Below are 128021 nucleotides of genomic sequence, written 5' to 3'. Positions count from 1 at the left end.
ACACCTAAGACTACCTCTTTGTCTCCTTCTCAGACCCCACTGATCTTTCTTTTCTCTGGTGTCTTATTGCCTTTGTCACTGGTATTTCTCACAGCCACAAGCATGTGTAGCCATGTATAACATAAAGCATGCAGTGCAGACCTTCTCTGACACGTATAAGCTGGTCCTGGGCCTGTCCCTGTGAAGATCTGCTAGAAATTTGATACTAGGTTTCCTGTGAGACCAAAAGTCTCATCGCCAATCCTTCAAAACATACCCACTTAGGAAAGTTAGGAAGATGGATTCCAGAAAGCATCACAACAGTAAAAGCCATCTGCCCTCTAAATGTCTCCTTAAGGAATGTGCAAAATATAGTATATTTAATTGTTAGGTAGCTGAACCTATTTATAAATCAAGAATAGAAGAGTGCATAGGCAAGCGCAGTTTTACTGACAACTAAGAGCATTCGGGATGCAGAATGCTATTCGGGAAGCTAAGAGTTTTAAGCCAGGCATTCTAAATACAGGTAGAAACACACAGAGTATCCCAGAAGGACAGATTCACTAGGCCAGGATGTCTCAAGTGGAGTTGCAAGGTCAATGCTTTTAAAATGCGCACAACTGAAATAAATTAATTAATTTAATTAAATGCACACAATGAATAAGAGCAGTCCTAATGATTTTTAGTTATTTTTCTTAAGTAAGCAATTCTAATTGATCTCCTCAGGTAGTGTGTGTAAAGTGTAGTGCATAAGTACACGTTCCGCCTAATCGTTTCCAACAGCTTGAGGCCAGACAAGAGAAAGGAATAAAATGGGCAGTGACCTTTGCTACTTAAAACATCTCTACACACCTCCAAGGATTTATATCCACCAGGTGCCAGAAAGTCTTCTTCAAGGGCGCACAACATAAAGTACGAAGTTAGAAAGTAGTGAAGAAAAAGAAGAAGAAGAAAAAAAGGAAGGAACAAGGGCAATGGCAAAAAAAATAAATTCTGAAATGAGAAGAGGGATGCGATCACGAGGTTCTTTCCATATGCTGGCTGCAGACGGACTGAGGGTCAATTATGTGCCGTGCTAGGCGCACAAAAACAGCAAGGACAGCAACCACCGTAACAACCACAATAACAGCACGCACTTAGATGAAGCTCAGCATGGGTTGCTAAGCACCATGCCTATTACCCCACTTAATCTTCACAATAAACCTGTGAGGAATGTACATTATTGTCCCATTTTTCAGTTAAGAAAACTGAGGCCAACTGGATGTTAGATTTTCCACCTCCTAAACTGCAGAAAGTTTCTTGCAATGCAAGTATTTTATTATTTGAATACAGCCCTGCCCCCTACTTACATCCTTGCAGTGCATCACTTGCTCCCTCAGGAGCCCCCGCTTGGTGTATCTACAGCCTCTTCAGGTCAGCCTCCAACTCCATCCCCCACTTTAAGTCCTTGGGCCACCATTTTCTTCTTCCATTACATCGTATCATCAAATTGTGTCTCTCTCTGTCCATCTGCATATGTGTATACACACACACGTTTTGTGTATGTGAGATATATATATGTATTATATATTTGTGTAATAGAACATTTCCAGAGCCTTCTCAAAGAATTGCTAACAGTGGTTGGTGTTAGGACATAGAATTGGGGGAAGGCAGAAGTCTTTTATAACTGTCTTTTTCTCTATGAATATGTATTACTCCTATTATTTAAAAAAAAGGAAAAGAAAGGAGACAAATGACAGAGACATCATCTCTTTTTCCTTATATCAGAGTGTTTTCTTGCACTGAATACTGGGTGCAAGTGGTCTACAGCTTTCCCAAATTTACTCCTCTCTTAGTCCCACTTGCATCTGCTTGTCAGGACAAAAGAATCTCTCATCCGTGGGACTGCAGGCATGATGGAGGGTAGGGTGGGAATGGAGGTGGGGGTGGGTGAAGTCCCAGCAAGGCCCAGGGATGTTTGTGGCAAAGCCAAGGAAGAGCAGCTCCCTGCTCTGCCCAGGGGCACCCACACCCCGCGCCCCACCCCTCCAGTCTACCCCTCATCCCCTCCCTACGCCCACCTCCACAATGGAAGGGATGAACTTAAAGCCACAAATAACCCCCCTTTTCCTCCTTTCTTCCTGACATCAGAACATCATCGTCTGTGCACTTTTCTCTTCCATTCCCCAACCTCAGTTCAACCAATATTTACCAATAACGTCTATGTTATAGGCACCCGGGATATAAAGATAAATAAGCCCAGTTCTTTCCTTCAAGTTACTCGATCTAGAGTAAAAACACTTAAGTAAGTATTTTAGTACAATCAAGTAAGTGCTAAGATGAGATTACAAAGTTTTCACCCACCCAATAGTGCTGGCTTGGTGTGGCGACACTAATTACAATAGCTGGGTGGACTTCTCATTACTTAAACCTCATTATTATTATCCCACCAGGTCTGAAGCAGCAGTGAGGATTCCAGGACTAGGGGAGCAAAGCCTGCCTAGGGCGTTTAGGGAACAGAGGTCAAAAGAGACATGGGGGCTCCCCTGGTGGCGCAGTGGTTAAGAATCCGCCTGCCAATTCAGGGGACACAGTTTCGACCCCTGGTCCGGGAAGATCGCACATGCTGTGGAGCAGCTAAGCCCGCGGACCACGACTACTGAGGCTGCACTCTAGAGCCCATGAGCCACAACTACTGAGGCTGCATGCTACAACTACTGAAGCCCGCGTGCCTAGAGCCCGTGCTCCACAACAAGAGAAGACACTGCAAAGAGAAGCCCGTGCACCTCAAGGAAGAGTAGCCCCCGCTCGCCGCAACTAGAGAAAGCCCGCGCGCAGCAACGAAGACCCAACGCAGCCAAAAATAAATAAAGAAAATAAATTTTTAAAAAGAGAAGAAGAGGCACGGAAGTCTCCATACACCCCAAGGTCTGAGCCAGATGGGCACCCAAAGAGCCTGCCAGCATCAGTCAGGCAGAGATGTGTGATGGTTACAGGGGCAGAACGAGGCAGATGGTCAGATGGCAAAGAGTCAGCAGCCAGGGGAGCTGGGAAGGGCAGACAGGAAAAGAGGCCCAGGGTACCAACAGTAGCACAGGCAGGTTGCTGGCGCTGAGGCCACCGCTAGCGGAGCATCTGCTGCTTTCTTTCCCCCTGAACCCAGGGGAAGCCAAAAAATCAGAGAGAGCCAGGGCTAGAAGCTAGATTGTTTGTCACTGAAAATAGCCGACTAAGTCACTATAGGAAGTAGACATGTCAGGGAGTGGGGACGTTAAATACAGATAAATAACCTAGTTGCCTCCCCACCCCAGTCCCTTTAATAAGGTGGTCCTAATGTAAAGAAACCCACCAGGCTACTGACGCAGGAAGTGAGTGCCCCCGAGCCAACCCTCAGAGCTTGCTCAAGGTTCCTCAAGCGCCTTCCTGCCACCCATTTAGTTGTTGCTGACCTTGCCATCCAGATATATGCTGCTTCAGAACGTGGCAAATGGGCGCCCAGTCTCAGAAAAAGGGACGGGGACCCACCTCGAACAGCAGGTGGCTTCATACCGAGGCTTCTCAGCATGCTTGAGACAGGCCTTCTGTTCCCATGCGTGAGATGCTACCAGAGGACACTTAGGCCACAGAGCAGCCTACCCATTTCCAGCACAGCAGAGGAGGCCTAGCACGGTGCCTGCCACCAAGCCAGGACCTCAGATACACTTACTGACTGAAATAGAGTTCCAGAACCATTGAAATCTCGTACTAGATCAAGGGAGATCCTGCGTTTGATAAAGCTTAAAGGCTTTCTATAACATCTTGGATCATTCATTTGTTTACTCAACAAGTATTTATTAAGGATCTACCAGGTGTGGGACACTTTGGTAGGTGCTGGAAATGTAATACTGAGCAAAAGCTCTGATCTCAAGCTCTCACAGAGGGTCCATGCCCTCAGGGAGTTGGCCAGGGGAGATATTAATCAAATAATCACAAACAAAATGTAAAACTGCCACTGTTACCAGAACCTCAGGAGAAAGACTGATGGTGCAAGTGCTTGAGCACGTAACTACCTGGGAGATGTGTCCTGGCTGGGGAGCTCCAGGGAGGGATGTGCAAGCTGAGATCTGAAAGATTAGGAGGCCTTAACCAGGCAAAGTGGGAGGGGAAGCATTCCACGCGGAGGGAGCAGCATTTGCAAAGCCCTGGGATGGCTCTGAGCACAGCCTGTCCCTTGCTTGCACTGAAGGAGGCAGGCACGACTGGGGTGTCTGAGAGCGAGGTGTAGACACAGGCTGCGGCAGAGCTGGACAGGTGGCTGTGCAGGTGCTGATCGTGTTAAAGCATTTTGACTTTGTCCTGAGAACAGGGAGGAGTTGCTGCAGAGTTTCAGGTTGAAAAGAATGGCATGAAAAGGCTTGAGAGCTTTGAAAATCTCCCAGGATTTCCAATCTTGGGACAGTGTGGAGAATAACAGAAAGGTCCAGTACAGATGTGGACAGACCAGTTCAGGGGCGATGGTAGAGCTCTAGGTGCAATGGGGAGGTTTGTGGAGGTGGATAGATTAGAGGGCTAGAGAGGACATGAAATCATCGACGGAACCGAGTGATGGATTGAGTTTGGGGCTGGGGGTTGGTAGGCGGGGAGAAAGAGACATCAGGGATCCAGCGCAGCTTCTGGCTCAGAAGGTGGTGCTCTCTGCTGAGAGGAGCAGGTCTGGGAGGAAGACTGTGTGTTTTGCTGTGGACGTGCTGAGAAAAAGAGGGTGTATGGTAAGCAGTGGGATATCCAGGTCTAGAGCAGAGAAAACAGGACTGTGCTGAGAATCCACATTTATGAGTCATCGGCCTCCAAGTAGTGATTCGAATCTGTCATTGGATGACAAAGTCACCTAGCGAGTATTACCTGAGAAGCTGAGAAGGCTTAGGATGGGCTTTGATGGATGATAGTGTTTGATGGATAGTTGGAAGAGGTAGGCCTGACTCTCACAGTAAGGAAGCCCTTCCGCAGACTCCATAGACTACGCTTTCCAAGCCTCCATGTCTCCTCCAACAGGAGTGAAGAAAGGACCCCTCTTTCCCTCTAATCCTCTTACACTCACTGCCTTGCCTCCATGTGCCCTGCCCCGAGACCACCAGAACTAATTACATTAAGCCCCTTAACCCCGATTTGTCAGTCAGCCTTCCCCTCTCTACTTGGTCCTTCTCATCAGTATACTGATAGGCTATTGTTTGCCCCACCTTAAAAAAAAATTTTTCCCCTCCCTGCCACTCCATTTCTCTGCTCATTTTTGCACAAAACTTGAGTTTTCTATACTTGCTATCTCTGGTTTCTCTTCTCTCATTTTCTCTTAACTTGCTGCAATTATCTTTTTTTATATAAATTTATTCATTTTTGGCTGTGTTGGGTCTTCGTTGCTGTGCATGGGCTTTCTCTAGTTGGGGCGACTGGGGACTACTCTTCATTGCGGTGTGCAGGCTTCTCATAGCAGTGGCTTCTCTTGTTGCGGAGCACAGGCTCTAGGCGCACGGGCTTTAGTAGTTGTGGCACACAGGCTCAGTAGTTGTGGCTCACAGGCTCTAGAGCGCAGGCTCAGCAGTTGTGGCGCACGGGCTTAGTCGCTCCGCGGCACGTGGGATCTTCCTGGACCAGGGCTCAAACCCGTGTCCCCTGCATTGGCTGGTGGATTCTTAACCACTGTGCCACCAGGGAAGTCCTGCAATTATCTTTTACCCCTACCACTTCACCGAAATTACTCTTCTCAAGGTCAGCAATGACCTCCATGTTGCTAAACACAATAAACGCTCGGTTCCCACTTTTCTTGACATATCAGCTATATTTGATTCAGTTGTTTGCTCTCTCCTTTGTGAAACAGTCGTTGGTTACCTCACTTTCTGCATATCACATACTCCTACTTTTCCGTCAACCTCACTGGTCCATGTTTCTCAGTCTCCTTGTTTGTCTACAACTTCTCTGCTAAGCCTCTAAATGTTGGGGTGCCCCAGGGTTGAGTCCTGGTACCTCTTCTCTTCTTTTACTCTTTCTTTGCTGATTATACCCATTCTTAAGCCCCTAAATGCCATCTATATGCTAATAATCCCCGAATTTATATCTCTGTGTTGGACCTTTCCCATGACCTAACAACACATATATCCAAACTCTTACTCGCAATTCCCACTTGATTATTTTTTTTATATTTATTTATTTATTTGGTTGCAACGGGTCTTATTTGCGGCTTACTGGCTCCTTAGTTGCGGCTCACTGGCTCCTTAGTTGTGGCACACGGGCTTCTTATTTGTGGCATGCAAACTCTTAGTTGTGGCATGCATGTGGGATCTAGTTCCCTGACCAGGGATCGAACCCGGGCCCCCTGCATTGGGAGCATGGAGTCTTAAACAACTGCTCCACCAGGGAAGTCCCTCCCACTTGATTACTGAATAGACATTTCAAATGAAATATGTCCAAAACTTAATTCCTACTCTTTCCCCCTAAAACTGTCCTACCCATAATCTTCTTCATGTCACTACTAGAAATTCTATTCTTTGGCTCAGGCCAAAAACTTTGGAGTCATTATCAACACCGCTCTTTCTTGGGCGCTCCAAATCCATCACATCCTGTTGATTCTGTCTTTAAAACATTTCCAGAAACTGCCCACTTCTCACCATTTCCACCACTGCCTTTTTGGTCAAAGACTCCATCATTTCTTCTGACTTACTGCAATAGCTCACATCCCTACAATCTACTCTCAATATAGCAGCCAGTGTTATCCTTTCATCTTACTTCAGAGCATGTTATTCTGATCAAAACTCTTCTTCCCTATTTCACTCAGAATGAAAACCACAGTTGTTTTTTTTAATATGATGTCTTTTTTCATTTTCATTATTTTGGAAATAATAGGTAGGCATAAGTGCTTTGATGTATATTTTCTATAATATACCTATGTCATATATATTAGCATATATATAAACATATATATGTGTGTATATATATGAAGTAAATATTTTAAGTATGATTCAAATTTTCAATGTCTGTTTTAAATTGACTGCAATTTTTTTCTTTGCCTTTTGACCCCCTTCACCCTTTTCTCCCACTCCTTACCCCCCACCTCTGGCAACCACCAATCTGTTCTCTGCATCTGTGAGCTTGTTTTTTGTTTTGGGTTTTTCTTTTTAGATTCCACATATGAGAGAGTTCATATGGTGTTTGTCTTTCTCTGTCTGACAAATTTCACTTAGCATAATACCCTCAGGATCCACCTATGTTTCCACAAACGGCAAGCTTTCCTTTTTTTTGGCTGAATAATATTCCATTATATATATATATATATATATATATATATATATACCACAATTCTTTATCCAGTTATCTATTGATGGACACTTAGGTTGTTTTCATATCTTGGCAATTGTAAATAATGCTGCAATGAATATGGGGGTGCAGATATCTTTTCGAGCTAGTGTTTTCATTTTCTTAGGATAAATACCCCAAAGTGGAATTGCTGGGTCATATGGTCGTTCCATTTTTAATTTTTTGAGGAATCTCCATACTGTTTTCCATGGTGACTACACCAGTTTACATTCTCACCAACAGTGCTCAGGGGTTTCCTTTTATCCACATGCTTGCCAACACTTGTTATTTCTTATCTTTTTGATAATAGCCATTCTAACAGGTATAAGGTGATATTTCATTCTGGTTTGGATTTGCATTTCCCTGGTAATTAATAACGTTGATCATCTTTTCATGTACCTATTGGCCACCTGTATGTCTTCTTTGGAAAAATCTCTATTCAGATCTTCTGCCCATTTTTCAATCGAGTTTTTTGTTTTCTTTGCTATCGAGTTGTAGGAGTTCTTTATATATTCTGGGTATTAGACCTTATCAGATATATGATTTTCAGATTTTCTCTCCCATTCCAGAGGTTGCCTTTTCATTTTGCTGTCTGTTTCCTTTGCTGTGCAGAAGCTTTTCAGTTTGATGTAGTCCCACTTATTTATTTTTGCCTTTGTTGCTTTTGCTTTTGGTGTCAGATTCAAAAAATCATCTCCAAGACCAATGTCAAGGAACTTAAGACCTGTGTTTTCTTCAAGGAGTTTTACGGTTTTAGCTCTTACATTCAAGTCTTTAATCCATTTTGAGTTAACTTTTGTGTATGGTGTAAGACAGTGGTTGTGTTTCATACTTTTGCATGTCACTGCTCGGGTTTCTCACCACTATTTATTGAAGACTGTCCTTTCCCCACTGTATATTCTTAGCTCCTTTGTCAGGGAGCAAAGTTACAGCAGAGTACAAGGCTCTCCCCAGACTGGCCCCACCTGTTCTCTGAGCTCATCTCCTATGACTCATTCTGCTTCAGCCACACTGCTCTCTCTGCTCTCCTTCCAATGTGCAAAGCACACTCCCACCTCTGAGCTTTGCCCTTGCTGTTCCCTCCCCCAGACATCTGCCTTGATCACTCTAGAATCTCCTTGATCACTCTATTATCTCCTTTTTGTCTTTCTTCAAATGTCACCTTCTCGGTGAGGCCATCCCTGACCACTGTATTTAGAACTACATATACCAACACCCTTTACTGGTTATCCTCCTTTCCTTCACTTTTCTTCATATCATTTATCACCTTAAATATATTATTCAGTCCTGGGTTTCAGCACCAAAACCCACTACATCACTTATCTAATTCGTTTATTGCTGTCTCCTTTCCACTACTTCTCACTAGACCCTAAGCCCCATAAAGGCATGAGTTTCAGCCTCCGCCACCTAGAATAGTACTGATATATAGTAGGAGCTCAATAAATACCTGTAATATGGAATGAATGGATGGATGGAATGAACTAACGAGCAGTCAGAAAGGCAGGTATAAAACCAGGAAAGAGTGGGGACAAGGGAGTGGTCAACAGTGTGGAATGCTCCTGGTGGGCAAAGATTAGAAATGAACAAAATCTACTGACATAGAGGATATAGGAGACCCCTGTGCGAGCTGTTTCAGGGGAGTGAAGATGCCAGATTGGAGTGGGATGACGACTGAATGGAGGTGAGGAATTGAAGATGAATGTCAGCAGCTCTTTCAAGAACGTTGGCTGTGAAGGAAACTTGAGAGATACAGGGAGAGAAAGACCAGGTGGCAAATTCCAGCTCTTACCTCAGAATGCAGAAATTACTCCTATTCCTTCCCTAAACCCGGTTTTCTGGTCACTGTGGCTAGAAGAAGCGACTGCCTGATGTTACCTATTTGATTCTTCCTTGCTCTGTCAGTGGCTCTGGGATTTATGAGTGCTGAGAACTCACTTGATCTCCAAAGATCCCATCTGGTCCAGCTCTCTGGGATTGATGAACTCCGGTGTTGATTGCCTACCTGGCCTCTGACTTATGGTTGCCCAAACTCTAGGCCTGCTTCCTTGCTCCTGGCATCCTGCCTGGTCTGCTGCTGCTTGTGACCAGGACATGATGACGGTACCCTGAGCCCCTGCATATGCTTTGGGGCAGGAAGCAGTAAAGCACTGACACCGTTCCAGGTCCTCTGGATTAAACCCTCCCCTTCTCTAAGAGAGACGTAGGAGCCCATCAAACCCAGAACCCAGGCTTTTCTCATCAGAATGTTTGGATAATACCCCCAAATCTGAAGTGATTCTGTTCCAGACTTTCCCACAGTCCTGTTTCTCCAAGAAAAGACAAGGCAAATGCATTCCCTTGATAATTGAAAGAATAGACTATTAGAGTCACCAGGGAAACATTTGTTCCAGCATTCTTCTCTGCTGAATGGGAGCCTTAGGACTCTTCCTGCGAAATGTGTACTCAGTCATGCTGACCCGCCCATGGAAGCTTTAGCTCATGCATGGAGGTGTGTATCTGGGGACAGAACCAAGGTGGGCAGGGGTAAGTGCGGAGCCACCACTGCCCACATTACTAAGCTTCCTTATCGTACTCCACACTGGAATGAGCTCACCTTAAATCCCTAATATTTTGCAAAGGTTTCAAACCTCATCTAAAAAGTCAAACGCACAATAACCTGTGCTGGTGTAAAAGGTTTTATCTTCCTTGGTGTTCAACAGAACAGAGGTTGATCAAATGAGACCTTTAGGCTCATTTGAAACCAGAGAATTTCTGCTATGGAACGTGTCATTCTGCATAACTAGCTGCCCTGAGAAGTCCTTCCTTCCTCAGTAAACTTGTTCTGCTCAGGAAACCCCCTGCCCCAGCATAAGAGCCAGGAACCTCATTTACTAATTACATTGGGAATCCAGAGGATGGTGGGTGTGCGAAAGAGAGCTCCACAGACCACCAGCACAGATTCTGTGGCCACTTCCTACTCTGTGGAAATACAACTTACACACTACCGACATTCCCACCGTGGACCCATCCATGACTTAAGTCTGAGTCTTCCTTGATGTGTCAGCAACCCACCCCCCAAGCCCCATTCTTCGTCTTCCTGTTCACTGGGTATTGAGGAAATTAATCCCTTTTAAAAGAATACAGACTTCCATCACCTTTCTCAGACTCTTCTGATTTCCACCCAGACCCCACGCTATTCCAGGCAAGTCAGGGCCAAACAATCTACCCCAGCCCTTTTACCGAGCTCCTCTGGTATCAGCACACCCACTTCTGGTGCCTTAAGCAGATAGGGCCTCCCATGAGCCACTAAGGGCTTCCCGCAAGCTGACTAAACTTGGAAGCAGCCTGAATCACCTACTTGTTGTGTCGAGATACAGACTCAGATACGATACACAGATGTTTCTGTGACAGTACAGGTCTTTGGTGTCATGTTTTAGAGCTGCCTCTCCAGTTTTGGGGGGCAGGCCTGCCTTTGGTGTGTCTCTTTCAGTCCTGCAGATAAATAGGGACATATCTTTGTTCTTGGGGACCCAGTCTTCAAAATGGGATGATGAGTATCTTGCTTGGTCCTTTAAGTTGGTACTATTAAGCTCTTGCAGAATTAGAGACTTCCACCACCACTGTCACCACCAAATATGTATTTAGAGGCCAGGGGTTCTTAAACTTTTTTGTGCCCTGGATCCCTTGGCAATCTGGAAAATCCATGGTTTCCCTCTCAGAATGATAGTAAATGCATAAAACAAAATACAGATTACAAAGCATACCAATTATATAAAAACATTATAAAATTGTGGTATAGTAGTATATCTGCTTCTTTATAAAAGCATTAAATAAGTAAACGTAGAGGCAGGTTCAATACTACTATAATTTCAAAGTAGTGACGAACATAAAGAACGTTGTAGAAAATCTGCAACTGTTGTATAATAGAAACACCTGCAATTTTCATGGCTGATAAAGACACAGTGCAATACCTCTAATACGACTATGGTTTGCTGCCTACATACCTAATTTAAGTGGATGGGGAATTTCAGTTACAAGTTAGTGAACATAATTTTTTTCCCCATCCAAGGTTATGGATTCTGGATTCCGTCCATGAATCCTGGGACAAGAGTCCCCATTTTAGGCAGTACTGGCTCTCAGCTTGGTTTGTCCTTCTGTCCAAGACCTGTCCACGGGAGATTAGAAGCACGAAGCAGCAACCACAGAGAGGATGGGAGCATAATTTCACCTTGGTGTTGTGTCCCAAAGAGAGCCAATAAGGAAGTGCCAGTGTCATGCTGGGGCATTCTGCCAAAGTCCTATATTTTTAGACTTTGGAAATGGACTGATTAATATTGTAATTTCATTGAGAGTCAATCTGTAACTGATGAGTGGAATTGGACGTTTGTAAAATATAAGCTTTCTTCAAGGAATCCCATAAATTATTTGGGATGGAAAGCCTGACAAAAGGCAGGAGAAGAATCTATGTGTGTGTATGTTTGTGTGTGTGTGATTTTTAAACAAAAATTGATACACTGTAATTCTTATAGCCTGCTTTTTTATAATATCACAATGTATCATGAATAATTTTCAACAAATACAGTTATAAGATAGTATTAATGGCTGCATGCTATTCTATTATAGGCATATAGCATAATTTATTTAATTAAGCCCCAGGTTTGAACGTGTGGGCTGTGTACAATCTTTATAATTATTATGAAATTGTACGCTGGTGGATGCTGTAGATTTCATCTTCGTCCACATTCTATTTTTATTTTCTTAGACTATTTCTATAAATGGAATTGCTGTATCACAATTTAATAACAATAGTAATGCCTGTTTTGAAGATTTTTTGATCTGTACTGTCAAACTGTCCTCCAGAAAGGTTGTTCCTGTTCATAGCAGAACTAGAATCTTTGACCTTGGCTCAGAACACAGCAAAGAGACTGGAAGAATGTCTCTAAATGGTGAGAAGTAAGAAGATTCAGTACAAGAAGCAGGAAGGAAGCATGCCAGTGTTGTGCCTATGATAGTCTCCTTTTCTCTGATGCTGGAAATACCTTTAAGACAGAATATGGGATGGGACTGAGTCTTCTAGACCTGGGATCCCTTGTGTTGACTTGACTTAAACCATTTGGATAAATCCAGCCTTATACAGCTGTGCTAAGGGGACCCAAGGAAGGGTTTGTATCCATGTTTGGACCAGATTAATACTGAGAATAGTGGAATCAGAAAGCACCCCAAGGGCTTCCCTGGTGGCGCAGTAGTTGAGAGTCCGCCTGCCGATGCAGGGGACACGGGTTTGTGCCCCGGTCCGGGAAGATCCCACGTGCCGCGGAGCGGCAGGGCCCGTGAGCCATGGCCGCTGAGCCTGCGCGTCCGGAGCCTGTGCTCCGCAACGGGAGAGGCCACAACGGTGAGAGGCCCGCGTACCGCAGAAAAAAAAAAAAAAAAAAAGAAAGAAAGAAAGAAAGAAAGCACCCCAAGGGAAGAGCAGTTTCAGGTGAGAAGGCATGAGCAGAGCTGGCCACCTGGTCCATTACTGCTGACCTGGAGTCAGTGCCTTCTCTGCTCACACAATAGGGCTTTGGGAGCATTACTGTAGTAATGAAGGCTGTTTCTTCCTTTATCTTTTTTTTTTTTTAACCATCTTTCCATTTTCTTTCTTTTGCAGCTACACACTATATTCCAGGAGGGCAGAAACCACTTAGTACCTCTTTTGTATAACCAACAAAAGCTGACCTGGGGGTGGAAAATACTTTCTAATTCCCTCCACTGTCAAAATAAGAGAGCAGATCCTGCCACAAAGTGTACTGGACAATTAAAATCTAAGCCCACCCACCACTGACCTTTCTCTCTTCTCTCTCATGGTTCTATAGATGTAGACTTGGTTTGTTTCTTCATGCACAGAGACCAAAGATTATTTCCCTTTCCATCATCCTATCTCCTAGATCTGCGATTAAATTATTAGTATCTTCCCCTACATCTCTCATCTGGGATTCCACAGGAGGCAGTGGTTACCACCCTAAAGTTTAGCTTCCTATTCATGATCTAAAGATCAAAAACTTGCATCCGTTAAGACTTGGTCTCTCTCCCTGTTCCAGGTCCTCACCAGGGCCCCCTGGCCCACTGCCCTACTACTCCCTGTCCAACCTCAGGAGGGACATAAGATCAGGTGGGCAGCAAACAGATCCTAGATTAGCATTTGCTTCTGACATTGGTGCTCACCAGGTCGGCTCCCTCGAACTTTGGGGTACTGCTTAGATAAAAGGGTCTCCTTTTCTCATGCGACTTTTCTGGATTCCACTTCTTGCCTGCTGTAACTGTAGTGCCCACCTAACCCTTGCCACTTAGATGTCTCTCCGTCTCTTACCCAAGAGGCCCTTGGTACCTACCCGATCCGACCCCACTAGCCCGAGGGCAATCCACCCCGCTCTTGCCCGCCTCTGACATCCTTGCGCTCATTTGTCAGAGAAGGCCAAGGCTCAGAAAAGTTACACTGGATATAAAACTGTCTCCTAGCCAGCCTCGGGTCCTGACATTTTTATTTCCCTCGAGATGGGATCGAATTATCTTCTATCCCCCTCCCCGATCAGAACTGGAATAAGATTATCTGCACCATCCCCACACCCATGCCCGATTTTCCCGCGAGCGCCGAGCACCGGCAAGTCTAAAACACGATCCACTTGCAAAGACTTCGCGACCTGTTTGGGTGGATAAAACAGCGCACAGGAAACGCAGAGCAAACGGAGCTGCATCCAATCACGCTCCCGTTTGTGTCCCAGATGTAGCCCCAGGAAGAAAACAAGTGTTTGCGGAATTTAGCGGCCAAGGCCCTTCATCCAGGCTTTATTCTCACTCCCGCCCCACTTTGTCTCTAGACATCCCCAGCCCCGAGCCTCAAAATCAATCCCCCAGATCCGAAGGGTGGGCCCGGGGTTCTTTACCCGGCTCCTGAGACCCAAGGCGGGCATCCTCCGGGTCTCCAGCAGCCCCCGGGCGCGAGCCCAGCGGGAACCCGGCGAGCAGCCCCCGAGTGGCTCTGGGGAAGGGCGAGAGAGGCAAGCGGCGTCAAGGCCCCCAGACAGCCCAGCTCCCCGAGGGAGCGCCGCGGCGGGGTCAGGGGCAGGGCGGGGAGGCGCCGGCGCAACCAATCCCCGGGCCGCCCCCTCCACGCCGCCGCGAGCCGAGCCGGGGCGGGGGAGCCAGGCGGCGGCGGCGGCGGCGGCGGCGACGACGGAGGATGCCGTGGGGAGGGATGGAGAGGGGAGGGGGGAGCGGAGCCGAGCGGAGACAGCCGCGGCGCTGCAGAGCGGCTGGGGCGGCGGCGCGGCTCCCGGTGCTCCCCCCGGCGCCCGCCCCGCGTCGGTGAGGGCCCGGCCTGGAGGCCCGGAGCCATGGGCTGCATCGGCTCCCGGACCGTGGGTGGGTACCACGGCGGCGCGGGCACGGGCGCGGGCGCGGGCGGAGGCAGGACTCGGCGGGGTCCGGTCCTCCTGCCCCTCCCCCACCAATCCCCGCGCCCCTCTGGGTCCCTCTCTCCGCACCGCCCGGCCCCGCCGCGCTCCCTCACTTTCCCTCTGTGCCCTCGCGGTCCCTGCCTTCCTCTCTCCTCCCCGCTCTCCCCTCGCGCCTCCGGGCCTCGCATCCCTCTGGACTCAGTTCTCTCCGTCTCCCTCCGGCTTCCTTCCATTGCCCTTGCCCAGGCGCGGTCCCTCTCCATCATCTCCCCGCCAACCTTCTCTCTCCTCCGTCGCCCTCCCCGACTCTCCCGTTCCCAGACCCTCCATCTCCAGGCCATCGGCCTCGACTCTGCCTTCCCCAGCGCCTCCTCGCCCCCTCTCCATTTCTGGAGCAGCCCCCGTTCTAAGGACCCCCAGTCTCGGTCTCAGCCCCGAGTCCCTTTCGCACGCCCCCGCCCCCGCTCCGCCTCCATCTGGCTTGGGTGTTTTGCCCCCATCTCTTTCCCTCTCCGTTGCCTTTTTCGGTCGTTTCTGCCTCCCCCGATTTGCTTTGTTCACGTGCATTTTCCCTCCGGGGCGGGGGCGGGGTGAGCCTGGTGCCTCGGGGAGGGGAATGGGTTCCACGGCCGGAGGCAATGGGGCCGGGTTGGGTTGGGGTGGAAGAGCCGGGGACGCAGGGGGGAGGCCGGGGGTTCGAGGGCCGGAGAGGGGTCGGGAGCCCGCTCCCAGGAGGGTGGGGCTGGCCGAGCGAGGGAACCCGGGGACCTGGCTGCACCTGTCGGCGGGGTCTGGCGGGGCGGGGCCAGCTCTTTATTTACCTTTGACCGGGGGAAGGAAGAGAGGCGCCTCGGAATTCTTCTCCCCTCAGCATTCGCCTTGCTACCCAGTGCCTTCTCCTGCACCCCGTACACCCACTCCGCTCTCACAGCTCAGCAGATTGATCCAACCCTCTCCCAAAACCCCCAATTTTTCCCATTCCGACTCCCAATTTCTCCCGCCTACATGCCCCAGTGACCTCAGGCTGAGAGAATAATTCGTATTATTATTACAAACAAACTCACTCTCCGGAAGCCTGATTTCTCTGAGACCCGATTTATTTCCATGGATACCCCCACTTCCTCCTCTGCTTTCACCTCTTCTCTGGGTTCTTTCCCTCCCCCTCCCTGCCCCCCACGGCTCTGACTCAGCTCTCCCTCTTCTACAAAGGCCACCTCCCCTCACCCCTCTCTCCCACTCTGCCCTCGCCGTCTCCCTTCCCCTCAGAGGTTGTCCTCTGCCTGCCCATTCCTGCTCTGTCCGCCCAGATGTCCATCTTTCCTCTTCCCTCCCAGCCACTGGTCTGACCCATCTCACCATTCCCCTGTAGCCCCAAGGGAGAGTGTGCCCACTTTGGAGGGGCCTCACCTCTCTCAGACCTGTCAAGCACAACCCCTTCCTCTTGCAGCAGCTATGCTGTTGCATGCCGAACGCCTCCTGGTGCCCAAGACCCCATTCAATTCACCCCTCCTCAAGAGTGGATTCCTAATCCTAAATTCAGAATCAAACAACTTTATGTGTAGAAAAGATCTATAAGGTCAGGTGGTTCACTTGGGCCCACCACCCAAGTGATTCTTCCCCAAGGCTTCCAGTTGGCATCCCCACCCCTCATGGCAGCAGTCCCCCTTTACGAGGAGCCGTGGCCTCGGCTGCAGAATTACCATCTTCCTAGGTCCTCCAGTTTGCCAGTCAGCCCTCAGACCCTGTCCACCCTCTCCCATTGTCTTTTGTCTTCTCTCTGACTCGAATTCCTATTCTTTTAGTTCCTATTTTAAAAAGATCCCTGCTCTCCTCCTGCTGTCCCCCTTCTCTCCTCTTGAATCCATCACTTGTCTCCCAAGGGTCAGGTAAAATGATTCCATCTCACTCTTTGCTTTCTCTGCTTTCATTGCTTCTACGTCTACACACCCAGCTCTTGCCTCTATCCCCACCAAATCTCCTTCCTGTCAGACAAATCCACCAACTCCTCTGGAGGGTCCACTAGGGAAGATGCAATCCTTGCACCTCACAAATAATAAGGCCAAAACTTAGGGAAGCTTGCCCCTTGAAAAGTTCTGCCCTTATTTGTAGGAACATAATAGAGGAAAAGCACAGCTCCCATGCACTCCCATACAGAAACCCTCAGAGATTCCTCAGGATAGAATGGAGACCTGTTTTCCTTCTAAAACCCAGCCGCTGACCCTTCCATTTAAACAACAACAAATGAGGCCATAGAACACTTTTTCCGAGTGTGCTATTCTTGACTGAGCTCAGCTTTATTATCTCTCCTAACAAAAATTTGGGGCGAGTGGGGATGTAAAAGAAAATAGGCAATCAGAAGAGGGAGTGGGAGTGGGAGGGCAGGGAGGGGTCTGGAGGGCCTGGCCCCCATCTGTGGCCTCAGCGTTCTGAAGGAAAAGGACGAGGACGGGCCTTCGGGTTGGGCCTAGGGAGGTGAAAGGGAAGCAGCTAACCATCTGTCCATCTCAGGAAATGAAGTGATAGCCGTGGACTGGAAGGGCCTGAAGGATGTGGACCAAATCAACATGGACAGCACCAGCTCGCTGCACGGAAGCAGCCTCCACCGGCCATCCACTGAGGTGAGGCCCTCCGTGCTCAGCCCCCCTCCCAGAGGACCTCGAAAACACCCCCAGAACCACCATGCATAAGCCTAGTCCTTCGGCCACCTTCCTAAATTCCAGGACAACCTCCCAGACACACCTTCAGACTGACGCTCTCACAGAACATTTCTCCTCCTTTCCTCAAACACAAGGCAAATGCTCCACGCGGAGATCCCAATTCCCTGTGTTAATCTCAGGAAAGCCCTCTCTACTTCCCACTCTTCTGGAAGCCCCTCTGAAGAAGTGCCCCGGGTACCCACTCCCTCTCCTCTTTCCTCACAGCAAACCCGGACTGACTTCTCCTGGGATGGCATCAATGTGAGTGCAGCTCCCCCCAGGCCTCTGCAACCCACCCTACCTCCTCTTCCTTGGCCTCTCCCACCTGCTGCCCCATAGCACACAGCGCCCCCTTCCTCCAGCGGGCACTGGGAGCCCTCACATTCTTTAGCCACCCCGAACTCTCAAGGGTGGTTGGGGGATAGGCCTCCTAGGGGCCCCCCAGGTATAATGGTAGCCTGATCACCCGCCCTAGCTCATATCCTTACTCCTGGAAACCATGGACTGTCCTCCACATATAAAGCGCCTCATATCCTCTGATTCCTCTGCCCCTCCTCCCACATTCCCTATCCCAGCTCTCCATGGAGGACACCACTTCCATTCTTCCGAAGCTTAAGCGAAACTCTAACGCCTATGGCATTGGGGCCCTGGCCAAGTCATCGTTCTCAGGTGAGACTCCGACCTGGGGATGCGAGCAGCCAGGAGACTCCCTAGGGGCTCATGCTGTCAGTCTTCCTGCCCCTTCAGGCCTGAAGAAGACCCTCATCCCCAGACCCCGGACCTGTTTGCCCTTTCTGTCACGCCTCTCCCATCCTCCAGGCTGCCCCTCATAGACAGAGTCTTAGGGCATACCTGCCCCCTTCATGGGATGGAGTCCCACGGGACTAGGGTGGGGGTGATGGCGGGGGCAGGGGAGGGACAGATCTGGTGCGGGTATTGTGTGATGTTCTGGAGCACCTGGGGAATGTCTGGCCCCTCAGGGATCTCGCGAAGCATGAAGGACCATGTGACAAAGCCCACAGCCATGGGGCAGGGCCGGGTGGCTCACATGATTGAGTGGCAGGGCTGGGGGAAGGCACCAGCCATTCAGCCGCAACACAGCCACGAGGCCGTGCGCAGGGATACAGATGCCTACTCCGACCTCAGCGATGGCGAGAAGGAGGCACGTTTCCTAGCAGGTACTTGTTCCCCAGCCCCTCAAGAGACACATTTTCAGGATGGCCAGAGACCGACCCTTCAGCCTGATCCCCTATGGCAGGATTGGCTCTGTTCATGTGATACCATCAGACTTAATTTCCCAACTAGCTCTAATTTCGAGGACTCTGACTTGTTTATTCTAAGTACCCTCAAACTTATTTTTATTATCGTCTCAGAAGTTGAGGGGAGTTAACATGGGATTGTGGGTCCACCTGATGCCTTCTCTCCTACATGGTGGGACTGTCCAAACCCTGGGTTCCCTCAGTACAGGAGGAAAAAAAAAAAAGGCAGGTATCTTAGGCTTCAAAAGTCTGTGCTTCTACTCATGTTTTATGATGAAAATGAAAGAAAAGCCTTGGGGTTCTCTTCTAACCTTTGCCCATCAGCACACTGCAGTCATGCGTGCAATTACAGGTCACATTACTCGTGACAACCACCAGATCAAGGGACCTGGGTGAGGAGAGGGTGTGTACAGAAGAGCTTTTACAATTCAGTATAGGTACGAGGCAGGCATATGGTGTACCTACAACCCTGCCCGATCCCTAGTGGCAGAACTCAATAAGATACCTAGGAAAAATGATAAATCTGGAATAGACAAGAGGGTTCTTTGGTTGGTGGTGTGGGTGGTGGAAGAAATATCAGTGGGGAGGGGAGCCAAACATGTAGTGGGTAGTGAAGGGCAGCTAGCAATGTAAGCTTCAACTTACTCATGGCTTTGACCAACATGGGAACCCCAAGTCTACCCATCTTCATTCTTCTATCCTTCCTCCCTTGTCCTTCCCAGACCTTGAACTTGATACCACTGTGGACCTACAATCCCTCCCATTTAGACTCCTCTGGCCTTGACTACCTAGCCCTAGCTACCATTCCTAAAAAAATTCCCAAGCTAAACTTCTGGAAATCCCCAATTTCAATCCCTTAGGATATCTCACCAGAAGACCCCCCCCAACTCTTTCCCCTAGGAATCCTAAATCTGACCTTCTGGGAAGTCCCCCACGATTTTGCCTTGTTTCGGGGCATATACCAAGGCTGTGCTGTCCAATACAGTAGCCACTGGCCACATGTGGCTAGAACTTGAAATGTGGCTAGTCCGAATGGAGATGTGCTGTAAGTGTAAAATATCGACTGGATTTCAAAGATTTCGTATGAATAAAAGAATGTAAAATACCTCAATAGTTTTATATGGATTCTACATTGAAATGATAATGTTTTATATAGGTTAGGTTAAATAAGATGTATTATTAAAATTAATTTCACCTATGTCTTTTCCTTTTTTTTTAATACGGCTACTAGAAAATTTAAAATTGCATAAGTAGCTTGCGTTATATCTCTACTGAACAGCACTGCACTGACGTCCCCCGCCCCATGCATGTGTCTAAGGCTTCCCCGAGCTATCTCGTGCTAACTACGTTTCTTCTCCCAGGCGTCATGGAACAGTTTGCTATCTCCGAGGCCACTCTCATGGCCTGGTCCTCCATGGATGGTGAGGACATGAGTGTCAACTCCGCCCAGGAGCCATTGGGCTGCAATTACAGTGACAACTACCAGGAATTGATGGAGAGTCAGGGTGAGGGATGGTTCCAGAATCCGACCCCAGAGGCCTAAGAGGCCTCCTCAACTATCCAGGCTACCTCCATGCACCTCTGTTCTAAGACTTTCTGTTCATATAGGCTTTCCTACTCCCCCCCCTCACCCACCGCCCCACATCTCACCCTCAATTCTCTGTGCTGTTGTTACTGCCTTTGATATTCTGTGACCCCACCAACCGCCATGATTCTCTTTACAGATGCCCTTGCTCAAGCCCCAATGGATGGATGGCCTCACTCCTATGTGTCCCAGGGCATGTACTGTCTGGGGTCATCGGATGCCTGGGAAGCAAGCGACCAGTCCCTCATTGCCTCTCCGGCCACAGGATCCTATCTGGGCCCTGCATTTGATGACTCACAGCCTAGCTTGCACGAAATGGGACCTTCCCAACCTGCTTCGGGATACCCTGCTCAGGAGCCTCCAGCTTTGCTGGGGGGAGATACTGACTGGGCTCCAGGGGTGGGCGGGGTGGACCTGGCCAGGGGCCCTGCCGAGGAGGAGAAGAGGCCATTGGCGCCCGAGGAGGAAGAGGATGCGGGATGCCGGGACCTGGAGTCGCTTTCCCCACGAGAAGACCCCGAGATGCCCACCGCTCTCAGCCGGAAGGTGTCTGACGTCACATCCTCAGGCGTGCAGTCCTTTGATGAGGAGGAGGGAGAGGCCAACAACTAGCTTCCTCCCACTGAATGCCCCACCTTCCACTCCCACCTGAGGGGCGTGGCTGCAACCACCCCCTCCCTTCCCCCAGCAGTACGGCCGAAACCTGGGCAGAAGACTCTCACGAGCCCAGGAGTCCCGGCCAGCAAAACGGAGGGCCGGGGTGGGATTTTATCCAGGCTTACACTGTAGAGACCACAGGTCCAGGAACTGAGGCCCAGGCAAGCAGATGGCCATGAACTTCGCTTGGCTGCGGGCTTCTGGGTCTGTGGTGGTGGAGCTCCAGTGTGTACCCTGAGCACAGGAGCGCAGAGCGGCCCGTGGCCGGCCCCTGGATCTCAGTTCTTTGCTCCCTGATCTCGTCTTCCAGGAGCCTTGACTGTAGCTGCCTGAAGGCCTCCTTTCTCCACGTCACTCTTGCTTTGCCCAACTCTGTTTTCTCTGGCTGTGGCCCAAGCTCATCCCTCCTATGAGGAGCAGACCTCAGGGGCTGTGGGACATGGTTCGATGGGCACAGGGGAAGCAACGTACAGACCCCGTCTCCTCAGAAGGAGGGGGCTCTGCCCTCAGAGGTAACTTGGCTTCTGAGATCAGGAGTCACGGAGGAGGTGGACGTGGCCGCCAGGATGCACAGGGGCACAGGGCCTGTCCAGAGACCAGGCGGTCACTGGTGAGACCGAGGACAAACATGGCCACTTGTTCTGGGGTCTTGACCATCCTGCGGCTGGAAGGAGGACCCTAAGGATATGGGAAAGGACCCCGCCAGGGCTGGCGGCTCCAGCTCTTGCTTCCCTTTTCTGCCTTCTTCTGTCTCCTGCTCTGGGAGCCCCGGGGCCCCGAGGCGGTGGGGGGGGGGGCGTGACACAGGGTGCAGGTGTCTTGGCTAGACGGGGAGGCTGTGTCTCCCTCCATCTACCCCCAATTCTCTGGAGCTGTTTACACTTTTCTCTCTGCCTTTTCTACATTTTTATAACTTCTTGGGGATTCAGGGGTGAGTAGGGTGGAGGGAGGGGTCCGGTGCTGTCAGGCCCCCAGCTGGGGCAGGGTGTCTGCCAAGGAGGAGCGTGGGCTCTGGGCTCCCTTGGCCCCTCTTTACCTCCTCCCAGGACTCCCAGGAGGGCCTCACAGGTGTCCCCCCCTACCCCCCGCCCTCCCCAGGCCTCCTGAGGAGAAGGAGAGGAGGATCTGGGTATTCTTCCTTGCAGGATGTTTTACAATGAGGCATAAGCCCCTGAAACTGCTTGCCCTCCGCACCCACTCTCCATTCTGGTGGGGACTTCTGTGCAGCACCTGGAGCCCCAGCACTCCTGTAAGACGTCCTGAGGGCAGAGGACAGGGTCGAAGGGTAGAGCGAAGAGACGGCAGCACACTGCCCCTCCCCTGCTGCAGCAGTGTCCCAGAATGAGGAGGTTGAGAGTTGGGGTGCTTCTGTCCATCTGTGACCCTGCCTCCATCAAGCCCACAGTGTCATATACTTGTGCCCCTGAAACGCAACCGAGGCCAGGTCCACATCTTCTGGGGAGGGGGAGGATGGCTACCTGAAGTTGGTTCTTGGAGGAAACAGGAGTAGGCATGGTAGCTGGCATGTCACCTTCAGCACAGGTAGTTGAAGTCACCTCATCTAAAACTGTTAAAGGGTTGTGTGTGTTCGTGTGGTCTCACTCAGGCCCTCGCTGCTGGCCTCGCCCTGCACTCCTGCTGCAGGTCCTTGGGGTTTTGCATGTCACAGTTCCCTCCTCTCACGGGGTCCCCGTTTCCTTATCTTGTGCAAACTGCCCTAAGGCATCATCCTTTTCTCTTAATCCCACCCCCTTTGTGTCCCATATTCCGCCCCCGGACCACAGCGGACATCCAGTCCAGGGAGCGGGTTCATGCATCACGGTTCCTTTTTCGCTCAGGGCTCTGTGGAGTTAGGAAAGGTCATCTAAAGCAGTGTTCTTTCCTCCCACCTTCACTGAGGAAGCCAAACGGTCCCTGCTGGTCCCTGCCAAAAGACGACTAAAACTCTGAAGGGTTCTAGCAGAGTTCGGACGTGAGCGTGAGCGTGGCCCAGCATCCCTGGATGCTGGCATCGCTGCTGACCAGAGGTCGGGCGGGGGTTGGGGTGGGGGGAGGCGTCTCCACTCTGAAGAGGGAGAAAACCTGAGGAGCTGGCCTGAGACCCTCTCAGGACTCTTCTGGAGGGAGGAACTGCCTCTCTGGTGCTGGGGGGGCCAGGCTGCATGGGGTTTGCTTATAGCCTATTTTAGGGGGAGGGGAGGGGCATGTGCAGGAAGAGGCTGTTGGGGGATGGGGGAGGGTTGCTTTTCCCTTGGGGTTAAAGGCTGTGCCGCACGTTTTACAGCAGTCCCAGAACGGGGCTGTTTTCATATCATGGTGAATGAAACTTCTCTTGCTAAATGATTTTCTTCTGGTGGGGGGGTGCCCTTTCATTTTGAGTTCACTTTATTAAAGGAAAATCCAAATCTTCCCTCCCTCCCCTCCCCCCACCCCAGCCCCCCCACCCACACCTTCCTTCTTATCCTTGTGTCAAGGAGGGAATCTTGGTGAATGCGTTTATTACCTCTTCTCACCCCCACCTGTACATCCCATACTCCGTCTTCCAGGTCTAGGGAATATCCATTTTTATGGCCAGTCTTAGCATGTTTTCTTAATGTGACATTTCCACCCCAAGCCCAAGAGAGATTCTATGACATATATTACAGAGAGAATTATATATAAATATATATATAAATATTATAGATTATATACACATGGGCTTGGGCTCGAAGGCCCACTGCCAGCCCCCCTCCCCAGGCTACAGCCTCTCTCTCTTGGCCTGGGGAGGCGGAAGGGCTGTATTATTGGAGAGGGCTCCAGGCTGTGTTCAATGGCACTAAACAATGTGGTGGCACCTTTGGCTATGAGTGTCTTATTTGGGGCATGATGGAGGCCGGGCACAGGGTGGGGAAGGAGGAGAATGCTGGGGAGGGGCACAACTGCAGAACTAAACGAGGCATAAAAGAAGGGATAGACAAAAGCCCTGGGGGTGGGAGCAAGGGTCTCTGGCCACTCAGAGCACCGGGGACCACTTATAGAAAAGGCAGGGTGATGGCAGTCTCCCTGTCGCTGGTTTGGGGACGATAAGGATCTGACTTCCCAGGTGTGGGAAGCATCAAAAAGGTCTGCCATCTTGACGCTGAACCCCTAGAAGAGAAACACAAAGAACCAGTCCCTAAGAAGGTATAGTCTCTGGGTGAACCAGTGGCCCAGCTGCCCTGAGCTCCCACTCTTGGAAGGAGAAGCCCTAGCTAGAGCACCTCAAGGGCAGAGCTGACCCTTGGGCAGGACAGATCAAGGACTGCAGCGGAGAGGGAGTGACCTGGAAACTGGAAGCTGTGATGTGAGATGGGAGGAATTTCTGCCAGAGGGAGTTAAGTAAATCCATTGGCCACAGGACTGTTAGGTACTGCCCCTTTCACACAGAGCCTTCCTGCGACCTTTCCTCTTCCAGGCTGTTCCCCCATAGGCTCTTTATCCATGCCTCACTGCTTAAATGGAGGACAAAGGAGGGGGAAGTGGGATTGGCCTTTCCCCGCCCTAGTAATGGCTCTGCCCGGGGACAGATAGTGGGAGCCAGGATGGAGTCTGGAGGCAAATTTCAGGGAATGGCTGTGGGCAGGTGGAGAACGGGGTGGGGGGCTCTGAGAGAAGGGGCTGTGGACAGTTTGCAGGTACATCAGTCCATGAGGCCATGAGGTGATCCCATCTCCTCCTCCCACATGGCACTGGCAGGACCACAGTCATCCTGGGCCTGCCTTAACCCCGCCCGCCACCGGGGAAACTGACGGGGGATGGGCAAGGCCAGGAAGACACTGGGACAAGAACACTGGGGAGTGTGGGGGAGTGAGGGGGGCCAGGCAGAGGCAGGCATTCCCCACCCGCACACAGGCAAACTCAAGAAGCCTGTGGACTACCAGGGGCCCTTCGCAGGGGTTACAACCACCGCCTGTCTGGGGACGGGGGGGGGCATGCCCAAATGATTGACCGAGGCTACTCCTGCCCAGATTCTGGCTCCTTCTCCAACACGATCAGGATGACATTTTAAAATTCCTAGCAGAGGCCGGATATTGGTGCGATCTCTCCGGCTTCAGGAAATACCCTCTTCCACACAGGTCCACCCTCTAGCCTGGGTCTCTGGATGGTCTTTATGCCGCGGTCTGGGAGGCACTCAGAGGACCATTTCATCTTCATCCTCATCATCAGTGGATCGCAGACTGGGGCCCTGCAGGATGTCAGCCAGCTCCCCCTCCGGCCCCGGAGCCCCCGCCAGCTCCAGTTCCTCCAGCTCACTCTCTGCCTTGGCCGGAGCCCAGGAGAGAGGGGGCTCTGGGGAGGCGGATGGCACAGGGGTCTCTGGGGAGGCAGGGGCCACATCCCCTGCCCCAGTGGCCCCACTTCCATCCTGAGGCAGGCTCCAGGCCTCTGCAGCAGGGAGTGGGCCCCCAGGAGTCTTTCGAGTCGAAGTTGCACTCCGGAAGCTGGCAAGGGGAGGGCGGAGCTGCACCCCAGACTTGGTGTGCCCCTCAATGGCCTTCTGCAGCTGGGGGGCAGAGGGAAGGGGAGAGAGGGTACAACATGGGGAGGAAAAGAAGAAAGGGGCAGTGAGAGAAACAGACACGAGAGAGGAGCAGACAATAAAAGGAAAAAGCATGGGAAAGCAAGATGCACGGTGAGGATGGATCAAAAGGAGAAGACAGAAAAAGGAAAAAAGGGGGCATGATGGACGAAAAGCCCCACCTACAGAGCAGTGAATCTCAAGACGCCTGACACAGGACCTCCTTCGGCCCCTTCCTAGCAACCCTCAGGCCTTCTTCAGCCACTTCCCATCTCCTCCCCCTTCCATGCACCACCACAGCACACCCCTATGAAGCCATGACTCGGGCCCTGAGCCCCCATCCCAAGCCCATGCTGTCCTTAGAAGGGCACAGGGCTGCACTTCCGCCCCCCTCCAGTCTCTGCATGAGAAACAGGAGGGGAATCTGGAGGAACTTCCCGGATGTTAAGGCCACCCCTGCCCACTCCCCCACCCTGTACCCTGTGCCCCACTCTTCCTCACTGCTCAGATGGGACAATCGCTCTTACCTCCTCCAAGGCCAGCACCCCCGTGAGCTTCCCCATGCTGGTCACGTACGCAAGGTGGAGGCCAAGCAGGGAGAAGAGCGTGTGAGTCTGCGAGGAAAGGGTGGCAGGTCAGCACGCAGAGGCCCCGCACCGCCCGGCCCTCCCAGCAGCCCTGCTCGGTGGGCGGTGGGCATCGGGCAAGGACTTGCCTTGTGCAGCGACGTCTGCTCCACCAGCTGGAAGGGGGACTGGTCAATACAGCAAGAGTCAAAACAGACAGGCTGGCTCAGCTGCTCTCGTTCCCAGGCCTCAATCTGCCGGAGAGGAGGGCCGTCACCCAGTATCAGAGCCCCCTCAAACCTCAGATCTTGACCCCAAACAGCCCTCCTCGCCCTGGCCCGGAAGCCTGAAATACACAGTGAACCGTCACAGCTCCTCCAGACCACTAGCCCTCTTCCCTTTCCCCCAGGGAGCCGCACCGCTCTCTTCCCTCCTCCAGCCCCAAATCAACCTTCACCCTCAGGTGCTCAGAACACGCTCCTTCGTCCTGGTGCCCCAAACACTTATTTCCAACCCATCTCTCCAGCCTTATTTTCCACTACTCCTGTAACACCCACAGCTCCAGTGAAGCCAGATGTGCTTCCGCTTCTGCGACTGCTGTTCTGGGTTTCCCCAAGAACCCCACCCTGCGCCCATACCCTACGCCTGACACTCCGGGTCAGACGCGCTCTGCCAGGCTCTGCTTTTCAGAAACGGCATGGATCGTGTTCCATCTTAGGCTGGCGTTTGTCTTAATTCTGCCCCCTGGGCGGAACTCCTCCGGAGTGCTGTGTGGTCTCAGTTGCTGTGTGTCATGGAGAAACCAGCACACTGACCTTTTACACAGCAGATCATGGCAAAGACTTGTTTGATTGGAAGAGCTGTCCTGGGTCACATGGCACTTTGTTGACTCAAACAAGCCATTTCTGTGTGTTTGGTTTGGTTTACATTGTTTTGTCTATGACCGAAGCATTAAGGCAAAAGTTGAACTTTCCTCTGGATTTTAGATGTGCACGTCAAAAATCCCCAAGATTCTAAATAATCCAGTATCGCTCTGGTTCTCATAAGTGATTTTTAAATTTTCTGTAATCTCTTTTCAGGCAGTCCCTTCTGAATGAGGTACTACTTTGTTTTCCTGTTTGCCCACATCTATACGTTTCAAGCTTCAGAGGACGTCACCGAAGGCCATCCCCTAGTTCTCGTGTCCCGTGTTTGGTCCACAGTGCTGTGCTTTCCATCTGTCCCGTCCTGCTCTTTCCGGACTGCAATCACACCTCCTCTAGACTCTCACCTTCCCTGACTATAGGTTCACACAAAATTCTCACAGGATGGATGACCACTTAGCAGGTATGTTGCAGAAAGGATTTACTTATAGGACGGGGGGCAGCCACTTGCCAACCCTGGTTTGGCTGGTCCTGTCCTCCGGGAGCATTCTATGATCATTTCTGGCCTCCCTGGTTACTTTTTTGCCTGCCCTTAGGGAACAACACTAACAGAACCATTTCCAGTACACATGCACCAAGCACTTCCTCGGTGCCAAGCATTATTCTAACTGCTTCACTCATTGAATCCTCTGCGACAATCCTATCATTATCCCCGTTCTACAGATGAGAAAACAGAGGCATGGAGTGCTTAAGTGTCTGCCCAAGATTACACAGAGGTGGGCTTCTGACCTTGACTGCTGATCGTGTTCCTGGGACCCCCAGCTTTTTTCTGCTCTTTCTTTGTCTGATGTGTTCCATGACTTGAAAAATCTCAGCATCAAATACAAACCAGGGCTCTAACTGTGTGTATCCCTAACAGAGCAGCAGAATTAAACAAGACATAGGACTTCCCTGGTGGCTCGGTAGTTAAGAATCTGCCTGCCAATGCAGGGGACACGGGTTCGATCCCTAGTCTGGGAAGATCCCACATGCCACGGAGCAACTAAGCCCGTGTGCCACAGCTACTGAGCATGCATGCCGCAACTACTGAAGCCCGGGCACCTAGAGCCTGTGCTCTGCAACAAGAGAAACCACCGCGATGAGAAGCCCACGCACCACAACGAAGAGTAGACCCCGCTCCTAGCAACCTAGAACTGAATTCTTTGACTATTCCCAGAGGTATCATCTTGATATTGTCAAGGGTCATCTTGATCTAGCCTGAAAACTGTGTTAAAATATCCTGAAGTTTGACTCCTATTGAATCTTATCCTTTCAAAAAGTCTTGGTGGTTCCCATGGGAGTTGAGAGCTGCTTAAAATCTTCCTTGAGAAAGATATCACCTAAAAATGTATGATCTATTTTCTTTTGATCCCTAGTTGCATTTTATTTCCAGCGGTCATTAAATAAGCTCATTGATCAGCTAGTTGGCTTTCTTCAGTGTATTAAAAAAGAAAAAAATTAAAGAAGAAAAAAATCGAACTATTCCTTCTGCCCACAAGCAGGAATCAGATAGGCCATAACTACAATTAAGGAGTGCCTTACTAGGGTGCTCAAACCAATAATACTTTTTTTTTTGCGGTACGCGGGCCTCTCACTGTTGCGGCCTCTCCCGTTGCGGAGCACAGGCTCCGGACGCGCAGGCTCAGCGGCCATGGCTCACGGGCCCAGCCGCTCCGCGGCACGTGGGATCCTCCCGGACCGGGGCACGAACCCGTGTCCCCTGCATCGGCAGGCGGACTCTCAACCACTGCGCCACCAGGGAAGCTCAGCTACATACTTTTAAAGCTCTACCTTTCAGCCTTCGAAGCAAGCTGCGTTCTTCTACTAAGTGGAATGGTTGCTAACGGACGCTGTCAGTGTCTCTCCACACGCCAGGGTAGCTCTGATGGCACAGCTCAGCCACCTGCTCCCACTCGCTGTGCCACGGTCTGTTCACTCGGCACAACCAAACCCACTCAGTGCTTGATTTTCCCTCTCATGGATTCTATAGGGGATAGTGATTTGTCCCAATGAGGCGCCACTGCCAAAATCCGCCCTCAGTTTGTGGTTCTTCCCAGTCTCGCTTCCTGGAATCTTCTCATTGTCCACTGTCTCAGGACCCTGATCAATCCAGCAGAGTAACCTCACCAGACACTGAATTCCCCATCTTAGTTTCAATGTTGTTCTTCCACATTGGTTTGCGTAAGTGCTGGCTACCCGGTGCCATTTTCCTGCAGGTAAATCTCATCCATCCCGCATAGCCTCTGCCTGGTCTAGAACTTCCCTAATGTCTAAAAGCTCTAAGGGTCATCCTAGCACCATGGGCGCCTCTACACACAGAGGCTCAAAACTTCCCTCTCCTGAAATGACGCCGGTCCCCATGAGGACACCACCACGTTCCCCTACCTCCGAGCAACGTGCTCAGTACTGTCTCCATGGTCACACCTCATTTCCAACCTCTCAGAATGCTTTCCTGCCTAGACTCACATGTTACTCTTACAACAACACAATGGAGAAGGTTGAAAAAAGTGAGCAATATGTTCATGTGACAAAACAACCCACCCCAGGTTCCTGTTTCCTTTACTTACCTCTTCAGGTGACATGTTATCCACTAAATCCTCTGAATCCTAGAGAAGAAAGACATAGGTCCAAGTTCCTTCCCTTTTCTTCCAAGTGGAACCATAGCCATCTCTCCCTGGCCAAGCCACAGATGCCTCTTTCCAACCCACCATCCCTTCCATATGATGAAGCTTCTTCTTGGTGGGACCTCTTCTCTCCTGATTTAAGGATCATGGGTTTCTTGCTCCTCAAAGACAAGCTCCCTGTCCCATGTCCCCCGCCCCCAACACATCTCCTCTCACCTGGGTCATTTTCTTTGTGGGGCGAGCTCCGCCCAGCAAGCAGCGCAGCAGGGACTGAAAGATGGAGGGTCGTTGACCTGAGAGGAGTGGTGAGTGAATGGAAATGGAAAGAAAGCCATATCCATCCTGGGAGGAAATGGTCAGGGGCTTCAAGTGGTCCTGACACTTCGCCACAAAAGGTCCATACTTCTAGGTGCTTCACCTCCACAGGAACTCTCCCCTTCCATCCTCCTAATCCAGCCCTTGCCCCCATGCCTTGGGATGGTAACATGGAGACTCGAAGAATAGAAACCCCCTCCCACCATCCTCAGGCCTCACGCCTCCTCATAGTAGGAGCCCTTAGGTTGAGGAGTGCCCAGACACAACCACAAGGCATGAGGCAAGGGTGAGGTGCATGATGGGAGAATCTTTACCTGCAGTCTCAAGGGTGAGGTGCATGATGGGAGAATCTTTACCTTCAAGCTCCGGTGCTTCCAACTGCTGTTTGTGGCCGGGCAGGGGCCCGTTGGGCTCTTCAGGGGGCAGTGGAGCAGTAGGAAAGGGGTGAGGAGGAGGAAGAGGAGGCAGCTGTAAAGAATAGAAAAAGTTCTCAGTCCCAGAGAAGAGGCTACCTTTTCCTGTCTTTACCAGGTGGTGTCCTGGGAAACCCATCTAACTCTATTCAGTTCAGAAGTCCTTAGAGCACTTTGAATTCTCACGGTACCATCAGTTGCAACCTTACCTCCTTCAGTCCCTGGACCCAGGGGCACTTGTCTCTTTGACTTTGTCAATGATCAGCATCTTCTCTCTCTCTTCCTATTTTCCCTTTGCCCCATCTACCCTGTTCACCTGGCCCTTCCCAGCCCACTCACCTCGGGCTTCCCATAGAGGTCCTCATCTTCATCCTCATCCACAAAGGCAAAAGACTCAGGTCGACCCTGGACGCCACGGCGCCCCTCCCCAGCCTGCCGCACCTTCCCGTCGAAGGGCAGCTCTGACAACTTCCTTGCCATGTCCTGGGCTAACTGCAGCCTCCGCTCAGGACACAGGTGATGCTGCAGAAGGGACTGCAGTTCTGAACGCTCCACGGAGCCCAGCAGGATCATCGAATCTGGGGGAGATCCAAGCTCAGCCTGAGGGCCCGCTCAATTACGCTCCCACCCGGGCCTGCTCGGCAGGGTGGAGTCAGGGACAGAAGCCCAGCACCCAATCTTTTTTCAGCTCTTACCCTCTCTTCCTAAAAACTCATTGAGGATTGATCTCACTCAATCCCTATTATTTCACCCATTTAGCACTTAGAGCCCCAATTGATAGTACACTAATTGGTGATAATTTGTACTTATTTTGATGCAGCCCTTACATAGATTGTTTGTAAATAGGTGAACTTGGTATTAAAATAGGCTAATCAATACTGTCTCCAAAAGAAGACACATTAAAAGCCATTCATACTGAGATGAACGAGTATACTTTGAAAGAAGTCTACAAGGATATCTGATGTTTAATCACTTAAAGACTCTGGGTCCTCGTAGGTATAAACAGAATGCCTACTTTTCCTGGGAAGGTCTTTTATATATTTATCAGAATTCTGCTACTATAATTAACATTTTCATTAAGTTTTGAGGCCATAAGATTGCAGCAGTGTTACTGAGACAAATCTTACCATGAGGTCTTAGTCATTATTATGAAAACCCTGCAGCCCATCGGCTGTACCCCTATTCCAGTGAGAAACCACTGTTTTAGAGGCCACTGAAAGGTGTTTGGGATTTGGGAAAATATTAAAACTAAGCTAATTTAAGTAGTTTGGATACTCTGATGATCTGAAATTAGAGCTAACAAGTTAAATGGCTCCAAGTATCTCTAAATGATTCTATTACACTAATACAATCATTAGACACGTATTTATTTAATATCCAGTAAATACCTATAAGGAGGCAGTTTGAGTGAGACAGGTGTTATAGTCTCTGCCCTCAAGGGATACACAATCTACTGAGGAAGATAAGACATAGATATAGAAACCACAATAAGAAATAATACAAAGCAAGATTAAGTGCCAAAGGTGGGCAGAAAGGATGGTGAAGGAGGTGAACTCACCGCTCATTAAACACGTTCACTCCTTCATATGGAACAGTTTCATCTGCTCCTCAAATTGGGCATTAAAAATCAGCTATCACTTAGCTAGGTAGCAATGAGAACCACATAAGGGGCCGTAAGATTTATAGCCAGGCCTCATTATTCTCAGATTCCCTATTTGTGAATTCACCTACGGGCTTAAATATCTTTGTAACCCAAAATCAATATTTGCAGTACTTTTCCCATCATTCACAGACATGTGCAGAGCAGCAAAAAATTTGAGTTACCCCACGCACACATTCCAAGCTGAGTCTGAACAAAGTGATGCTCTGCCCTTTTTTTTTCCAGCTTTCATATTGTAAACAAATGTTCTTTCGTGGTCCATTGAATGCCATGTTTTTTGCACTTTTTGTGTTTTGTGTTGGTCATTTTGCTGTTTTTTTAAGGGTTTTTGTTTTCTAAATTTATTTATTTTATTTATTTTTGGCTGCATTGGGTCTTCGTTGCGGTGCGCAGGCTTCTCATTGTGGTAGCTTCGCTTGTTGCGGAGCATGGGCTCTAGAGTGCAGGCTCAGTAGTTGTGGCACATGGGCTCAGTAGTTGTGGCACATGGGCTCATTAGTTGTGGCTCACGGGCTGTAGAGCACAGGCTCAGTAGTTGTGGCACACGGGCTTAGTTGCTCAGCGGCATGTTGGATCTCCCCGGACCAGGGCTCGAACCCGTGTCTCCTGCATTGGCAGGCGGATTCTTAATGACTGCGCCACCAGGGAAGCCCAATTTGGCTGTTTAAAATTGCCCCTAAGCAGGAAGGCTGTGCTGTGCCTTATGGAGAAGAGAAGTGTGTTAGATAAAAGCTTTGTTCAACCATGAGCTAACCTTCTGTTGGTCATGGTGAGTTCAATGCTGATGAATTAACAACAGATATTGAATAAGGTGTCTTTAAGGAGAAACACACCTAAGACAAGTGTCTGCTTTGATTACTTGAAGAAAGTGTTGTGACCAGAGGCTTGCAGGAACCTCACCCTCAATTTCCTCTAGGAGCAATGGTTCAGTATAGTGTCCCTAATTCAGTGTTCTTGGAAACTTTATAGAACATAACTAAAAGGACTAATGAAAATCAATTGTATTTCTTTCACTGGCTTTTTAAACTGTCTTCTTGTGCTTGTGTTATGGCTGTGTTTTTCCTTCCTTGAAGATGACCATGTTCCCTAAGGCTGAGCGTCCTGCAGCAGCCTGAGTAGCCCCTCAGACAAGCCGACTCCACAGTGCCGCCTCCACTTCTGTGGAGCCCTTGTTCAGGTCACTAGCTCAGGAATCTGCTTCCTTCCCTCCCACTGACCTTTTGAATCGACCAGTGGTAAAGTCTTGACTGTGGTGGTCTGGAGCAAGTTTCGCAACTCCCCATAAGTGCAAGAAGCTGAAACAAACTTCACGTCCCGTACCATGATGTCCTCAACAAAGACTGTAAATTTGCTGCAGAGGGAGAAAGCACAGGCAGGGTTAGCCTTACCACGTGCCTGTTCCTTCCACTCCTCCCGTGAGGTCTGCCATGCATTTGATCACTCATAATATTTATGAAGTGCGTGGGAATATAAAAATAAGTAAAAAGCAGTGCTTCCAGACGTTGACCTTAACGTCATGCTCAATCTCAGAACCTCTCACACCAACCCCATCAAATCTGAACTAATTCCAGCTGGTGCCTCTGACCTGAGCTGGTTCCAACCAAGGTCAGGCAAGTAGGGTAGCTTCTTGACCTGGATGATGCTGTCATAAAGGGAGGGCTGCAGGCTCTGAGCCACCATGTTGGCCAAGATAACAGCCACCATCATGGGTAGGATGTGAGCGATCTGACCCGTTAGTTCGAAGCAAATCACGGCTGTGGAGACTGTGTGGGATACTGCACCAGTCAGCGCTGCTGCTCCTAGAATGAGACACACGAGTGTACCGGTGGGTTAGGGCTGCCTTTCTTGTCATGGGGGCTACATGGGGATGTGACGAGAGTGACACAGGGTGGGGACACATGATCCTGGGCAGTGCCAACACTCCTGAGATAACCATTTGTCAGGAGTAAAGGGTTAGAATGCTGAACTGTTAGAAACTCGTCATTTTGATCTCATTCTATGACCTTCGGCAATTTACAAAAATTTTGTGTGTGGCCAAAGTTTCATTTATAAAATAAAGATGGTGATGTGGCATCTATTCCTTGCTTTTAAAAGTTTGGATCACTCTGAGCATTTAAAAACCCATTTACAGCGTTTTACCTTGGGCCTCAGGTTTTGTTCTGTTTTGTTTATAAGTTTATTTATTTATTTTTGGCTGCGTTGGGCCTTTGTTGCTGCGCGGGCTTTCTCTAGTTGTGGCGAGAGAGGGCTACTCTTCGTTGTGGTTCGTGGGCTTCTCACTGCGGTGACTTCTCTTGTTGCGGAGCATGGGCTCTAGGTGCACAGGCTTCAGCAGCTGTGGCACGCGGGCTTAGTTGCTCTGCGGCACGTGGGATCTTCCCGGACCAGGGGTCGAACCCGTGTCCCCTGTGTTGGCAGGCAGGTTCTTAACCACTGCACCACCAGGGAAGCCCAGACCTCAGGTTTTGATGCCAACAATTTATGAGTGGATAGAGTCAAAATTCAGGAATCATGCTGTAGACTTGGATCAATGAGATACTGACTCTACTATTTCTCAACTGTATGAATAGAACTTAATTCTACTGGGATCCCATGCTCTCATCTCTAAGGTGAAAGGGGTCATTAGATAAGTTCTAAGGCCCTTGCAGATCTAAGTCATTATGATTCCATAAGCTTTTTGACGATAGAATCTGTCTTACTTGTTTTTGGTTATGTTTTCTCACCAACCGAAATAGTCCCTAGTGCATTAACTATATTTGTTATTTAAATATGGGAAGAGGGCTTCCCTGGTGGCGCAGTGGTTGAGAGTCTGCCTGCCGATGCAGGGGAAGCGGGTTCGTGCCTCGGTCTGGGAAGATCCCACATGCAGTGGAGCGGCTGGGCCCATGAGCCATGGCCACTGAGCCTGCGCGTCCGGAGCCTGTGCTCCGCAACGGGAGAGGCCACAACAGTGAGAGGCCCGCGTACCGCAAAAAAAATAAAATAAAATAAAAAAATAAATATGGGAAGATATTCTATGAGAAAAGATGCTGGGGAAGCCATACATCAAAATGGAACAAGAAAATGTCACAAAAGGGAAATATTGGGAGGAATGATTCTCCTGGATGGTATACCCAATATCCTTCAGAACATAAACTAACACAGGAGCTATACTGGCAAAGGTCCACCAGGGAGATTGGGGGGATACCTGAGAGGCATGAAGATGGGGACTAAGAGCAGATGACTCTTATTGATGAAGGAGGTTTTTGTAAAGAACTGTGATGGGGGAGTAAGGTCCCTGTATGCACCATAAAGCTAGTTAGCTCTAAATCAAAGGGAGGCATGGCCGTAGATGTTACGGGATTTCAGTGAGGAGGGGAGGGAGGGAGGAAGCATAATAATTCTGGGGCGTATACTGGTCATTTTGTTAGACATGGCTTTTGGTTGGAAGGGACTATAGATTTAACAGAAAAAGATTATCTCAGACTCTCAAAATGTTAGGGCTGTAAGACACCTCAGAAGTCATTTTAGAATAAAGAAACTAAGGTGCAGAAAGGCCACTAACTTGCCCCATGGTTGTCCAGTGACAAAAGACAGGGATGAGTCCAGAGCCCATGTTTCTTAGCTCTTAGTCATGTGCTCTTAAGTCCCGTTAACAAGAGCACATCTGCAGGTTAGGAGTATTCAAGCCAGTCACCTGCACTGTTGTTTCCACAATTCTTTGGAAAAAAAAAAAAAAGCCCTTACCAAGCATTCAGAGGTGGTCCTAGGTGCTCTCATCCTTGTTATCTCATTTAATCCCCATAATCCCTTTTCTACATGAAGAAACTAAGGCTCTTGGGCTTCCCCGGTGGCGCAGTGGATGAGAGTCCGCCTGCCGATGCAGGGGACACGGGTTCGTACCCCGGTCCGGGAAGATCCCACATGCCATGGAGCTGCTGGGCCCGTGAGCCATGGCCGCTGAGCCTGTGCGTCCGGAGCCTGTGCTCCGCAACGGGAGAGGCCACAACAGTGAGAGGCCCGCATACCGAAAAAAAAAAAACTAAGGCTCAGAGATGTTTAATAAGAGCTAATGAGAGTCAGAGCCAAGGGTTGATTATGTGAATAAAAGTTGAATTAAACAGCATTAAATTAAAACCATATTGTGTAGCCTGGAATACAGATATCATGGGAGAGTTCGAGTGTGGGTATTTGGGGTGACAGGAGGGTGGAATGTGTCTCACCAATTACTGCATAGCCCCCAGGTAGGATCTTGTAGATGATGTCATCAAATAAGATGCCATCTGGGAAAAGAATGGCCATGATCTCTCCTACCAGCCTTCCAAATGCAGCTCCTAGGGAGAGACAAAAGGAAGGAAGGTGTTGAGAGATTCAGGGTCTTTATCCTCTTTTTTCAGAGCCATACCTCCTTGGGCATTAAGACTAAATACAAACCCCCAGCCTTCCAGGCCTTTCCTTATTTTCTCAGTACACCAGTAAGATCCCAGCAGCCATCAGATCTTACTGCAGCCATCAGTAAGATCCCAGGCTTCCCATCAGAACTTACCGAGCACAAACACAGGCATGAAGCCTCCGCAGGGTATGGGCATAGTGGTGGCCACGATGGACATCCAGAACTGGGGTAAAAAGAGGCGTCAGGACACCCTCTCAACTCTGCCCAATACACACACACACACACACACACACACACACTCTCTCTTTCTCTCTCTCTCTCTCTCTCTCTCTCTCTCTCAACCTCCTTCCCACTATCCTCCTCCTTCTTGCTTCAAGAGTTACAGACATCCTGGGATAGCTAATCCTTCTGGAAGCCATCCTGTCTGTCACCCTTCCTCCAGAACCAAAAACACATGGTGCACTCAGGCTAAAAGCTCACCAAAGCCGACAGTATAAGAAGGTTCCTCCAGGCGATCAACCCAAATTGTTCCTACCTGGAGTGACACTATTTGCCTTCAGGCAATAAAAACAAGGAGTGAGGCCCCAGAGGACTCCTCTGTCACTGCCCCCAAAAGGGCCCTAGCCTACTGTATCCTCTTAGCCCACAAAGGTCACCTCAGCTAAGCGGCCTGAGCTCTTGAACGTGGAGGATACCTTTTCCTGGCCAGACTGTTTCTGAAAAAAAAGCCCCAGCTCTAAGTGGCAGACACCGTAAAGTCACAATGACTTACTGCATGATTGCTTTAACTTCAACATGATCATTTACAAAGCCATCTACATGGCAAGCCTCACAAGGGAACCTGGAGTGAAGAGAGTCCTGCCTGAGCCATTTCCTTTAACATCAAATCACCTTCAACAAAGGATCAGAGAATCAGATCTGTCCTGACCAACCCGCAAGAGCCCACTGAGAGAGCCAGCTAAATCAGCCAGCGTGATAGAAAGGACCTCCAAGGCCAAGGTAGTATTCCAACAGGAACTGGGATGATTTGAGCAAAAGCAATATATACATTCTGCAGCAAAGAACGCAAAGGAACTGAGAAACCGAATGGAAAAAGGAGGAGTGGTTGAACTTTCGAAATATCTGTAAGAGAAAAAAACATATGAGACATAATATAACAATTAAGCAACAGGTTTACATATCATTTCCAAAATAAGTAAGCCGATCTTAGAAAAAGATCTCAAACTAATTTGGTGAAAGATGACAACAGCTAAAGGTCAAAAGAAAATTGCCAGGCTCAAAGTATTTACAATTTAAACACTGCACGAACTTTATTGTAAACTAATGAGAAATAAGTTTCCTAATTTTCTGAACTTTAGAGAGAGAGTCTTCGGAGCCAGGGCTGTCCTCAGGAGACAATCTCTGAGAAGAGGCAAAATACATATGTCGCCATTTCAGAATAGGACTGTTTAAAACAGTTGACAGCAGCAAAGTTAAACATACAATTGAAGAGGATACAGATTGCAAATTCTTCGAGTGTGTAACAAGAGTGTATCTTGTCGTGTTTGCCTTCTCTCAGCACTGGCACAGTGCTCAGTAAATGCAGGCAGGATGTAGGTAGGTAAGTTAAGTAAGTACGTAGGAAGGAAGGAAGGATGGAAGGAAAGAAGAGAGTTTGGTCAAACAGTATTCATGCAAAGCAGAAACACGTAGAGCTAATATTTGCTTAAAACATCCAACAGTAATGCTTTCAGGGGAACTTGTTTAAACTGCGGATGACCAGACACCATTGGAGGCTACCCCATCAGACTGTCTGGAGACAGAGTTCTAGGCGCTTGCTGGCGCTTAAGTGATCCTGACATACAACATTTTGAGACCCCTTGAACTATTCTGTACTGTCTCTTTGGAATAAGTACATGAAAGCCATAGGGATTTTGTAGGCTCAGGTTAATCTGAAAGCTCCAGTAATAAAGATAATAGGTGGCTGATTGGTCTGATTTCAGAGGATGAACTTCAGAGTATCCTCCAAGGTAAGTGTAAGAAACGCAACAGGATCAGGGGCCACTGAAGTTATCAACTCCTATAGCAAAGAGAATGACACGAGACTAGCATTCTTTTTGAGCTGTTAGCACATGAAAGGGAAGATCCAGAAGCAGGGTAAGTGATCTGGAACACCAATAATTCCCAAGATTTTAGACACCCAGTTCTAGAGAACTGGGAAACTAGAGACCCCTTATCACAGAGTCTACTTTATTTAAACCCTTCACAGGAAGGAACCATAGGAAGATTAGGCAAGAATGCTACAGAGCCTCAGGCAGTACTGAGAACTCAGGGATCTAGGTAATAATGTTAGACTTATTAAAAAGGAAACTGAGATGTTGTAATTATATTCATACTCTTTATAAACACTCCAGAGTTACAACATGGGGATGCCTTCCATGTCTTAAAATTGAGAAGATGGAAGTTCCCTTCATCAATGTTATAAAGAGCTGAACTGAGAATCTTATCTGTGAGCACTGAGACTGCCAGAAGACCACATAAGCTAAATTTCAAATCAAACTGTGGAAAAATAGTTCTAAGTCACTTGTATGTTTTTTTTTTTTTTGCGGTACGCGGGCCTCTCACTGCTGTGGTCTCTCCAGACGCACAGGCTCAGCGGCCATGGCTCACGGGCCCAGCCGCTCGGCGGCATGTGGGATCTTCCCGGACCGGGGCACGAACCCACATCCCCTGCATTAGCAGGCAGACTCTCAATCACTGCACCACCAGGGAAGCCCCACTTGTATGTTTTAATGTGCCTACGCACCCTATTGTCCACACTTTGGAAATAACAAGGGTATGGTTATGCGTCCAATGATAAGACAGTGAAAATGCTGGAAGCAGTGATTACTAGGTAATATCATGGATTTATAGCAGTGAATGGTTTTACATTTAAAATATTATAGAATAGCATAGGCCTGCTTCAAACTGTTGGGCTTGAAATATAGCCCAAGAAATGTGAGTTTCTTCTTGATTCACTTATTATGTAGACATTGTTGAGGACGTAATTCAGTGAGAAATTAATAAGAATGACATACAGTTGAGTCCTGATATATAATCCAAGTAGGTTTCTCAGAATAAATTTTAACCTGTAAGGTGAAATCCAGAGATATACTTGGGAATCTGAGGAAATGAGGTCAAGTGGGAAGGAAATGTTGAAAATACATACAGAATTTTGTTTCTCCAAAAATTTTCAAACGCTTAACATTTCAAAAGTATATATGATCCCGAAGTTACCATACAGCTCAGTCTAGAGGAGTATCAGAAAAATACCATTGTTATCACTGAACAAGAAATTCTGAGATGCCATCAAAACTTGGACTTGGTTACTGCAGATGGGTTTGTATGCTCAACAACCAATCACAGGAAGCTGGGGTTTATAAATTAGAGAAGATAAGCTCTATAACGAAAGTCCCAAAATCAGACCCCTAACAAGACACTGAGAACTTCTTTATGATAAAAATATCAAATCTTTTGAAGGAAGAAATGAAAATGATCTAAGTAATAAAGTGGGTGTGCAAAATATGGAAGCCACAGACCCAATTAATCCCCCTGGAATGGAATGAAAAAGAACATACATAAATACAGCCTCCAGAAACCCCACAGCAAATCCTGAGAACATAAGTAACGGAATTGGAACCTGGTGTGTCAAGCACCTGGTATCTCTAAGGATAAGACCATTGACAAGCACATTAAATGAGCAGCAAAAAACCACGAAGGAAATTTGAAAATAATTTTTTTCAACCATAAGCGTTAGATTCACCAAAGATCAATAATCAAGTATTACATATTTGGCACACAGTAGGTGCCTGAGAACATTTATTGAATAAACGAACCCACTACAGCTATTACAATATAAATATAACTTAGTGACTCATATCCTGGGGAAATATAGATTCACAATAAATATCAAGAATAAGTTAATAGCAAGGTACGAAAAAACATGAAAGATTAATGTGGACAGACTTTCAAATGAAGGCCCTAATATATAGAGGAAAATGTTGGGTTATTCAAGCAAGACATACTATTAATAATGAGGCAATCATCAAAAAAGAGAAAAAAAAGGCAATCAGCAATTATAACAGATGTCACAACCAGTGATGGAAATAAAAATATACTTGTATAAGGCAGTAATTGAGAAGTCTATAAACACGTGATCCCTAATGGGCAAATATGCAAAAGAACTGTTATAAAAGAGATCAGCTTTTGTTTCCTAATTGAAGTTAGAAGAAAATGGTTTAAGAATGGCAAAATCCTCACAGCCTCACTACCTAAATAGAGAATAATAACATTTATAAGAATTACTTATAGTCACTAATAAAGTGGATTTAAATATTTTATCCCTTTTGTAATTCTAGAAAAGAGATCATCCACTAGACTGGGGGAAAAATGGATATGCAAATCATCTGAAAATGGATAATCAGATGCATGGAGAATGAAGTACCTAATTATCTAACATGTGGGGGGATTTGGTTAATTTATCTGAGGTCTTTACACAGTTATCTGTATTGCTAAGCTCTTGTCCTTACTTACTTGGCTGCTGTCTCAATAATTTAGCAAGCGGAACCTTTAGAAGGGTTATAATAACTATGGCAACATCACTAAGCTGACATGAATGGAACATTAACCCAGATATTGGTTCACTTCTCTAGATGAGAAACTTACTTACGTTCTGGTTTCCAAACTGTTTTTTTATTAGGTTGGACGAAGATCAAATGAAGTTTTACCGTTCCCTACCCTATGCATACCCTGGTTCCCAGGTTGAAAACAGAAGCCCAGGGAGCCAGGAATGTAGGGAGAGGTACCTTCATGATGAAGAAGAGGGTGATGATGATGACGACATTGACTTTTGGGTGGATCCACACAGCTGACTGGCCCAGGCTTTCAGGGTCCCCTACATGCTTTACCCACGTGTTGTTGTCAAACAGGGTACTGATGGCTTCGCGAGGCATCAACTGTGAGAGGAGGAAGCAAAAGGGAGCGGTTCTCCAGGGATGTTCGGTACTTCCGTTTTTTTAAGAGAACCAATTCCCCAGTTTCATTTTTCACGGGACCCTTTTGCTTTTTTCTCAGGGAGAGAGTCTATCCTTGGGCAAAAGCACATATGCTCAGAAGCCTGAGGGACACCTGTGCTCTTTCCTCTTTTCCATGTGGCCCCATCCTGGCTTTGTCCCAGTCATGTGCTCAGTGACCTGACTCCCACCCTCAGAGGTCACCCTTGGAGCTGACCTCTCCAGCCATGAATTGTCCCATTCCTGGTGGGAAGGTGAAGGAGGCGATGACAAAGGTAACAATTCCAGGATAGAGCAGGCGGCTGAAAAAGAAACAGTTAATCCTCACCCTAATTTAGCCAGGCCACCGTGGACAACTCTCTGGACTCTGGTAAGCCAAAGTTTTACTGTAGTCTACTACAGTAAAACTGGAGTCTACTGTAGTCTCAGGCCATTAGACAGAGAATTCTCTCCACCAACAAGCAGTCTTTAAAGGGGAAACTACACCATTCATCCCTGTACAGTATCAGGGCTTCTATATTTTATCACAAGCCACCTAAAGGCATCTAACGCCTTCCACAAAGATTAAAAGGGAGGAACTCTTGGAGAAACCACAAGGTAAACAGGCAGGGCAGAAGACGGGCGGTGACTCACTGCTTAGCCAGAAACCGGCTGAGGGCCTTGTGCTTTCGGACACCGAGCATGACTTGGCGATGCAGGTACACAAATACAGCTCCCAGGAAACCACAGCAAATCCTGAGGGTGTAAGTTATGCAGAAGTGATACCGTCATCCCTCGGACCTGGCTACCGCAGGGAAACAAATACCAGGCACACACCTTCCCTTTCTACCCACCTCCCCCCAACAATTTACACTTCACCCACACCAACCCCACCTTCCCAACTTGGGTCCCTTCCAGTGCAAAGCCACGCCCCAGCCCTGGTTCCCCACTGTCCTCCAGAGCAGACAAACCCACTGACCCGATGGCTGCAAAGGCTGGGAGTTCCTGCAGGTCAAAGGGGAAATCCATTCGGAAATTGGTTCTGAAGAGAGCTGTGATGGTGACTATAGGATGGAAAGGCCAAGGATTATGGTGGGAGCATCACAGAAACGCACCGAGAAGGAACCAGGGTCATAGGTTTTAAGGATTAAAGCTTCCTCCCATCCCAATGTCTCCTCTTCTATTTGATTTCCTTTTTCTAACACTCCTGGCTGAGACACTCTCCCCTATTCCATGACCTGTATCCTTGCCCTATATATACCCTTGGGCCTTGGTCTCACTTCTCAGATGATGCCATCCACTCTTTTTCTGCACTGCCCCACAGAACTTCCCTCCACGCCCCATTACCAGCCTCCCTATTTCACACCGCCTCCACCCCAGGGCTCCCCTGTTACCAGCATCCTTGTTGAACACGGCTAGCACTCGGAAAACAAAGGCGCTGAACGTGGCTGCAAAGAATCCTCGCCAGTAGTTCCTCACGGCAAAGTAGGTAGAGGTGACCTCAATGCTAAACAGCACTCCTGTAGGGGCCAGGAAGTAGGGTCAGGTGCAGACAAAAGTGTGAGGCTCTCTCCCACACTCCCACCCCGTGGACCCAAGGAGCTTTTGCTGAAACTTCAATCACAGGGGGAGCAGAACTGGGAAGTGATGATCTCTTAGAGTGTGCCATGCTCAAAACCATATACCTGCTCAGGCTAGCAGTTTTTTGCAGGCCAGGGATGTGGTTCAACAAGATACAGAGAGGATGGGAAATGAGGGGGTTTAACCCACAAAACCTGAGGGTCAGGTGGTCGTGCCCTTTCCATCCCTTAGAAAGCAAGGTTGGGTGAGATTCACAGTTGTCTGGTATCCACAGGGATTTGAAAAATTTCTGCAAGAAAAGTTACAGAAGAGAAAGCTTCCAGAGCAGGTGCTCACTGGAGTACCAAGCAGAGCTCAAGATTTACAGGGACTCTCCTTAACACCCCCCTCAATCTCTCCTCCCTTCTCCCATGCACCACGTACCATGCAACTGTTAGGGAAGAAATAAGAAAAACGAATAGGAAAGGGCTTTGTGAGAGCTGACAATACTCGATATTGCAAGAAAGGAAAGAGGATTCATCCACATTTTTTTAAAAAATTAATATTAAAAACCTGACTGAAAAGGACCAAATCCAGGGCTAAAACAAAGAGGCCAGAAGAAGCTATAAACAATTATGCTTAAGAAAGGTGGGTGATGATCCCTGGTCAGGGAAGTAGATCCCACGTGCGTGCCGCAACTAAGAGTTCGCGGGCCGCAACTAGGACCTGATGCAACCAAATGAATAAATATTTTTTTTTTAAAAAAAGAAAGGTGGGTGAGGTAGAAGGAAACCTAATTAAGAGTCCTAAGTTGTACTGTTTCTGAGAGTAGTTGCTGGAACACAAATGAGAAGGTAAACAGATAGAAAAATAGCAAGAGTTGGTAGAGACAAAGTAAGGAAGCTAATAAGGGTATAAAAGATAGACTTAAAACATGCAAAGAGGACTTCCCTGGTGGCACAGTGGTTGGGAGTCCGCCTGCCAATGCAGGGGACACAGGTTCGAGCCCTGGTCCGGGAAGATCCCACATGCCATGAAGCAACTGAGCCTGTGCGCCACAACTACTGAGCCTGCGCTCTAGAGCCCGTGAGCCACAACTACTGAAGCCCACGTGCCTAGAGCCCATGCTCCGCAACAAGAGAAGCCACCGCAATGAGAAACCCGCGCACTGCAATGAAGAGTACCCGCTGCTCGCCGCAACTAGAGAAAGCCCGCGTGCAGCAACGAAGACACAAAGCAGCCAAAAATAAATAAAGGAAAAAAAAGATGCAAAGAAAATAGTCTTTAAACATACCAAGAATCAGGGAATAGACTGTGATTAGATGCAAAGAAAAAACTTACAAGAGAATTACCTAACACCTGGCTAAGCCTCATTTTTATCGGAAATGAAGAAGGAAAACAAGGAAATGCAGCCCATAATTAGATGAATGGAGAAGAGGCCCAGACCTAGGAAAATCCCGTGAACTAGATAAGGTTCGTCTCCCCTTGCTCTCTGCGAGAACGGCTGCTGGCCAGCCCAAGACCCCCAGCCCTCTCCTCCGTAGGTGACAGTCAGAGATGATAGGAAGTCATTTATGCCAAGGGAGTGTGGTTACTTCCTCGTGGAGGAGCTGCTGCATTTGGACAGGGGATTCCTCATGGTTAGCTCAATGGCGCCTTCTCTGGGGAGGTATCCCCGATCCCCCTCCGCAGGTAAAAACAGTCCTTCCCTTCCCTTGTTCTCTCGGAATTCTGGACTATCAGAGCACTTAGCACTTTCAGGTATAGTTATTTATTTACATCTCTGAGTTCCCCCAGGATTGAAAGTTCCTTGGAACCCAACACCTAACACAGTGCCTGGTACATAATCAGGGCTCGAGGCCTGTTCTATGGATGCACAGAAAGGAGAGGGGAGAGGGGGACGGGGAAGGAAGAAAGAGAGCAGAAGAGAACAGATGGGGGGCATTTCAGAAAGCAGGGAATCTGAGGGACAGAGCTTTGCTAACCACCTCTTGCTCTTGCTCCCCAAATCTTATCCGGTAAGGCAGCTGTTTCCTTGGCCTAAAAGGATTTGACACAGTGGGGAGTCAGGTAGAGCAAGTCTCTCCTTTTCTTTTCTTTTTTTTTTTTTTTTTTTTGTGGTACACGGGCCTCTCACTGCTGTGGCCTCTCCCGTTGTGGAGCACAGGCTCCGGACGCGCAGGCTCAGCGGCCATGGCTCACGGGCCCAGCCGCTCCGCGGCACGTGGGATCTTCCCGGACCGGGGCATGAACTCGTGTCCCCTGCATCGGCAGGCGGACTCCCAACCACTGCGCCACCAGGAAAGCCCCTCTCCTTTTCTTTACCAGTAACAAAACCAAAGTCGGCTTTGATTTGTCGGATGTAAACTATCCAACTCATGAATGGATTACGACCAGTTTTTGAAATCCTAGGCTAGATTTTCTTTCCTGCGATGTGGTTCTGGGACACCTTCTCTAACAGTCTGTCACTGTGTACTTCGGAACGAGAGCTCATTTTCATATTCGCCTGAGCCAGACAGAAAACGTGCTGCTAAGAGGAAACAAAGCATTAAAAACACAAACAGCATTTGGAAACTCTCTAGTCTCCTAGGTTCCATAATATTGCTCTCTTTCCCACCCTGAAGGCTCCTCTCTGCCTTCTCCCTGGCGCCTTTGCCTCTGCCCAGCCAGCGCCTTGTCCTTGGTCTCCAACAATTGCTACTCATAGACACACTTTCTCAATTTCATTCATGCCCATGGCTTCAACTACCACCTCCATGCTAACCTACTGGTTAACAAAGCAATGCTTTCAGCTCAGTTCCTGAATTTCAGACTCACCAAGCCAGCTGCCTGTTTGGTATCACTTGGAGACGCCACAGGAACTTCAAATGCAAGGTATTCAAAGTGAAATGTATCAGCTCCCCCAGACCTGTTTCACTTCCTATATTCCCTATCTTTTTTTTTTGCGGTACGCGGGCCTCTTGCTGTTGTGGCCTCTCCCGTTGCGGAGCACAGGCTCCGGACGCGCAGGCTCAGCGGCCATGGCTCACGCACCCAGCCGCTCCGCGGCACGTGGGATCTTCCCAAACCGGGGCTCGAACCCGTGTCCCCTGCATCGGCAGGCGGACTCTCAACCACTGCGGCACCAGGGAAGCCCCCTATATTCTCTATCTTGCTTGCAGCATCACTAACCACGCCATTTCCCTCGTTGTAAAATTGGAAATTAGCGTAGATTCCTCCTCCTTTCTTACCTTTCACATCCTCACATAAATCAGCCACCAGGTCCCATCGATTTTATTTTCTATCACCTATATATATCATTCTGTTCTCTATCTCTTCTGCCTCTGCCCAGTTCGGTCTCTCATTATCTAGCACCAGGACTATGACAATAGTCTTCTTGTTAATCTTGGATAAATCCTGTTAATCCACAGGCCAGTTCTATCCTGCACAGATCTGCCAGAGTTGGCCATGTCACTTCCTTATTTGAAATTCTTCCATGGCTCCCCTTCACCTGTGACAGCGTTCCCCAAAGTCAGGTCCATGAGATACTATGAGTTCCATAAGAAGGTCCTTGCAAAAAGAATTCTGTGGGAAATGCTATACTTGGGATATTCACAATACATGTCAGCATATCAAACGTTCTGATAACTCTTCCAGTTTAAAAAACTACCTTTTGGGCTTCCCTGGTGGCGCAGTGGTTGGGAGTCCGCCTGCCGATGCAGGGGGTGCAGGTTCATTTCCCGGTCCAGGAAGATCCCACATGCCGCGGAGCGGCTGGGCCCGTGAGCCATGGCCGCTGAGCCTGTGCGTCCGGAGCCTGTGCTCCGCAACGGGAGAGGCCACAACAATGAGAGGCCCGCGTACCACAAAAACAAAAAAACTACCTTTTGAACCCAGTATTTTTCAACTTATCTTATCTTGGAACACTGTTTATGGGTTATGTCTGTTAACACCATGAACTGTGTTCCATAAAACACATTCGGGCTAATTCTAGCCTAGAGAATGAAATTGACATTCTTGTGCATTTCCTAGGAGGACCTTCATGATTCAGCCCCCAGGTACCTATCCAGACTCATTTCCTGTCATTCCTTCCCCTGTATCCTCTAGAAATGCACATATATGTTAATTTTAGTCCCTTACATCTTGACTTTGCAATGCTGTCTCCTCTCTCTCCAGAATATCTTCCTTGCACTTTGCCCAGGCTGCCACTGGGATGCTTCTTGAGTGAACTGTGATGGTCTGCTTGCCTTCCTGTCTACCCTTTCAGCCGTGGGTACCTGAGAGCACAGGAACCAGCACAGCGCCCAGAGGGCTCACGGCAGAGGGCACATATGGAAGCAAAAACATATTTGCCATTTTAGCCAAACACTGAAGTAAATTTCTTTCATCGGTGTAAGGAATTAAGAGTTGACCATATAGTGAGTAATCTAATACTAATTTTTTTTATTTTAGAATTAGTCTATGTTCGTAAAATAAAGGCAATCAAGTAATGTTATCTGCAAATTCATTTAATATTTGCCACTTATTACAAACATCCTGAAAACAGCATTTTGACTTTTCAATGCTTAACGTTTTCTCAAGAGCCATGTTTTATCTGTAACTTTTCTATTTGCCTCTCCCGTTCTCTACACGGGATCATGAAGAACCTTCCTCATTCACCCCAGAAATTCCAGTTTTATGCAAAAAATTCATATTCTCTTCACTTTAAAAGAATCTGATTGGAAACCAAAAAAAATGCTACCTTTCTAAAAATGTTCTTCAGACCTTCTGGATTTGTAAGACAAAAGACCAAATAAAGGTGAAAGCGGGTATAAATGCAAGTGTGAACATTTAATGTGTGCAGAAATTCAAACACACGACCCTTCACTGGCTGGTGACTATGACTTTAATGACAAGAGCTGACAACAAAAGTGCAAACAGGATGCCAGCTGACGTGTTCGCTGACACTGGTGCAGTGTCAGTTCAAGTGAGCATGGTACATTTTCATTAACTGTAAACGTTTATCCATATATCGTTCCTGAGCCAAGTCATCTTAGTTTCCTGAAGACTCCTCTATGCAAGGGCTGATTACATGTTCATAATTGAAAGACACCTCTAACAGCTGGTGCGTTTAAGAAGCATATGCCTTTCCTGCAGTTTTGCTTCTCAGATTGTCAACATGGTGTCTTTTTTATCACCAATGAATCCAATGAATGATCTTTATAATCCTTGCTCTGTTAATCTGGTTATAACTGTTATCAATGAGTAAATAAACACATACAACAGCTTTCTCTGACCATGCCCACTTGTTAGTTATTCAGGACAAGGAAAATAATCTGAAAGGTTACCCCATGTCGAACATTAGTAGAAAGAGCTAAACTCAATCTTAAATTGCTGGCAAGGAAAAACGACACTTTAACTTGCATCTGTAGTCCTCATTTAAAGCTGATTATTGGGACTTCCCTGGCGGTCCAGTGGTTAAGACTCCACGCTCCCAATGAAGGGGCCACAGGTTTGATCCCTGGTCGGGTGACTAAGATCCCGCATGCCCCAAAGTGCGGCCAAAGAATAAAAATAAAGCTGACCATTAATCTAAATAAGGCCCACCTAAACTTCTGTGTCCTTAACAACATACAACCAAAGGTAAGTCTTCCCTTGGAGAAGAAAATACACAGAGATGTCAATTATACTTCAATTAAAAACAACGACAAAAATGAATTATTCAAGAGCAAAAAACCAAGAGGAACATCCTTAGAAGTCCCCTGTTAGAAGATGTAATAAGTGAAAGGCAAAAATATCCAACAATACGAAGGGTTTTAATATAAGTACGGGACCCATAAAGGCCGCCTCGGTTTTCCTTTCTGGCTCTACCACTTATTAACAGGATGACTGGCTCAAGTCACTAACTCTCTCTCTCTTCTTTAATGTAGATCTCATCCAGCTTTGGGCAGAAAGGGATGTAAAGTCCTTAGAACACTGCCCACGCATAGTAAATGCTCACTAAAAGCTATTCTTGCTTTACTCTTGTTTTCACTGCTCATAACAGAACTTGGGGATGCTGACAAAAACTGTTTTGGGATTAAGACCAGGCAAGTGGACAGACGTAGGCGGGGGTAAATCACTTGCCTCCAAGCGGTGTCCCAAAGCAACAGCCGACTCCTACTGCACAGCCCACGGTCAGCATGTCAGTGTAATAGTATGGCTGCTACTAGGGGAGACACAGACAAAGAGCCAGATGGGAAGGATGGGCAGGGGGGCAGAAGAGGAAAGGACAACAGGCAAGGGTGGGGAATAAGAAGGAGCGGCTTAAGTCACAGGGAATCACAGTGGCCCCGTCTCCCCCCTGCGATCCCAGGCCAAGAGAAACTCAGTTAGTTTGGCAAACTGGAAGTGATCTCCTAGCACAAGGTCAAACATAGAAAATGAAATAAATGTTAGGCAAATATATGGAAGGAAGGTCAGCCAATCAATGGTCACCAGAGAGGGGCTGGAGATGGGGACAATCACGGCAAGAAGTGTCAATAGCAAGAGAGACAGGAAAGGACTTCAGACAAACAGCACCAATAAAGCCGGCAAGAAATAGCCACCAGCCTCAAAAGAACAGACAGCTCTCTGGTAAAAAAAAAAAAAAAAAAAAGAAAAAAGCGCAAGTGCCTGGAGTCCAGGGCCTGTGATCCAGGGTCACACCCTGAAGGCCCACCCACCAGTCCCTTCCGCGAGCACCCCTCTCCACCCCAAAGCTTGTGGCAACCGCTCCAACCCCTCGGGCCACCGGGGTAGGGAGGAAGTGGGACTTGCCTCCGACAGGGGCTGCAAAGCAGCATCCCACGCCCACCGCGCAGGCCGACACCAGGAGATCAAGCTGCCCAGGCACAGTCTGCAACAGAGAAGCTCGCGGACAGGGCGGGGGAGCGCTGGGGCGGGGGAGAGCGCACGAGACGGGGTGGAGGGGCAGAAACAACAAAGGGACGGGGCGGCACCGGAGGGGAACTGACACCCGGGCGGCTGAGGAGCGGACCACGTGCCAAACCCCGATGCGGGGGGAGGGATCGGGGTGGGGGTGGGGGGCGTCAAGGAACGGGCACAGGCTAAACAGCGGCATCGCGTGGTTGCAGTAGGCGGGTGGCGCCACGTGTGTGGGGACGAGGGAGCGTGGGTTAGCGCAGTGCCCGGCTCAGCATCACGGCCAAGGCAGCCCTGCCCCACCCGCCAGCGCGCACAGCCCCAGCTCCTTTTGCCTTCTCAGCCTTACCTCGTACACCCCACAGAGCACGGACATGAACTTGCTGAGGACAGCGGCGCAGATGCTGGCAATGTGGACAAAAGGGCCCTGGGAGAGAGGAGAGGGACGAGGGGTCAGGGGCAGGGGGCCGGATGGGGGGCTTGGCGGCATTCTTGGACAGACATTGGTTGCTCCAGGCACTGTACCAGGGGCTGGAAATACAGACGTGAGCAAGATAGAGGTTCTGCCTTCGCAGAGCTTCATCCCAGGGAGGAAGGGGGGTGATACGCCAGCATATTATCATTTCAGAAAATGTCCCCCGCTCGCCACGAGAGAAAGCCCCCGCTCAGCAACGAAGACCCAACGCAGCCATAAATACATACATACGTACATTTGTTTCAAAAAAAAGGGAGAAAAAGGAAATGCTAGGAGCTAAGAAGAAATTGAGGGAGGGTCAGAGGAGAGAGAGAGAGACAGGAAAGCTGAGGGTGGGATGGGGAAGGTCACAACTGAGTAAGGCCTTGGTGGAAATGAGGCGTGAGCCGCATGGGCATCGGGAAGGAGAATGTTCCAGGCTGAGGGGACAGCAAGTGCAGGAGCCCCACGAGGGGGGCAGGCTCGCGCAGTTGAGTGGCAGGAAGTGCCTGTCACTCAAGCTCGGGGGAGGAGGGGCAGCCTGATCTCCATAGCCCCCCTAGGCCCCAGGAATAAGTGTGGACCTCATTTGCAGAGGAATGGAAAGCCATTCGAAGTTCCTGACCAGAGGGCAGACATTCCTGATTCCATTTGGAAAAGATAACTCTGGCTGCAGGGGGGGGCGAGAAGGTACAGGAGCACAACCTTGAAAAAAAAACAGCCTCTTTTACGTCTCAGTTTTCACAGAATGTGTCTGGATTGTCTCTAAGGCAGTGGTTCTCAACTGGGGGAGATTTTGCCCCCAGGGGACCTTTGGCAATGTCTGGAGACATTCTGATTGTCACAACGGGGGTTGGGGGGGAGAAGACTGCTGCTGGCATGTAGGGGGTAGAGGCCAGGGAGGCTGCTAATCATTCTGCAATGTACGGGACGGCCCCCCAGAACCAAGAATCACTCAGCCCCAAATGCCCACTGTGCCCAGGATGCGAGATTCTGCTCTAAGGTGCTCCCAGCGCTGATGAGGACCTTCCCATGTATCTCTTCTCCAGAATCCCCATGGTCCACGGCTGTCCCTGGAGCTCCCTCTAGACTCCGTGCCGCCCTCTGCCTGAGGACCAGCCCAGCTCACCCCACAGTAACTGGAGTCCTACCTCTTTCCCCACAGGGATGCCACTGCCCAGCCCCGCAGTCAGGGCCACAACCTTGGCCACGAAGGCCTTGAGGGTGAGATATTCCTTCAGGACAACCCCGCGCAGTATCGTCTTCATTTCAGGGATTCCGGAGCCTAAAAGGGTTTTTAAAAAAACAATTGTGTGCAGGTTCAAGCTGGAGGTTAAAGGTAGACGGACATCCAGATAGTGGACATGGGGGTGGGGCGAGAGGTCTATGGGGGGAGGACAGTAGCAACGCGGCGAAAGGACTGTCAGGGGGGTGGGGGAGGGAGGGAGGGGAGCGCGAGGTCTACAGGCCAATGAGATTCTGCTGGATTATGTTGATGGCATGATGGGGTAGGATCTGGGAAGTTCTCACCGACAGCCTGGGGAGAGATGAGGTGGCAGAAGAGGGCACTGAAGAGGATGAGGATGAGTGGGAAGCTGACCCAGACCAGGAACTGCAGAGGCAGGTGGGGCTGCATCTGGTAGTAGGTCCACTTGTAGGCTGCAGAGACAGGCGTCTGGGCTTAGTCCTATGTGGATGGCATGTTGCTGCCATCCCACAATCACGGCATGGAACAGCGTGCTAGGAGCGTGCTCCCGCCATGGCTGTCCCGTTCGACCTCAGAAATGGCACTGCTGTCATTTGACACAGTGGGGGGTCTAAGCTGGGCATGAGACGTGACCCGTTCAAGTTCCCACCACTTGTAGGAGGTCAAGTGGGCGCCAGTGCAGAAAACCACACTCTGTGGGCGCTTCATTGGAGGCTGTGGCTCACCCAACCAGCCTGGTTGACCCGGCACTGAGGGGCTCCTGGGACTCCAGGTGTTTCCAGTTGCCTGAACTGAAAAGTCCTAGGAGAGCTAGGACAAATTGGTCACCCTGTGAGAGGGGTCCCCACAGCTTGGCTGGTAGCAGGTGGGAGGGGCAGAAAAAATGGATCTGGGTCTGGGTCTGGTCTCATCCTGGGCCAGAGCTACACCTGATCTCCTCTGTGTACCATCCTCCTCCCAAAGCCCCCCCAGCTTACCCTAGGTCGAAACTCTAGAACAACTGCAGTATGGGGAGGGCTGAGGGCAAAGGACCAGGTTAAACCTACCCTGAAGGGTTTTGGCACTGACATAATCCATGCACCAGCTAACCAGAGCCATAAGCAGCCCCAGAAGCAGCAGAAAGATCCAGTCTTCCCCTAATTTTCTTCTCATCACGAGTCCCAGACGGTGGATACAACCTAGGAAAAGAAAGAAAAGGGGAGCAGGTAACCAGTCGCTACTGTGTGTGTGTGGCTGAGGATGGGACGTGCAGGGCCCTCGGGGTCTTGTCTCTATGTCTCTGAGTTTCTTCTCACTGCTCTGCCCTTCAGAAGGCACCAAAGTCCAGTTCCCCATTGGCTACTTGATTCCTTTCTAAACCCTAGTTTCTTGGGGCTGCGTGGGAGGGATAGTAGGAAGGCAGAGTGAGAAGGACATGGGAGCCATGTCTTCTCCTTAATACCTGGAGGAGGGCTTTGGTGTGCGTGTGGGGATGGCGAGCCAGAAATATACAGCAGGTCTTCTGAGCTAGTGTCCTAATCCCTGTACGTCCTTGCATTGCACATTCCTTTATCCCCCGGTCCCCATCACCTTGACATTTAGAATAGTGATCCTCTTCCGTGTTGTCCATGGAAGCACTGGAGTCCATCGTCTCGGGCATCCCTGTGTCCTGCTCGTTGTCTGAGAACTGTGCTTTGTGATGGCCATAGATCTGGACAGAGGGAAATGGGAAAGGTCTGTCTTGTTGAAGAGTTAAAAGAAATAGAGGGAAGCATACAGATCCACAGATAAAACAAACAAACAGCTTTTTAAAATCCTGGGTGTTGGGCTTCCCTGGTGGCGCAGTGGTTGAGAGTCTGCCTGCTGATGCGGGGGACATGGGTTCGAGCCCCGGTCTGGGAAGATCCTACATGCCGCGGAGCTGCTGGGCCCATGAGCCATGGCCGCTGAGCCTGCGCGTCTGGAGCCTGTGCTCCGCAACGGGAGAGGCCAGAGCAGTGAGAGGCCCGCATACCGCAAAAAAATAAATAAATAAAAATAAAATAAAATAAAATCCTGGGTGTTGAGGGCCTCGGGCAGGGTCACTCTGTGGTCATCCATGCCCTCCCCGCCCCACTCTCCGTCTGCACTTTTCCCACTCCTCACCCTTGTCTATCCATCCACACCCTTGCACATCTGTAGTCATCTTGGTCAACAGCAGCCTTCATCAAGGGGACCAATTTCTACTCTGAAGTAGGGATACAAAAACTGTGCTAAGGGCTTCCCTGGTTGTGCAGCGGTTAAGAATCTGCCTGCCAGTGCAGGGGACACAGGTTCGAGCCCCGGTCCGGGAAGATCCCACATGCCGCGGAGCAGCTAAGCTCGTGAGCCACAACTACTGAGCCTGCGCTCTACAGCCCGCGAGCCACAGCTACTGAAGCCCGCGCGCCTAGAGCCCGTGCTCCACAACAAGAGAAGCCACCACAATGAGAAGCCGGCACCACAACGAAGAGTAGCCCCTACTTGCCACAACTGGAGAAAGCCCGTGCACAGCAATGAACACCCAATGTAGCCATAAATAAATACATACATCCATAAATGTATTAAAAAAAAAACCTGTGCTGATACGGGACATCTGCATCAATTACATGTTTTTGTGTCACTGCTTCCTCTGTCTCAGCCTCTCTCGTTTCCCCAGACCCCTCACACTGATGTGGACGGGGTGAGGAAAGACCAGCAGGTGACTCTTCGTTGCCCTTGGCCTTGGTGTGTCTAGCTTCAGTGAGGCCCCTCAGATGCCCTGCCAGGCTTAGACAAAGCCCATCCACCTCCCGTCCTGTGCTCAAATGCACAAACTGGACCCAGCCCGGATAAAGCAAGTCAGTCCACTTCCTCCTGAAGTAGAGCTTGCGTGTTTGGGGTGTGTGTGTGTGTGTGTGTGTGTACACGTGCAAGGTCTCTAACTGCCCCACCTCCACTGCACTAACTACGTCCTCTGGAGCCAGGGTCAGGCCAGGCCATGTTGCTGGTTCTGGGAGAGCCTGGGTGGAAGAGATCTGATTTCACAATACAAGAAGTAGAGTTTATGCCCGAGTCCTGGACAGGCACGCACTAATACCCTGCTCATGGCTCTTTCGTCTTCTGGGATGTGACTGAGAGAAGCCGTGTTTCCCTCTGTGCCCTACCTGGCCCCCGAGAGAAGACATTACCCACGGGGGGCCGGCACACTGGCTGCGTCAGCCCCCTTGGTTCCCAGGCTGGTGGAGACGAGAAGAGGGTGCTCCATGCCAAACTGGGCTGGGAAACACTGAAAGAGCCGGATCTGTGCTGGCTGGACCAGTGTCCACCAGTCGAGCAGGGCTGGGGGGGCAGGGAGAAGGCAAGCCCGAAAGTATTCGCAGCGTCCGGATTCCTTAACAAAAACACCCGTGTGGGGGGCGGGGGCTGGGGCTGGGGCTGGGAGGATGGGTGAAGCGATGCTGACAAAACACTGATGACTGATCACCGGGCAAGGGGTACTTGGGCATTCATTACACTGCTCTTTCTGTTTTTGTATGAGCGTGAAATTTCCATAATAAAATTTAAACAGAGAAAAACTTAAGTCCAAACTCCCCTTCTTTGCCTTCAGGGCTCTTTGGAGGCCAGCCCAACCCTACTTCCCAAGTCACCTCAGTATTCCTTTCCAACAGGAAGCTTCACGCTAGTGCACCTGGTTTCCTCACTGTCACCAGAAGTGCCATAACTGCACCTTTACGCAAGTTGTCATCCCACCCAGACTGCCTCCACGGTGACGGTGAGCCCAGGGCCATGAGGAGAGGTCTTTCTGTCCAACCCCACACAGTGTTCCAGAGTCCCCTCCTCCAGGAAGCCCACTCTGACTCACCATTGGAGCCTCTGCTGGCTTTTGTGTCCCAGTCCCCACCTGATTCTCCGGGGCTGCCCTTACCCACCACCCTCGGGATGGATCCGGACTGAGACGTGGATCCTCTGGACCCCCGACGCTGAGATCACCCAGCCCAGGCCAGCCCTCAGTTTCCCAGTCCTGTCTAGACCCCGTAAACTAGAGGAACCACAGTCCACCCCCTCGTTGGCTAAAACACTTTTAAATCTTGATTTCCTGGTCCTCCTGGCAGGTTCCATCCTGTCGCCCTCTGCATGCACATTCACTAATGTGAATGGCTAATCCTAACCTGTGTATTTATCTGCGACAAGCTCCCAGCCTGTCATTCGGCGGTGCTCATCCCATTGCCCATTCCTAGACGTCTAGAAGCCCTGGAGGATATTTATCCCTGGACATCCCTAATTAGTTCACAAGCCCCTCTCTCTGGGTACAGATCTCGTAAGGACAGCTCACGCACACAGAGGTGTGGTCCCCTCTGCCACTCACCTCGTGTGGGTTATGTAAGCACGAGCTCGTCATGCATGTGTGGCTCTGCCCTCTCCCCCCAGGATTCGGGGGTTCTGTTAGTAAAGCTTGTGTTAAAGTACCCGTGTATCTCTGTATAAGGAGCTCACAAGGCTGAACCCAGACCTTCGAAGAATGTTCATATTTTGAACACATGACTGCGTACTTTTTCAAGTTAAAAAGATCACAGTGCTCCCTCTTTTCACCTGATTCCTCTTTGCCCCCAATCCATGGCACCACCGTCTCCTCGAATCCACCGCCCCCTCCCCTTAGGACTTTACCTGTGTGGGGCGGGCGTTGGGACGGGAGCCTGCATCCCTCCGGAGCCTGTGCTGCAGGCCCCCACTCTTGGAGGGCAGTCCGTAGCTGGTGCAGTGTTCAAAGGGCATGTACTGGTACTGGGGGGCGCTACCCCACCAGCTGGGCTCGGCCCCAAGCCTCTGGGACCCAGATGGCTCCATGCTCCCTCCCCCAGCCAGGCCTCGGCCTGCTTGTCCCTGCCCTCCCCCCAGTACAGCTCCTTAAGCCTGCCCTCCTGCCTGTCCCCAAGGCGTCTGGGGCAGCGTGCCCACCCCCAGCTATTTATAGTTATCTCTCCGTCACATGACCCCCCCCCCCCCAGCCACATCTGATCTGCTTGGGGTCGAAGCAGGTGTGAGAGCCGTGTGGGGGAGGGGTTGGGATGAGAACCTGTGGGACAGCCCCGCAGGGAATTCCCTCAGCAGGGCCAGCACTGTCCCCCTCCTTAGTCACTAGGAGGCTCCCAGCCCCAAGCCACTGGTCCGGCTATAAACATTGCCCAGACCAGGATGGAAAACGGCTTCGCATGCTCTCAGACCTGTGTGCTGCCCCGGGTCTGCATCCTCTAAGCAAGCCACCTCTTTTCTTCAGTCTGTGGGGACATGAGGGCTGAGGAGCTGGACGGAGTGATCCTAGGGTCCCGAAGCACCGGGGGGCAGCTCACCTGGCAGAGTACCCGGCGCCTCTCTGCCATCTTTCCCTGCGGGCTTGTTCCCAGCTCTGTGTCTTCCTGAGGTTTAGTTCTCATCTGTCGAACCAGCTCTCCCCCAAACCCAGCCAGTGTTCAGCTTTCTCCTCCAGCTCTGCCTTTTCTGTCTGCCAGAGGCTGCTGGTGATGCTTTGGGGTCATCCCCTTGCCCACACCTTCATCACCCCCTGGGCGTGGGACACAGGGGTAATAGCCTCGCGTTCTGGCATTTCTCCCACGCCCCAGACTGGTACGCGTCAGCCACACCAGCAGCCTGGACGTACAGGGAGGGACTGAGCCTCCGTTTAGACTGTGAAGCATCCCTCGGAGGTCTATCAGGGCAGGTTAGATAACGGAGGAGAAGGGGAAGTGGGCCGGGGGAACGAGGGAGGCCGAGGAGGGAACGGAAAGGGCGTTTCTCGTGATGAGCCCGACACACATAAAAGACGACAGGGAAGTACTCTGATATTCTTCCCTTTTCAGGTCAATAAATAATTTTTGGCCAAGGCCAAACTACTCTATCTGGCATCACACTTTTTTTTAAACCAGTTTTCCTAGTACAGTCCTTCCCCTCTGAGCTCTTCACTATAGAAAAAAATTGGTAAACGTGAGCCAATGTGTGGTTTAGGATCCATCACCAAGTGAGGTCTGTCCCAGGACAGCCAAAGTTCAGGGACTGCAGGGTAGGGACACCAAACATCTGGTCTACAGTTACATTTTGTTCTAGGCTAAATGGGACTGTCCAAAGCAGGTGGGAGAATGAATACCATTAAAAGTACCTTTTCTAACATAAATCTGAAGGCCTATAATCTACCCACGAAGATTAAAAATGTGTGATTTGAGGGCCTGGAGGTTCTGTAACATCTCACTCCTCTGCAGGCAGAATGTAAGAAAAGAGATCTAAGGGGATGGTGTGAGATGAAAGAAATACTTTCTTAATTAAGAAAATAGAATGCCGAAGTGCAATTATATTCTTTGCGGGGGGCTTCAGAAACAGAAAAGGTTTTCATGCCTTTGTGGAGTATGGCTCCCCTGAAGGTAGCCAGTTTCTGTAGGGGCGCAATAATCCCAAGAAACAAGTATCTAGGGCAATTGCTATTTCTTCACCGCTCCTGAGAAAATCAGGTCCTGGTTGTGGATTCCAAAATTTGAAGGCAGAAGTTGTTGGCTCTGAGAAAACCCTCATACCCCACCAAGCCCCCTAGAAGAACCAGCAGCAATTCTAAAAACCAGATTCTGAAATCTCGAGGGTCGAGGAAATCTATAGCTGCTAGCGCTGGAGGGCAAGGATTTGAGAGTAATGATCTTGAGTCTGAGATTAGAGCTAGTTAAAATCTCATGGGTTATCAGCCTGCAAGAGAAGAAAATAAAATGTAAACGGTGCCCCCCTCCATCCCGACACCCCATGGGTGACAGTGCTTAGGCTCTTATTTGGAAGGCCAAAGATGGGTTTCTGGGGAGTTCTTTGAAAAGCTCCTAAATTTGGAAACGAATTCATAAGCATGCATTTATCTATGAGATATGTATACCGTATATGTATTCTTTTGGTGTTTTAAGTAGACTTTCTTGAGGTCCATGAGACTAGAAGGTTAAAACCTATAGGCTTATAGAATTTCTATTTGAAGGAAGGTTGTTGAAATGACCATCTGGGTCACAGGTGCAAGGGGACGTGTGTTAGGGTATAGGTGGTCGTGAACAAGCCAGCCCCTTGGCATCCCCACATCAATTTAAGCAGGAACTTTCTCCCTGGGTTAAACCCTTGTTTTCAGACTCCCACCTCTTCAAGTCTGGCCTCTCCAACCATTGGATGATACACCATTACATTCTCTCTAAGGCGCTTTCGGTCATGACTTCCCCTCTGCACATCCAGCCTAGTGTGGAACCCATGACCACCTACTTTCTGAAACTTCACCTAGGCAACTGCAACTTCCTCTGAACACACTTTCCCTTTGCAGTTGTCCTCACTGGCAGTCATTTCTCCTCTACTGCTTATTGGACCTTGCCTTCCAGATCCTTCAAAAATCCCTGGTCCCTTCCCATACCTTGCATATGAGGCCTTCCCGAGAGCACTGGACCGGGCTCTTTCTTTCTCCCCTTCTGTATTTTTGAACACGATACAGTACACTTTTCCCTATTCTCTACCCCAGAAGGGCTAAGATGGAATAGTCTTTGGTCTCAGGCTCCTTCTCCCAGCTCAGTGGGAAAAATCTCTGGCCCCAAAAAGTGAGGAGGGAGAAAATCTCATGCTAAGAAAAAAGTCACAGAAGCAATATTGTTAGCGGAGAGCATGAACTCAATTGCCAGACTGTTTCCCATCCTGGCCTCCGTTTCCTCAGAAAGGCAGTAACTTAACAGGGTTACAGAGAGAAAAGAACGCACGTGAAAGTCATAGTGCCGGCCCCAAAGTGAGCTCTGAATGTTAACTTGTGTCATTAAACTGAAGTTTATTCTGTGAGATGGTTAACAGCCATCTCAGATGTCCAGAGAGGTAGGTGTACACATGCAGGTGGGCTACGGGGTTAACAGATGGTTAACAGATGTGTAATGTGTTAACCCTGTGGGATCCACCATGCATCCTCGTAGGGTAGCGTCCTTCATCCTTTTAAGGTAGCAATGATTTCCCTGTGTTTAGATAAGGGTGAGATTGGGTACCTTAGCCACGGTCTCTGATACCTTAAAAGGCCAAGCCACCATTTGCCATCTATTTAATTCTAGAGTCCACGTCCTTAAAGCTACATCTTTTTTTTTTTTTTTGATAATTGAAGTCTCTGAGCCTCATTTTCCACTTTTGAAGAAGAACCAGGGAGATGACGCCCTCCTGGCCTGTGGGAGGATGGTGTACAGCTGCACAGCCCCTGGGAGATGCACCGAGCCCTCGGGCAACTATAGCTGTTATGAACCTCTTTGCCTCAGACCACTTTCCCCCTCTGCTCATATCCCATCTGCCCCATTTCTTCCTGTTTTCCTCTTCCCTATTACAGGAAACAGGATGGGGGAGGGCAGCAAACGGCCACCCCCAGCTCAGGGATGGGGTATAATTTTAGAAAATCCCCTGGCAGAGGGGACAGAGCTCTGAAATTCAACCTGATACCCTTATTCAAGGGTGGGGCAGGAAGGACGTGGAATCCAGCTCAGCATATGCTGCTCTTTAATCCCCAACACACCGGCCTCCCGAACTCTTTCCTTCCACTATTCCAGTGCCCCTCCCTGGGGCTGTGTCTCCACCTCCCACCCCTGGAGAAGGTCCCCGGGTCAGTGCCCCTCCTCCACCCAGTGATGTTTCAGCCCAGCTTCATCCCTGTTAACCCTTCCTCCTCTGGACTCCTGGACAAGCTTCCTTCCCCCAAGGTCCACAGCAGCTTCCTACCACAATGCTCCAACAGAACGTGTTAGCCCCCCGTAGCCCATCTGCATGCGTACACCCACCTCTCTGGGCGTAGACACATCACACACCGAGAACTCCCAGGTTACACAGCCCACTGCTTAGACCTCTTCCATGCTGCCCGAGAATTCTCTTACGACCTATGCCCACCCTGGAAAACCTTAAATCCAAATTGGATCACGTGAGATCGGAAATTCTAGGATCCTCACCCTATTCTAGCTCAACCTGTTTCTCCAGCCTCCATCCCATAATCTAAGCAATCCAGAACTAACACCGCTTGCCAGTGACTCTTCCATCTCTTCTGACCATGAGGAGTCCCAGTGCTGGTAGCCATATTTTGGGGTTGCCTGTGGCCACGACAATGGAGATGGGCTCATCCAAGATGTGGATCTGGTTGTATAAAAAAGATCTGGCAGGGCTTCCCTGGTGGTGCAATGGTTGAGAGTCCGCCTGACAACGCAGGGGACACGGGTTCGTGCCCCGGTCCGGGAGGATTCCCGCATGCCGTGGAGCGGCTGGGCCTGTGAGCCATGGCCACTGAGCCTGCGCGTCCGGAGCCTGTGCTCCGCAACGGGAGAGGCCACAACAGTGAGAGGCCCGCGTACCGCAAAAAAAAAAAAAAAAAAAAAAAAAGACATCTGCAGATGAAACATCTGTAGTGAAAACAAACACTTCATTAATATAAAAACAAAACTTCAGGGCTTCCCTAGTGGCGCAGTGGTTGAGAGTCCGCCTGCCGATGCGGGGGACACAGGTTCGTGCCCCGGTCCGGGAAGATCCCACATACCGCGGAGTGGTTGGGCCCGTGAGCCATGGCCGCTGAGCCTGCGCGTCGGGAGCCCGTGCTCCGCAACCGGAGAGGCCACAACAGTGAGAGGCCCGTGTACTGCAAATAAATAAAAATAAAAAAGATCTGGCAGCAAAACAAGAGATGTTCGGCTCTGGGTATGCCTTGTGAGGTGGTGAGGAACGCTGTAAGAAGCTAAGGCAATGGAAGTAAGTGGGCTTTAGACACAGATTATCTACAGCTACGGAGACGTCAGGCACACATCGGTAATAAATATGAGCGTTTATTTGGCACCAGATGGCAATACAAAATCCTGGCAGTGGGAAGAGGAAAGGTTCTGTCACCCAAACACTTCCATACGATACTGAGCTAAGGGCAGGACTCGGCAACAAGTCCCCGAAGCCCTGCAGAACGAGTATTCACTGAGCACCTGAGCCACGAGAGGCTGAGCACTGTGCCCGGAACCACACGAGGTGTGGAAAAAGTCCTACGTGTGACTTCTGTCTTCAGGAGCTAATAATACGAGTGGATAAAACAAAACGTGGGAAAATACAGAGTACAAATACTAAATCGGGTATTTTGCCAAAAGGGAAATTTTGTCAAAAAGTAGGAGTCTAGCTAGGGTCGCTTCCTTCCTTCCGCAAACATTTATTGAAGATCCAAGACGTCAGGCACTGGGTACACATTAGTGAACAAAAGAGACAAGGTTTCTGCTCTCATGGAGCTTAACGTGGAGACGGGAATGAACAAGTGAAGCACCCTAATTGATGATTACACATTGTGATAAGTGCAATAAGGGGGATTAAACAGGACACAGTAATAAAGAAACACGATTCTTAGAGAGACAGAATGGCCTGGGAAGGCCTCCACAGCAAGGTGGCATTTAAGCTCAGACTTGAAGGATAAAGAAAGAAGCCACCAGAGACAAGAGTAGACTCAGTGGACCCAGGAGTGTCTGATGGCCTCAGGCAGCAAAGGCCTCAGAATGTCTGAGAAACTGAGGACAGCAGTGGGTTACGGGGAAATCAGCACTTAGTGAGGCCCTGCAGGCCAAGGTAAAGAGTCTGGATTTTATTTGAGGTGTGATAGGAAACCAGAGGGTTCCAAGCAGGGGAGTAACAGCATCAGATTTATACTTAAAAACCCAAACCAATGGGCTTCCCTGGTGGCGCAGTGGTTGAGAGTCCGCCTGTCGATGCAGGGGACACGGGTTCGTGCCCCGGTCCGGGAAGATCCCATATGCTGCGGAGCGGCTGGGCCCATGAGCCCTGGCCGCTGAGCCTGCGCGTCCGGAGCCTGTGCTCCGCAACGGGAGAGGCCACAACAGTGAGAGGCCCGCGTACCGCAAAAAAAAAAAAAAAAAAAAAAAGAATAGGGAAGTTTCATAAAAGCACAGATAAAGATGGCTTCTAGGGTGAACAAATAACATATATAGCAGTGGTCTCCCTGAAATGGAAAGTCATAACAGGAAGGGGAAATAGGCCACATAAAATCAAGAGGGGATTTAATACTGAAGCAGAAAGAGGGAACAAGGTACTAGACATCGCATCCTTGAGCAGCCAAATGATCCAATTAAGCAGTATTTCAGACAGAGCTGGGGGCAGCAGTAAACAGGATGAGAGGAAGGGGGAGAGGGGAGAAACAGGAAGCAGGGAGATAACCAGGAAGCTTTTATAGAGGGGACACTTCACAGGAAGAAAAACGAGGATAAGGTGACAGATTACAGAGTATGAGCAAGCCCGCCACTTTTATGTACCTCTGCCGACTCCCGCAGGGCTCATTTCAGGTGCAAAGCTCGGAGAAAGGACAACGGATTAGAAGATCTTTGAAACGTCCATGGGCAAAGATCAACAGGCGACAGATACAAGGCATCCAAACCCTAACCCCTGCTGAACGCTGGATTCCCTGAGCCCCAAGGAGCCAAGAGTGGAGTTGAGAAGACAGTCCTTCCGGGGGGTGACGTTCTGGAACCGAAGGGAATGAATGCACAGGTACGGGCCTACCCACAGCAGCAGAGTGACTCCTGTCCTGCTCGGCCTTTTGAAACCAAATGAAAAAGGTCTATGTTAAACCAGGACACCTTCCAAACTCTCACTCTGAGACAAATGGGGCGGGGATGTGACAGAAAAGATGGGAGATGACCTCTGAGACAGCTCAACTAAAGTAATAAAAGCAATCACCAAACGCTTCCTACAAGAGCCCTGGGGGCAGAAACTGAACACAAACATGGAGGAAACCCACATGCCCTCTCCCCATGGAGACACTATGTTCGTAACATCACTTGCCAGGTCCCTCAACTGAGGCCAAACGCTCCAGGCAACAAGTCCAGCCGGAGCTGGTTCCACAGGGAGAGAGCCTCCCACGGGAGTAGCCGGCCTGTAGTCTGAGGTCAAAGATGGAGACGATGGGCGTGTGAAATGAGCCTGGGATATTCCCAATCCCTGAGGGGGAGGGACAGAAACCGTGCGTCCTGGAGACAGGAGGCTCTATCACACCTCCCATGGTCCAGCGGCCTCCCTGTGGCACAGGTGATGGGAGGCGGCATCACGTGGGAGGGTGTCCCGGGAAGAGATAGAGGTGGTGGCACAGAGTGCTACAGTACTCGGACATCTCCTTGCATCGGTGGAACTCCGTGCCCGGGGCGTAGCCTTCACGCTCCTTGATGAGCGCGTTCACCTGCAAAGGCAGAAACCCAGGGCCCACGGCTTGAGAATCAGGTGTTTCCATGATCCCAGAAGAGGAAGGGTAGGGAGACTGTGAAAAACAGGGCAGGGGCGGAGGAAGGTAGAACAGCGCGGGGACGCAGAAGGTTCCTGGCGCCACTGAGCCGACTCACCTCCACGAGCATGTCGGCTACATGCTTGTCACAGGCCCTCTCACAGAACACCTGGGCGAGGGCCTCCACGTACCAGGAGCCCCGCTTGGTGTTGCGCATGGCAGCGGTCCCTGCAACCAGGACAGCAGTGAACACACAGGGAAGGTCCCGGGCACCCTCACACAGCTGGACGGACCCGCCGACACCCGCTCCCTCCGCAGTGGCGCAGAGAGACGCCACCTTTTGGATCTCTCCTTTGGAACTCACGATACCTCTGAGGCAGGCGTAGCCACAAATCATGTCCGAGCGAGTGGGGAGTCGCATCTTCAGCCCCTCCTCTTTACTGGCATCGCTCTCCTCGCACTCGGGGGATCGCTCATGGTTCTTCCCGTCTTGCTGGTCGACCCCACGATCCGTTTCATCTGTACAAAGGCAGACGGAGTGGACAGAGATGTTATTTCCTCTCTTGGGCCTGTCACAGGCAAGCCCGAGTTCCCTGCAACCTTGACTGGGAAGAACCATTTCCAGCTGTTGCCTCCAACCTGTGGCTGATGAATTAAAGAACAAACAAACAAACAAACGGACACCATTACTCCCATTCCTCTGCCAGAGTACACCGATCACACAGAGGGTGCCCATGACAGGCCGGACACCGTGCCCAAGCACATGCACTTATACAGAGTCCGAGCTCTGTCCACGCTGTGTAAGACAGGGCAAGTGCTGAATCAAATACTCCTCGTAAACAGAATGAAAAGCCATCTGTGTCCATGATTCACTTGTTCAACTGTCAATATTCCTGGAAGTCAAAGTGCTCCTTATTGCAATACACAATAAAATATTGATATATTTAGTTTTATTATGTAAAAAAAACAAGAAACCAAAAATATGATTACTACACTTATGCCATATGAAAACTACCACCTCAAATCTATCTATCAACAAACAAATTATAAAACTAAGCATGATCAGCTGTTTTCAGGGTGTTTTGGGTATTTTAAAATCACTTATTATTAATTTCATAAGCCAAATTGTCGCTGGCAGGCAAAATTTAAGAGAAATTTAAAGAAACTTAAAATTGGGATAATTTGACTATTTTCTCCTACACAATGTAAAAAGAACACTATTATTCAATATACAGATTCTCAACATACCCTGAGCACACATCCAACCTCCTGACCTAGGCCTTATCTACCCCAAGACATGTTCTCTTTCTGATGCTGTTGTTGTGGGGGCGGTAGGAAAGACACAGGACACACGGCCGTCACGCCGAAGGTGAAGGAGTAAGTATGCTTTCTTACACCTCCCTCTCCATAGGACCCCCAAGACAGCCTGAAACGGGAGTGAAGCTTGAAGGTCTGTGCAGAAAATGACCAAGATTCACTGATCCAATAAAAATTTACTGAGCAACCTCCATATGCCAGGCACTGTTTTTGTTTGAGGCCCTATGGATATAGTGAAGAAAAAGTCCCTGCCCTTCTGGAGCTTACACTCCAGTTTAGGAGCCAGTCATCCGGGGTGGGGCGGTCCTTCTAACAGGCATCAATTATGTTAACTGAATAGAGCGGAAGACAGTTGAGCTCGGGCTTTCAAAGGAAGAGCTGGCTACCGGTCATGCCTTGAAGGATGTAATTGTAGAGAGAAGATTCACGTTAGCCCAGAAGAGAGCAATTCTTCCCTATCCAGGTCTAGTATTTGTATATAATCTCTGAACGCAGGAGAAAATGATCATGAACATGTTTATTTGCTTTTACTTTGCTAGTGACACCTCCTAAAGGAAATAGGCCAAGCTGAATGTGTCCCTCAAGAGAAAGGAGCCTCCTCCCTTGTCTTTGTGTCTCAGATCTATTAACCAATAAACGTTTTTTTTCACAGTATCCCCATATATGTTTTTTATATTATTGCTACGCTTTTTAGGCAGATTAATTTCCATCCATTCATTCAATATTTATGAAGTGCTACTACATATCAGGTAGTGCTCTGAGCCTGGGGATACAGCAGGTGCATAAAAAAGTAAGTTCCTGCCTGCACATACTCTTTTCTTAGCACTTTTCCCTGCCATGGTAATCGTCCTGAAAAAAAAAGTTTATCGCATCATTTCTTACTTAAGCTCCCAATAGCTCTGTACTATTATCTGTCAAAGTCCAAAGTCCAAAATCTGAGCTGTAGCTAAAGGTATATGATCACGTGGTCAGCCACATCCCATTACATATGACTGATGCAGGTGCGCAGTTTTTAAATTAGATTCGGGCATACTTCTGGCTCAGCACACCTTTTTTTGGGTGGGGGACGGGGATATCTTTTTAATCTTGGTATGCTTGTCATTGCATTCCCCCCTTTTCCCTGAAAGGATCTATCTGTTACTCCACACCCATGTAAAAAATGTATTATTTGAATGCTTGGACAAAGTGACCTTTAAATCAAACTACAAGCCCCTTAGGGGCACGGATCACGTCCTAACAGTCAGAGCTGGTACTTTCCGCGGATTTCCTATGCGCCAGGTACTGTGCTAAGGAAGTCCTTCATACGAACCATTTCACTTAAGCATCACAACAGCCTGACCTTATGAAGTAGGTCTGATGATTATCTACATTTTATACTGAGGAAACTCAGGTGCAGGGACATCGAGCAACTTCTCTAACCTGACATAACTAGCCAGTGGTAGAGGCAGAATTTGACTCCACATTGAGAGCTTTTAGTTATTACTGTTTTCCTCCAAGATGAGAGGCAGGCCTCCAGTCTTTTGAGCCTAGTCTGGGAGTCCTGGCTCTTCAAGGGGTAAAAGAGACTGCGTGCAAGAAAGAAGAGGGACGGCAGCAGCTCACGGAAGAGCACGAGCCAGAGGCTGACACGGGGCTTCTGCACTGCTTTCCTGCGTGACACGTGAGTGACACACAGAAGGGAGGAGACGAGAACGCAGTGTAGCTGAGACGAGAAGTAAAAGGAGAAGGTGGAAAGGGGGAGGAGAGGTGGAGAAAAAAAAGAGGAAGAGGATAAAGTGAGAGGGCTAGGAAGCAGAGACAGCCGGAAAATCCTTAACTGGAATGAGTAACCAAAAAAGCACATCAGCATTAATAAGCACAGGAAGAAGGAAGCGTCCTCAGGAAAGAAGGCGAAGACACCGGCAGAGAGCGTCTGCAGGACAGGACGTGGCAGGTGCACAGGGCTGACCAACCTGAGAGCCAGGGGCTGCCCAAGTCCCAGCACACCCCATGCATTGGGAGACACTTACAGAGCAAGAGAGGCGGTGGCAGCAGTGAACAGAAGGAGGTGCCCAAGGGATCCGATAGCACCTGAGAGGAGCAAACAGGAAAGTGAGAGCGGGTGGGAGGCTGCCCAGGAGCCACACCCAGGTGCTGGTCTGCCAGGGCACTCACCTCCACGGCAGGCCTGGATGAAGAACATTTTCGGTTTGTTCTGTAGGCTCGGGCAGTTGGCATTGTCAAACAGCCGGAAAACCTCTTGTAGCTGCCAGAAACAAACAAGGGAGAAGGGAGGTTGGTGGTCAGTGGGACCTCCTGAGTCCTACACGCAACCGCAGCCATCACTGGAGAGAGGGGCAGGCGGGAGGTGAAGCGGCCCAGCTTGCAGAGCTGCGGCCACGGGACGGCACGCACCTGAAGCAGCATGCCGTCCACGCCATAGACACCGCCCTCCATGCCGTGGGAGAGGAGCGCCACTATGCAGGAGTCCATGACACGGTGAGCGGGTAGCTGGGCAAAATCCCGGAGCTTCTCTTGCATTTCCTAGAAGAAAGACAGCTTTCAGCATTGTTCACTAGTCAGCACCAATGTAAGCTTTTCTTCAGTGTCTGAAACCCTAAGCTATTAGAAGGTACAGCGTGTTCCCTACATTCCTGTGGTCAATGGTAAGTGAAGTCAGAGATGCACCAGAAAACTGCATGACTTCAGACAAAATTCTGAATATAATTTTACAATTCACAGGCTCACTGAGGTATGCTAAGAACTCCTGGATCAAAGCAAGTTATTAAGGAAGCTACTCATGCACGAGCTAGCTAACTTTCTCCATTCTCCCATCATCAACCTCATCCTTCTTCAGAGCGTATGCCCTTGTATATAAATGGCACAAGGGGGACCGCCGGGTAAACTGTAACAGCTACAAGAACTGCTGTGTGACAGAGGGCTCACAGGATCGTGAGAGTAGAGAACAGCAGTACTCCGTTGCTGTTGTCTGTCTGAGAATTCAAGTTCCCGGAGACAGTGATGATGCCTGTATAAAACGCTTTGTCCATGGAAGAACACACTCATGGAGGATTCTGTACAGGGTCATAACTACATATATGGGCCAAGGGATCAGAGAGACCTCAGCTGGATCCCTAGGTTCATAAATTAGAACAAGTTATTTAGCCCCTCAAGCCTCTAGTACCCATTTTGTAAGACAATTAAGCGTACATTTCCTCCAAGTTTGTAAAGATTAAATGAGATATGGCATAGAAAGGACTTATCACTATGTCTGGCACATACTGCAAAGATCTGCCATTACAATGTGCTTGTCTAATGAAGGGTAACAATATTATTTTTTTCAAAGAAACCGTGTAGTCTAACTTAAGAATCTTTTTGATCTTGCACTAGACTGCCATATATGAATAACACTCTAACTGAAGCATTATACCTAAGAGTACAATAATATGATACCAACTTTTAAACCTATGTCTCCCTCTACAACTCAAGATGTCTGGATTGTCTCTGAGAGGAGCAGAGAGAAAACAGGCTCATTTTACTATGAACTTGATCAAAATATAATGAAGAATATTTTATCTAGGCAGAACAGTTACAGTACACGTATATCTAACAGTCCATACACAGCCCCCAGTAAAACACACACTTGTGTAATACATTGCGGTGGTTCTCCAAGTGCGGCCCCTAAAACAGCAGCATCGGCATCACCGGGGAACCTGTAAGAACTGCAGAGTCTTGGCCCCCAGCAAACTGTGTTTTCACAAGCCCTCCAGGTAATTCTGATGTGCTAACGTTTGACAACTGCTTATCTGTTTGGAATAGTTCTGTTTGCACATAACTGAGATTTAATGAGAGACTTGAAAGTCTGCAATTTCACTGGGAATGGAGAAACTGGATGTGCTGAAAGAGCCTGTGTATTTTCTGAGCAAAGAGAACCCAACCATAATACTGGAGATCTTAAGGTAATAAAAGATATCCAAAATTCATTCATTTTAAGAATATATCATCTCAAGAGCCCACTGCCCCTCTGGAGTTGACTGTAACAGAATTTAACATGTAATAGGTGAAGTTCATTTTGCTCCAAGGAGGGAATAAATATACAGGTTAGGCACTAAGGAGCATTTTGCACTTAAGTGAGATTACTAGGTCAGTAAATAAAAGACAACAAAGCCCGAAGTTAAGAACACATGGGCTTTGTAACTGAATTGAATAAGATTAAACCATTCAATCAATGGGGGTTAGTCATTTGGGGAAATTTTTCCGAAAGTAGCGTAGCTTAAAATAGGATCTCTAGATCTATTTCTGATAAACTTACAGAACTTCTATAAATAGCAGGGCTCTTAACACTTCCAAGTGTTTTTGGCTGGGGGACACAGAAGAATAACCTGTGAACTCCCTGAAATGATACCCCAAATTTTACTGGCAGCTGTATTTTCCAGAGATGACCCATGGCTTACCCCTATACCCTCAAATCCGTATGTGACCAAATGCAAGTTACAAACCAATACCACGACATGGTGAAAGGAAACCTGCCACTTTAAAGTGTATCTCATTTCCTAATATACAATAAACTGTAATTCTAGAACTAGTAAAACTCATGAGGTAGATGCAAGAAGAAAAGACTCTGATGATGAACGGAAGCACTGAACACCTACATGAGCGGTGAGGATAATAGCGTGCTCTCCAGCACTGTCAGGTGAAATGGTTCTCTGAGACTACACTGTCTCCAATTTTTCAATGGAATTATCTCTAAAGCAAAAAGGAATAATATGGGGAGAAAAAGAGGATCTAAATTTTCTTGGTTCTGTCTCTTTGCTCACCAAATAATTATATAAAAGACTTGAGGGACTTCCCCTGAGGTCCAGTGGTTAAGACTCAACGCTTCCACTGCAGGGAGCACAGGTTCAATCCCTGGTCGGGGAACTAAGATCCTGCATGCCTTGTGGCATGGCCAAAAAGTTTAAAAAAAAAAAAAAGAATCGAGCCCCTTGAGATGTTCTATCAGAAAGATAGTATCGTGTACAGATGCCTAGCGCACCAAATTATCACACCCACTGTCGCTACCTGGTTTTAACTGCATCTGAAAGTTCAATTGGCCACTGTCAGAAATTGATCCTGCAATGTCCTCCTCCTGTTTCTGAATCTCCAGAGCTGAGGACTAGCATACATGGAGGGTGATATCCCAAAGGTTCAGTCCTAGCCCTTTTGCTTTTTCTCAAAGATCATAATCTCTCATTACTTGAAGTCTTTTTCCTACACAAGTAGTTCCCAAATTTACATCTTTGGCCCTGACTTCCTCTGAGGCCCTCAATTCCTTACGTTCTCCATCTTCTTCCATAGGTAGTTATTTAATCACAAAGCACTGACAGTACAATCATGCCATTATACTATTTTTCACATATATTCTTTTCCTTTTGGTCCACTATCCCGTCCAGGCCCCCACCATCTCATACTGACATTATGATATTAACCCCAAACTGTATTCCCTGCCACTGGTCTCTACCTCATTCATTACTGTCATATTAATCTTCCTGAATCATCACTGTGAATGCGTCACCTTTCTATTCAAAAACCACTAACGATGTGCTAATGTCAACACAAGGAAGTCCAATTCCTTTGGGAAGACATTCAAGGCCCTGTGCATTCTGGTCGCTTTTTCTCCAATCTCGTTGTGGGAACTCCTGTGCCCTAGACATTTGGTTCATCCACAAGGTCCCTAACACACACATTTCTAATCTGTATGCTGTTCTCCCTGTGTAGGACCCCTTCACTCCTCCTTTCTTGCCTCAGTAGCTTCCATCCTTCATGGGCAGCTTAAGTCTTACATCCTCCACTTATCCTTCTGACCACATCTACCCAGGTGATGGTTTCTTCCTCTTAACTACTGTAGAAGACACTGTCTCTAGTCTTTTGTTGTCCTTAGGAAATAAGGGGATGTGCCCCCCTTTTTTTTTTTAAACTGATGTCAAGACTCCCTCATCTAACTGAGGTCCCTTGAACTCAAGGTCCACATTAAAAAAATCTCTGGCAGCTAACATAGTTGCCCCCCGTTATAAGGTGCTCAAAATTGAACTCCACTGCAATTCAAGTTATAGAACAACGTAACCAGAGAATCAGAATCCAACAGGTCCTGGAATCTGCATCAGGGAATGGCATTTGTGAAGTGGGCCCATAGGCCCATCAAAGTTACCGTCTCTAAGATAAGAATCAGTAGTACACAGCTGACCTGGTGCTTAGTGATGTATCTTTAACTATCAAGCACATAAAATCCCTTACCAACTGCAAAAAATTTGGAAAACCGTGACATAATAAATTCCTAGTAAAAAAAAAAAAGGACTAGACCAAAAGCTGTAAAGAAATGTAAATCACATTCATTTTGTTAAGTGACCTTCTAATAGGATTCCCTCTGTAAGAATTACAGCTGTTGTCCCACCTTTATTCCCTTCATGCCCAGCAGCTCTCTCAGGAAAGCATATGACCTATGTGAATACTTGATGTAGAAAGGAGCTGTTCCAGCCATGGCTTTGAAGCAAGGGTGGGTTTACTTCTTTGCCTGAAGTAATTATTATTACCAGCTATTATTGGGAAGCTGGTAATAGCATGTAAAGAACAACATTCAGGTCCCTACCAATGAATATGGCCTTACCCCAAATTTAGCAAATACACAATTATTCTCACAGAAGCAAGACAGCTGAGAAATAGAAATGAAGACCACAGACAATGCTGACCATCCTACCTCAATAGACCAAAGAGAATCTTCTAGAAACCTTAATTTTACCATGGATATTCCCAAAGGCAAGTTTAGGAAAGCACTATTATTCTGAATCAAAATAAAGAATTAGTATTAATTTACCAATGGACTATTTTCAAATTCAAAACAGAACTACCTAAAGGTAACAAAGTCAGTGGTACAGCTCGGTAACTGAGGCTGAAGGGGACTAACTCCTAACAAGAATGCTTATGACCTGCAGGAACCTAGCTCAGAAGTAATCTATGCTAAGATCTGTCTTGTGGCCACACAACTGATAAGAATAGGTTATGTTAGGGACTTCCCTGGTGGCGTAGTGGTTAAGAATCCGCCTGCCAATGCAGGGGACATGGGTTTGAGCCCTGGTCTGGGAAGACCCCACGTGCCGTGGAGCACCTAAGCCCGTGAGCCACAACTACCGAATCCCGCGCACCTAGAGCCCGTGCTCTGCAGCAAGAGAAGCCACCGCCATGAGAAGCCCGCGCACCGCAGCGAAGAGTAGCTCCCGCTCGCTGCAACTAGAGAAAGCCCGCGCGCAGCAACAAAGACCCAACACAGCCCAAAGAAAAAAAAAATAATAGGTTAATTCATGAAATGACCACAAAACAGTATTTACCAGGACAATTCTAGCAAACTTTCATTTGTAGGAATTTTATCTGCCAACGTAATCTTGAGAACTGGACTCCTAGGCAGCAACGTCAACCAAGAAGGCACTGTCCTGTGTAACCCTGACTTATAAATATCTTTTCTTAGTTGGTTGGGTGCATATCAGTATCTCACCTCCTGAGGGACTGGGAATCAAGTTGCTGAGCATGTAAAAGTGAGAACCCGACCCTGGACTATTCTTACTCAGGGAGCGCACAGCCACCCTGAGAAGTCAACACCCAGGCAGCTGGCTGGCCTGAATCCTTTCTCTCTTTTCTTTTGTTTTCTTTTTATTATTTATTTTTTGGCTGTGTTGGGTCTTCGTTGCTGCGCACGGGGTTTCTCTAGTTGTGGCGAGCGGGGGCTACTCTTCTTTGCGGTATGTGGGCTTCTCATTGCAGTGGCTTCTCTTGTTGCGGAGCATGGGCCCTAGGCACACAGGCTTCAGTAGTTGCGGCAGGCGGGCTCAGTAGTTGTGGCTCGTGGGCTCCAGAGCACAGGCTCAGTAGCTGTGGCGCACGGGCTCAGTTGCTCCACTGCATGTGGGATGTCCCCTGCATTGGCAGGCGGATTCTCAACCACTGCGCCACCAGGGAAGCCCTTTTTTTTTTTTTTTAAAACTAGATTGCAAGATGGGCGGCAGAACACAGCAAGTTGAAGGTAGGGAGAGAACATAACTCTAGCGAGGCACAACCCAGCAGGCAGAGGAGCATGGACGTTCCTGGCCCCCAAGTGTTGCCCCGTTCTCTAATGCACACGTCAGCGTGTCCTGCCTCGGGTACCTGTGCAGTCTGGTCAAGAAGAACATGAACTTTGTAGCCCAAGAGCTTGAAGAGGGTGACTAGAGTGCTGTGGTCCACATCCCCTCCAGAGCGGAATTCCAGGTCTTTCTCGCCAGTGAAGTGCACGTTGCTCAGCACCAGTGCCAGGCCACGAGGCCGAGACTGCAACCTATAGGCCTGGGGAGGGGAGGCCGATTAGACCGTGAGCTTCTTGAGGACAGAAACTATGCCTCCCCCACTAGGCGAGGCATTTCAAGAAAACACAGACATCACGTTCTTCTTCTTAATCCCACCAGGTCAAGTATAGAAATACCCACAGAACACATTCAATCAGCAATTACTTTCTGACTAATAAAGGCAGGAAAGAAATGTATATACACAAACTAAGTTCAGATGCCCAGGAAGGTTATCTCATTTCCCAACGCTTTTCCTCTTGCCATTTTGCAAGACTCACCAGCTGGTAGTGCGCTTGATAAAACTCAGGAGTGCAAGACTTCACCTGAAGGCCGGGAGGCCCATCTCCATGGTCTAGGGAGCGTTCCACTGTATCTGCGGCACAGAGAGCAGAAAAGCTAGTGCACAACCTACACAGCAATCCTAGTGCTTCACTGTAACTTCAGGCACCCTTTTCGTAATTACTGGTCTGGCTCACCACCCTTGTCTGTAAGCTCTATGGGGGCAGAGACCCTGTTTGCTTTTGCTCATCACGGGATCCTCTGCACTTAGCCTGCGTATAGTAGTAGGTGCTCAACTCAGTGAATGACTGAACGGGGTATATGATAAAACCCTTGTTCTAATCACTAGGCTACTCAATCAGCAGGGTAGAGGCCCATGATGTAGTCTTTCCTCATCGTAAAATAACTAAGCTTGGGCTTCCCTGGTGGCGCAGTGGTTGGGAGTCCGCCTGCCGAGGCAGGGGACGCAGGTTCGTGCCCCGGTCCGGGAGGATCCCACATGCCGTGGAGCGGCTGGGCCCATGAGCCATGGCCGCTGAGCCTGTGCGTCCGGAGCCTGTGCTCCACAACGGGAGAGGCCACAGCAGTGAGAGGCCCGCGTACCACAAGAAAGAAAAAAAAACAAAAAAACTAAGCTTTACAGAGGAGATAGGCCAATTATGTGCAGGAACTTCCTACCTGCACAAATTGCTCCAAGGGCCGATCACCATTAAAAAACGATCTATGACGGAAGAAGAAGAACAGGCCCAACCCAGAGCCCATCTGAACTGTCCTGCTGTCCCCAACAAATTCACTGAGGAAACCGTTCCAATATGAACGAAAATAGGGTTCACACTGGGGCAAAGTCAGACGCCAGTCAAGGAAGCGGAAGGCGATCTGCGGGACCCATTTTACGCCATCAGTTCTCACCTGGGGACAGGCGGCGCTGCTTGCTGGGGGGGCAGGACTCACACACCGGGAAAGGGAGACGCAAGTGGTAGTCGCAGCTCAACTGTAAGAAAGCAGGACCCCCCGTACCAGGCCTTAGGGAGCTGGTCCAGCCCCAATAATACAGAAATCTAGTCCCGTTCCCCACTTCACCAGTCTCAAAAACGCCCTTCCCAACACACCACGTGTCTAGGGCTCCATACCGGTGGGAGTATGTGCTGAAGACCAGCCAGGGTTGTGAGCAACAGGTCCTCCAGGTGACCCTGCTTGGTCTCCCTCAGGGCCACACAGAAGGCATCAAAAGCCTGGGGGCCCCTCTTGGGCAGCAAGTTGAGGAGTTCCACATTCTGGCTGAAACTGCACACCTTGGCCTACAATACAAGAATAAAACATGACATCACATTTACTTATCCAGCTGTAATTCTGTTTCTCCAGAGGAGCTTCCTAGTAACAGCAGCACCCATCTCTAAAACTCCTTTTACAGAAAAATATGTACGTGGGAAGTCCTTCCCCCATTATTCTTGAATTATATGTGTCTTCTGTTAAATGCTCTAGGGTAGAAGAGCATTTTCATTTCCTTAGTAAAGCACTACATCTTTTTCACACTTTACTATGCTCTGTTCCTCTTCCTACCACTAATATATTTACTTGGTTTTTCTCTTTTGCCTTCAGATACCTGAATGTGCTCCCTCATTTCCAAGGTGATAATGTCCTTCTCCAGGAGATGTTCTAACAGTTCGCTCAGCAACAGCTGTTTGGCCAGCACCACTCGGTTCTTTTTTAGAGCTTCCTGATGGTCAGGATGCATGCCATACACTCCCAGTATCCTACAGATAAAAGACAGAAAAGCTGTCAAGTACAATATCTGGCACAGAGAAGTGGAACGGAAGAGGTGTGGGTAGGAGAAAGATAAAGAACAGGACTTACGATAACTAAAATGAGACATATTTTATTGAACGTGCTTAAAATCATAGAAGTATTAAGCAGTAACACACTGATCATAAGGAAATGATATACAATCCTTTATGGAGGATGTTCAACTGAGACCATCTTCTGAGATGAATGGTCTGACGAGGGGAAATATCTATCGTGACAAAAATAATACACACATGAGTAGACATACAAGAAGGAATATTCCTCCATCTGACCGACCAATTTTCATTAAGGAGTATTCCAGAAAACATTTCACACTATTTATCTAAGCTGCTGACAGTGATATGAGTCTAAAATAATCCTTTTTTTATATATATATAAATTTTATTTATTTATTTTTGGCTGTGTTGGGTCTTCGTTGCTGCGTGCGGGCTTTCTCTAGTTGCGGTGAGCGGGGGCTACTCTTTGCTGCAGTGCGCGGGCTTCTCACTGCGGTGGCTTCTCTCATTGCGGAGCACGGGCTCTAGGTACGCGGGCTTCATTAGTTGTGGCATGCGGGCTCAGTAGTTGTGGCTCGCGGGCTCTAGAGCACAGGCTCAGCAGTTGTGGTACACGGGCTTAGCTGTTCCGCGGCATGTGGCATCTTCGCGGAGCAGGGCTCGAACCCACGTCCCCTGCATTGGCAGGCGAATTCTCAACCACTGCGCCACCAGGGAAACCCCTCAACTATGGTTTTTAAAACGGTAAGCTCCTGTGACAAAATAACACTAGAAATGACCAGGATCCTATAAGAACCGAATTAAGTAAAAAATCTGACGGTAAGTCAGAGTAGATAAATGCCAATGATGAAAACAATCAACATAACCTGAAATCACTCAAAGAGTTAAAGCATGTAAAGGTGAAATTATTTTGGGAATTTAGTTTACGAGGGATGTCTTCATTTCAAGGATTCCTTAGTTTTGCTATGCGTTTAGAAAGAGTTCAGCTTCTGTTGATGAACTCAAAGAATCCCATTTCCGGGTGAGAGGGAGACACAAGAGGGAGGAGATATGGGGATATATGTATACGTATAGCTGATTCACTTTGTTATAAAGCAGAAACTAACACACTATTGTAAAGCAATTATACTCCAATAAAGATGTTATAAAGAAAATAAAAGAATCCCATTTCCAGTGTGTAATATCTATGTGCCTAATTTATATAAATCCAGGGTGTGGCAGCCTTCTTAGTCACAGTTTCCAAGTACATGACAACAGTAAAGACCTGATGGCAGTGAGAAAGGAATATGGTACCAGCTTCAGATTATAACTTTAAAAACCTATTTTAAGGGCTTCCCTGGTGGCGCAGTGGTTGAGAGTCCGCCTGCCGATGCAGGGGACACGGGTTCGTGCCCCGGTCTGGGAAGATCCCACATGCCGCGGAGCGGCTGGGCCCGTGAGCCATGGCCGCTGAGCCTGCGCGTCCGGAGCCTGTCCTCCGCAGCGGGAGAGGCCACAGCAGTGAGAGGCCCGCGTAACGCATAAAAAAAAAAAAAAAAAAAAAAAAAAAAAAAAAAAAAAAAAAAAAAAAAAAAAAAAACCTATTTTAAAATGCATTCTGGGGGTTTCCCTGGTGGCGCAGTAGTTAAGAATCCACCTGCCAATGCAGGGGACACGGGTTCGAGCCCCGGTCTGGGAAGATCCCACATGCCGCGGAGCAACTAAGTCCCTGTGCCACAACTACTGAGCCCGTGCTCTAGAGCCTGCGAGCCACAACTACTGAGCCCATGTGCCACAACTACTGAAGCCCGCACGCCTAGAGCCCGTGCTCCGCAAAGAGAAGCCACGGCGAGAAGCCCGTGCACCGCAACGATGAGTAGACCCCGCTCGCCGCAACTAGAGAAAGCCTGCACAGCAACAAAGACCCAATGCAGCCAAAAATAAATTAATAAAAAAATTAAAACAAAAACAAAAAGAATCACCTTGGAGCATACCAAAGCAGTTAACAATGACAACATGTATGAACTCTGGTAAAAATAAGTGTTAATAGTTCAATCGCAAAATAACATCGTAGCTGGATTCTGGGTATTTCCTCAGGATACACACCAATGATGGGGTGGGTTTACTCGACTTTTTTCCCTTAATTTACCAGTAGCATTTTCTCCTTAAAACTTTCTCCTCCCTTGGTTTCCATGACACCATTTTCTCCAGTTTCCCTCTCTGCTTACTAGGTCCCCGTTTCCTTCACAGGACCTTTGGTCTGCCCTTAAATGTTGACATTCCATTAGGAAGCCCCCTCAAAAAGCCTCTCCCTACTCAGTATCATCCACGCAATTCACTAATCGACTCCCCGTTCTTAACTCTAAGTTGTAGACTTGAATTTTCAATCAATAACTTATTAGGTTTAATCTGAAGCAGTATCCATTCTACACACACCTGCTCCTTGCAGGATTCCATACTACGGAGAGAGTCTCAAAGGTGGACTTTCCAAAAGTAACCACAATCACCTAGAACTTTAGGACACATCGGGAAAGGGGGGAGCGGGTGGAGGAAAGGACACAAAGAAGATTCTTAAGTCTTGATTCTGTGTCCTTCTGCAGGTTCTGGTTCCAAAGTCCTCAATTCATCACCTGGGTCTGGACCGGGAGGCATTAAAATATGTTATCCTGGGTGATGTCTGCCATGATACGATTTAACTGGGACAGAGGCTGAGACACTCGGAGCCTCGGGAACTTCCTTGTCTCAGAGTACACCCAAACCCCAAAATCTGTGTTGACTGCTGTGAAAATCTGGTCATTACACCCAACGCAATACGGATCATGATATATTCAATCCGAAACAAATGCACATCAGGGAGAATTCCGAGATCTGCAGGTCTCATCGGTTTTTATGAGTACAGAGTTTAGTTCCTCAAAAGGGAACCGAGAGAAAGAAAGAATCAAGAATCTTTTAAGAGAAACCGAGATTTAACAGGACTGGAAAGAGCTCGCCCGGTTCAGAGCCTCCGGGATTGGAAGAATGGAGGCTGGGGAGTCTTTGCTCGAGAGGGACGAGGCCCAGAAGAGATTCGCCCGCCCGCGCTCCCCTCGGGGGCTCAGCCGGCCTCCCACCCTTGGCTGGAAGCTTGGACACCGCGGCTTCCAGGGGCTCCGAGGGGAGGGGCGCCAGGGCCATACGCCTGAAACCCACGTCTCCCTCCCTGGGTCCCACTACGGACCCCTGGGACCCTCCCCACTCACCTGCGCCCCCTATCAGAGGTCATCAGCCCCTTTTGCTGGAGGGCGGACCGGGGGCCTGCGGTCGGCGCCGCCATTTCCCGGGCTGTGCGCGCACCGCCCACAACCCAAACAAACCGCGAGCCCTCTCGTCCACCGCATCCCTCCCCCGTCCGCCGGCGCGCAAAGCGCCTGCGCGCTGCTATCCCAGCTCCGCCCCCACGCGAGGCCGGCCGCGCCGTCGCCGGAGCGCGCGCAGGCGCAGAACCCACGCGGCGGACTCGCTGTCCAATGGGATGAGCGAGCGCGCTCGGCGGAAGGGGAAGCGAGGAGCCGCCCCGCCCTACTTGGCCATCCGATTGGTCGTCGGTTCCCGCGGAAATCACAGTTCCCTCCCCGGAACCGCCCACCTCTCCTCACCCGCCTGTTGCAAGAACTGTATGGAGATGGGTGTGGCCGGACTTTTCACTTTATTAAAGTTAACTGTTGGGACCAGGGTAAGGAGGACAAGGACAGCACTAGAAGGCGCTAGACAGATACCCGCGCAAAGAATGAGCGTGGGTCAGCGATGGTTGGCTCAAACCTGCATCACAGGCACAGCACACGATTAGAGAAGCTGGTGTTCTCTTTGGATCTGAGGAAGCAGGGCAGGGGGTCCTCGGGTAAAACCCAGCGGGGTCAGGCGCAGGGGTGAGGCTGAAGCTGTTGCAGACAGTGCAAGTGTTTCCAGTGCTTCATAATAGATGATGCAAGAGGGATCCTTAGATGCTCCACCACCCCTCGCCAAGGACCTCGGGTTTTCTCTTTTCTGACCATCATATCCACCCATCCTCAGAATCAGATGTCCCTACCCCTGGGGCAGTTTACTCCACTGCTTCTAGATAGGATGGGACCCTGCACTGGGGACTGCTGTCTAGCCCCCCGGGGCAGGAATTTCCCATCTGGAGCAGGGGCCATCACAGTTTTGATCAGCTCTGCTCCTCTAGGAGGCTGGGCACACTCCTGGTCCCACTCAGCACTCCCTGTCTGCAGACACAGCTGGTCCCCCATTCTGTCTACACGAAGTCTTCTACCCCTCACCAGCCATTGACCAAGACAGAAATTGAGAGATGTGTGCATGATCTGGCTTCTGTTGCCTTGTATTGAAAACACAAGGGCTATGGGATCAGAAGAGCAGAATTCAAGACATTTGTGTGTCATTTACTAGCAGTGTGCCCCTGTGCAAATTATCAATTTTTTCTGACCCTTAGCATCCTCGTTTTTCAAATGAGGACAATAATACCTCATTTTTGTGATCTAATAGAGGCAAAGCACCTGGAAGAGAAGCAACAGAGCTGTCACTCAGATATTGTTTCTTTTCTTCCTTCACTAGATTCTCTGGAATCTCCTCATCTCACCCTCAGTCTAACTCTGGAAATACCAGGTATGGGGTAGGTCACTGAATATTGCCTGAAGACTCAAATTGTGCCGCCTACATCCCTGGGATGTGCCACTGTAAAACTGGGAAGGGCTCACCATAGCCTCACTCCCCTCTGGGTTAAAGTCATCATTTGTGACATCCAGGTGGAGACACAGTTCCTGACACATAACAGGCACTGGGAAGCATTGTTCGAATGAATGAGTGGGTCTGGTGCAGAAAGATGACATATCCTAGCAAAGTCCTTTAGGGGGGTGTCCAGTTGTTTCCATAGAAAACATCATCATCGAGGTGACCAAAGCTGACATCGTAGGCAGGGGGTGGAGTAAGAGGTTCCAATTTGGGGGGCGCCCACAAGCTCTGCAGATCAGGAACAGTGGACGCAACTCGTGGTCCCCGAAGCCGCAGGCTGACTGGAGGTCTTCCAGGGCTTCCTGAGATCACAGACCCCTCTGAGCCCACTCGCCTGTCCAGTCTGGCTCTCCTGGGCTCCTCTGGATGGCTAGGCTGTCTCACCTCAAGTTCTGGGGGGATTACAACACTGGTGTAGGAGGGTGGTTGATCCACCCCTGGGGGGTGGCACTGTGATTCCAACACTGTGGCCTCTTCGTAGGTAGGTACCTCAAAGGCTTCATTGTCCCTGAAGTGGGGGGGGGGAGAAATAAGGTCATTAGTGGCTTCCTGAAAGAAGCCTTTTTTCCCTTTTCTATCTTCTACCAGCAAAAGACCCCTCCACTAGCCCCTGACCCTGATACCAGTGACAAGGGGAAAGCAGAGGCTGTCCGCCTAAAGTCTAGAGGGACATAGGGAGAATGGGTCCACATGTAATCCTCCAATCCTGCCCACCCCTTAACTCACCGTGCATTGCTTGAGGCCCCTGGGCTCTCGGTCTGCACTGATCGAGACCCCCATTCCAAAACACAGGCCAGGAGGCAGGCCAACAAAAAGAAGCCACCCAAGGTGAGAAAGAAATAAGCAACAGGGGCGATGTCCGGCCGTATCCCCAGCAAAGCCAGCCCCAGGAGGAAGGAGGTGCAACACAGGAAGAGAAGCGGCTTCTCCAGAGTCCCCCACAATTGGCTTGGCACCATGGCCCCTCCCCAGGCTCCTGCAAAAAGACACACAGCTGTTGTGTCTAAACTAGCAATTGGCATCACCGCTAGGTTAGATTTCAAAGTAAGCATATTAGACACCTTTGTTTGGGTTTGTTTCTTCTACCTCAAATCAAATAAATGGCCCAAAGAAGTGATCTGCAGGGTCCCCTTCAGCTCTGGGATTCTCTCTAGGATCACACTGTTGTCCCAGGGTATCAGTATGTGTGGAATAGCCAGGAACCAGCCCGGAAGTTCTGACTCCCAGCCCTCATGTGAGTTTACTATGTCAGAGCCCTACGTTCCTTACTTTTAACTTCTTCTCTATGGTCTCCCTTCCGTCTCTGTATTTCTACCCAGTCCAGGATCCAGTCCTAGGCAGGCCCTGCCTGGGGCCTCAGGACTCACGGCATCTCTGGAATCCAGGTGATAGGCGGGCCCCACCCTTTATTATTGCTTGCAACGAACGTCCACCCCCCACCTGCCCAGTCTGAGTCCCTCAGTCTGACCTTGTAGGGCACCGCTTACCCTTTTTGACCCCGTCTTCCCATTTGCTCCCGTCAGCCCCACGCTCCAGTTGGAGGGAGAAAGTGCACATAGACACAACAAAGCCACAGGACACAACTACCTGAGAATCTTACAGACAGAGGTCTAAGGTGATAGAGGTCTAGGGCAATGGACAGAGGCCCAGGTGATTCTTGACCTCTCCGTGCCCCATGGCTGTCATGGTCCCCCGCCCTCTACCGGCCCTCACTCGGTAAACTCAGATTTCAAGTTTCCTGCCTGGAGTTATTAGCACAGGGGCTGGGAGGCTGGTGGGGAGAAGCCTTTTCATTCCCCTGCAACACAGCAGGAGCACCTAGGCAGCCACTACCCCCAGCCAGCCTGTCAGGAGTTCCTTGAGCTCTGCAGAGGAAGGAGTCACCGATTCTACTAAGGGGCCAGACCGCCTCCTTACATGCCAGCCCCAAAGCCACGACCCTCCTGCCCCTCTTACCAGCGTTAGGAGTTCCTCCCTCACCTGTCTCACCAGACTGCAAGGTAGGTAGGTTGTACGGGGGCGTGGGAGGAGGCGGGGTGGCGCCCACTGGTTCCACCCACTTTTCTGCCCCAATCCTGCGCGAGATTCCTCCTCCCCTTTTCTGCTGAAGGCTGAACTCCTATTACTGCCCCACCTTGATTTTTCTGCCTCTTATTTACTCCACCCATCCCCTACGGCGCCCTAAAGAGAGTACTCCCCAAACTCACCCCCAGTGATGTTTGTACTTCGGACCAGAGTGAAATTCACATTTCTTCTCCCTTCTTCTCAATGCGCTTGGTATCCCGAGCAGTTCGCATTATATTTAGGTAATACGTTTTGTGCCTGGGAGCAGAGGCCACGGTTTATTTGATCTCTGCGGATCACGCAGCGCTTGATCACTGTGAGCACTACCGTGGACATGGAATGATGTGTCCTACTTCTGCTGCCAAAGTACCATTTCTGTAAGTTCCTTGTTTTCTGCAGACCTGTAAGACGTGTTGTGTATGCTTCTTGGCCCAGTTAACGCTTGATTCTTCACAGGCCACCTCCGAGGTGACGCCTGCTGCAGAGACTGTCTCCACTGCGTCTGCACGGCGTTCCTTCCTCCCCTGCCCACACCTTTTCCTGCTATATAGTGACGTTCTGTTTACATACCTTCCTTCTGAAACTGAGCAGGACCCTGAGGAGCCCTCCTGGGTACAAAAGCCTTTCTGGGTCCCCTGTTTCTTGTTGGTAGGAAAAAGCCTTTAGCCTCCGAGACTTTCCCTGAGTTTCAAAGGGCAGATTTAAACAGTTTCTAATTACGGAGGGAAGGCAATGTAGACACAGTGGAGGAGCAGTCAGGAAACAATAGTTCTGCGATAAAGCCAAGTTCCGGTTCCTCCTCAAGGGATATAGTGACAATGTACCCTTGAGTTCTTCTAAGGGAGCTAAGGCCTCCTCCCAGGTGGAGGATGGTAACTTCAGGCTGTGCACAGAATTCCTGGAGCACCGCCCTGTTACCTTACCACCAACCAATCAGAGGAAGGTCGCACACCTCACAGCCCTCACCTCATATTTTGCCTTTGAAAACTCTTCCCCCAAACCATCGGGGAGTTCAGGTCTTTTGAGCAAATGCTGCTCTTTCTTCTTGCACAGCCCTGGCAATAACTTTTCTCTGCCCCAAACGCTGACGTTTGGGCTTCTTGGGCCTCACTGTGGAGCGGACAAGCGAACCTGTGTTGGGCAACACTTCTGTTGTGAGCTTCTCAAGGTGAGTGATTAGTGTCAACCATCCTGAATCTTTGAAGCTAACACAGTTCCTGACACGTGGTAGGTGCTCACTGAACACAGCTGAGTGCTCTCATTGGAAGGCTCCCGTTCCACCTGGGCTCACCACACACTGGAGATCTGGAACCCACTCTTTTCAGTTATGGATCTAGTCGTAAGTCTGGGTGAGGCGGGTGCTGGAGGCGTACTTTGTTCTTGAGACGGGGCTGGACTCTGTGCCTTCAGAATGTTACTAGTGGACAAACCGAAGGGGTAGCAGTCCTGGGGGCACAGCCAGGGCTACTGCAGCGGAGGATGTGTGGAGTTGGGGGGTGCGGAAGAGAGAGGAGGAGAACAGAAATGACATGGATGAGTGAGTGTGCCTGGGGTTGTGTGTGTAAGTAGTGGTGGGGTGTCAGTGTCGATTCTCTGCCCCAGACTGACAACGGAGAGGGAGGTGATCGACGTAACAGGAAGGCTATGATAGTCTAAATGAGCCGTGTCTCTCTAGGAAGTGGGAATGCAGGGTGGGAGTGTAACAGGGAAGAGAGCCAATTTTGACTCCGTGTGGGATCTGTTTCTTTGACTTTAGCCTTTCTCATTGCTTTTGTTATTATAGTCATACATAATGGCCTGCCTCTGGGAACCCTACCCACCTGTGAATGGCTGCAAGAGAGAAGAAATTAACACATCCCCTCCCCGAGGCTGGCCATTCCAAGCGATGTTTTGCGAGACTGATAGTCATTTTTACTTTACTTCCTCCCCGCCTCTCTCTCTCTATTCTACCTTTTTACTTTACTTCCCTCTCTGATTCTATAAAAGAAACTGGCATCCAGACCCCAATAAGATGTTTTTTGGGGGGACCCTAGTCCGCCATCTTCTCGGTCTACCGGCTTTCCGAATAAAGTCGTGTTCCTTGCCCCAACACCTTGCCTCCCGATTTGTTTGCCCATCGTGTGTCGAGCACAGGGAGCTTGGACTCAGTAAGAGGAGGAGAGCTGGTTGTTATGCAACCGGAGGGAAGGGGTCAGGGCACAACCTTTGAAAGCATGACATAGCCCGAGGACATGACATAGAGCGATTAGAACCTATGGGTCCCAGATGGCGGACAAAACTTCCACTAGACCTGAGCCTCACAATACACTCACTGTAACACATCAGCAAGTTAAATGACACCACCCAGAGGCGCCATGACAGTTCCGAGACCCACCGTAAGGATCAAAAAGTGGGCGGTGGCCCAATTCCTGGGAATCCCCGCCCCTTCCCAAAATAGCTGGAATACTCCTCCCACTCATTAGCCTAGGAAATTACCCACCCCTACAAAAACTGACAACCCCATACCCTGGTGCCTTTCTCACCTTCTGAGATGGTCCACAGTCTATGGAGTGTGTTTCTCTCTAAATAAATCCACTTCTTATCTATCTGTTTGTCTCTCACTGAATTCTTTCTGCGATGAGACATCAAGAACGGAGCTTCATTAAGTCCCGAAACCAGGTGTGTGATCTCAGTTGGAAGACTGGGTTCTGGCCGGGTTTGAGTTCCAGCTGCATGGGTTCGAGTCCCAGTCTGAGGGGCATGGTTTCAGTTACAGCCGGCCCTTTAAATCTGCGGGTTCCGCATTGACTCACATTCATCCCACCTCACACAGAAAATATTCATAAAAAAAAAATCTAGAAAGTTCCAACAAGCGAAACTTGAATTTGCTGAGTGCTGGCAACTGTTTATATAACATTTACATTGTATTTACAGCTATTACAAATCATTTACATTGTTGGGTATTATAAGTAACATACAGATGGTTTTTTTTTTGAAGATGTGGGGAGGTAGGAGTTAATTAATTAATTAATTATTGCTGTGTTGGGTCTTCGTTTCTGTGCGAGGGCTTTCTCTAGTTGTGGCAAGTGGGGACCACTCTTCATCGCGGTGCGCGGGCCTCTCACTATCGTGGCCTCTCTTGTTGCGGAGCACAGGCCCCAGACGCGCAGGCTCAGTGCTTGTGGCTCACGGGCCTAGTTGCTCCGCGGCATGTGGGATCCTCCCTAGACCAGGGCTCGAACCCGTGTCCCCTGCATTGGCAGGCAGACACTCAACCATTGCGCCACCAGGGAAGCCCCATAGAGATGGTTTTAAAGTGTACAGGAGGATGTGCTGAGTTGTATGCAAATACTACACCATTTTATATAAGGGATTTGAGCATCCCCAGATTTTGAGCATTTGTAGGATTTCACTCCAGTGTGTACTCTATGATATCCAATGAGATGCGAGCTTTGAATGAAGGCTTTTCCACATTCATCGCATTTGGGGGTCCTGGAACCAATCCCCTACCAATACTGAGGGATGACTATCTTGTTTCCACCAATTTTCTTACTATTCAGCTCATAAGGAGAAAGTATGGCTGGGATCAGAAGGACCTACAGTGAATATATTAATAGAAGGAAATTGGCCAAGAGTCACTGGTATGCAATGATAACTAAGAAGGCTTAGTTAAGGAGTGAGCTCTGGGGGGTCTGGGGAGTGTCGCCTGAGAGGTAAGAGGGCCAAAGGGTGAAGGCCTGAAAGTCTACAGTGTGAAAAGTCATGCAGCCTGGGTGAGGTGGGACCTTTGTAGCTTAAGGCTTTTGGTTGCTAGAAGGAGCCTGCGCTAGAGAGATTTGTTAAGTAAGAACTGGATCCAAGTCATAGAGGCTGGACTGCTGTCTGGTTGTGCCCTACAATATATTCTCTATTTCAATAATTTTAAATAGATTTTCTAAAAATTCCATTTTTTAAAAAATATAAAATGTTACAAAATATTTAAACGCTAAAGAAAAAATTGTCCACAATCTCATTACCCTAACGTGGCCACTTAAAATTTCTATACATTTCTTCCAGTCTGTTCACACACAAATCAGAATATACTCTAGTTGAGATCAGAGTATGTTCACCATTTTGTTATCTTTAAAAAAACTTAAAACATTGTAACAGAATTGCCTTTTGATATAGTTTTTATTGTAGTAATTTCTAACAGCCAATAAGATAATATTTTATTGAATGGATATACCATAATTTAACAGACCTTTATATTATGTTATTCAATAACATTGAGTTTATTTTATTCAATTTTTCTTTTTTTTTCCTCTTGGTCATCAAAAATAATGCTTTAAGAGACAAAAAAGTAGATTAGTGGTTGCTAAGGGCTGGAGAGAGGGAGGAATAGGAAGTAACTGTAAATGGATTTATTGCTTTGGGTTAATGAAAATGTTTTCTAATTAGGTAGCAGTGATGCTTGTACAACTCTGTGAATATACCAAAAAAACCCCACAACCCATTGAATTTTACACTTTAAAGGGGTGAATTGTACCTCTATAAAGCTGTTTAAAAAATATAATTCTGAAAAAAGAAAAAAAAAACCCACAACAAAAAATATAATTCTGGGCTTCGCTGGTGGCACAGTGGTTAAGAATCCACCTACCAATGCAGAGGACACGGGTTCGAGCCCTGGTCTGGGAAGATCCCACGTGCCGTGGAGCAACTAAGCCCATGAGCCACAACTACTGAAGCCTGTGTGCCACAACTACTGAGCCCATGCGCCTAGAGCTCGTGGTGCTCCACAATAAGAGAAGCCACCACAGTGAGAAGCCTGCACACCACAATGGAAGAGTAGCCCCCACTCACCACAACTAGAGAAAAGCCCGTGCGCAGCAACGAAGACCCAACGCAGCCAAAAAAAAAAAAAAAAAAAAAAAAAAAAAAAATATATATATATATATATATATATATATATATATATATAAAATTCTATCTTCTTGGGTGTAGTTTTTCCTTCTTTTGGGGTTATTTCCTCCAGCTGAATTCTAAAGAATGTCATTATTGAGATAAGCATGGTGAAAGTTTTTATTGCCCTGAATGCATGTGGCCAAACTCCTTCCCAAAGTTTTTACTTTCCTTTTTTCTTTATCAACTTAGTATCCTTAGCAGAATATGAATTCACCACTTAATTCAATTGTCTTTCCGCTTTCTACTTGCCAGCTTTCCACAAAGCATCTGGCTAGAGGTTGGAACTCTCCTCTTGGCTGGTCTACCATGCTGCCTCATTTTGGAGGATCATGGTGCAGGGAAGTGGGTGGTCAGGGGAAAAGGGAGAAGTGCAGGTAATCCACAGACTTCCTGGGAAGGGTCACGGGTGTCTACTGCTGTGTGCTTCTGTGTCTCCAGATTTCTGTGGTTTTGTGTTTCTGAATCTGGATCTGTTTTATACTTACAGCCAACATGTGTGGAGTGTTTTGTACGTACTGCTCATTGTGCTAAATGCTTTACACAAATTAGGTAACTTAAAATATAATGTAATAAGGGGTAGTTATTATATCATTTTGTAGGTGAGGTCAGAGATTTGAGAAAAATACATAGCTAATCGAGGGTGGGTCAAGATTTGAACCCCCAGTCCCAGTCCAGAGCACTGGCTCTTAACCACTACGTCATCCAACTCTTAACACTTTTTTTTTTGGCTGCCTAATTTAACACAACACCTATGACATTCTAAGATCATTACCCTGGTCTTCCCTGGAGGAGTGGTTAGATGCCATTTCCCCCATTGTTTGTCAGTTTAAGAAAAGACTGATTTTCAGATAGCAAAAGAGAATATCAGAAGATAAAATAAGGTTATTGGCCTATAAAGCAAGATTAGGAAATTAAGATTGTAGGCTCTATCAGGATGCTCATCTTTTATGAGCTAATTAAGACTGATTATTAAAAGTAACATTTTAACTGAATAGCTCTTAGAAGCCTCATGTGCACGTGACTTCTTCTAACACAGTGTCGGTGGTAGAAACAATTTGGTCCACATCCACAATCTCATTTGATCCTTAATAACAATCGTGGGGTAAATCTGATTATCATTTTCATGTTACAGAGGAGGAAACCAGCTCAGAGAAAGCCCATGATTTGTTTAGTTAGAATCAAACTCAGAATCTTGATCTTTTAACTCTGTTGAGGGTTTTTTCTTCTGTGTTAGTTGCCTTACAGCTCCTCCAAATGTGTAGGAAAGGTGGTTAAATGATATAACAGGAAGTAAATCAGAAACATTGATATTTTGGGGACGGAAATGCTTTCAAAGAATCCTCAAGTATGTAAGGTTAAATATTACCCTCACCAGCTAGTTGTAACATTGTACAAAGCTCACTGGGAATGAACTGAGTGAACAATGGTGTTCAGTGCTGTCAGGTATTCAGCATTATGCCACAAAAAGCAACCCTGAAATTTAAGAAACTGAGTGTGGTTTTTGCCAAGTAACAAAAAGCATTTTTTTTATTAGAAAATTCTACAGATAGTGGCAACAGTGTCCCACATAACTGTGTCCCCATACATGAGAAAATAGGGCTGTATTGTGGTTAATCACATATTTTTTGGAGATGGCCAAACCAGGTTTCAAATCTCAGCTCTACCACTTAACTGTGTGACCTTGGGTAAGTACTTAACCTTTCTGGGCTTCAGTTTCTAATTTGTAAATTGGTGAAAATAAGCCCAAGCTTATCACCCCTTTCCCACCCCGCTCCTGCAGCCCGGCTATGACCCAGGAGCTACAGCCAAAGTCTGAGTGTAATGGCCACACCAGGGACCTACCAACAGGGCCACCATCCTGTCACAGGGACTGGATTTCACTGTGGAGCACTTGTTTGTAACTTACATTGTACATCATCCTCTGCTAATCTCTAAAGTTATCTATGCAGGAAATGTAACACTTTTGATCTTGGTCTCCAGGATTTTCTGAGGTGAATAGAAAGATGACAGCCTGACACGCTGTATGAAAGAGTTAATGATTTAGTTTAGTTTAGTTTGGTTTTGCGGTACGGGGGGCCTCTCACTGTTGTGGCCTCTCCCGTTGTGGAGCACAGGCTCCAGACGCGCAGGCTCAGCGGCCATGGCTCACGGGCCCAGCCGCTCCGCGGCATGTGGGATCTTCCTGGACCGGCGCACGAACCCGTGTCGCCTGCATCGGCAGGCGGACTCTCAACCACTGTGCCGCCAGGGAAGCCCAAGAGTTAATGATTAAACACATTATCTGAGATAGCATCGATGTGTGAAAGTATCAATGTGTGGATATTAACAAAATTTTTTTTTTTTTTTTTGCTGTATACGGGCCTCTCACTGTTGTGGCCTCTCCCGTTGCGGAGCACAGGCTCTGGACGCACAGGCCCAGCGGCCATGGCTCACGGGCGCAGCTGCTCCGCGGCACACGGGATCCTCCCGGACCGGGGCACGAACCCGTGTCCCCTGCATCGGCAGGCGGACTCTCAACCACTGCGCCACCAGGGAAGCCCATATTAACAAATTTTTTTAAACATAAACCTTAAAGATATAGATTACTAAAGATAATTATTTTAGTTAAAAAAATAATCTATACTCATAGTATACATTTCATCAGTTAAAAAGGATTAGAGGGGCTTCTAATTTCATTATACTTTATTATATATCTATCCATCACTTTATCCATCAATATATCTTATTTTTTGATACATTTCAAAGTAGGCTGCAGACATCAGCACACTTCCACCTAGCTACTTCAGCATGCATAAAAGTAACAAGAATTAAATATTAGTTTACAGTTAACTTTTTTTTTTAAAGTAAAATTTGCATGCAGTGGATTGCACAGATTTTAACTGGACCATTCCATGAGTTTTGATAAAAATTTACATTGGTGTAACCCAAACTCCAATCAAGATAGGAAACATTACTATCACCCAGAAAGTTCCATCATTCCCCTTCCCACTCAACCCCACAGGCAAAAAGATGTTCAACATTATTAGGGAAATGTAAATTAAAGTCACAATGAGATACCACTACACACCAATCAGAAAAGGTAAAATAAGAAATTGTAATAACACCAAATGCTGGTGAGGATGTGGAAAAATTGGATCACTCATGAATTGCTGGTGTGAAGGGAAAATGGTATGGCTACTCCGGAAAAGTAGAGCAGTTTCTTTACAACACTAAACATTCGCTTACCACATGACTCAGCAATTGTACTCCTGGGCATTGACCCCAGAGAAATGAAAATTTATATGCACACACAAACCTGTACATGCATGTTCATAGCAGCTTTACCTGGGGTAGCCCCTGTGATATTGTGATTGATAAGATATATATATATTTATATACACATATTTGGATATTCAGATGACCAAAATATATTTCTCATATATATGTGGTTTTAGTCCACAGTTCCTGGCTCACAGCTTCCAAAAGACTTGTAATTTCCTAAGCGTTGACAGTGATAAGTGTGTCTTTTGTGAATGAAGTGACTTTTAGAAGCACCTAAAGATCAGGGGCCTGGTTGCCAGGAGAACCAACCAAGTGATTAGAGGGTTGGAATTTTCAGTTCCCCTCCCTGATTTCTGGGGAGGAGAGAGGAGCTTGAGGTTAAATCAATTGCCATTGGCCAGAGATTTAGTCAATCATGACTATGTAATGAAGTCTCCATAAAAACCCCATTTTCGGAGAGCTTCCACAATGGGAAACCAGGATGCTTCCATGTGCCACCATGCTGGTCCCCAAGTTCCATGAGGACAAAAGCTCCTTTGTTCAGGACCTCACCCTATGTATCTCTTCATCTCCATGAGGACAGAAGCTCCTTTGTTCAGAACCTCGCCCTATGTATCTCTTCATCTGGGTTTTGAATCATATCCTTTAATATACTTTTATAATAAATCAGTAATCTAGTGAGTAAATGAGTTTTATTGAGTTCTGTGAGCCGTTCTAGCAAATTAATTAAACCCGAGAAGGGGGTCATGGGAACCTCTGGTTTATAACCAGTCTGTCAGAAGCGCAGGTGACGACCTGGACTTGCACCTGGAAGTGGAGGGTGGTCTTACACGTGGAATGTAATGCTATCTCCGGGTAGATAGTGTCGGAATTGAGTTGAATTCTCGAAAACCCTGCTGGCATGCGAAAATTGCTTGCTGGTGTGGGGAAGCCTACACACACACAAACACACACACACACACACACACACGTTGGAATTTGAAAATTTTCAGCCCCAAAGTGGAAACAACTTAAATGTCCTTCAACAGGTTAAACAAACTGGCACATCCATACCAAGGAACAGGACTCAGCAACAAAAAGAAAAAAGCTACAAACTACAGAGACATATAGTACCTTGGGTGGACCTCAGGGGGTTATGCTGAGTGAAAACAAGCCAATCTGATTCCGTTCATACAGCCCTCGTAAAATGACAACTATGTGAACAGATCACGGTTGCCAAGGGTTAGGGAAGTGGGGAGGGAGGGAGGGAGGTGGCTATTGCTACAAAAAGGGCAGTATGAGGGATCCCTAAGCTGGAAGCATTCTGTGTCTAGACTGTGGTTGCGGTGACATGAGTCTACAGGTGATAAAATTATACGGAATTAAACACAGACACACAAATGTATGCATATCAAACTGATGAAATCTGAATGAGGTTGATGGATTGTATCAATGCCAATTTTCTGGTTGTGTTATTGTACCAGACACGCAAGATGTCACCATTGGGGAAACTGGATGAAGGGTATATGGAATCTCTGTATTATGCCTGACATTTGTGTTTAAAAAAAAAGGGCATTTCTCAAAGCATACACAAAAAAGTGAAGAGTGGGAAAGGGAGAACTCTTCACTTTTCATTTCACACCTTGCTCTGTTTTTTGTTTTTGTTTTACCACATGCATGCAATACTTTGTTGTCTTTAATTACCACTTGTGTTTTGGTTCTGTAAAAAAATATCACTTTTGGGACTTCCCTGGTGGTCCAGTGGTAAAGAATCCCCCTTCCAATTCAGGGGATGTGGGTTTGATCCCTGGTCAGGGAACTAAGACCCTACCTGCCGTGGGAAAACTAAGACCACGCGCCACAACTACTGAGCTCACGTGCCTCAGCGAGAGAGCCCACGTGCTGCAAACTACAGAGCCCACGGCGCCCTGGAGGCTGCACGCCATAGCTAGAGAGAAGCCTGCACACCACAATTAGAGAGAAGCCCGTGAAGCTGGCGCACTGCAACAAAGACACACGCAGCCAAAAAAAAAATATATATATATATATATAATTTTAAAGAATTTTACCTAAAAAAGTTGTGTTTTAGAAGCATAACATTATTTGGTAAGCTTGGAATTTGAATTACAACACAAGGAAGTGGTTCAGTATTGAATTCTGAGATTGACATAATTGCAAATTTTATATTACAACTGTTGATCAGAAGGAGAGGAGAGGAAGCAACTAAGTATGAAACGGTTTAAATTATAGAAAAGAGCGTTCCTTAATTGAAATAAAATATAGCTGCATTTGGAGGTTTTTCCTTTTCTCGCTGTGATGGTTAGTTTTATGTGTCAAGTTGACTGTGCTAACGGATGCCCAAAGAGCTGATAAAACATAATTTCTGGGTGTGCCTGCAAGGGTGTTTCCAGAAGAGATTAGCATTTGAATCCATAGAAGAGGTGGTTCTCACCAATGCGGGTTTTCATCATCCAATCCATTGAGGGCCCGAATAGCACAAAAAGGCAGAAGGGAGAATTTGCTCTGTTTGAATGGAGACAGCCATCTTCTTCCCTCGGACATTGGCTCTCCTGGTTCTCAGGCCTTTGAACTTGGACTGGAACTGACCCCAGCTTTCCTGGGCCTCCAGCTTGCAGATGGCAAATGATGGGAGTCCTCAGCTTCCGTAGTCATGTGAACCAATACCTCACAATAAATCTTTCTATGTATTTATAAACATCCTATTGATTCTTTTTGGGAGAACCCTAATATAATCATTTTTTATTCTATTTGGCATAAGTTCAGACATTAAAATCTAGATCACACGTGCTAAGAATTAGTCTAGAAATTGTCTCATTCCTTCAGTGAAGATTAAATTCTTCTATTGGATTAGAAAAATAGGATGCTAGGACTTCCCTGGTGGCGCAGTGGTTAAGAATCCGCCTGCCAATGCAGGGAACACGGGTTTGAGCCCTGGTCCGGGAAGATCCCACACGCCACAGAGCAGCTGAGCCCGTGTGCCACAACTGCTGAGCCTGTGCTCTAAAGCCCATGAGCCACAACTACTGAGCCCACATGCCACAACTACTGAAGCCCACACACCTAGAGCCCGTGCTCAACAAGAGAAGCACGCACACCGCAACGAAGAGCAGCCCCTGTACGCCGCAACTAGAGAAAGCCCGCGTGCAGCAGTGAAGACCCAACGCAGCCAATAAATAAATGAATGAATGAATAAATAACTGTAAAAAAAAAAAAAAAAAGAGTACTACTCTTAAAAAAAAGAAAAAGAAAAATAGGATGCTAGAGCCTTTAAAGAAAGAGTGGCCAGGACTGGGAAATCTGCCTCTACAATAAGAGATTATACCACATTAGTCTGGGATGACAAAGAAGTCCAGACCCCATCGAAACGCAAGGCATTCTGATCATACAGTGGGCACAGAAAGAGCAGGGACTTTGGATTAATAACTGGGGGAGTGGGAAAGCTATTGGTTTCTGTGGGAGGGAACAGGGGTCATAATAGGCCGGGAGAAAGGCCTGAGTTTTCCTTGGGATCTGCTTTGTGGGTGAGGGGGAGGAACCATAAGGGGACGAGCAACGTCTTCAGGCCATGGCAGCTCCAGCCAGTCTCCTTGCCTGGCCTTGTCCTGGTTAGAGTAGCTGGACTCCGTTTACATATCTGGATGCAAGCTCAGTCAGGCTCTGGCTCCCTCCAGCCTTCATACCCCAGGGGCTTCTGGCCCCAGCCCTGTCTCAGGCACCACGGCTGGTCAGAAGACAGTGCCCAACTGGTTAGGGGCAAAATCCATCCGGCTTAGTTTTCTGTCTCTGACAGACTCAGGAAGCTTCTGTAGAAGAGAAAGAGGGACTGTTTCCTGCTCCCTCCACATAAGCTGCCCCAAGGTGGGCAGGGGGCTGGGAGCACACAGTGAGCTGCTCTTCTCAAACACCTAGAATGGCCAGGTGTGATCGCAGGAACAAGAACACAAACACCAGGGAAGACACAGACCCAGAAATATGATGCCTGATGGCATTAGGTTTATTTTGTGGGAAGCAGAGTTTGGGGCTCTCGAAAGGCACTCGTGAGGCACAGAAGTAATGGCAGCCGTGAGACTAATGGTAGATGGTGTACTGCAGAGCCCCTCGCCGGCATCCCCCAGGGCCGGAGAGGAACCTCTATGAGACAGGAAACCAGAGTCCCAGGGCCCCACGGTGGCGGAGGGGTAAGGAGATAGTCTGCTTTTTTATACCAGTAATTCTGCTGCTTCTGGGCTTCCCTAAAGTCTGGCAGTCGCAGCTGGAGGCACAGGGCCCATCCACTTCTCTCCTGGATGGAGAAAATCATGCCAGAGGCTGGCCGCACAAGCCCCTGGGGGTTCTCTAGGACGAGCTCCGCCTGGCTTCAAGGTACAGAGGCTTCCTTCTCTCCTGTGGGAGAAGGTGGCCCCCTCCCCATTCTACCTCAGGCACACCTGTGTCTGTATGAGGCTCCATTACTGGAAGGGCCTAGGACATTCTTTTTTTTGCTCTGAATCCATCCTTCTGGGCAACTGATATCACGTAGGGGTGGGGTCAAGGGCAGCTCAGCATGAACCTGTAACTTACCCAGAAGGTGTGCCAGCAACTCCATCCGGTCAGAGCCAAACAGCATGTAGGTTTCATCATCCAGGTGGGCCACAGTGACAGGCAGCCCAAAGGCCTGGAGAAAGCAGTCGGCGTGCAGGAAGGAGGGTGATGGAGCAGGTGGTTATTGGGCTGCCGTTGAAGGCTGCACGTCAATACTGGTCTGAGGTCACAGACACAAAGCAGCCAGAGGCGTCCGATAAGAGGCTCCGGGTCTCTAGGGAGAGTTTTGTGTCTCCTCTCTCATCATCTAGCTCCCTCCCTTCCTTTCCTGGGGTCCAGGGAAAGGAAGGAAGAGGGTGAGGGTGGCCTGGGAGAGCCAGGAGGGCTCATGGTTGGTGAGTAGCTTTTGGACAGGAGCACGGGGACCCTGTCTCAGCACTGAGCCTGGGGACACACAGAGTTGCTCACCCCGTATTTGCAGGCTGCATCAGTGGTCTCCTTGAGCTGGTTCTTCACCTGTGGTGTTGAGACCCTTTCCAGAAGTTCCCGGGCTCGTCCCGTGGACATGCCAGCCTTCTCTGCAGCCTGAAGGGATGGGGTAGGGAACACAACTGTGTCTGCATTAGTGGGGGAGGGGAATCTCAGGAAAAAACTGGTTTTTTAAATTTTGTGTCCCCACGTTATCCTGCCAATGCCTTTACCCAGCCATGAGTGGAGGTCTATCCTTGCCAACAGGGGCTGTTTTTCCCTTGAAAATCATGAGATGGGTGGAAAGAGTGGGTGGCAGAGGCATAGTTGCAGAAATTTAATGCCAGAGGGCATCTTAGAGACCAGCTTCCCAACCACTTTGTCAACAGATGAGCCTCAAGTCCAGAAACGGTACATATCTTGGTCAGTGTCGAAGAACTTGTTAGTAGCAGAGCCAATGCTAGAATCTGAGTCCCCTGACAGTAAGTCTGGGGCTCGTGCCTTCCTACTTCTTAGAACTCCTGAATCAAGGGCCGGGCTCTAATTCCTATAGAATTTCCTGCGGACTCTGGACAAGGCACACGGCTACAGCTATGAGTGTCTGGCTTCGAGAGAACGTTGAAGGCTTCAGTTTGGAGTTTGCTGGGATCGGTGGCTCTTCGCTTTAGCTGCACATATGAGCATCTCCTGGGGGAGCTTTTGAAAATCCCAGTTTGCATGTCAACCCTGAGTACAAGGACATCGGAATTTCTGGGCGGTGGTGCGCAGGTGATTTTAATATACAGCCAGGGTTGACAACCACTGGGACCTGACCTCCACGACCTGGACTGGGAAATGCAAAGTCATCCATGACGTTGCTTTGACCACATGAGGGAATTGTGTTCTGACCAAGGGTTCAATAATAGGGCAGTGAATGGAATGCTATGTGGAAACTAACAAAGAGTTTTAAATGGCATGGAAAAGGACTGTTAAATATTAAGTGAAAAAGCAAGCCTATGTATAGACTTTGCGAGAATAAAAACATGAAGGATATATTGGCATGCTTTGTATGTTTAACTTTTTTGTGACTTGTCGTTTTATCTATTACATTTGAATATGCCTCAACTACCTTTTGTAAACTTAAGGGAAAAAAAATATGGTGTTAAATTTTCTGATTCAATCCTGCAGAAACACTTACTTTTTATAGCCCTATCTATGGCTGGCACACATTTTAACGTTTTGAGCTATTTCCATTTTTCTCACTCAGGCTTCTGTGTAATTTTGGCTTGAGTCAGTTATCTCTTTTTGTCTTTTTTTTTTTTGCGGTACGTGGGCCTCTCACTGTTGTGGCCTCTTCCGCTGCGGAGCACAGGCTCTGGATGCGCAGGCTCAGCGGCCATGGCTCACGGGCCCAGCCGCTCCGCGGCATGTGGGATCCTCCCGGACCGGGGCACGAACCCGTGTCCCCTGCATCGGCAGGCGGACTCTCAACCACTGCGCCACCAGGGAAGCCCTCTTTTTGTCTTTTTAAAGCCTGCTTTTAAAGTCTCCTGGATGTGATGGTGAGGTCTGTGCTGGAGTCTTTGGGGCCAAGACTTGCCAGTACTTCAGATCTGCAGGTGCCAACATTTAACACCTCTCCCACTGGATTCTTGCACCAAATACGTGCTACCCATGTAGAATGTTGCACTTCCTCGTTCAACCATGGGATAGTCTTTCGCGAGTCCTCTTACTTCCAACCCCTTAGTAATTTCGCCTATCAAAGATCCTTTCTCCCCTAACTATGACCTCTTCTACCCAATAACAAAACGATGTCCTCTTTGCCCCCGGATGTCAACCGTCCTCAGACTCCCCACAGGAGGAGTGGGGACACTCACGGCCAGGATGCTCTGGGGCTCCGTGATGTCTTCGTCCTGGAAAAAAGAGGACACTCAGTACAAGGTGTGGGGGCGTGATGGAGGACACTAGGTCAGTGAACGATGGGGAAGGCAGGACCTGGACTGAGCCTAGGGCAGGGTCATCGAATCATCCAGGGTCTCCCTGCAAGTGGGTTCCCAGAGCCCCACCCTCACCCGTGACCAGACGCGCATCCACAGTTCCCTGGACACTTTCTCCAGCAACTCTGGGTGCTCCAGTTTCACGATGGTGAGGAAGCGCATGGCTGTCAAACTTCCTGTGGGACAGAGGCACTCAGAGGTAGGGCTCCTCTAGCTTGTTTCCCCATGGAAGACCAGCTCTTTCCTGCTTCTGACACCCCCCAGTGCTCCAACGCCCTCAGGCTCCCACCCACGTTTCTGATAACCCGTTTGTCCTGCTCTCCCTCCCCTGACATCCTCAAACCTTCTGCTCCCTTAACTCTGATCCTGAGTTTTCCCAAGGCTTGTTTCACTTCATGGAATCACCCGAACCCCTCCTTTCTGGCCCTGAAATCTCCAAATCCACTCCTCTCTACTTGAGGCCCCATCTACATCCCATTCTCTTCACCTTTTTCAAAGATCACAAAGAAGAAATCCTTGGGTAAGTGGATGGGAACCTGGAGATACTGTCCCAGGAGCCTAACGTCATTTTTCACGTATAGGGCTTTGCGGGGAAGCAAAGCTGGTGGCTGGTTTCCTGCAAGAAGAAAGTTGGGCTCACTGGTGAGGGACGACCTAAGGGTCCCAGGATTGGGGGACCCCTACCGGGGCTTCAGGTAGAGGGCATGTTACTAGCTGCTGCCGCCAATATGAAGACCCAGTGGAGGGCCACTCCCCTGGGCCTTTGCAATCAGTCTTCCCTCAAATCCCTGCCGAAAACGCTGCTGCCTTCATACCGCTGTCTTTCATGATCCCTGCAATTAAGGTCGGGCGCAGCTGCAGGCTGACGTTCCAGATGTTCTTATACCGGCACAGGACCTGCAGCGCGGGGGCGAAGATAGAGAGTGAAAATGGCTGAGGGAGGGGAAGGGTGCTTCACGGCAGTCATCAGCCAGAAGCTATAGGCGCAGACAAGGGGTTATGAGGACGTCCTAAATTGTTTGGTTTGAAAGGGCAAAACCCTCTCCACTGCTAGAAATCGACTCCAGGACCTTTGCTCCTGTGGACAGTTTTTAATCTGTTCTTCACTCCACACACACCCCCACCAAACGGAAATCGGAGGGCTACGAAGAGGGCTTATATCCTGATTCTCTGAAGTTGATCATCTTCTTAACCACTGGGGGAAGCCCCTGCCTTAGGCTATAAGGGTTCGACCCGGAGCCAGCGATCGTATCCGGTTTACCAACAAAGTGACCTTCAGCCTGGCTCTCTATCCGCTTGTCCTAAACCGCGTCGGGCAGCGCCAGGACTTTCACGAGATTGCGGTCCCTACGCCCTTCGCTCGCCCTTCCCTCTGCCCTCGTCCTCCAAGCCCCGGCCGAAGCGGCTCCCCCGGCGTCACCTCGAAGGCCAGCCAGGAATAGGGGGACAGCACATCGTAGAAGAGTTCGAGAGTCCGCGGCAGCGGTCCCATGGTGCGGCTGGTCTCAAGCGAAGCCACCGCGGCCCCGGAAGCGCGCCGGCTGGTACTTCCTTCCTCCGGCGCCCGGCGGCCCCGCCCCGGCGCCCGGCCTCCCCGGAGGACCGCCCCGCCCCGCCCCGCCCCGGCCGCGCAGCCTCGCAGGGGAAACCCGCCCCCGGGACAGAGTCAGGTGGTTGGTCGGAGTGTGGGGGGCTACCCGAGGGCGGCCGTGGAGGGCGAGGGTGAGGGGCGTCCCCTGGGGAGCGCGCCGCTGTGGTGACCCGCTCACCTCGTGGTCACCGCCCTGCCCTGGGGTGGAGTGTGGGGCAAAGGGGCGTGGTTTGAGATGCGCTTGCCTCTTGCTTAGCTGTGCACCTCTGGCAAGCCTGTTGACCTCTCTGAACCACAGTATCCTCGTCCCTCGTAAAAATAGGCATAAAAATACGGGATATATAATGATAACTCTACCTATAGACTTGTGAGGAGTGAAAGAGTTCCTATTCACGTTAGTTATTAGTGTCAGTTGGCAGTTACAAGAACTTTCTGGGACTGGGGCAGAGTAAGAAGTGCCCCAATGATACTTTTGTTTGTTTGTTTTGTTTTTAATTTCTCAAGAGTTTAGGACGATGTCTGGAATATATTTGGTAATCAATACATATTGTGAGTGAGTGAAGGAGAGGAGACCTTATTGCAACGATAATTGGAGGGATAATGGGAATGGTCTGCCCTACTTTTACCGGTAAGTATGTCATGTTGTCTTATACTGGGATTACATTTAATGCAAAGAAACAGAACTTTCTAAGTTCCATTTAATTTTATTAAAATTATTTTTAATATTACTAATTTTATGAATTTTAAAACATAATAAACATTCCACTTCTCATTTGTGTGCGTTGGAAAAACAATCCTAGGCCTTCAGAATACAAGGACACAGTGGAAACCTTTACATAGAGTAAAATAAAGAAAATGGAATGAGAAATGAGGTTATCTTCACTCACTTTCACATTAAACTAATTTCTTGATGATCACTGAAACTAAAAAAATTATACTTTGTTTTCCTCCAGTAATACTGATATTAATTTAAAAGTATCCAAGAGCTAATTTAGCCCGGTAATAAGATTTTATTTTGAAAATACCTTTATATTTGGAAATAATTTTAGACTTACAGAAGAGTTGTAAAGGTAGTACAAAGAGTTTCTGCATATCCTTCAACCAGCTTCCCCTAATGTGAACATTTTACATAACCATGGTATAACATCAAAACTGAGAAATTAACACTTAAAAATTAACTAGATTACAGGCTTCATACTGCACCCGTCTTTCCACTAATGACTTTTTCTGCTCCAGGAACCAGTTCAGGGTACCCCACAGCATTTAGATATCATGTCTCTTTAGTCTCCTCTTTTTTTTTTTCCCTCAAGTTTTTATTTATTTATTTATTTTTGGCTGCGTTGGGTCTTCGTTGCTGCACACGGGCTTTGTCTAGTTGCAGCAAGCGGGGGCTACTCTTCCTCGCGGGGTGTGGGCTTCTCATTGCGGTGGCTTCTCGTTGAGGAGCATGGGCTCTTAGGGGCGTGGGCTTCTGTAGTTGTGGCTCACGGGCTTCAGTACTTGCGGCACGCAGGCTCAGTAGCTGTGGCGCATGGGCTTAGTTGCTCCTCGGCATGCGGGATCTTCCCGGACCAGTGATCTAACCCATGTCCCTGCACTGGCAGGTGGATTCTTAACCACTGCGCCACCAGTCCTCTTATCTATGAAAGTGTTTTGACTTTTTCTTGTGTTTCGTGATCTTGACACTTTTGAAAAGTATTGGGCAAGTATTTTGTAGAGTGTCCCTCAATTTGGGTTTGGTGTTTTCTCATGCCAAGGCTGGGGTTATGGATTTGGGGGAAGTATACCACAGAGGTGAAGTGCTCTTCTGCACTCGAGTCAGGGGGTTTCCAACTTAAACATGATTTATTATCAGCGATGTTAACTTTGATCACTCGGTCACTGTTGATCAGTATTTCCCTCCTTTCCATGTTCTGTTCTTTGGAAGGAAGTCACTAAGTGCAGCCCACTCTGGGGGGGTGGGGTTAGGGTTGGGTAGATTAAACCCACCTTCTGGAGGGAAGAACATCAAAGAATTTGTGGACATATGTTAAAACCATCACAGTAATTAAGACATATTTTGGGGGAGATACTTTGAGGCTTGCATAAGTCTTGTTCCTCCTTAAAGTTTCACCTACCAGTTTTATCATTTATCAGTAGAACTTGGCTGCAGCAATGATTACTGTGGTGTTCTAATCGAGATTTTCTATTTCCCTCATTTCTTCTACATTTATTAATTGAATTCTTCTGAAAGGAGAATTGTCCCATTCACTCGTTCATTCATTTGATTTATTTCTATCACTGTGGACTCGTGGATATTTATTTTAAGAGTCATAGAATGGTACACATTGATCTGAGTCTCTATATCCTGCCTCATGCACCATTATTATTATGACTATTATGAATTAGATTGGGCCCTGTTGTGGGTAGTGTTGCTTTTTAAAATCAGTAAAAGATGGATTATTAAATGGTAGGGGACAACTGGTAATTTTAAACAAAATGTAACCGGGCCCATACCTCACACCTTACACAAGGAACGTCTCTAGATGGATCAAATATTTAATGTTAGAGAAAGAAACCAATAAAGTACCTGAGGAACTTAAGGGAAAAAACCTTTAAAAAAAATTCTGGGAGTAGAAACAGCTTTGCTAACTAGTACCAAATGCAGAAGCCTTAGAAGAAAAGATTTATATATTCAATTACATAAAATTTTTTAAAAATCTGTTTGGCAAAATCCAGCCAGTCAAAAAATAACTGGGAAAAATATCTGGGTTCATTTCACAGTCAGAAAGGTAGTTATCCTAGTGTAGAAAGAGCTAAAACATCAATAAAGTAAAAGAACAGAAGCCCAGTGGAAAAGCAGGCAAATGATATGAACAGAACATTCACAGAAATGGACAAATAGATTGCTGTAAAACACAAACCTGCTTGTATACACTTACGAAAACTGTGAGCTAAAATTACATTATGATATGTTTTCATCTATCAAGTTGGCAGAGATCAAAAAGGGTTATGACTCACGTAGTTGGCAGGAATCCATGGAAAGTCATTGTCTTATGTAAGTGGTGGGAGTGTAAATCAGTACAACCTCTAAGCAGGGCAGTTTAGCAATATCTCTCTGTTTTAAAAATGCACACACCCTTTGACCTAGCAATTCCCTTTTTAAGAATTTATACTATAAACATGTTTACCTACATGATGTGCTGTGAGGTTATTCCAGCGTTGTTTGTCGTAACAAAAGATTGGAAAACTACCTAAAGCTTCATCCATGTGGATCTAATTCAATACACCAATATTTATAATATTTTCAACTTTAAAAAGAATTTGGAAGCTCTTTATGTGTTAATATTGGATGATAGCCTGTATATTGAAAAGTGAAAGACAAGGTGTAAAACAGTGCAAATAATTTGCTATCTTTTTTGCAGGGTTTAAATACTCTCTAAGTGTGTGGATATACACATACCCATATATGCTCATTGATACTGATAGATGGAGAGCTAAAAAACTGATAAAACCAGTTGCATTTGAGGAGAGAAGCTAGGTAACTAGGGGCAGGGCAGGAAGGAGACTTTTTGTTGTATATCATGTTTACTACTTTTTGATTTTTGACCCATGTGAGTATATTATCTACCCACTAAAGGGAGACAGGAAAGAAGGACAAAGAGAGGAAGGAAGGAAGAAAAATTTAAAAAGGAAGGAAGGAAGGTGCCTTTAGGAATTTGTACTGGCAGAAAGGGGGGGGAGCAGATTTCAAGGAGATTTACTTATATGATTTATTAGCTTCTGTATATTTTACTTTGATTTAAGGAAAATGTCAGTTATGAAGGCCATGTGGCAACACATGTGACACAGTTTTAAGATATAATATTTTCCAAGATACAACTGAGTATTTACATCACTGGTTCTCAGCGCCTGACATTTTCCTAAGGAGATGCCAAGGGTGATGTGGAATTCTGTGTGCTAGCTTCCACACATAAGAAACCATCCCAAAATGCAAGAGACTCAAGTTGACATTATTATGGTTCTAATCTTGGAATATGCTGTGCTATGTTAAAAGATGTAAACCTTGGCAAACCAGGTTTTTTTTTCTTGTGGTACACGGGCCTCTCGCTGTTGTGGCCTCTCCCGTTGCGGAGCACAGGCTCCGGACGCGCAGGCTCAGCGGCCATGGCTCCTGGGCCCAGCCGCTCCGCGGCATGTGGGATCTTCCCGGACCGGGGCACGAACCCGTGTCCCCTGCATCGGCAGGCGGACTCTCAACCACTGCCCCACCAGGGAAGCCCCAAACCAGGTATTTTAAATACGATTAATAACAAATTTAGTTGGAACATCTTGTAGCTCATCAGGACATACCAGTGTGACAACATCGCAGCTGAGAACAGCTAATATATGCTGTCATTATACCCTTGTAAAATACGCACATATTGGACATAGGGACAAAACCAAAAAACAATGGAAAAAATGAAAATAGCTGTATTAGGTAGGGATTATACATAATTTTCTTAATTTCTAAGACTCCCTTTCAGGCTTTGATAATTTCTTTTTCTTCCGCCTTCTAAAACAGCTTTATTGAGGTATAACTGACATACAATAAACAGCACATATTTCACGTGTACACTTTGCTAAGTTTGGACATATGCATACACCTGTGAAAGCATCACCACGATCAAGATGTGAACATACCCATCACCCCCCGCGTTTCCTGTGTCCCTTGGCAATAACCACACCCCAAACAACCAGTGACGTGCTTTCTGTCACTAGAGGTTAGTTTGCATGAATCTTTCTGTCACTGTTAGATTAGACTTTTATACATTAAAAATACTTATATTCCAAAATAAATTTTAGAAGCCAGAGCCATTGTTTCCAGTTGTCACGACTGGGAGGTTGATTCCTGGAGATTAGAGAGAAGGAGCTCTATTAGGGATTGATTTTATGATTGACACCTGTGGAAAGGAAGGGACAGGAAGGGGAGGAGAGAGGTGCTGGGCTGTCTTAACGAAGGCCTCAGCCAACCCCCAAGGAATTCTGAAGCTGAGTTGGCCCTTCAGAGTTACCCCGAGTTGGGTGACTTGCTGGCCTGTTACCTGCTGCCCCCCTCCCGCAATAAACCTGGCATAGGATGTAAGCTGCCCTGGGAAGAGGGCTTGACCTTGGCTGAGGCGACTTCCCACCTACAGGCTGTCAGCTGGCAACACCCCACGAGATGGGGGTCATGTCTGAAAGGTGATCTGTGCAGACCATCACAGCGCTCCCGATATAATAATTCTGGCATTTTGCCCATCCTGGGGACTTCTTTAAAAGTATTATTATTAGAGCAACAAATGTCAAATTGTGGAAAGGGAAGGGGTGTTGAAATATTTTTAGAGATTTTTCTTAGAATTTGAGAGGAAAGTCCTTAAATTCAAGTGTAAAAAACGATTCATTGGTTCATCGATTCACACTTTCCATTCCACTCGAGCAGGATTTCTCAACCTCAGCTCTACTGACATTTTGGACTGGGTAATTCTTGCTGTGGGAGCTGTCCTGTGCGTTGTAGGATGTTTAGCTGCATCCCTGGCCTCTACCCACTAGGTGGCAGTAGCATGCTCCAACCCCAGTTGTGACAAAATATATGCTAAGTGAAAGAAAACAGACGCAAAGGACTCCATATCATATGATTTCATATATATGAAGTTTTCAGAGAAGACAGAAAGCAGATCATTGGTTTCTCCTGAGGCTGGGAGTAGGAGTGGGTATTGAATGAAAATTGGCACAGCGGAACTTTCTTTTTTTTAAAAAATTAATTTATTTAATTAATTTATTTTTGGCTGCGTTGGGTCTTTGTTGCTGGCGCGGGCTTTCTCTAGTTGCGGCGAGCTGGGGCTACTCTTTGTTGCGGTGCGCGGGCTTCTCATTGCTGCGGCTTCTCTTGTGGAGCACGGGCTCTTGGCGCGTGGACTTCAGTAGTTGTGGCGCACGGGCTTAGTTGCTCCGCAGCATGTGGGATCTTCCCGTGTCCCCTGCATGGGCAGGCGGACTCTCAACCACTGCGCCACCAGGGAAGTCCACAGCGGAACTCTCTGAGGTCATATGATTACTAGATGTCTTCTCAGGGTTTGAATCACCCCACTCATGGATGGACCGCATTCTCTTTATCCATTCACCAGTTGATGGGCATTTGGATTATTCGCAGCTGTTTACCATTATGAACAACGCTGCCAGGATTATTTGCATACAAGTTTTCGTGTGAAAAAGTTTTTCTTTCTCTTGGATAGATACCTGGCAGTGAAATTATTGGGTCTAACAATCAGTTTATGTTTAACTCTTTGAGAAACTGACAAACTGTCCGCCCAAATGGCTGTTCAGGTAGGTACTGTTATCACCCTGGTCCCTGTTTTATTGATGGGAAAACTGAGGCATGGAGAGATTCAGAAACTTGCATAAAGTCATAAAGCCGATAAGTGGTGGAGGTGGGAATTGAACCTGTGGAATTTGGAGCTGGTCTCTGTGAACTTGACCCTAAACTTTGGTGGCCACTTCCTAGGTTGGAAACTGTTCTCAGTTTCAAAGAATGTACCTTGTGTTCTTTCCCTGACCAGATTTTGGTTTCAAAACTGCTAGAGAACATGTTATTCAGCTCTGTCCATGGGAATTGTGCCTGAAAGAATGTCTGTGATGTCCTTTTCCTTCTTTCCTTCCAAGGTCATTCCCTAAGCAAATTTCAGGCCACTGAAGTATTTCTGTCTTCGTGTTCCTTCCATGAGAAAAATGAACAAACCTAGCGAGTGTTTTGCAAATGGGATTTGTAAACTCTCCAGTGATCGAGTCCCTTTCTTGGACCAAGAAACACATCCTTAGGACAAAATAACATTCTAGCTACTGACTCAATGTGTGTGTCTGGTGGATTTTTTTTTTTTTAATGCGGCAGCTGGTAGCTAACAGTACACGTGCCGATGATGGTGTGTGGGCCGCCTTGCAGCCACTCACGGGCCAGTTGCTCTAAAGACCCTTTGCATCTGACTGGTTACGCCTCCTGATTTCAAAGGCCAGCACAGTCATCACTCCGTTCTGCTTCCAAGATTTGATATCATCACCATTGTCTGTTCCCTTCCTTTGCTGAAGACTGCAAAAGAATGCCACAGCCCTGCCCCCCTCCATGTTCTAAACAAACCAGGGAGGAGATGCGTATTTAGGCCTTTAGGTTACTGTACACATGCTTGACAATATGCACTTTTAGGGATTGTTCTTAAAGAGATGTGAACTGCCTTGAGAGAGTGTTGATCACAGTTAAGGTTATGGTGAGGTTCCGCTGGGGTCTTTGAGCTCTAATAATATATTCTTAGGGATGGGTGTTTTCTAGGTGTCTTTACTCTGGGAATTTTACTTGCCAAAAATCATACAGGCTGGTGGGAGGCACAACTGTGATCCTAACTCAGGTCCCAAATATTAAGCCCTAAACCATACTGCCCATCAAGACTCCTATCCTCCAGAATCCCTTTGTGAACCTGCAGGTTATGCTAAATGTCTCTCTTCTGGGTTCTTGTACTGCCCTGTGCATTCTGTTACCATGCCTTTGCCATAGTATATTGAAATTTTCAGTTTCTCCCACTGTATTGCAAGCTTCTGCAGGGAGGAAGACATGTGTGTTGGTGTGTGCGTGTGGATGTGTGTGTGTGTGTTTTAACTTCAGGTACCAAGTTAAGTTAATCGTTCCCTTCAATTCATAGCTCACTATGAGCATACATACAAGTCCCCACACTTTTTTTTTTTAACTTATTTTTGGCTGTGTTGGGCTTTGTTGCTGCGCGCGGGCTTTCTTTAGTTGCGGCATCAGGGTCTACTCTTTGTTGCGGTGCGCGGGATTCTCATTGCAGTGGTTTCTCTTGTTGCGGAGCACGGGCTCTAGGCGCGCGGGCTTCAGTAGTTGTGGCATGCGGGCTCAGTAGTTGTGGCTCGTGGGCTTAGTTGCTCCGCAGCGTGTGGGATCTTCCCGGACCAGGGCTCAAACCCGTGTCCCCTGCATTGGCAGGTGGATTCTTAACCACTTCGCCGCCAGGGAAGTCCACACACTTGTTTGAATTTAATTTTCTCTTCCACTCTTGCTCCGCCACTCATATTATTATGGCTAATAACAACATCACCACTCAGTACTTGCTGACAGGCATGAAGTGTTTTTATGAACTCTGCTCATGAACCCCACTGAGTAGTTAGTTACTATTATTATCTCTCATTCTTCAGATGAAGCTGATTAAACACAGAGGTCGAGAGACTTGCCCAAGGTGACCGAGCAAGTAAGCAGCAGAGGCAGGATTTGAAGCCAAGTGGTCTGGCTCCAGAAGCCCTGTTCTGTGCTTCTCCCAGACGCACTGCTGTGGGTGATGACATCCCACAGCTGTTCTACCGCTGTTCTGTGTGGGAGGTGTTTTCCACATGCGTAGGTGGTTTTGGGCTACAGATCTTTTGTTTGTTTGTTTGGCATACAGTTTATTTTGACCACGAAGATATGGAACAGTTCCTTCACCCCCCGAAATACCTCCTGCTGCCCACCTGTGGGCTACAGATCTTGTTCGCGTCTTCCACTTGTCTCTACATCCTCTCCACGGTGCTGTTTGTCCCTCTAGCTCACTGAGTGTGACTGCTCCAATGCCATCCTGCACCGGGCACCCACTGTACCTTGCTGACCCATCTCCTCTCTAGGGGTGCCTTCAGCTCCAACCTCCACAAATCATGCAGTGAGGGCCATCCTTATCTCTGTCCCCCATGAACTTGTGCTGCAGTTTCTTTTTTGGAATGTACCCGGGAGTGAGTTTCTGAGTCAAAGCATGTGTGAATCTTTTATTTCACCAAGTCCTGACGGATTGCTCTCCAGAATGACGGTGCAATTTCACACCCCTTCCAGCAGCACCAAGCTTTCTTTTCTTCACATCCTTGCCAACATTTGGTAATTTTTGGCCATTCTGATGAACGTGAAGACGTATATTATTGTTGTTTTAACTTGGATATTTCTGGTTACAGGTGAGGATGAGGACCTCTCCTGTTGTGCGTTTGAGTTTCCTCTGCCTCTGTGTGTGTGTGTGTGTGTGTGTTCCCCAGTTTTCCTTGTATAGTCTAGCTAGTGGTCTCCTATGTTGTGAATGTTTTCTCCCTGACTGTCATCTGTGCCTTTCATTGAATGGAACTCCAGCCAATTTTTGAGCTTTTGCCATTCCTCACCCTTTAGTCACAAAATTATTCTATATTTTCTTCTATTAATTTTACCTTTCACATTTAGGTCTTTTATCCATTTGGATTTACCTCTGTATAAAGTTAAGAGGAAGGGATCCAACTTTATTTTCTTCCAAACAGTGAGTCTCATTCATAGTACCACTTAATGAATGATCTATCCTCTGCCCACGTGTATGTGGTTCACATGTTATCATATCTGAAGTCCCCGTGGATGAATGAGTCCCTTTTTATGCTCATTTTCCTGTGTATTAGTCTCACTGTAACTCAGTAGTATGCCTTCATGTATGGTTGAGGTTACTATGCCTTACTATCTAGTAGATGCCTCTATTCTTCTATATGTTTTAGAAATAAGTTGTTGAGTTCGTTTAAAAATTAATATTTTATTTCTGGGAAAATCTTGTAGATTTGTTGATAAGTAAGTTCCTTGCTTCTATATGATTCTTATTTACCTTTATATCCTTACTGCTTGGCCTAGTACCTCACATATACAGTAGCTAAGTAAATATTTATAGAACTGAACTATTGTTCAATTGATTTAGGTCTCCTTTCTGGGCAGGGAAGCGAATGATGTGGTAATGGACGTCATATTTGAAGTCATCTTGTTTTCTTTTGAGCAAGGGGAGAGAGATGAGGAGAGCAAATGGCAGGGAGTTGACCCCTCTGTAACAGGGACAACTGCGACTTTGGTTTGATTTCTTATAAGATTGAAAATATTAATAGCTTCTGCCTAGAGTTGTTTTTTTAATATAAATTTATTTATTTAAATTATTTATTATTATTTTTGGCTGCGTCGGGTCTTAGTTGCATGCGCGCGGGCTTTCTCTAGTTGCGGAGAGCGGGGGCTACTCTTCGTTTCAGTGCGCAGGCTTCTCATTGCAGTGGCTTCTGTTGTTGCTGTTGTTGCGGAGCACGGGCTCTAGGCACTCGGGCTTCAGTAGTTGTGGCTCAGAGGCTCTAGAGCGCAGGCTCAGTAGTTGTGTCGCACGGGATTAGTTGCTCCGCAGCACGTGGGATTTTCCCGGACCAGGGCTCGAACCCGTGTCCCTTGCATTGGCAGGTGGATTCTTAACCACTGCACCACCAGGGAAGTCTTGCCTAGAGTTTTAGAGGTGGCTACACTCAAGGGTCAATAGCTGGGTTCCTAATGGATTTTCAGAGGAAAATATGAAGCTTAAACTGGGAGATGAAAGGGGAACATTTTTGTCAGTTTATTCCTATGATTGAATTAATGACTTATTTCGTATCGAATTGCGAATACCTCTGCGGAAAGGGTTTTTGCTACAGAAATGAGGAGGGTGCCATCTAGTGGCAATAAATTTATACAACACCATTTGATTTTCAGTCCCAAGTAACAACAGGAAATGCGTTACTGTACAGTGGCTGCAGTATGTTAGGCACTATTCTAAGAATTTTGCACGTTAGGACAGTAACCCCATGAGACAGACATGTTATTATCCTTATTTTAAAGATGAAGAAACTGAGGCTCAGAGGAGTTAGGCACCTTGCCCAAGGTCACGGAGGTACTACTGGGTTAATATCTGGACTGTGTAGCTCTGGAATCAGTATGTACAATCTTTCTGCTATTTTTCCCGAGAGGAAGAGGGAGTGTAGGGCTGTAATTGGCTCCTACCGCCAAGAGGGCGTAGATGGTGTGCATCTCTTCCCCGCGATCCATCCACTGACATCTCCTTGGTAGTTCAAAGTCCATCATGGTGGGAGAATTTACCCAATGGAAATCAGAAAATTCTACACATTAGGGATTTCTTTCTTTTTCTTTTCCTTCCTTCCCTCCTCCCTCCCTCCCTCCTTCCCTCCCCTCCTTCTTTCCTTCTTCTCTCTCCCTTTCTTTCTTCCTTCCTTCCTTTTTCTTTCTTTCTTTCCTTCTTTCTTTCTTTCCTTTCTTCTTTCTCTCTCTCTCTTTCTTTCTCTCTTTTTCTCTTTCTTCCTTTCTTTCTTTCCTTTCTTTCTTTCCTTCTTTCTCTCTCTTCCTTTCTTTCTCTTTCTTTCTTTCTTTCTCTTTCTTTCTTTCTTTCTTTCTTTCTTTCTTTCTTTCTTTCTTTCTTTCTTTCTTTCTTCCTTTCTTTCTTTCTTTCTTTCTTTTCTTTTCTTTTCTTTTCTTTCCTTCTTTCTTCTCCCGAGAACCAATTTGCCTACACATCCTAGGTGAAAATGTCTGAGAAGGCACACATTGCGGCACTAAGCTTTCTTTGAGAAAGCTGGAAAAGAGATTTGGAAAGTAATTAAAACCTAGTTTGGCGGGGGCAGGGGGGGATAAAGAGATCTTAAGACTTTTCTTCTTGATTTTTTATATGAGAACAGAAACGGGTAGATTATGACTAATGTAGAACTCCTTCAAATGAAGACAGACATATTGAAGAGTAATGTGAAATTGTTCAACTGCTTTATGAGGAGGGAAAACACAATAGTTGCAGGGTCTGTGTTGCATCACAAATGGCCAAGGAGACAGAGGAGTCAGGAAGAACAAGCAGAACCATTTTTAGAGGAATTTAAGCTAAATACAGTGGGGCCTACTTAACCATTGTTGAAACAGGCAAAGTAGAATGGGAAGAGCTAAAATTCAGAGAACACACGTGTGGCGATCTGAAGGCAAACAAATCACAGACTGAGGATGGTCACGGCGTTTAGGGGAAGTGACACAACGTTGCTACAGTTTTCGACTTTAGAACCCACAGAATCCTTTGGGCTAAAGCTACTAGAAACATTTGAATCATAGAATAACCCTACTCAAAACTTTCAATAGATGGGGCTTCCCTGGTGGCACAGTGGTTGAGAGTCCGCCTGCCGATGCAGGGGACACGGGTTCGTGCCCCGGTCCGGGAAGATCCCACATGCCGCGGAGCGGCGATGCCCGTGAGCCATGGCCGCTGAGCCTGCGCGTCCGGAGCCTGTGCTCCGCAACGGGAGAGGCCACAACAGTGAGAGGCCCGCGTACCACAAAAAAAAAAAAAAAAAAAACAACTTTCAATAGATGGTACTGACAAAATGTTGATAGTACTTGAGGCTTAATACATAGAGGATCCTTGTATATTTCTTCTCTTTTCTGTACGTTGGAAAATTTCCATAATTAAAATTTAAAAAGAGAACCAAGCCCTTGTAAGTGATTATATTCCGTAGAATGAATGAAATAAAGCATCAAGATCTGTCAGGAAAAGTAGGCCTGAGATGCAATTTGCAGGGCTTTGCCTGCCAATCTGAAGATCTGTGGGTAACGGAAGCCCATTGGAGGATTTTAAGAAGGTGGCGTGTATGTGCATGTGCAGAGTTCCAGGTGTGTGCATATCTGCTTGTAAAGGAAGGGCACTGGAGAGAATAGCATGACTGCAGTTGGAAGGTAACACTTGAAATCTGAACATCGCCTCAGTCATTTGGGTGATGCTATAGGGTGACCGACTGTTCTGGTTTGCCCAGATCCGAACGTTTTTCTGAGATGTGGAAATTTCAGTTTTGAAATCTGGATGGCTGGTCGCTTTAGCGTTGGCAGCAGATGAAGCGTACAAATTGTGAGTGACTTCTATGTTTGAAAGGTGTTGATGGATAAGGAAACAGGAGAAAAACCAGGCAGCTGAACAGATTCTGAAGCCAAGAATAGAGCGTTTTAAAAGAGGGGTTGGGGGCTTCCCTGGTGGCGCAGTGGTTGAGAGTCCGCCTGCCGATGAGGGGGACGCGGGTTTGTGCCCCGGTCCGGGAAAATCCCACATGCCGCGGAGCGGCTGGACCCGTGAGCCATGGCCGCTGAGCCTGCGCGTCTGGAGCCTGTGCTCCGCAACCGAGAGAGGCCACAGCAGTGAGAGGCCCGCGTACCGCAAAAAACAAAACAAAACAAAACATTCCCAGGGACCCTGTAGGGACTGGTTTGCCAGTCTTTACTCCTTGTTATCGATTGAATAGCTTCAGGGTGGTATCTCTCAAAGCTTTAGATAAAAACTCACTTGGAGACTCTGTGTGTGTCCTTAACAGAATCGTGGTGGTGGCAGAGAGGGGACCAGGGCATTAGATGTCTATTTGTTTTTCACAAAGAATTAAAGGGTTCCCTGCACTGTTGGTGGGAATGTAAGTTGATACAGCCAATATGGAGAACAGTATGGAAGTTCCTTAAAAAACTAAAAATAGAACTACCATACGACCCAGCAATCCCACTACTGGGCATATACCCTGAGAAACCCATAAATCAAAAAGAGTCATCTGGGGCTTCCCTGGTGGCGCAGTGGTTGAGAATCTGACTGCTAATGTAGGGACACGGGTTCGAGCCCTGGTCTGGGAGGATCCCACATGCCGCGGAGCAACTAGGCCCATGAGCCACAACTACTGAGCCTGTGTGTCTGGAGCCTGTGCTCCGCAACAAGAGAGGCCGCGATAGTGAGAGGCCTGTGCACTGCAATGAAGAGTGGCCCCCGCTTGCCACAACTAGAGAAAGCCCTCGCACAGAAATGAAGACCCAATGCAGCCAAAAATAAATAAATGAGTAACTTTAAAAATAAATAAATAAATAAATAAACACTCCTGTTCTCTGTTTAAAAACAAAAAAAAAAACAGTCATCTACCACAATGTTCATGGAAGCTCTATTTACAATAGCCAGGACATGGAAGCCACCTAAGTGTCCATCGACAGATGAATGGATAAAGAAGATGTGGCACATATATACAATGGAATATTACTCAGCCATAAAAAGAAATGAAATTGAGTTATTTGTAGTGAGGTGAATGGACCTAGAGTCTGTCATACAGAGTGAAGTAAGTCAGAAAGAGAAAAACAAATACTGGATGCTAACACACATATATGGAATCTAAAAAAAAAAAACCGTACTGATGAATCTAGTGGCAGGGCAGGAATAAAGACACAGACGTAGAGAATGGACTTGAGGACACGGGGGTGAGGGGGGAAGGCGAAGCCGGGACAAAGTGAGAGTGTAGCATTGACATATATACACTACCAAATGTAAAATAGATAGCTAGTGGGAAGCAGCCGCATAGCACAGGGAGATCAGCTCAGTGCTTTGTGACCACCTAGAGGGGTGGGATAAGGAGGGTGGGAGGGAGATGCAAGAGGGAGGGGATATGGGGATATACGTATACATATAGCTGATTCACTTTGTTGTACAGCAGAAACTGACACATTGTAAAGCAATTATACTCCAGTAAAGATATAAAAAAAAATTAAAGGGTTGTGCTTTAGGGATTGCAAACATGTGGACAAAACCTGGAGAAATTATAAGTGGCAAAAATATTTGGAAAGTTGCAATGTTCAAAACATTGCAAAAACTGTCATGATAAGTGTCTCTGGTTTACAGTGAAGATAAGTGGGGTTTGATGGTAGGTTTTGATGCCCCCTTGGGTTGGAGAAAGTACCAAGTGCAGGGTTGGTAAACTGTGGTTTGGGGGTCAAATCTGACCCACTGCCTGTTTTTGTAGAGCTTATGAGCTGAGAATGCTTTTTGCATGTTTAAAAGGTTGAAAAAAGTCAAGAGAATATTTCATGATGTGAAAATTATATGAAATTCACATTTCAGTGCCAGTAAATAAAATGTTGTTGGAGGACAGCCAGACCCATTCACTTACATGTTGCCTCTGGTGGCTTTTGTGCTACCGTAGAAGAGTTGAGTACTTGTGACAGGGACTGCATGTGGCCCACAGAGCTTAAAATCATTACTATATAGCCCGCAACCGAAAGTTTGCTGACCCCTGACCTAGTGCCCTGCTTTGTTCAAAATAGGGACTTGAATAATTGCCGGGGGGCTGTAAAGCCTGGAGTCTTTCTGCTGTTGTCCGGAGTGGGTGCAGGAGTGGAATACTTCAGGGCACCCCCTCTCCCTCCCTTCCTCCCCGCTGGAGTGACTGAGCTACCGCAGATTGAACTGTGTTTTGCCGGAGCCCCTGGTATGGGCCTAGCCCTTTCTGTGCATCCGGCCCAACCTGGGTGCTGGCTTTTCACATCTGACCTGTTCTGAATGTCCTCATTCTAGACACCTACCTCTCAACCTCACATCCCTTACCTTCAGACTATAAATGGCTAATGTTTATTGAGAACTTACTCTGGACCAGACAGTGTTTTATCTCACTCATTTCTTAGGGTGAGATAGATAATCCTAGGAGGTAGGTATTATTATTGTTATTCCCATTTTACAGATACAGAAACTGAGGTTCAGAGACATGCACTAACATGCCTGCGTCACACACCAGTAAGTAGCAGAGCCAGGACCCGAAGCTTAAGTCATCTGGACTCTGGGGACTGCAGAGCAGCAGGGAGAGGGGTGTGGGTGGGGAGTGGGGCGCAGCTGCCACCGACATGAGATTTTTCCATTAATGTTCCACCTTGGAATTCTTTTCTCAGGTCCCCTCTCACTGCTGCTGCCACACCCGAACCAAACCCAACCCAGGAGATTATTGATTCTTTTTCTCCTTGAACTGTCTTCAAAACCACTTTTCTCTTATTTTCTCCTGATGCAACTGAGAGAGGGCAGAACATTCTCTAAACACTTTACTGAAAACAATGAGGAAGACCAAATGAGAGATAAACCAGAAACTTAAAAAAAAAAAGTCCATTTCCCCCTCAGTGAGGCTGGTTGACAGGCTAGCTTTGCAGACACAGAGCACCTCTGCCATACTGCACCCCAAACTGTGAAGGGTCCCACCCAGAAAGTTCCTCTGGAAAGCTCTGGGAAGATGTTCTGTTTGGTTGCTTGCTTGCAGGGATAATCCCCAGAGGCTTCTCCCAACGAGACCGGCCAAGTTTGTCTTCCGTACTCAGCACCTTCACACCTTCCCTTTCCCAGTACCTGCTGCTCTGTTCTCCACCCTCACTGCTGTGCTGCTGTCTTCTGCCTGAGCCTGCCCTGTGTGGGCCACCTGAGCTGTGTCCCAGGCTCCAGAATGCTTCCATCTTCCTTCCACTGATAGAAACGTCTAACTGCCTGTAACCTGTGACCCCGCAGAGGACCCCAGAGATGGGCGTTTCCCCCCATCTTTCACCTCTCCTGTAGAAGGCACTGCCTTCCGGTCTAGAGAAGGGGTCCAGAGAGCTCCCCCAGCCTTCACACGTTGGGGACTGGCCCCCCAGCTTGTTTATCCCTTCCTCTTCCCACAAACCCATGTTACTGAGTGTGGAAGAAATTTCCATTCCTCCACCTTCCTCTAAGGAGTCCGCTTCTCTCCAGATGGATGAGGGAAACAGGAGCTGGGTGGAAGGCTCCCTCCCCCTCAGCGTCTCTTCCTTTCCTGCCCCGATGGCTTCAGATTTCTGCCCTTGGTTTCTGTCCTCTCTCAACTCAAGACTTGTAACTGGTTGATTGAACTTATGGTGTCTTGTCTCTTATTCAATAGATGCTTAGGAGCCCAATAATAAAATAATGTAGATGTTGGCCTATAAGATAAAACTTGATCACTGGTGGACTAACGCTGTCCAACATTAGGCAGTATAAGACAAAACACAACGGCAGGCCAGATTTTGCTTTATGTTTCCAAATGATAAGAGACCAAGTGAGAAGAAAGGAAAGGGAGAACAAAGTAACAAGAGAGAATAATAAAAGAGAATTCCGGTGGAATTCTCTCCCAGAAAAGCAGGAACCACAGTGGAATTTAGCAGACACTGAGGTACTAGAAGGGGAAGATAGTGCTGGATTGTGGGAAGATCTGGTGCCTCTCAAATCCCTGCCCTTGGCTTGACCCCAGCTGCTAGTTCAGTTCTCATTTGCAAGGACTCAGCCAGGTCTGAGACACCTGGCCCTGCACTGGGCCTTCCAGACTGGACTTCCACGGCAGCCAATATCCCCTTAGCCGCTGCACGTGGTGGATGATGTCTGGGATGAACTTGCGGGTAAAGAAATCCTTCACACTAACTTTCAACATCTCTCAGGGGACAAGGGTGTTGTGTAGAGTTTGCAAAGTGGATCCCTTAGGAATTCTGTTTTCTGTCCAACCAATTCAAAGACAGGGTATTGTGGCCCATTCTGGAAGTTTAGGTGTGTTTTACAGAAAGAAAGGGGGGGGAGGGAGGGAGGAAGGAGTGGAGAGAACTTAATCTGGTTAAAGTAGGGCAACATACAGTATTGATAAGGATGTTATCATCCTTAAAGCCCTTGTTAGCTCTCTGCTGCCTTCGGCTTTTGCAAACAATGAGATAATATTTCTTTATAATAAGCACGGAGAGATTATACAGTCTATTATCTTGGCAGGGTTCATATTAATGACATGATGACTTTAAATCAATTTTCTGTTTTTCAGTGGGTATGGATGTATGTAGTATTTGGAAAAAATGTATATATTTCTCTATTCTTTAGGAATTGAAATGAAACCTCAAAATCAGATTTGTTTTGCTATAACAGTTATGCCAACCTTAAATAGTCCGTCCTAAATAGGTATCACTTAGGAAAGCTATCAAAAGAGTGTGTTTTCATAAACATTTTTCTTTACAGCTGAGTAAGTCCCAAGTTGTCTGAACTATAAAGGGACGAATGTGTGAGAGAGAGAGAGAGAGAGAAAGAGAGAGAGAGAGAGAGAGAGAGAGTGTGTGTGTGTGTGTGTGTGTGATTTTTTTGCCATTTAAGAGGTGAGGGACTCTCTGGAATGTGTGCTTGAGGACCCAGGAACTCAGAATTTAGTCTCTGCTGGTGACCTTACAACCAGTTACAAGCCCCTTAAGCTTGATATGATCGGTAGCCTTCTTTTCAGTTACCTCCGTAATTCTGGTTTTAAAAATACCAAAAACAAGAAAACCCAATCTCCTAACTTCTAGTTCCAAGATGTCTGGGAGGTGGGGTGTCTCACTTTGTGACCAGCCTTCTGAGGCCTTGCTAATGTCCTCATTCTGGAGAGTGACAATGAATAGTAAGGAGTGTTTCCTTGTCAAGCAACCCCTCCCAGGTACCCTGCCTCACCCCCCTGGTTACCCAGAGGTGACCCAGAACTGGCAAAGCCCGAGGCACGGGTGTCACGTACATCGTCACAAACCCAGGAGTGAAGCAAAAGGGACTATTCGCTGGTCTGGTCTCTTTCTCTCTATTTTCTGCTTCTCGCACATGTCACTCTTTTTACTTTCTTTTCCCTTTCCTTTCTTCTCGCTTGGTCTCTTATCATTTGGAAACATAAAGCAAAATCTGGCCAGCCGTTGTGTTTTGTCTTGTACTGCCTAGTGTTGGACAGCGTTAGTCCACCAGTGATCCAGTTTTATCTTATAGGCCAACATCTAAGTTTAGGAGATTGCATATATGTACGCACAGAAGTCTGTCTTCTCTTGAAAAATTAGAAGATTTGGCAATATTGGGTCTGCATGGTGAATTGTTTGAAGTAGAATAGTGGCTGCCCATTTAAAACAGGTATGTATGCACTTTTCAGTGCTATCGTATCCACCAATTCCTCTTGACCCTGAGGCCTTGTGCCAGTGCGCTTGCCCTATTATAATTGTTATAATATAAACGGAAGGCTAATAAAATGGATTTCCCTAATCCCAAATTAATTTTATTTCAAATTAAGTGATTTATTTTTATTATAAAATTGTATTATTAAATCATATTTGTTTTAAAATAGCACCAGACAAAGCAGTATACTGCAAAGTTAAGAAAGCATTGTTTAGAGAAATGAAAATTCATGCAAAATTCAACACAAAGACTGGTACAAGAATGACTTTATTCATAATAGCCAGAGACGGAAAGCAAGGTTCTTTGACAAATTCCGCATCTTCTGTAGGAGAGTCACGTTACTTATGTTACTTCTACTAATAGAGGAGAGTAGTATTTGTCAGCAGCTTTCACGTATTACAAAGCAGTGAATTCACCTTTCTTATTTTGTCCCAAGTTATATAAGTTTGTAATAAATAACATCTCCCCAAATTTCTTGCACATAATTATTGGTTTCCATTGATTTGGTAGCATCTTCTGTTGGTGTTCATTCACGTTTATCTCTGATTTTAAGAGGTGAAAGCATAGGGGGCGTGTGGGCAGGCACTGTATTTATAGGGATGGGGGGCCAATTTATTTTTTGATCCTTTCTCATGTGGGGAGCTAGAATGGAGGCACCTGTATTTTGGGGAGACTCTCATGGTGGAACCAAACACCAAAGGTTTTAAATTCTTAGCTATTAAGTTCAAAAACTTTGGTCCAGGTGTAGGATAGAACAGATTTGGAAGAATATGTGATTGGGGACCCATTTTCCTTTCACTTCTATCTCAAGCACCACCATGCAGACTAGAAAATGCTTTTCCAAGTTAGGGAGGAATGAGAGAAGTGGGAGGGAAGAGTTGGAGAGGGTAAGCATCTCTCTGAAAGGGGCCCTACGTCTTGGCCCATCGCTCACGGCTGCGTGGAGGTGTCAGTGGCAGGGGGGGCTTTGCAAGCTTGCTCCCGAGTCTCCCACAGCCCATCCACCCTTGGGAGAATCCCTGTATCTTCCTTGTGTTCGCAAAAAGGGTTTGGAAATTTGCTGATGGAGTTAGTAGATTCCAAGGGGGTCTGGTGGTGGGTCATACCAAGGAGGCTTTGCAAGCTTGGGTTCTGATGAAGCCAGTGCAAGGACAGAGGAACATCCACCTCCTGCCCCCTCCAAGTCTCTGTTTGATCCCCAAACAACAGATACCTCACCTCAGGGAGGATAGGAAGGAGGACTCCTAAGAAAATCTTGTAATCCTAGGGTTCAAGCCTACTATGACTGAGAAAACACTAAAGAATAATTGGTTTAGGGAGCAGTGTCCACTCAGTGAGGGGGGTAAACATGAGCAAGATTTCCCCTTCAATCATAGCGCTCAGCTCTGTGCTGTTGAATCTATTCCCATCCTGTTGTCGAACCCGAGTTCACGTGCCCGATGCACAGTGAGCCCAAGCTGAAACAGAGTTTGGAGCAGAGAAAGGTTTATTAGTAGAGGAGGTGCCAACTCAGAAGATGGAGACCTAGATTCATCTCAGATCCAACTGGTTGGCTGGCTGGGGTGCGAGGTTTATTTTTTTGTTTATTTTTTTTGCGGTACGCGGGCCTCTCACTGTTGTGGCCTCTCCCGTTGCGGAGCACAGGCTCCGGACATGGCTCACGGGCCCAGCCGCTCCGCGGCATGTGGGATCTTCCCGGACCGGGGCACGAACGCATGTCCCCTGCATCGGCAGGCGGACTCTCAACCACTGCGCCACCAGGGAAGCCCTGGGGTGCGAGGTTTTTAAAGGCAAAAAAGGTAAAGGGGAGGGGGTCTTTGTGATCTCACCTTCCCGATAAGGCCTCCGTTGCAGACTTCCTGGCACTGTCATGTGACTCGGGGTGTCCTTGGTGATTATGATTGATCTGTGAGCGCCTGCAAAGCAAACAACTAAATCATGGCCTTGTGATCCCTTAACTTCTTTCCAGGAGAGAGCAAAAGCCTTGGCTGAAGCATTTTATTATTTACTCAGAGCTTTTGTGGTGGTTCAGAAGCTTCATTTCTTAATTAGCCCTCCTGGTGTCATCAATTTTAAGTTCACTTGGGGCAGCTGGTTGAAGCCACAGGACATTATCTCCACAGTTTGGGGTCATAAATCAAGGCATTAGTTTAAGCTAACCATCATGGAAAAGATTTTGTTGGGCTTGCTTTTTCTTTGTTTCTGCATTCCCTCACTTCCCTAGTTGTAACTGTTTGAATCTGCGCTTTGGAACTCAAGGAAAGGTCTAGGAGTCTAAAACCTTTTTCTACAAACAAGAAACAGGAGACATGGAAAGGTTTTTGTACCCGGTGGGACCCCACAGGGTCCTGCTCGCTTTCAATCCCGTAGTGATATCTTGGGCAGGTTGCATCTTTCCTAGTGTTTTTTGGTTATTACTACTCAATCCAAGTTAGTGTCATATTTGGTTTAAACCTTACCTTCTCCCTTTGTCCCAAGCACAGTTTGAGCTGAGACCCATCTGCTTGGGTTGGATGGGAAGGGGGTAGGCTCTGAGACACCGGTCTCTCCTTCCTCTTCCTCCAGGGTGCTGGTGTGGAGAGGGGGGCCGGAGGATGTCTCATTATTTTGCTGGCTGCTGTGGTAAATGTACTGTCTTGTGGGTGCTGCTTCCCCTACACCGTCTGGCCATGGTGCCTCTGGGGGCCAGGCATCCCCGTACTGGCTGTCTCCTGACGAGCACAAGTGAGTTCCTTGAGAGGGCTTTGTGGCACTGTCCAGCATGCTGCCCATGACTCATGTCACCCTCCTTTTCTTTCCCTCCCCTCACCTTTTTAAAAGTATGACCGAGGTGGAGGGCTGCTGTTGGGATCCTGGATGGTGACAGTAGGGCTGGCATGTCCCCATTTTGGTAGACTTTCAGGGTAAGTACGTAACCTTAGTTCTTGGCTGCTTTCTTTAATCTGTCCTTCTTAACCCTGTCTACATACCAGAATAGCCTGAATTACCTGAAGGGCTTAAAAAAAAAATCCACACCCAGGTCTCCCACCCTCAAAAATTCTGAGCCATTGTTCTGGAGAAAAGCTAAGCATTGGCATCTCCAAAGCTCCCCATTGCAAGTCTAATTTGGAGCAGGGGGTGGTTGAGAATGACTACTCAAGTAAAGGGTACTTTCCCTGTGTGGTTTATAGTGTGGGCTCTAGGGTCAATTCTGGGGCAACAGGAACCAAGCCACCCAACAGCTTTGTGGAAGTGACTGACTGACTTCCTGGAGGAAACTAAGAGGACAATTCTCCCACCAGGTAGAGGGATACCAGATCCAGAGGTTGAAAATTATAATATTTTTAAAAACTGAGATTTGAGCTTGTGCAAATCACTTCTACTACATAGTGTTAGGAAAGCAAAGATATTTCTCATATCTCTGTGAAAAGGAGGAAAAAGAAGATAAGCCTAGAGGGTCAAATGTTCTTTATAAACTGAAAACCATTCCTATGTGCTTATTGGGCAAAGGATATGGGGACAAAAAAATATTGCTTGGATTTTAGTAAACAAAGAGTGTTGCCTGCCATTACAGTAAACAATGAATTATGCCCACCATCAAGCCGTCAGTCACTGTTGCCACCCCACTGTGTGCCCTGAGAGGAGATTAAGGATGGTGAGAAAAACGATCTGGCCCTAGAGAGCTAAGATGCTTCTCAAAGGAATAATTTCAATGGACCCAGACTTTTGCATCTTCCCATATGTAGAAAAGCACTAAAATCATTAACCTGACATGTCTGTTTTTTTGTGATTAGCAGTAATCTTTTGATGTTCAGCTACATGTTTTTTTGTTTTTCCCCAACAAAAACTATATATCCTGGCTCTTCCCTTACCTCTTTGGAACAGTTCCTCAGAGCTATGTGAGAGGCTGCCTCCCAGTCCATAGTCTTCAGTAATGTCCCTGAATAAAACATAACTCTTTCGGTTGTACCTTTTGTTTTTTTTTAGTCGACAAATGTAATTAAACAGCCTAGATGCCCTATGAAATAAACCACTGTAAGAACAAAGACCAGGGATGTGGAAGAGATGTGATCAAAGCCTAATGCGCTGCCAAGAGAACTGAAGTGTCAGCAAGGTTTGTGCTGGTTGTTCATAAAATAAGCAGTTATGTATTTAAGGGAAAAATATGCCTGGGACATCAAAGTCTTCACAGACCGCAAGTTGTAACAGAGTATCTTTTGAATGTAGCGGAAATTGTGTGTCCTGGAAAGACGGAAGCCCGGGCAAATGTGAGCATAACTGGAAATGCTGTTGTTCGATGTCCTGGAAATATGGCTAGGAAACGAAAAGATAAATTGTGTGAAAAGATTTAAACATTGTGACGTTTGCTATTACAGCTGATGAGGTTACATATTTAGTAGTATTTAGATGTAATAATTAGCTCTGGGTTTGAGGGGTTTTTAAAATTAATTAATTAAAAAATTTTTATTTTTGGCTGAGTTGGGTCTTTGTTGCTGCGCGCGGACTTTCTCTAGTTGCGGTGTCGCCTGCATTGGCAGGCGGATTCTTAACCACTGCGCCACCAGGGAAGCCCCCAGGGTTTGAGAATTTTTTTTTTTTTTTGCGGTACGCGGGCCTCTCACTGTTGTGGCCTCTCCCGTTGCGGAGCACAGGCTCCGGACACGGAGGCTCAGCGGCCATGGCTCATGGGCCCAGCCGCTCCACGGCATGTGGGATCTTCCCGGACCGGGGCACGAACCCGTGTCCCCTGCATCGGCAGGCGGACTCTCAACCACTGCGCCACCAGGGAAGCCCTGAGAATTTTTATGATTGAAAATATTTTGGACAGCATGCCCATGACAGGCACAATACAGGGAAGTGAGTAAGAAATTCATTTTTGTAACAGAGGAAACTTTCAAACAATTTTATGTAGATGATGTTCCTGGGATAGATGTTGCTCATATTGGACTTGCCATTAAATGTAAGTTTCATGTCGTAAGTTACATGAGGACACAGCTTTTACATCTACTCATTTGCATTATTCAGCAGAAATTGCTTTCTGCTGGAAGTTAAAAATGGAATACATCACAGACACAGAGCTCACCACCTGTAAGCTGGATCTCCTCCTAGGGTTTGGACCACAGAGTGTTCCAGGTGCTGTTTGATGAATTGGACACATAACACAGCAGTCTCCTCACGGCACGTAGGTTGAGAGGCTTAGTCATGGCTGAAGCTAAGGAGTATTATTGAACTGTTGAAACAAACTCATTTACATCATCTGAGGAAAAAGAAAAATCTTTGCTTAGGTCAAGCAGCAAAGATTGTTGTCACATACTTGGCCCTTTGGGTTGAGACACTTTGAATGTTTCCTACAAAGCCACAGTAGTTATACAGCATTATGGAGACAGTTATCTGGTACAGTGTTACCTGGTCCTCTTTTCTGGGCTAGAATTAGTTTCTCGAACTGTAATTGATGGCCTGAATTCCGTGATGGATACACTGACAACTGACTTTCCCAAGTGGTTCATTGATCTCAAACTCTGAAAATAACCTCCCACTGCTCTGTGCTCCTTTTTCAGTTCTTACCTGTAATGTGGAAGATGGTCCATGGTGTCATACAGGATGGAAGATTTAGTACAGTGACACGAGAAAGTCAAACTCCTGCAAATACCTTAGCAATTGTGCAGAGATTTTTTGAAAATCTTTGAAAATGCCTACGTTTTTCAACAGCTCTTTTCCAATATCAAACATCACTTCTAGTCAAGACTACCTGTCAAGGCTGAATTCTGAGTTCATATCAAACTTAAAACAAGATTTAGTAATGAAATATTGCTGCCAAAGAAAAAGTTGCAGATATCTGGTTCCAAAATAAATGTCAATGAAAATGACTCTACTACCCAAAGCAATCTACAGATTCAATGCAATCCCTATCAAAATAAATGTCAACAAATTGTGAAAGAAAATATTAGAAGTAAAATATTTCCATTTTTATCTTGGTTTTTATTTATTTATTTATGGCTGTGTTGGGTCTTCGTTGCTGTGTGCGGGCTTTCTCTAGTTGCGGCGAGCAGGGGCTACCCTTTGTTGAGGTGCGCAGCCTTCTTCATTGTGGTGGCTTCTCTTGTTGCGGAGCATGGGCTCTAAGCGCATGGGCTTCAGTAGTTGTGGCACATAGGATCAGTAGTTGTGGCTTGCGGGCTCAGTAGTTGTGGTGCACGGGCTTAGTTGCTCTGCGGCATGTGGGATCTTCCCCAGCCAGGGCTCGAACCGGTGTCCCCTGCCTTGGCAGGCAGATTCTTAACCACTGTGCCACCAGGGAAACCCTTTTATCTTGATTTTTTTTTTTTCAATTTTGAATCTGAGATATAATTGTCAGTATCACACATGCACATATTATTTGGTTTGGTTGCAGCCATAGTTCAGAAAAATACAGTTTGATTATTTTCCTGGCACGTGGTTTGTTTTTCTTACCCGGAAAATAGACCTTTATGTTCCTGGCTTCTGTAGTCCCTGGAGTTTTCAATGATCTCTTCAATTCACCTCTTGTGCAGGCAATGAATTATGTGGCTCTAAAGCTTAGCTAACAGTTTTCACCATAAGATGAAGTCAATGAATCCTTCTTGGAAAATCAAGCAATTACTTAATTCTTCCACTAGTGGGCGGGCACGCTCTTTCTTTCTAAATAGGAGCCTCAGGAAAGACCTTTTTTTAAACATCTTTACTGGAGTATAATTGCTTTACAATGGTGTGTTAGTTTCTGCTTTATAACAAAGTGAATCAGTTATACATATACATATGTTCCCATATCTTTTCCCTCTCGCGTCTCCCTCCCTCCCACTCTCCCTATCCCACCCCTCTAGGTGGTCACAAACCACCGAGCTGATCTCCCTGTGCTATGTGGCTGCTTCCCACTAGCTATCTATTTGATGTTTGGTAGTGTATATATGTCCATGCCACTCTCTCACTTCATCCCAGCTTACCCTTCCCCCTCTGCATATCCTCAAGTCCATTCTCTAGTAGGTCTGTGTCTTTATTCCCGTCTTGCCCCTAGGTTCTTCATGACCTTTTTTTTTTTTTTCCCTTAGATTCCATATGTTAGCGTATGGTATTTGTTTTTCTCTTTCTGACTTACTTCACTCTGTATGACTCTATAGATGGAGAGATATACCATGTTCTTGGATTGGAAGAATCAACATTGTGAAAATGACTCTACTACCCAAAGCAATCTACAGATTCAATGCAATCCCTATCAAACTACCACTGGCATTTTTCACAGAACTAGAACAAAAAATTTCACAATTTGTGTGGAACCACAAAAGACCCCGAATAGCCAAAGCAATCTTGAGAACGAAAAATGGAGCTGGAGGAATCAGGCTCCTGTACTTCAGACTATACTACAAAGCTACAGTAATCAAGACAGTATGGTACTGGCACAAAAACAGAAAGATAGATCAATGGAACAGGATAGAAAGCCCAGAGATAAACCCACGCACATATGGTCACCTTATCTTTGATAAAGGAGGCAAGAATATACAGTGGAGAAATGACAGCCTTTTCAATAAGTGGTGCTGGGAAAACTGGACAGGTACATGTAAAAGTATGAAATTAGAACACTCCCTAACACCATACATAAAAATAAACTCAAAATGGATTAAAGAACTAAATGTAAGGCCAGACACTATAAAACTCTTAGAGGAAAACATAGGCAGAACACTCTATGACATAAATCACAGCAAGATCCTTTTTGACCCACCTCCTAGAGAAATGGAAATAAAACCAAAAATAAACAAAGAGGACCTAATGAAACTTAAAACCTTTTGCACAGCAAAGGAAACCATAAACAAGACCAAAAGACAACCCTTAGAATGGGAGAAAATATTTCCAAATGAAGCAACTGACAAAGGATTAATCTCCAAAATTTACAAGCAGCTCATGCAGCTCAATATCAAAAAAACAAACAACCCAATCCAAAAATGGGCAGAAGACCTAAATAGACATTTCTCCAAAGAAGATACTCAGGAAAGTCTTTGAGAACCTTTTCTATTTTAGGCGGTTGGCTAAGAGTTTTATCTACTCACTTTTACGGAGAACTCTGAATCTTTATACTCATGGTCAGAAATACTTCAGAAAGCTTTTATAAGAAAATTCATATTGTCTCTCTTTTTTTTAAATATGAGATTTTGTTGTTGTTGTGTTTTTTTTTTGTTTTGTTTTGGCTACATCGTGCAGCATGTGGGATCTTAGTTCCCAGACCAGGGATCAAACCTGTGTCACCTGCAATGGAAGCATGGAGTCTTAACCACTGGACCACCAGAAAAGTCCCTATATTGTCTCTTAATAGTGTATCTTTTAATTAACATGTTGGTTAATATTTATTTTTGAAAGACATGTTGCAAATAAAAACTATATTCCTTAAATAGTCTAACTTTAGGTGACTACAGAGCCTGTTTCTAAAGAATTCAAAACATCAGAATACTAGAATACCAGTAAACACTGTGCTTGACCTGAGAGCTGGTTTAGTACATCGAGTTCACCATTCAGAGGTGAGTAGACATCGTTAGGCGATGAGGACATTGTTGAATATTAAGTACTGCATCTTGGATAGTCCCTTTACACTTGCCTTTGGATTTCACCTGAAGTTCTCTGCAGACTGTCTCTTTATCAGTGTGTAGTTACTTGCCTAATTACTTTCTTCACACCCAGTCCAGGAAGTGGTAATGAAATCTCATTTAGGCCCATCACACAACAATCTTTTTTTGCCCTAAGTTAAATGATTTTTTGCACTCAGGAAGTGTAGATACATACAATGGCCATTTTTTTCTAAAAAAAAGTGGAGTTTCCTTTATTCATTCATTCAACAAATATTTATTAATTGCTGACTATATCCCAGACGTTGGATATAAACAGTAAGTGAGACAACTTTGTCTTTGTGAGACTTAGTTTAGTTTGTGTGTGTTGGTGGGGGGAGAAAATATGGGGGGAGAGGAGTGAGGGAGTTTGAGAAGGGCAGATGATATAATTTCAGATGGTGATAAGCACCATAAAGAAAATAAAGAATTGATTTTCAACAAGGGTGCCAACACTGCTTAATGGGGGGAGAAAAATGATGGAACAACTGAAGATCCTCATGCAAAAGAATGAAGTTAGATTTCTATCTCATACTATGTACAAAAATTAACTCAAAATGGGTCAAAGACTTAAATGTAAGAGCTAAAATTATTGCTTTTTTTTTTTTTTTTTGTGGTACGCGGGCCTCTTACTGTTGTGGCCCCTCCCGTTGTGGAGCACAGGCTCCGGATGCGCAGGCTCAGCGGCCATGGCTCATGGGCCCAGCCGCTCTGCGGTATGTGGGATCCTCCCGGACCGGGGCACGAACCCGCATCCCCTGCATCGGCAGGTGGACTCTCAACCACTGTGCCACCAGGGAAGCCCAATTATTGAATTCTTACAGGAAAATATAAGTGTAAATGTTTGTGATCTTGGATTACACAAAGGTTTACTAGATATGACATATAAAGTGCAAGCAATGAAAGAAAAAATTCGAATATTGGAGTGTCAAAATTTAAAGCTTCGTGCTTCAAAGGACACTATCCAGAAAGTGAAAAGACACCCCACATAACGGGAGGAAATACTTGCAAATCATATATATGATGAGTCTAGGACCCAGAATATATAAAGAACTCTTACAGCCTCAGCAATAAAAAGACAGCTCAATTAAAAAACAGGCAAAGGCAAACTATTACATTTAGGATGGATAAACAAGGTCCTACCGTATAGCACAGGGAGTTATATCCAGTCTCTTTACCATAATGGTAAAGAATATTAGAAATGAATGTGTAAAGCTGAGTCACTTTGCTGTACAGCAGAGATCAGCACAACATGGTAAATCAACTGTACTTCAAAAAAAGGAAACAGGCAAAGGATTTGAAGATATTTTTTCCAAAGAAAATATACAAGTGGCCAATAAGTACGTGAAAAAGAGCACTCAGCCCTATTAGTCATTAGGGAAATGCAAATCCAAACCACAATGAGCTACCATTTCACATCCATTCGGATGGCAAAAATAAAAGACAATTACAAGTGTTGGCAAGGATGTGGAGAAATTGGAACCCTCATACATTGCTGGTGTGAATGTAAAATGGTGCAACCACTTTGGAAAACAGTTCAGCAGTCCTTCAAAAAGTTAAACATCGAGTTACCACATGATTCAGAAATTATACTCCTAGGTAGGACAAGACAATTGAAAACATACGTCTACACAAAAATTGAATGTGAACGTATGTAACAGCATTATTCATGACAGTGAAGAAGAGAAAACAACCCAAATTGTCTGAGAAATTTTTAAAAATGTGGTATATCCTTTCAAAGAAATATTATTCAGCCATGAAAAAGGAATGAAGTAGAGATGTATACTACAACAGGGATAAACCCTGAAAGCATTATGCTAAGTGAAAGAATCCAGAAACAAAAGGCTGATTCCATTCATATGAAATGCCCAGCATAGGCCAATTCATAGAGATAGAAAGTAGATTGGTGATTGACAGGGACTAGGGAGGGGAAATGGGGAATAACTGCTAAAGAAACAGGGTTTCTTACTGGGGTGATGACAATGTTCCAGAATTAGACAGC

General features: G+C 47.4%; 5 protein-coding genes across 10 annotated transcripts; 1 reads left to right on the top strand and 4 right to left on the bottom strand.

Moving 5' to 3' along the window:
* Positions 1 to 14534: 14534 nt before the first annotated feature.
* FAM131B (family with sequence similarity 131 member B) lies at positions 14535 to 21749 on the top strand. 2 transcript variants are annotated; one of them, XM_065884000.1, is made up of 7 exons: positions 14535 to 14664; positions 17208 to 17317; positions 17621 to 17656; positions 17971 to 18064; positions 18376 to 18573; positions 20016 to 20159; positions 20379 to 21749. In XM_065884000.1, the coding sequence occupies exons 1-7, from the start codon at positions 14637 to 14639 to the stop codon at positions 20849 to 20851; spliced, it is 1083 nt and encodes a 360-aa protein (XP_065740072.1). In that variant the 5' UTR covers positions 14535 to 14636; the 3' UTR covers positions 20852 to 21749. The 2 variants fall into 2 exon arrangements, with proteins under 2 accessions (XP_065740072.1, XP_065740073.1); XM_065884001.1 differs by lacking the exon at positions 17621 to 17656 and having other exon boundaries at positions 14637 to 14664; positions 20379 to 20851.
* Positions 21750 to 25046: 3297 nt separating this feature from the next.
* On the bottom strand, positions 25047 to 56200 carry CLCN1 (chloride voltage-gated channel 1). The gene is made up of 23 exons (XM_065883672.1): positions 56021 to 56200; positions 52946 to 53066; positions 52423 to 52554; positions 51700 to 51828; positions 51321 to 51454; positions 50065 to 50142; positions 48939 to 49017; positions 42689 to 42814; positions 42274 to 42358; positions 41949 to 42050; positions 41533 to 41617; positions 41109 to 41258; positions 36439 to 36508; positions 36116 to 36226; positions 33499 to 33712; positions 33131 to 33264; positions 30593 to 30831; positions 30197 to 30308; positions 29742 to 29818; positions 29469 to 29507; positions 26149 to 26253; positions 25961 to 26047; positions 25047 to 25418 (listed from the first exon to the last, which is right to left on the bottom strand). Exons 1-23 carry the CDS (start codon positions 56198 to 56200, stop codon positions 25047 to 25049), a joined length of 2961 nt encoding a protein of 986 aa, XP_065739744.1.
* A 7240-nt stretch (positions 56201 to 63440) lies between these two features.
* On the bottom strand, positions 63441 to 78725 carry CASP2 (caspase 2). 3 transcript variants are annotated; one of them, XM_065883758.1, is made up of 11 exons: positions 78555 to 78711; positions 75141 to 75291; positions 74668 to 74835; positions 74447 to 74528; positions 73537 to 73631; positions 73083 to 73259; positions 67326 to 67454; positions 67086 to 67176; positions 63984 to 64133; positions 63733 to 63842; positions 63441 to 63572 (listed from the first exon to the last, which is right to left on the bottom strand). In XM_065883758.1, the coding sequence occupies exons 1-11, from the start codon at positions 78626 to 78628 to the stop codon at positions 63441 to 63443; spliced, it is 1359 nt and encodes a 452-aa protein (XP_065739830.1). In that variant the 5' UTR covers positions 78629 to 78711. The 3 variants fall into 3 exon arrangements, with proteins under 3 accessions (XP_065739830.1, XP_065739829.1, XP_065739831.1); XM_065883757.1 differs by having other exon boundaries at positions 74647 to 74835; positions 78555 to 78709; XM_065883759.1 differs by lacking the exons at positions 63441 to 63572; positions 63733 to 63842; positions 63984 to 64133 and adding an exon at positions 66293 to 67001 and having other exon boundaries at positions 74647 to 74835; positions 78555 to 78725.
* Positions 78726 to 79685: 960 nt separating this feature from the next.
* On the bottom strand, positions 79686 to 81053 carry TMEM139 (transmembrane protein 139). Its single transcript, XM_065884238.1, has 2 exons — positions 80806 to 81053; positions 79686 to 80587 (listed from the first exon to the last, which is right to left on the bottom strand). The coding sequence occupies exons 1-2, from the start codon at positions 81036 to 81038 to the stop codon at positions 80194 to 80196; spliced, it is 627 nt and encodes a 208-aa protein (XP_065740310.1). The 5' UTR covers positions 81039 to 81053; the 3' UTR covers positions 79686 to 80193.
* Positions 81054 to 94306: 13253 nt separating this feature from the next.
* GSTK1 (glutathione S-transferase kappa 1) lies at positions 94307 to 98800 on the bottom strand. Of its 3 annotated transcripts, XM_065883791.1 has the most exons (8): positions 98710 to 98800; positions 98105 to 98186; positions 97777 to 97905; positions 97365 to 97465; positions 97170 to 97205; positions 95314 to 95430; positions 94885 to 94978; positions 94307 to 94606 (listed from the first exon to the last, which is right to left on the bottom strand). In XM_065883791.1, the coding sequence occupies exons 1-8, from the start codon at positions 98779 to 98781 to the stop codon at positions 94557 to 94559; spliced, it is 681 nt and encodes a 226-aa protein (XP_065739863.1). In that variant the 5' UTR covers positions 98782 to 98800; the 3' UTR covers positions 94307 to 94556. The 3 variants fall into 3 exon arrangements, with proteins under 3 accessions (XP_065739863.1, XP_065739864.1, XP_065739865.1); XM_065883792.1 differs by lacking the exon at positions 97170 to 97205 and having other exon boundaries at positions 94557 to 94606; positions 98710 to 98781; XM_065883793.1 differs by lacking the exon at positions 97777 to 97905 and having other exon boundaries at positions 94557 to 94606; positions 98710 to 98781.
* Positions 98801 to 128021: the final 29221 nt, after the last annotated feature.

Source organism: Phocoena phocoena, chromosome 9 (assembly GCF_963924675.1).
Source record: "Phocoena phocoena chromosome 9, mPhoPho1.1, whole genome shotgun sequence".
NCBI classification, from domain to species: Eukaryota; Metazoa; Chordata; class Mammalia; order Artiodactyla; family Phocoenidae; genus Phocoena; species Phocoena phocoena.
The sequence above is the reverse complement of the archived record's forward strand: the minus strand, read 5'-3'. Positions and strand labels throughout refer to the sequence as shown.

What these genes read in the sequence shown, in the direction of transcription:
- FAM131B (XM_065884000.1), top strand. Translation starts at nt 14,637, where the DNA reads ATGGGCTGCATCGGCTCCCGGACCGTGG. An exon ending in CATCGGCTCCCGGACCGTGG is followed by an intron (nt 14,665 to 17,207) that starts GTGGGTACCACG and finishes TGTCCATCTCAG; the next exon opens with GAAATGAAGTGATAGCCGTG. An exon ending in TCTCCTGGGATGGCATCAAT is followed by an intron (nt 17,657 to 17,970) that starts GTGAGTGCAGCT and finishes TCCCTATCCCAG; the next exon opens with CTCTCCATGGAGGACACCAC.
- TMEM139 (XM_065884238.1), bottom strand. Translation starts at nt 81,038, where the DNA reads ATGGTGCCAAGCCAATTGTGGGGGACTCTGGAGAAGCCGCTTCTCTTC. An exon ending in GGGGCCTCAAGCAATGCACG is followed by an intron (nt 80,588 to 80,805) that starts GTGAGTTAAGGG and finishes CCCCCACTTCAG; the next exon opens with GGACAATGAAGCCTTTGAGG.
- CASP2 (XM_065883757.1), bottom strand. Translation starts at nt 78,628, where the DNA reads ATGGCGGCGCCGACCGCAGGCCCCCGGTCCGCCCTCCAGCAAAAGGGG. An exon ending in AAATGAGGGAGCACATTCAG is followed by an intron (nt 74,836 to 75,140) that starts GTATCTGAAGGC and finishes CTTGTATTGTAG; the next exon opens with GCCAAGGTGTGCAGTTTCAG. An exon ending in TAGCCGACATGCTCGTGGAG is followed by an intron (nt 63,573 to 63,732) that starts GTGAGTCGGCTC and finishes CTGCCTTTGCAG; the next exon opens with GTGAACGCGCTCATCAAGGA.
- CLCN1 (XM_065883672.1), bottom strand. Translation starts at nt 56,200, where the DNA reads ATGGAGCCATCTGGGTCCCAGAGGCTTGGGGCCGAGCCCAGCTGGTGG. An exon ending in GCATCCCTGTGGGGAAAGAG is followed by an intron (nt 50,143 to 51,320) that starts GTAGGACTCCAG and finishes CCTCTCTCCCAG; the next exon opens with GGCCCTTTTGTCCACATTGC. An exon ending in GGGTGCTGGCCTTGGAGGAG is followed by an intron (nt 25,419 to 25,960) that starts GTAAGAGCGATT and finishes TCTGCCCCCCAG; the next exon opens with CTGCAGAAGGCCATTGAGGG.
- GSTK1 (XM_065883791.1), bottom strand. Translation starts at nt 98,781, where the DNA reads ATGGGACCGCTGCCGCGGACTCTCGAACTCTTCTACGATGTGCTGTCC. An exon ending in ATTCCTGGCTGGCCTTCGAG is followed by an intron (nt 98,187 to 98,709) that starts GTGACGCCGGGG and finishes CCCGCGCTGCAG; the next exon opens with GTCCTGTGCCGGTATAAGAA. An exon ending in GTTGCTGGCACACCTTCTGG is followed by an intron (nt 94,607 to 94,884) that starts GTAAGTTACAGG and finishes TTCTCCATCCAG; the next exon opens with GAGAGAAGTGGATGGGCCCT.